At 35.3% G+C, this 144,179-nt stretch overlaps 8 protein-coding genes, 1 long non-coding RNA gene and 2 pseudogenes across 24 annotated transcripts; 4 read left to right on the top strand and 7 right to left on the bottom strand.

The window, feature by feature from the left end:
* The first annotated feature begins 11,517 nt into the window (after positions 1–11,517).
* Positions 11,518–16,387, top strand: LOC113714638 (indole-3-acetic acid-amido synthetase GH3.17-like). Of its 2 annotated transcripts, none has more exons than XM_027238604.2 (5): positions 11,518–11,684; positions 13,599–13,892; positions 14,046–14,147; positions 14,244–15,025; positions 15,438–16,387. In XM_027238604.2, exons 2-5 carry the CDS (start codon positions 13,600–13,602, stop codon positions 16,007–16,009), a joined length of 1,749 nt encoding a protein of 582 aa, XP_027094405.1. In that variant the 5' UTR covers positions 11,518–11,684; position 13,599; the 3' UTR covers positions 16,010–16,387. The 2 variants fall into 2 exon arrangements, with proteins under 2 accessions (XP_027094405.1, XP_027094406.1); XM_027238605.2 differs by having other exon boundaries at positions 11,518–11,738.
* A 469-nt stretch (positions 16,388–16,856) lies between these two features.
* On the top strand, positions 16,857–22,460 carry LOC113713965 (indole-3-acetic acid-amido synthetase GH3.17-like; annotated as a pseudogene).
* Positions 22,461–25,184: 2,724 nt separating this feature from the next.
* Positions 25,185–31,570, top strand: LOC113714311 (pre-rRNA-processing protein esf2-like). 4 transcript variants are annotated; one of them, XM_072068227.1, is made up of 11 exons: positions 25,185–25,415; positions 25,623–25,712; positions 26,524–26,840; positions 28,074–28,165; positions 29,111–29,379; positions 29,604–29,667; positions 29,888–29,955; positions 30,198–30,287; positions 30,370–30,500; positions 31,000–31,152; positions 31,229–31,570. In XM_072068227.1, exons 5-11 carry the CDS (start codon positions 29,133–29,135, stop codon positions 31,247–31,249), a joined length of 774 nt encoding a protein of 257 aa, XP_071924328.1. In that variant the 5' UTR covers positions 25,185–25,415; positions 25,623–25,712; positions 26,524–26,840; positions 28,074–28,165; positions 29,111–29,132; the 3' UTR covers positions 31,250–31,570. The 4 variants fall into 4 exon arrangements, with proteins under 4 accessions (XP_071924328.1, XP_071924327.1, XP_071924326.1 ...); XM_072068226.1 differs by having other exon boundaries at positions 25,615–25,712; XM_072068225.1 differs by lacking the exons at positions 25,185–25,415; positions 25,623–25,712 and having other exon boundaries at positions 26,266–26,840.
* Positions 31,571–32,120: 550 nt separating this feature from the next.
* LOC113714310 (ras-related protein RABB1b) lies at positions 32,121–35,770 on the bottom strand. The gene is made up of 6 exons (XM_027238097.2): positions 35,514–35,770; positions 35,263–35,402; positions 34,165–34,247; positions 32,982–33,186; positions 32,795–32,863; positions 32,121–32,361 (listed from the first exon to the last, which is right to left on the bottom strand). The coding sequence occupies exons 1-6, from the start codon at positions 35,557–35,559 to the stop codon at positions 32,278–32,280; spliced, it is 627 nt and encodes a 208-aa protein (XP_027093898.1). The 5' UTR covers positions 35,560–35,770; the 3' UTR covers positions 32,121–32,277.
* A 29,634-nt stretch (positions 35,771–65,404) lies between these two features.
* Positions 65,405–68,386, bottom strand: LOC140015661 (uncharacterized). Of its 3 annotated transcripts, none has more exons than XR_011822295.1 (4): positions 68,039–68,386; positions 67,629–67,744; positions 66,411–66,459; positions 65,405–65,665 (listed from the first exon to the last, which is right to left on the bottom strand). It is a non-coding gene; the product is annotated as an uncharacterized lncRNA (long non-coding RNA). The 3 variants fall into 3 exon arrangements; XR_011822297.1 differs by having other exon boundaries at positions 67,629–67,703; XR_011822296.1 differs by lacking the exon at positions 67,629–67,744 and having other exon boundaries at positions 65,431–65,665; positions 68,039–68,385.
* Positions 68,387–82,731: 14,345 nt separating this feature from the next.
* LOC113713964 (sodium transporter HKT1-like) lies at positions 82,732–84,321 on the bottom strand (annotated as a pseudogene).
* A 5,473-nt stretch (positions 84,322–89,794) lies between these two features.
* LOC113713963 (uncharacterized) lies at positions 89,795–91,452 on the bottom strand. Its single transcript, XM_072068643.1, has 3 exons — positions 91,060–91,452; positions 90,574–90,802; positions 89,795–90,270 (listed from the first exon to the last, which is right to left on the bottom strand). The coding sequence occupies exons 1-3, from the start codon at positions 91,450–91,452 to the stop codon at positions 89,795–89,797; spliced, it is 1,098 nt and encodes a 365-aa protein (XP_071924744.1).
* Positions 91,453–92,434: 982 nt separating this feature from the next.
* On the bottom strand, positions 92,435–96,988 carry LOC113713962 (uncharacterized). 6 transcript variants are annotated; one of them, XM_072069037.1, is made up of 4 exons: positions 95,887–96,536; positions 94,594–94,883; positions 93,733–94,068; positions 92,435–93,184 (listed from the first exon to the last, which is right to left on the bottom strand). In XM_072069037.1, the coding sequence occupies exons 2-4, from the start codon at positions 94,717–94,719 to the stop codon at positions 92,564–92,566; spliced, it is 1,083 nt and encodes a 360-aa protein (XP_071925138.1). In that variant the 5' UTR covers positions 94,720–94,883; positions 95,887–96,536; the 3' UTR covers positions 92,435–92,563. The 6 variants fall into 6 exon arrangements, with proteins under 6 accessions (XP_071925138.1, XP_071925139.1, XP_071925140.1 ...); XM_072069038.1 differs by having other exon boundaries at positions 94,594–94,873; XM_072069039.1 differs by having other exon boundaries at positions 94,594–94,862.
* Positions 96,989–97,433: 445 nt separating this feature from the next.
* On the top strand, positions 97,434–107,465 carry LOC113714468 (SART-1 family protein DOT2-like). 2 transcript variants are annotated; one of them, XM_072069036.1, is made up of 13 exons: positions 97,434–97,620; positions 98,385–99,354; positions 101,091–101,232; positions 101,407–101,476; positions 101,645–101,758; positions 101,878–101,974; positions 102,054–102,120; positions 102,201–102,260; positions 102,354–102,969; positions 104,276–104,637; positions 105,781–106,001; positions 106,604–106,688; positions 107,157–107,465. In XM_072069036.1, exons 2-13 carry the CDS (start codon positions 98,477–98,479, stop codon positions 107,226–107,228), a joined length of 2,784 nt encoding a protein of 927 aa, XP_071925137.1. In that variant the 5' UTR covers positions 97,434–97,620; positions 98,385–98,476; the 3' UTR covers positions 107,229–107,465. The 2 variants fall into 2 exon arrangements, with proteins under 2 accessions (XP_071925137.1, XP_027094114.1); XM_027238313.2 differs by having other exon boundaries at positions 98,380–99,354.
* A 1,195-nt stretch (positions 107,466–108,660) lies between these two features.
* Positions 108,661–112,932, bottom strand: LOC113713257 (uncharacterized). 3 transcript variants are annotated; one of them, XM_027236936.2, is made up of 6 exons: positions 112,710–112,932; positions 112,337–112,431; positions 111,697–111,835; positions 111,104–111,344; positions 110,958–111,013; positions 108,661–108,991 (listed from the first exon to the last, which is right to left on the bottom strand). In XM_027236936.2, exons 2-6 carry the CDS (start codon positions 112,378–112,380, stop codon positions 108,821–108,823), a joined length of 651 nt encoding a protein of 216 aa, XP_027092737.1. In that variant the 5' UTR covers positions 112,381–112,431; positions 112,710–112,932; the 3' UTR covers positions 108,661–108,820. The 3 variants fall into 3 exon arrangements, with proteins under 3 accessions (XP_027092737.1, XP_071925143.1, XP_027092738.1); XM_072069042.1 differs by having other exon boundaries at positions 110,958–111,016; positions 112,710–112,927; XM_027236937.2 differs by having other exon boundaries at positions 110,958–111,010; positions 112,710–112,927.
* Positions 112,933–115,635: 2,703 nt separating this feature from the next.
* Positions 115,636–129,478, bottom strand: LOC113714835 (galacturonokinase-like). 2 transcript variants are annotated; one of them, XM_027238943.2, is made up of 14 exons: positions 129,200–129,478; positions 128,614–128,727; positions 127,792–127,863; positions 126,367–126,410; positions 125,668–125,821; positions 123,332–123,397; positions 121,949–122,028; positions 121,306–121,405; positions 120,158–120,342; positions 119,270–119,310; positions 119,154–119,182; positions 118,381–118,450; positions 118,165–118,254; positions 115,636–116,070 (listed from the first exon to the last, which is right to left on the bottom strand). In XM_027238943.2, exons 1-14 carry the CDS (start codon positions 129,230–129,232, stop codon positions 115,826–115,828), a joined length of 1,323 nt encoding a protein of 440 aa, XP_027094744.2. In that variant the 5' UTR covers positions 129,233–129,478; the 3' UTR covers positions 115,636–115,825. The 2 variants fall into 2 exon arrangements, with proteins under 2 accessions (XP_027094744.2, XP_027094745.2); XM_027238944.2 differs by having other exon boundaries at positions 120,158–120,333; positions 129,200–129,477.
* Positions 129,479–144,179: the final 14,701 nt, after the last annotated feature.

Genomic DNA, 144,179 nt, shown 5'->3' with positions numbered 1-144,179 from the left:
CCGGGATTAGGGTTTGGGTTCTGGCCCTGTTGTTGCACTACTTGTGCGAGTAGGTTTGTCATTTGCTGCATAGCAGCAGCTATTTGAACAGTGGGGTCGGCTTGTGGTTCAGGATTGGGCCCAGTAGAGGTTTCCCCCGTACCCCTAATCGGTGTGGGTTGTCTACCCCTGCGTCCACGGCCTCGACCACTTCGGGTGCCTTCCATCAATCTAAGTCAATCTAGGTCATCAAATAAATACACTGTTAAAGGGCACCTAACCCTTCCTTCCGTAGCACCAGACAGGAACAGTGAAACAAGAATAAGCAACTCAAACATTTACTGCGAAGAGCATTTAAACACATAACACGTACATAGATCACATAACCAGGTTAAGCAATCATACGGAACAGTCAGTCAATTACATACGAAGTCATTGCATGGAACAATAGGGTCCTCAAAAGTACTTTGAACAACTAGGCCACAAGTGCAAAAGAACTCACGAAAAGCTTTTCCCCTTCTAGGGTTTCGTCCAAATATTTATATCTTAATCAAGGTCGATCACGCTTAACCACACCCAAACAAACCACACGAAGTTCCATAGAATCACCTTTCTAGTTCACCAAATCCTTTCTAACCTAGGCCTTCATATCTTTCGTATCCGGGCGCAAGAATCCCGTTTAAGATAATTCACATCTCGAGCCGGCCGGTCCCAAGAGTAAACCATCCTTATTAAATATTCCTACCCGACATACACACCTAGCTTCCTCGAGTCCCATGATAACGATTCGTACACTTATCACATGCCCGGTTCATAACTTACGCTCAAACGAGCACTTAGACATATCCATGAAATTAAGACCACAACACCACTTGGCCCAGTCTCACTCCGCGCAGAAACCACGCGACGTGGCTCTGATACCACTTGTAACAGCCCCACCTTCCCCTAAGGCGAACCAAAGGGGTTAGCGGACTGCCTGCCCAGCTCTCGCCAGGACTAACGGTTCAGTTTACGTCGATCTATTACGTTCCGGAACATACCATTGCGCGCAAACAAGTCAAAATCACAAAATAAAAAAAAACGAAAATTTTTGCCGAAGATGAATAGTGCAGGCCACGTCAGAATCCGGCCGGATTCCTGGCCGGATACTGGCCAGAGAGCAATCCAAAATTTTTCCAAAACGGCCTGCAATCCGGCCGGCAATCCGGCCAGTTTCTGGCCGGATTCCTGGCCGGATTCGGTCCTGTTCATTCCCGCCAAATTTTTTTCTTTTCCGTTTGAAAGGCGGATCAGTCCGAAATCCAACCAAACCTCGAACCAACATATATATACATCGAAATACAACATTTACATTCAAATAGTCATGCCAAAGCTATTTATCACGATTATACACATTCGGTTTGCCGATTCAAAAGAAAGTGAACCCAGTACACATTAGGGTTTCACTCAATGAGCTAATCAAAAGATACATATACAAGAGCTCATTTTGGCAACCATCTAACACAATCTTTTCCAAAAGAGATCATTTCCTGTAAGGAAAACAAATGGAATGGAGTGAGCTAAAGCTCAGTGAGTTACTACCACAATAGCAACTAAGATCACATAAGCATAACCATTCAATTCAAGTACGCAATTCCGAAATAAAGCAAATCAGTGAAAGGATACGGTCGGCTCTCAACAGCCCATTTCCACGCTTGCAATCTTGATCCAACCTCATTGACTCTCCGTCAATGTTAAAAGTACCAAACCGTAGACCACCCTTTACTTCCAATCCTTCCACCCAACATACCCCAACCGGGCCCGCACTCCATTTCAGTAGTTTTTGGTAATACTCGAGTATACCGGAACCAAGAGTCTCATTACTACAAGGTTCCCCAATACAGTCCCCGTGGCATGACAATTTTCACGACCAAGCCCTCGCCGGCTCGATCCAATTGACTACCAAACGGGGTTGAGCTCAGTAATACAGTAAAGCCGTTGGTTACTCGTCCAAACGACACCAAATCAGTTTCCATGCATGGAATTCAGTATCTCATATAACAATTGCAGTATTTCAGTAAAACAGTAAATAGCCATGAAGGAAATTACAAGGGGTGAGGGCGGTCAAGTACACCCTCACCTCAATCACTTCCAATAACCAATTAAGCCTTCAAGGCATCAAATACACAAGGAACAAAGCCACATTATAACAAGTAAGTGAGTAGTATACTCACTAAGCAATTAAGTGCTATGTCATGCACTTCCGTCAGGGGAATGTCGTGAACCACCGTCACGCCCTAGAACACATAAGCAAGTACAATGAGACTCAATAACGAGTCATAAAGCAACGCCAATCACAACCCCAATAGGGTTTCATAAGCATATACAAGCATTATAGCAAACCAGAAATTCAAACAATGGCTTTAGCCTTGGCCCTGAAAATAAAACTGTTTTGTCCTTACTTTGCGGTAATGGCGTCAATTTCACTACGATTATCGGATGGGGGTGTAAGACCCACCGTTTCGAAGCTATGAAACAGGGCTACAACAATGTAGAAGGTCACTCAATCCAGTTCCTAGCTTAACTAGGTCAAAAATGCCAAATACTAAACCAGAATTACCAAAACAGGTTTGCAAAACGCAGAAAACTGTAATCGGTATTTCTCAGTCCATACAAGTCCAAATGCCGAAATTCCAAAGGCATATGTTAGCTAAGACATTCAGCTACATTTCACCAGAAGACACCAACTCCAAAATCCAAACCAATTCCAGTCAAAATGGCCAATTACTATCGCAGTTTTCGCATTCTGTCCAAAGCAGAACAGCTACAGTAATTCCGTCATATCTCATTCTACATTAATCCAAATGACCTGAAATTTTACAGGCACCTCAAACACATCAATACCTACAACTTTCATGTTTTGAGCAAAGTCAAATTCGGCCTCTAACCCTATGATCCAAAACCGGACAGAATTAGGGGTTTATGAACCCTAACTTTTCAATTTTCACACCAAATCCAAAATTGGTTGCATTTAGCAACAATTCACACCTACAAGAGTCATTATAGTCCATTGCCAATCATCAAAGATGGCTACAACATCCATTTCACATTAAACCAGAAAATTCATCATAAAATTAAAAACTTCACCAAATCAAGCCAAACCAAGAAATAACTCATATAATTCATCACTTTAGCCACTTCTAAGCCAAACATAAGCATCATTAGATGTAGTAGGGTGTTCAAGCTTCACTTACCAAGAAACAAGAGAGAGGAGGATATTGGACACCTTAAACCTTCAAACAAACTTCACCAAACTCACCACTAGCACCTAATGGAAGAAGTTTATGGAGTAAAAACTAATTTATGCAAGTGGTTTGGAAGATTGAGCTAGTTGGGAGCTTGAAATTTTGAGCAATCTTCTTCCTTCTTGAGCTCTCAAGAGTCGGCCAACAAGGAGTGAAAAATGGTGAGTTTTAGTCAATTTTTTTTTTTTGAGATATTTAACTAATGGGTCAAAAGTCAAAAACATGAATAGTAAGTCTTAAGTCAAACCCAATGAAACAATGACACTTGGCACCTCAATTAATGCAATCCTATCCTTTCTTTTCTCTCTCACATCAATCATTTCACACACTCTACTTATCTCTTAACACCCGATAAATTTTACACAGTATCCGGAATTTAACCTAATTGGCCGAATTTTTCCGAACTTTTCGCACTAGTGGGTCCCACGTCCATTATATATTCTTAATTTTCTAAAATTTCACAATGCTAGAAAAATCATCTTAAAACTATAATTGCTCATAAAATCTACCAGAAAAATATTTCTAAACCAGAAAATGCAAAAATTATGCAATTAAGGGGTAATAAACCCTAGGAAAATAATTAGGGTTTTACGGGTTCTCACATATTTTAAATTGGGTCCTGAATTTTTAATACCCACGATAAACTATAATTTATAGTTTTAAAATTTATTTATTAGATACTTACTACATTTTATATTATATTTTGGTCCCTGTATAATTTGCCAAATTTTCTCCGTCCTCGTGTTAAACCCATAGTTGGCCAAAAGGCCAACCAGTTGCCCGACCATGGTCGCCAGACTTGCTGGCGACCCTTTGCTTCCATTGGTTGGCCAAAAGGCCAACCATCGCTTTTATTCATTGTCGCCAGCAAGTGCTGGCGACATCCTCTTCAATTTTTTTTTTTTTTTTTTGCTTTGGTCTCGGCCAACCTTTGCAAATTCTTTCTTTGCTGCCAGAGATGGCGGCCCCCCCACTCTTCCCTTTTTGTGTGTCCAAAACAGAGCAGCGGCAACAGCCGCTGCTCTTCTTTTCCCCTTTTTTTTGTTTTTGTTTTTTCCTCCACCAAATTTGGGCAACCTATTTACTCACAGATTCAAATCTAACACTCCATTCCTACAGATCCACATATGAATCTTCCTAAAAAATATATATCTACATATATACAGTAACAATCCATATTCGTAAGATTCCTAGGACAATTAATTCAACTACTAAAACTTAAAAAGAGAATTTTTGCGTGACTTCGGGACTTACAGGTTTAGGTGCCTAGTCGTCTGATCGGTTGACAGTGTCGCTTGCTTCTCCTTCTCTATTCTCTGACGGCTCTTGCTCTAGGGAGGTAGGCGAAAGAAAGACAAGGAGGGTGTTATTTTTCTTGCTAGGGTTTCAATAAAATCCTAAACCTAGCACTACCCACTAGTATGTGGTTTGGATAAGAGTTTTAGTTTATTAGAAACCCTTATCCCATCCTATAGTTATTTTATTTTATTTTATGTTATCTTTCCTAGTAATTTTATCCTTTTTAATTAATTGGGAAAATAAATAATAAAAACAGATGCCAAAAATTGTGGGTTTCACATTCTACCCCCCTTACAAAAAGTTTCGTCCTCGAAACTTATGTATCTTGATAAAAAAGATAGGGATATCTATACCGCATGTCTTTTTCTAACTCTCACGTTGCCTTTCGCGGTGTATGGTTCGTCCATTGCACCTTCACGTAAGGTATGGTTCTTCTCCTTAGAATTTGATCCTTTCGATCCACGATTCTCAAGGGAACTTCCTCCGCTGACAAGTTCTCCCTTACCTCGATGGGTTGATCCTCTAAAATATGGCTTGAATCAGGTACACACTTTCTCAGTTGGAAAACATGAAAAATATTATGTATCCTTGCCAAAGCCGGCGGGAGAGCCAATCGATACGCTAGAGATCTAACTCTATCTAGTATTTCGTAAGGCCCTACATACCTCAGATTTTACTTGTCACTTCTTCCAATTCTCATCACTCCCTTGGTAGGGGATACTTTCAAATATACCCTTTTCTCCCGGTTGAAACTCTAAAAGTCTCCTTTTTAAGTCCATCCAACTCTTGTTTCAGTTCTGAGCTACCTTTAATCTTCCCCGAATAATCTTAATTTTCTCCAAAATTCTTTCCACCAAATCGGGACCAGTGATCAGCTTCTCACATACTTCATCCCAATATAAGAGATATCTACACTTTCGCCCATACAGCACTTCAAATAGTGTCATATCTATCCCGCTATGATAGTTATTATTATACAAAAACTCCATTAATTTCACCAACCTATTCCAACTATCCGAGAAGTCTAGAACACAAGCTCTCAGCATGTCCTCCAATGTCTGTACAATCCTTTTTGACGATCCATTCATTTGGGGGTAGAAGTCGGTATTTAATCTTAAGTATCAATCCCTATTATCTCTTGGTAGGTCGACCAAATTCTAGACGTGAATTTAGGGTCCTAATTCGACACTACTTTCACAATTCACTTTTAGACTAGATACCACATTCTCTCCCTCTTTTAAAGGTTTTGTTCTCGAAACCTAAAGACATAAACATCAAGATAAGTTAACAAATTTTCCAATGTTCTTGCAATACATTTTGGGAATTATATCTACAATATCTAAATTGAATTTTCTTAATTAATTCTATCAAGTTTCTGCTGCGCACTCTTATATTTCTCAATATCTCCCGTCTTCATATTTATATAACTCAGATGAACATAACATCTCTCACAAATCTAGCATTCTAAATATCGGCTTATAATGCTCTATAGAAAGGATGCCATAGACAATAAGAATACCATTTCTTCTCTTGTCACACATTTTATCACCACTTACTTATCCCCTATTGCAAAAGTAATCCTTATCTCGATATATGGATTCATGCCCACTGTGTTTGTAATTGGTAATGGAAATCCCTTATTTCCCTTAAATCTCATATCTATCTTATTTTAAATTTCAAAAAGGTCAATAATACCTCAAATAGCATCACTCATATTTCCAGATCCTATAACCTGAGTTATTATACCATTAAATGCCAAGGGAATCTTATTTTCTTTGGTTATTATTTTTTTTCTAGCTCAATTCAATTTCCGAAAACATTAATACCTCAAAAATCATTTCACAAACTTCTTGATCATACAAAAATATAGAAAATTTTATACAAAAATTATCACCAAATCCTCATATTGAAATATAATAACTTTATCATAACTTTGGTAAAATATTTATCTATATGTAGAATTTCGAACTCATACAGGTTTAGAAACTGGAAGTGTTTTGAAATACATAAGTCAACTAACTATACTTTTTACAGCATTAGAATTTAGAGTACAAAGAAAATTTATCAAGAATTATTGTTAGATTTTTCTATACAATAAGAAAGGAAAAAAAAATTTTTGTAAAATACTTTTATCTAAAGCTCTTTTTGAGATTGGATAAGTATAAAAAAAAATTGCACAGGATTATAGGATATAATTATTTAATGTATTTATTCTATTCTTTTTTATATATAGATATATGCATATATATTTAAAAACTATATTTACCAAGCAACTGTAAGGTAAAGGTACATATTTATAAAAAAATTTGATTAAAAACTATTTGTGCAAATAAAATTTTAGTTTCTCCGTTTATTCATTTTTAGGGAAAAAGTATGTAAAATTATATATTGTAAGAAATGTACAAAATATGTATTGCTTGATCATGATGTAATAATACCCGAACTAATCATATCAGCTAGTGTAATAAATATCTTGAGCATTAGATCTAATTATCGTAATCCTCAAAATAAGTCAGCAAAATTCCAAGATCCAACATGTATTGCATGCGTTCGATGACATCATATTGTTGATCATTCATACTTTCGTTGTGCATTCTAATTTCCTCCATTTTTTCAGTTTTTTCTATGCTAGACTTCAACTAGACATAAGATTATCCATGAATCTGACATCCTAAATGATAAACTTGAAATGTACTATAGAGATCAAAACTTACAAAACGAACACCCTAAATACCATTTTATTATTTTTTTTTTTGTAAGTGTCAATCATATCTGGCAGGTAGGCTTGATTACCTTTTCAACTGAACATATGCATATAGTCACCACTTACTTACCGAAAGTAATCAACATCTTAATACCTGAGATCATTCCAATAAATTCGTAACCTAAAATTCTAATACCATTAAATGTTATGGAGTCACTTATTTTCTTTTAATCCCTTATCCATTTCATTCCAATTCTCAAAATCACAAATATCTTTAGTATCTTTACACCTACTTCCAACTATCACAACTTGATCTTTGATACTAATAAAAAGTCACAGCAATCTCTTATTTCTTTTGATCTATTTTTCCATCTCCTTTCAATTTCCAATAGACAATACTTCAAATACACATAATATTTCCTACACGTCCGACATCTTAAACTTAGAATGTACTACCAAAATTACATCCAATAAAAGGACATCATAAACACCAATCGTACCATTTCAACTATTCACACATGCAAAATTTCAAGCTTATTTATTTAGTCACAATTGTTCATTTCCTAGGGTATACTTCCTCTAAAAAGTAAATCGTACCTCAGGCTCTATTATCACTAAACATTATGAAAATCTCTTATTTCACAATCTTCTATCCAACGTCATTCCCATTTCCTCAAATCACTAATATTACAAATATCATTCAACATACATCTAGATCGCATAACCTTAACTTTGATAACATTAAAAATCAGATGAATCTCTTATTTCCTTTAATCCTCTTTTTCTTTTGATCTCATTTCAATTCTCAAAACCCCTAATGCCTCAAAAACCATTTCACATACTTTCGGACCATATAACCTAGGCTCTGATGCCACTAAAAATATCATGCCCCGAGCCTGCACGTACCCGTCACATGACATCCGCCGTACTCCCAAGTCCCACTCAAAAATACAAGACTACATTAACTAGATTAACTTTAACAGTACTAAATAAAGTGCGGTACGAATTACATATAAAAGAAAGTCTATGAATATTCAAGACGTTCGTACATTTATTTTCTGATTGAAACAGCGGAAACAAAAGTAAATAAGACTAACAACTACAAGTAGCTAGCCTGCCAACTTCTATTCATTCAAAGCTAATAAAAGTCATCCTCAGGGTCTTCTATATAAACCAATTCATACTCCTCAGAACCTGCAAAAATGGTAAGAAGTGGGTTGAGCGACACATCGCTCAGTAGGTAATATCTACCCCTCTGTTGGACCATGCACTCTTGATTTTATAGATACATATATAGACATAATCGAATCATTGCACCTTGTTCACTTCCAAAATTAGGGAGGCGGCGCCGTTGTTTATAAAATCATCAGTAGTAAAGAATGACAAGCAATTTAAAAGCATCTTATTGATAATTAAACATGAGAAACCGTAATGTCATAAATCATTTCGTGTCAAGTCACAAATCAATTCATATCAGTTCATGAGTCTCATCTCAGATCAGTTCATAAATCGTTCCATATCAACTTGTAAATCATTTCATATTAACTCATAAATCTTTCCATATTAGCTCATAACAAGTACATGTAATGACTGGCTACTGAATACTCAACCTAGAGATTAAACCCCTTCTAGGTGGGCGACCAATAGATTCCACGACTATCGATTGATCTCATTTCATTCATGGGTCAATCGGCCGGATTTTATACCAGACTACCATGACCCTGCCAATCGGCTGGACTTTTTACCAGGCTACCATGACCTTGTCAATCGGCCGGACTCTATACCAGGCTACCATGGCGATTAGATAGCACTATAGCCCCTACCGTATATTCCATGACTGCTTTGAGGTTTACTTGTCAAAATTCATTTCATATGTCTTATATATAAATCTTTGCTTTCATAAAGGATTCAACTCATTTTGTATATAAGAACATATCAAAACATTTCAAATAAGTCACATGGTCCATTTTTGTATAGTAGAATATAACTTTCATAAATATATGAGAAAAGCATTTAATCGAACACATTTGGAATCAACACAACCAAATAGGATTGAAAACAAGAATTTCATTTGCACATTTGAAATCTCATAAGGGTAAATACCACCAACCTTTGTTTAGCTGCTCGAGTGGAACTACCTTAGGTCCTTGTACCGTACCTATCAAATGCATGAGTTTCCTAATTAGTTGTTACTTCCTATAGATGCATAAATATATAAAACTCTGAGTAAGTCGAGGATTCGTGTCTAACCCATTATATGAACCCTAATAGCCTCTTCCTTAAATTGATGATTTCTATTTTTGGAAAGTTTCCTAATTTGAAAAGTTTCTATTTTTAGAAAGTTTCTTAATCGAAACGGCTCTCCTTTTAGTAAGGTTTCCTAATTTAAAAGAGAATAATTATTCATAAGCATGCTTATTGTTCTGACTACCGTCTTACTATATCAATTTATAATTTATAATTATTCCTTATTATTATTATCATTATTATTAGTGTTATCATCAACATTATTATTTACCGCTATGATTATTATCATTAGTGCTATATTATTAGCATTATTATTATCATTATTATTTTAACATTTCATTTAACAATTTAGAACTTATCTTACCTTGTCTAATTTGGCTTCATACGGCTAAATTACAATGTTTTTAGATTTGCATTTAAGTATCTTATACGTAATTAACTGAGTACAATTTTACATGACTAACCTTTCAATTCTAACAATTATTTTAAATTGGGTCCTGAATTTTTAACACCCACGATAAACTATAATTTATAGTTTTAAAATTTATTTATTAGATACTTACTACATTTTATATTATATTTTGGTCCCTGTATAATTTGTCAAATTTTCTCCATCCTCGGGTTAAACCCATGGTTGGCCAAAAGACCAACCAGTTGCCTGACCATGGTCGCCAGCTTGGTCGCCACTTCAAAATTTTTTTTTTTTTGCTTCGGCTTTTTGGCCAACCTTTGCAAATTCTTTCTCTGCCGCCAGAGATAGCGGCCCCCCACTCTTCCCTTTTTGTGTGTCCAAAACTGCTGCCGCTGCTCTTCTTTTCCCTTTTTTTTTTATTTTTTAAACAGATTCAATCACCCTATAATCTCAGGATTAAAATTAACCCCCCTATTTTATTAACCCAGATACGAATTTTATCAAAACATACATATCTGCACTTATATAGCAACAATACATGTCCATAAAATTACTAAAACAATTAATACAACTACTAAAATTTAAAAGAGAGGTTTTCTTGCGTGAACTCAAGACTTACAGGTTTAGGTGCCTAGTCGTCGGATCGATTTACGGTGTTGCCTGTTTCTACTTCTCTCCTCTCCCACGGCTCTTACTTTAGGGAGGCAGATGAAAGAAAGGTAAGGTTGAGGTTATTTTTCTGTCTAGGGTTTTAATAAAATCCCAAACCTAGCACTACTTATATTAGAATCCCTTATCCCGTCCTACAGTTATTTTATTTTATTTTCCCCTTTTCACTTAGTAACTTTATCTCTTTAATTAGTTGAGAAAATAAAATAAAATAAAATAATAAGGTAATAAAATTGTGGGTTTCACGCTATGTAACTTAATAATCATTTAATGGTCCACATGATGTGTATAAAATACCAATTTCATTTCAAACTCAATTGTTAACCTATTAAAATGTAAAAAATATTAATTACTTATAGAAAGTATATATTCAAAGGGAAACTTAATTAAGTTTTTATCACTAAAAATAAAAATAATAAAACTCATAATCAATTAATTATTAATAGTGAGAAACAATAAGACAGATATATTTTAACAAATTTTAGACTAACTATGCAAAAGAAAAGAAACAAATGGGATACTATTGGGATGACTAAATAAAATAATAATAAAAAAGAAAAAAAAATTTAATTATAATTCCTATGACCCATTTAATTTACATCTGATTTAATACTAAATCCTTAATATCACTGTTTAAAATTTAAGAGAAGATAATAATTCAAAATCAAAACATTGAGGACTAGAAGTGCTAAGCAAAAATTGTTGACTAGCAGCAATTTGATGTTGACCATTTGTCATTGGTCTTTTTTCGCTAGTTGTCAGAAATCTGTCTAAAATCACAAACTTTGGGACGAGATTTGTTTTAATCGAAACATTGAAGACTAATTTGATACATGGGCCAAACATTGGGGACTAAAACAGTAAAACTGCAACTCTCCCTGTACGTATATACAATTTCCGGTCAACTTTTGATGAATAAGGACCGACGGAAACAACTTCCTGTATCACTGGCAATTGGTCAACCTTGGCAGCTTCACTGCTCCCTGGTCCCTGCATCACTGAATAGCAGTCGACAAAAATTAGGTCCCAAAGGCTTCATTTTCTGCAAGATTTTTGCGCTGGAATCATAGTGCTATCAAGATTTTTCCAGGTGAGGTATATTTGCGCCGTAGGATTATATGCAATCATGTTCCTTTTAAGTGAGGTATATTGGCTTCCTTGATTAATTTCCTCTTGTTGTTTCTGATGTGATTCATATGTTTTTCCTTTTTCCTATGCTGTATGCTTACTTGGCCATATATTTACATTTTTTTTTCGAATGCTTGCATTTGTAGGTCGAAAGTCAACGAGATTCATACGGTCAAGTTGTTAATCCTGTCTTAATATGTAGTTCTTTTAGTCAAGTTGCTTTGCATTTGGTGATTTTAGTTGCCTTTGGTTGAAAGACGAAGCTCTGTAAATTGGTAATCAAAACACTACCCACCTTTTTATCTGACAAACTCTGTTTACTAGAAAACCCCGAAAATCAACACTTTTGTATTAATTATGCTAAATTACACTTTAACCTTCAGTAGTTTAGCGCTTTTCCATATAAACCTCTTATCATTTCAAAAATCGGACGGCGGACATAACTGCATCATAGTTTGGACTAAAATGTCAAAATAACCAAATTTACATTTAGTAACAGAATCTACTAGAAAATAAAAAATACCCCCATGTTAATATGAAAACTACTTGTTAACCAGATGGGTGTTATGTATAAATTTTGAAAACAAAAGAGAGTTATGTGAAAAAACACTAAACCATAAGGGACTAAAATGTCATGCACACTACGTTTACATATTTTGGCCATTTTAGTTATTTTAGTTTCTAAATGAGGGTAATCTCGTCATTTTAGTTAGTAGGGTTGTAAACAAATGTAATCAAGTCGAACACCCTAATGTTCAACTTTGTTTGATTATTTTAATAAGTTTGAAATTTTGTTCAAGGTTGGCTTGTTTATTTGCTGAACTGAGTTTGAACGAACTTTTTATCAAGTTTGAATGTTATCAAACATAAAACATTGTTCAAATTTGGCTTGACTAGTTGGTTAACCACGATCGAACGAGCTCTTACCAAGTGAACTCGATTCGAGTATCGAGTATGTTAGTTCATTTTTCAGCCCAATTAGTTGGTTCCTTTGCAAAGTACCATTTTTGTCACTTTGAAACTTTAGTTCAAACCATAAATATTTATACACAGCTTTGTAAACTATGGGAGAGTTATGTGGAAAAGCAGTAAACCACAAGGGGTAAAGTATAATTTATCCTATTAATTATATTGCAGAGTACAACTGGTATCTAGTATATTTTTGCCGCATTTCGGAAGATGCATACGAATAAGCTTCCTTTTATGACTAGAAACGTGCCATTCATTTAAATTTTGGATCACCTCTCTAGGGGTGTTTTAGCCAAATCAAGCCCAAATATTGAGGTACTAGAACTCAAGATCAAAGGAAATTAATTTGTGGTTGAGTCCGAGCTCAAGTTCGATGAATATCATGTGTTCATGCTTGAGTTTGACTCAAGAAAATTATGAGGACGAGCTGAAGCTCAAGATTGAGCTTGCTCGACAAAATATACATAAAAACTCTGTAAGCTAAATAAGGAATATTACATGGAGAACCTACTCAATTCGTATAGCAACTCAAATTACTCGAACTCGATTTGAGTTCGATTTTGACTGAACTCAAGCATGGATATAGATCCATAAGAGCTCGATCATTTGGCAATTTTGGATTGTGCAAGTGATGAACATAGCATAAGGAGACCAAGCAACTCAATGAGTTTTTATGTTTACACCATTACAAATTTACAATGGTAACATACAGCAAACTAACTAGGCATCTAGGAGACGGGAATGAGGATGATAGGACGGATCACCTGGCCAATGGGTTTAAAACGGCTTAACCATGGCGTAAATCTTTTTCTCAAGACAATGTAGTTGAGCGTGCTTATTCATTAATTAATTTCCCTGTATATTTCCCATCCCCAAACTGAGATTCTGCATTTCTTTTCTTTACTAGAATGCTGCCAACCTTTGATCCAAGAGATACTGAAGCTGGTTCGAGGATTTTGGAGGATATAACCAGCAATGCTGGTCATATACAAGAACAGGTCCTGGAGGAGATTTTAACTAAAAATGCAAGCACCGATTACTTGAAAAGTTTTCTTAATGGTCACTCTGATAAGGGACTATTCAAGAATAAAGTTCCTGTGGTAGATTATGAAGATATCAAGATTTACATTGATCGAATTGCACTGGATGGAGAGCCATCTCGGATTTTAACTAATGAATCCATTACTGAGCTACTGATCAGGTAAATCAGTTTCTTTGATTTATTGTAAATAGATTAAAGGAAATTCCTAAATGGAGTGAGAGTAAAGTCAATAGTGTTGAAGAGCGAGTTATTTCTATTCGTTTTCATGAATTTCTTGTTTTTCTTAACTGAAAACATCAACTTCGTTGGCAGCTCGGGCACTTCAGGTGGGAAGCACAAGTGGATTCCAAAAACTGCTGAAGAGGGAGAGCGCAGGGCCTTCTTCTTTTGTCTCCTTGCTACTGTTCAGAATAGGTAAATTCACTAATGCAATGAATTTACAGTTGTTATTTCATCTGCAGAATTATGAGAGTCAAATAAAAGGTGCTAAATGTATAGCTTTGAACTAAGGTACCTCCACGGCTTAAACGATGGGAAAGCGCTGATCTTTGACCTTATCAACCCGGATATCCACACTCCTGGTGGCTTAGTTTTAAGAACAGCTACAGCAAGCGAGATAAAGAACAGAAAAGACAGATATCCTGAGGTTATATTGTGTGAAGATACCAATCAGAGCTTGTATAGTCAATTACTTTGTGGCCTTGTGCAGCGAGATGCGATAGTAAGCATTGGTACAATTTTCGCCTCGGGTTTGCAAAGGATAATCAAATTTTTTGAGGAACATTGGCAAGAAATGTCTTCCAACATAAGAACTGGACAAATGAGTGATTGGATCACTGACCCTAAATGCAAAAGGACTGTCTCCTTGATTTTGAGCAAACAAATGCCAGATTTGGCTGATTCAATTGATCTTGTATGCCAAGAAAAATCTTGGGAAGGAATAATTAAGAAGATCTGGCCAAGGACCAAGTATGTCCAGGCCATAATTACTGGGTCCATGGCACAGTACATTCCCGCGCTTGAATTCTATACAGGAAGGTTACCTGTAGTTTCGCCAGCCTATGTTTCTTCAGAGGCATGTTTTGGGATAAATTTTAAACCATTATGCAATCCTTATGATGTCTCATATACTTTTATACCAAACATGGCTTACTATGAGTTCATACCAATTGGTAATCATCAAGATCCAAACTGCACCAATAGCAAGGATGCTCACTTGAAAGATCACATTGTGGATCTTGCTAATGTTAAGATTGGCCAACATTACGAACTTCTTGTCACGACCTGTACAGGTAAGATCTATATACTTTTGACCTGAAAAAAGATCTCTATACTTTTGATTGACCTAATTGCATATGGTATACTGTAGACGTGAACTATAATTCTGTTAGTCTGTCCCATGAAGTACTCTGCAGACACAAAATTGCCTCTTGAACTGTTTGCATCTTATTACCAGAAGGTGTCTTCTGATTTCCATCTGAATCTATGTATCATGTTCTAAAATGGAAGTAGCTCCATTTGTTTCTGCTTAACAATATGTAATGTGCAAGAGTTGTTTTGATGTTCAAATTTGTCAGATATAGGTACTGCATTCTGGTTTTTCGTGCATCTATTATCCTGATAAACATAAACAATGATGATTAGGGAGTTTAGAAGCTCAATCGCTCTGATATCTAGAATATTGATAGAAGCGTGTACTTTCAGGTTTATACAGGTACAGAATGGGGGATATTCTCCTGGTGACAGGTTTTCACAATATCACTCCCCAATTCAAATTTGTACAAAGGAGAAATGTGGTTTTGAGCATTGACACAGATAAAACAACTGAACAAGACCTCCAGAATGCAGTTACAATTGCAATGCATATCCTTGAACCACTTGGGTTCTTTCTTTTGGATTACAGTAGCTATGCTGATACATCCTCTATTCCTGGTCACTATGTACTCTTTTGGGAGCTTCAACTCAGATCAAACGATGATATACCTGAACTTGATCAGGTTAAAATGGAAAAATGCTGTAGTTTAGTGGAACAATCTCTGGACCTGGAATATAAGATGCTGAGGAATCAGAGCATCAGTACCATCGGTCCTTTGGAAATTAGAGTTGTGAAACAAGGAACATTCAACGTGCTCATGGACTTTTATGTTTCTCGAGGAACTTCTTTAAACCAGTACAAGACACCTAAGAACATAAAGTCTGAGAAAGCCATTGAAATTCTGGACTCCAGAGTAGTGGGAAAATTTTACAGCAGAGAAGTACCTAATCAAGACTCGTAGCCCGTGGTCTTCAAGAATCTTTTTGCATATTTCATCCTAGGCATTCATGTACCTTGTCTTGCAATGTCGAAATTTAAAAGCAATTCACCATTTTATGGACGCATTTGTGTTCTACTATTTTTCAGTTTGTTTGTGAAGCTTGGTGGATGAGGATAGTATCTGAAACTCTTGTACTCATCAAATTGAGGGTAAAGCTATTCTAGTAGCAAAAGATGTTATTCTCCTCTCATGGAGTTTCCTAGTGAGAGTTTATTCTCTCTTAGGGATTTTTCGTGATGTTTTCTCCTCTCCTAGAGATTTCTAATGATAGCTTTTGTAGTTTTTTCTATTTGTTGTATTATATCTAAGTTTTCTCCTATTTGGTTGTCGGACCTAAAATCTTTTAGATCTACCTCATTAGATCTCACTTTAACATCTGAATTTAAATCAGCTCATTAGTAGGTCTGGGAGAAAAGAAGCAACACAGTTGGAAGCATGCATAGATGATATTGGGGCAATAAGGGTTTTATCTTTTGATATTTTTGGAGTTTTACAGTGTAATATTCTATTGATTTTCTAGATTTGTAATATCAAGTATTTGTTTTTCAGATCTGTTTGTATCTATGTATGATTGGTATAATTATTGCCATTAGTATAGATTTAATGTTATGATGATGTTTTATTAAAAAAAAAAAAAGCTGGTCAAATTTAATTCAATAATTATAAATATGAATTGCTAGGCTATGACTGGATATCAACAATATAGAAGAAACTAATCTACCAAGTAGATGGGGGAAATTTAGGAACCCAAATTTGGAAGAATGGCTTGACTGGAACTTAAAACAACATGACATTGTAGCGATAGAAGATGCAGATTGGTAGGTGTTTGATTCAAGAATTTTTTTTTATTTTGCCTGGTATGCTGGGAACCTATATTACTACAACTAAGATAAAATCAATGCTCAAACAGTGATAGCCCAAGTCGAATTCAGTGAGGAATCTCTCACCAAGTATCATAGAGCATTACAGAAGGAGTTGAAGTTTATCAATTGCAGTAAGCCCCAAATTGGATGGGTGAAACTAAATGTGGATGTAGCATCAAGCAACGGTTTAGGACAAGCTGGAACAGGAGGACTAATTAGAGATGAAGGGGGTTACTGGATGAATGGGTTCTGTGTTAGCTTGGGAACTACAAATAACATGGGCCTCATTTGGCAAGTGAATTTTTTGGGTGTTTGCTTAAAATTTTACTGCAGTTTACTGTAGAAGTTGTAGAAAAAATTTTTAAAAAATATAAATTTTTGGATATTTTAAAATGTATAGTTTAAAAACTTTGAGACAATAAGAGACAATAAGGGCAGTCTAATCTCTACATGGTCAATCCCAACCTCATTAAGAGGAGAGGCTGCAACCTTGGAAGCTCATGCTATCAGAACTGCTTTGCTCAAAGCATCGAAGGAAAATTGGACATCCATATTGATACTTTCTGACTGCAAAGTTCTGGTTGACAAATTAAATCACATGAGTGAAGACCTATCTGACATCAACATTTTCCTGAGAGATATCAGGACATTAAGTAAGTCTTTTTGGCATTGTACTTTCTCCTTTGTTAAGTGAGAAATCAACACAGGTAGTCATGGTTTGGCAAAATTTGCCACTAACCTTATTAATGAAACTAGGTGGAAGAACAGCTTCCCTGTGTGGACCTCTATGGCTGCACAAAGTGATTATATGGCAGCTGCCAGCTAGTATGTACATGTCTCTGTCTGTATCAAAGATATTGATGATATAAATGAATGACTTTTGACAAAAAAAAAAAAAAAAAGAATCAGACTCAAACATGAGTTTGGAGCTAAATGACAAGGCACCTCGGGAAATCCCACACTACACTCTAATTTAACATATAAAAAGTTGGCTAGCTAAACAATGGAAGTGGGAATTGAAGTATGAATGGCACGAGGGTAACAAGTGCATGGATTATTTAGTAAAATTAAGGCGTTCTTTAATAACCCAATTCAGTACTTAAATTTAATAAGTTCAGATCATAATATATTCTGATGCTTTTGATAATAAAAAATATAACATCTAAATGGCATTAAATTTTCTAATCAAAACATGCTCTAAAAAATAGGGTAAATTTATATACACTGACAGTGTATACACTTATCACATAATGTGAAATACACCCAAATATATCATGTTTAATGCTTAACAATTTATTTATTTAATGAATTCAGATTTCGGATTTCAATTTTTAATATTTAGTTTTATCAAACGCACCCTAATTGAATTCGTTGACATACCACCAGAAGAGTTTAGAAAATTATTGGATTTAGATGTCATGGATGTAACTATACCCAGATTGGTTGCTATTACACCCGGACAGGGTATAATAGTTTTTTTTTTTTTAATCAAAACGGCAACGTTTCATTCATAGACAAATCCAGATTACATCCTTTGGGGCAACTGCCCTTACAATCTGCTTGAACCAACTCAAGCAACCACGCTGGGAAGTCAGACTTCCATTTAGCGGTTTCCTTCAATTTAATAGCAAAATTTGCCAAACAATGACTAACAGAGTTGTTAATCCTTCTAGTGAAGGAAAAACAACATTCATAAAAACTGGACTTTAGTTTTTTAACGTCTGAGAGCACTGTTGCAATGGCTGCATCATCTTCCTCTGTATTTATTCCATCAATTACTTGCTTACAATCTGACTCAAACTCCACTCTTCTCTAACCCTGACTTTTTGCCACTAACATGACAGCTCTTAAAGCCAATGCTTCTTCTAGCTTGGGATTTGAGCAGCTTGTATTTGGAACTGCCCAAGCTCTCACATTTTTCCTTTGCCAGGTCCTTGCAATCAATCCCCATCCTGCTCTATCCTCTTTTTGGTTAACAGCTGCATCTGAGTTAATCTTGATCCACGCCTCACTTGGTTCCTTCCAGCCACTCAGCTCCTCTTTTCCACCACTCTTAAATCAAATTGATTCCCCTTCTGCTTCTTGAGCTTCCTGATACTCCCTCCATTCCAATATAGCTTTCTGAACTACTACCATCAGATCCCTTCCTTTAGCATCAAACTGCCTCCCATTCCTTGACTTCCAGATTTGCCATAGCAAATTCACCGTTAAGGCAATTCGTTCCGGACAAGGTGTAATAGTTAGTAATGGGTAAATTGGTCGTTATGACAATGAGAACAGAGTTGAGCATACTCCTTTGGAGTCAAAATGCTTAGTTGAGACAAGCAAACTTCAAGGGGTAAAAACTCAGGGGTCATGCATTTAACTTTTTCAAATGACATATCTCCTCCGATGGGAGAATGCCATTTTTATCCAATGGCATGAGTAGGGTACTATCGAGCTGAGTCCGGTCCGACTCGAGTAGCACCATACTCGAGCTCGAACTCAATCAGAATCAGTTCAACTCGAGCTCGAACGAGTAAATAAATTTGGACTCGAGCTCGACTGGATAAAATAAAATTAAAATCGAACTCGACTCGTTTGAGTTCGATTAAATATCAAACCCGACCTACTCGAGTTCGAGCTCAAGTTTTGAACTAAATCTATAAATTTTTTCTCAAAATATATAATATAAATATAATATAAAAACTCTATTAAGCTCGTTGAGCAATCGAATATTTATTTTTGGAGCTCGAACTTGACTCATTGAATGTAATGAGTAGCTCGAGCTCAAGCCAAGCTTTTGACTACTTGCGAGCCCGCTTGACTTGATTGCACCCCTAGGCATGAGAAGGGTGAACTTATCAAGGCTAGAAATTCTGATGGCACAACTGTCTTTTTAGCTAGCTACTGACATAAACCAAAGTTCATTTCATGGCTTTGAATATTTGATCTGCTAAATTGTAATTGAGCCTGATTGCATGTGGCTACTTTAATTAACCTAAATTCATTCACATTAAAAACAGTATAACTTTCTTCTATAGATCAGTACGTTCACGTTAATTATGGAAACATATATGAATTCGTTGTATTTGCTACGCTAAGTTATTAGCAAAGCAACAAATCTAGACACGACCATTGTTTTCAACTAGTTTGATCTGAACCAGTCCTAATAGGACACCAAAAAAAGCATGTAGTCTTAATTTCTTTTTGGTTATAATAAAGTTTGGGTGGAGAAAAATATTATCTTATTCCAATTCAAAGCAGGCTAATGACGTATTTATCGGTACAAACAATGCTAGGAAATTGCATGACAAATTCTTTTGGAAATTCTCCATATGTCATATGAAGCACCTCGAAATCCTCCATGTCATATGGAGCGCCTTATAGTGGTTCTTATAGATTACTTGCTAATGAGAGACTGCTGATAACGAGAATTATATTTGAATTTTCATTAGATAATGTGAACAAATCTTACCAACTAAACCAACTCTCATAAATACCAGTAATACAACAATATTCAAAATTAAAATGAATATTTCTCTTCAGTGCAACTAATTGTGTCTTGACAATCAACCCTATCAATCCAATTTCAAATTCACCACCACCACGTGGGTCATCAATTGTATGATGCAATTGCTTAGCAATTTTAGAAAGTTCCTTCCCCCAGTTGACCACCAAATGAAATTTATACGTATAATGGAAAGTAAAACATGTGGAAATTTAGGTAAGGGGAGATCTAATAATCTCATAACACAAGGGATTATCTATTTGGGAGAAATATAGTTTTGGTCCCCAATGTTTAGACTATATGCCAAATTAGTCCCCAATATTTTCACAAAAAATAAATTTACTCCCCAAAATTCGTGATTTTAGACAGCTTTAGGACAACTAATGAAAAATCATCATAACTAATAGTTAACATCAAATTGGCGCTAGTCAAAAGTTTTGAATTAGTATTTCTAGTCCCTAATGTTTCAAGTTTGGATCATTATGGTCCAATGGGTTTTAAGTAGTTACAATTAAAGCTTTTAAAATAAAATAATGTGTGAATTAAATTAAATGTACAACAAATATGTTCCTAAATTTCTATAAAATTTCATGAAAACACATTATATTGACACAACATGGTGGTAGCCTATATATATCTTTGTTAAACAAATTACAATTTGGATGACAATAGACCAATAATAAATAAAATATAAAGTAGTGGAAGAAAAGGAGAATTCTAGTTTTATAATTTAAGTTTGTCCAGGCCAAAATTACTGGGTCCATGGCACAGTACATTCCCGCGCTTGAATTCTATACAGGCAGGTTACCTGTAGTTTCACCAGCCTATGTTTCTTCAGAGGCATGTTTTGGGATAAATTTGAAACCATTATGCAGTCCTTATGATGTCTCATATACTATTATACCAAACATGGCTTACTATGAGTTCATACCAATTGGCAATCATCAAGATCCAAACTGCACCAATAGCAAGGATGCTCACTTGAAAGATCACATTGTGGATCTTGCTAATGTTAAGATTGGCCAACATTACGAACTTCTTGTCACGACCTGTACAGGTAAGATCACTGTACTTTTGATCTAAAAAAAGATCTCTATACTTTTGATTGACCTAATTGCATATGGTATACTGTAGACGTGAACTATAATTCTGTTAGTCTGTCCCATGAAGTACTCTGCAGACACAAAATTCCCTCTTGAACTGTTTGCATCTTATCACCAGAAGGTGTCTTCTGATTTCCATCTGAATCTATTTATCATGTTCTAAAATGGAAGCATCTCCATTTGTTTCTGCTTAACAATGGCCTTGAATATGTAATGTGCAAGAGTTGTTCTGATGTTCAAATTTGTCAGATACAGGTACTGCATTCTGGTTTTTCGTGCATCTATTATCCTGATAAACATAAACAATGATGATTAGGGAATTTAGAAGCTCAAACGCTCTAATATCTAGAATATTGATAGAAGCGTGTACTTTCAGGTTTATACAGGTACAGAATGGGGGATATTCTCCTGGTGACAGGTTTTCACAATATCACTCCCCAATTCAAATTTGTACAAAGGAGAAATGTGGTTTTGAGCATTGACACAGACAAAACAACTGAACAAGTCCTCCAGAATGCAGTTACAATTGCAATGCATCTCCTTGAACCACTTGGGTTCTTTCTTTTGGATTACAGTAGCTATGCTGATACATCCTCTATTCCTGGTCACTATGTACTCTTTTGGGAGCTTCAACTGAGACCAAATGATGACTTATGTGAACTGATCAGGTTAAAATGGAAATATGCTATGGTTTATTGGAACAATCTTTGGATCTGCAATATAAGATGTTGGGGAATCAGAGCAACACCATTGGCCCTTTGGATATAAGAGTTGTCAATCATGGAACCTTCAGTGTGCTCATGGACCATTACCTTTCTCAAGGAATTTCTTTGAATCAGTACAAGACACCTAAGAGCATTAAGGCTGAAAAGGCCATTGAAACACTGGACTGCAGAGTAGTGGGAAGATTTTACAGCAGAGAAATGCCTAATCAAGTACGGCAGAGAAATGCCTAATTAAGTAATTATAAATACTTTCCAACATTAAATTCAAATAGAAGATGAACAAATATCATCTTTCCTCGATGTAACATAAAAATAAAATAATTAGTTTCGTTCAAGTAATTATGGCGTAATACGAAGAGGCATGAATTAGGTCACTATCTTTAAAATGATTCACGCCCCTATATAGTATTATTTATGTGTTGCTTTCTTAGTTACAACAATCTAATTTTTCGTACATTGTGATCTACTCCAATTTAAACAATTGAAAATAAACAAAAACCAAACCTAAAACCGTTCTTTGCCCATATAAAAATAGTCCAATAATATGTACGTCTCTCTAGTGTATTATTTTCGTAGTAGCAGGCTATTAGTAGAAAAATAGGGGTAATTTCAGAAACCTCCTCTAAGGTTTCTCATAATATCACTCAACTCTCCTGAAATTTCTAAAATTTCACTTACCTCCCCTGTTAGTTTGACAAGACTAAATATTCTTATCAAATGTCACAAATTCGAAATACTACCCTTGCTCTTAATAACTATTTAACCAAAAAGTCAAAACAAAATAAAATTTTTTAACCAAAAAATGTAGATTGGAACAAAAAAAATATTATCTGATAATGATCTATATTTCTCCATATTGAGATCATGGTGGGATAGTACTAGTTAAAATCAACCACTTAGGAGGATTTTGGTGTAATTAACACCTTAAAAACTTTCGTAGATAGTTATATGAAAGTCAAGAAATTTTTTTAGAAATTACATTTCAATACATGATGTTGTTTAAGTTATATTGAAAATTAAAATAATCTCTTCATCTATGTGAATTATTCAAGGTGTAAATTTTGCTTTATTTCAAAACAACTAAAATAAATAGTTTATGTGAAGAAATTTATACATTATAAAAAGTTAACCTTATTTTATTTTTTATTGTTGTTGTAAACTTCATAAATATGATAACATAAGGGTAGTATTGGAATAAAAGTTTTTATCTTTCTTGCATTTCCTTCAAAGGGACTAAAATGTTATAATAAATGTCAATTTAAGGGAAATAAGTGAGATTTTAAAATTTTCAAGAAAGTTGAGTGATATTACGAAAAACCTCAAGGAAGGTTTCTGAAATTATCCTAGAAAAATATAGTACAAGTATCCCCTCATGAATACGTCAAGTTAGAAAGATTAGTATAAAAAATATAAAAATAATGTATTGTTTAAACCTTTATTTATAAAATTACAAAAAGGGAGTGATGGTTTTAACTCTTTCGATCACTTTTTATTCTCACTTTCCACTCTTCCCAATTACAACTAATGAATACTCACTAAACACCTTTATCATCCGATACATGTAATGTGAGGACTATAATTATACGACTTTATACTGGGGTGCATCCGCTTCTCTTTGTTTCGATGAGTTGCAATTTACAACATATCATTTTTTTTTCCTTACTATATTAAGAGCGCGAGTTGGAGTTGCTACGCGACTGGTTATTCCGGTAATTTTGAGCAGCTTTGAGGACATTTTAGACGGAGTAGGGGAAAATTTTCTAGTTTCTCATATTAATCATCGGATCATGTAGTGCTGCAATCTTGACCGTTCAATTTGTCCAATGTTTGGCCTACATTGGGAGTCGGATGTAAGAAAACACACAAAAGCACCGTATCAATACTTTACCGTAGCTCATTTTCTTCCTCATTTTCCTATAATGCTCTACAACGAAGCGAGTAGTTCGAAAGTTTTAATGAGCTCGGCGTGATAATGCTTGAATTTGACTCGTTAATTTCAATAAACAAGTCAAATTCGAGTCAAAAATATACTCGATTAATTAACGAGCCAAACTAACTTGAATTATTTGTTATTTGAGCAACTCATTTGGGTTCAATAAAAAAAAAAGATATATATGTCATTTCATAAAATTTGTGTGATTAAATTGTAGGATTTGTATGAATATTACCAAAATTGACTATAAAAGCTGTTTGACATTTTGACCTCGAATTCGTGTAAACCCGGCTCGTATGTAATAAACGAGTTAAACTCGAATTCAAATTCGAGTCACAAGTTTCATTCGTCAAATTGATCCCAAGCACACGTCAAGACTCGTCTATTTAGTCGAACGAGCTCGAGTCTGACTTAATAAAGACAGCCGAATTCGAGAATCAAATACTCAACTGGACTCTGCTTGATTAACAATCAACTCATAAATTAACAATTAAATACTTCCCTATCCTGAATCTCCTCTTCCTTTCCAATCAACTCATAAATTTTGCTTTTCACAAAAAAAAAAAAAAAAGGGACATACGCACATACAAAACATCTTGGGACTTCACCAATTAGGTTGAAAGAATTGGCTTAGTTGAATTTCTTCTCCAAGAATGTCTTGTCCAATGGTACTTGATGCTCTCTCCATCCTGCTATCTCCCTCCATCTAAGAACCTTTCGTTCGCCACTAGTAAACACCCACCACTTAACTTTGGGAGTTTAGGATAGAAAAGAGAAGGCGGGGGGGAAAACTTTAAGTTACGAGAGAAGAGAAGAAAAGAAAAGGAATTGTTATGTTGTTTGGGAGTTTTGAGAATTAATGAAATGATTTTGGATATAAAAATTATTAAATTTTTGTTCAAGACATTTTTAAGGATAAAATAAATATTTTAAAAAACTTTCATAAGTTTTCTCCAACTTTCTCTCCAATTTGGGAGAAAAAATTTTACTTACTATTTATCCTCTTAAATCCTTCAGTTTCTCTCCTATTCTTTCCTAATTAAAACTAACCAACGAAGGAAATGTTCACTTTCTCTTCTTTCCCTTTCTTTTCTCTCCAAATCATCCACTCCCAAACGAACATATAGTAGACACCCACCATCTAAAAACCTTTCGTTCGCCGCTAGTGAACACCCACCACTGAGACCACAAGGATTAGTTTTTGTCCGATTTTCCCATATATTTTATTGCTACTTGAGGGTGTTCAAGTCGAGGTATGTCTTTCAATTTCTTCAAATTTTTGCTCCACTCTTTTTTTCCCCTTTACTTTGTTAAAATTTCTAATGTTTTGACGGTTTGAATGAAAATTTTCATTAACATCCATATTGATTTTTGTATTTGGCAAAATCAGATCAAAATTTGATTATCAGTAATTGCAAGTTTAATTTGTGGTAATAAACAAGTTGTGCACAGTTGTGCAGTTTTTCAGTTAATCTCCTGCCGCCATCGCCATTGTCATAGCTGAATTTCTTCACCAGAAAAGCACGGTGAACTTTTGGTGGTTTTGAAAGGTGAACTTTTCACTCTATTTCTGTTAACTTATTGGTTTTGAATTTATCAATTGGTGGTCATACTTGAAGGTCGCATTGACATGGTTTCAGTTTATACTAGGTTTTGATTGATTTTTTACTATAGCAATTTATAATCCATTTACTATAGCAATGTGGTCACTCCGTTGATATATCTAGACTTGAAGTAGGCACCGCACCGCAGCACTAGATTTTAGTGGGGAGGAAATTTTACTCTTCGTCCCATGACTACCGATTCCCATGCCCTCTAAGAGTATTCAATTATCCACCAAATGACTCCTTTTCACAGCTTTCTATCTCACTGGTTTTAGGAAACTACTTATTCATCTACTTTCTGAAAAGATTTGGAATTTAGAGACCTTATTCACTGCCTGAGGTAGGATTGTTGGTGAGCCGAGCTACTCGTAGCTCGGTCAACAACTCGACTCGACTCCAAATCGAGTCGAGTCGAGTTTCGAGTAACTCGACTCCAAATCGAGTCGAGTATCGAGTCCGATTTTCCGAGCTCGTGGCTCGTCGAGTAGCTCGACGAGCCAGAGTTAATTAAATAAAATATTTATAATTTAAATAATATATATTTATTATAATTATAAAATGACTATTATGGGTATAGGTTATATGAAATTTACAATATTACCTTCTTTATAATAAAATCCTATAATGACAAAAAAGTAATAACATAATTGTAAAAAACACTAAAAAGAAAAAATGTCTAAAAAAAAAAGGAAGAAAAGACTTTCTTCCTTCTCTCAGTTCTCTGTGCCGACTGTGCGACTTTCTTCTCTGTTCGAAGCCTAGCAAAAAAATTCACTTTGCCAATCTACACCCTCACTCCGTTCGTCGCCGACCCCGTTGCTCGCCGCATCTGTGAGACTCCATCGCCATCGCCATCGCCATCGCCATCGCCATCGCCTTAACAAGTCCCAAGTCCCAAGTCCCAAATCGAAGCTGCTCTCTGCCTCTCCGGCCTCCGCCAGTCCGCCGCGCTGTACGTCTCCTGTCGGCTGTGTCCTGCCGTGCTGGTTCATCGCTGCCGAGTGTCGAAGACGAAGCACCAAGATCTCACTAGTTCATCGCTGGTTCATCACTGCTCATCTCTGGCTCACTTAGGTAAGTGCTCCTCTGTTTTTGGCTCTGTGTCTCTGGCATTAAAATGGGCCAAGATCGACTAGGAAACTTGTTATCCTGAATTGATAAGGGGACGAAATCTGAGCTTCCAATTGCAAACTCTAACTGTTGTAGTAGTTTAGATTAGGTGTGATATAACATAAGCTTTGTATTTTATACACAAGAAGCTCTCTCCAGTTGTGCAGCCTTTAAAAGTTAAGGCCTTGGGGAAAAATTCCACCTTTTACCCGTTAGAAAGATTGGCCTCATGCTTTTGAATATACATGCCGCATACGTTGATTGAGCTGAATGTCTTGGTTTCTGATCATTTTTGGGCTAGTTATTGCTTTAATTTGAGTGAGAATCCGGCAAATTTTTAATGCCCATTTACTGTTCGACAAAATGCTTGATTGAAAGTTTTAGTTGAAGGGTGATTGGTCTGCATTTTTGCACATGAAAAATACTGGCCAAGTCGGCCAGTTCACTTCCTCGCATCTAAGAATTTTTGGTGTGTTGATGTCTTACATTTTTCTGCTCCTTATGCTTCCGGTCGAGTGAATTCGAATTGATGTTATGAGAGGGAGTGTTGTGAGTCTCATTGTTTGTTGGAATGGTTAGAAATTGAAGCCAGATTTCTGGTTGCTGTCTTGCTGAATGGTAATTGATATTTGCTCGTTGGAGAAGATGATCACTTGTCCAAAATTGCAATTTCAGTCCCTCCGTTTTCTTTTTGTTTAGTGATTTGGTCCTGTCTTTTCCTGAGCTTCATATTTGCCTCCAACACCATCATAAGTCCCTTAATTAGGTCCCTGCTTTGTTGCATTTTAATCCCTCAAGTCCCCCTTGTTCACCGTATTGGGAAGTTATGTAACTTTTTTTGTGTTTTTACCTCTATGCTTTTTGTAGGAAGCCAAGACAATCAAACAATTCGACTTGCCAAAGCTTTGAAGATTTATGTTTCTAAATCTAGATTAGCTCATTATTTGGACCTTGTTAATTTATGAGACGTAACTTATTATGTATTGTGGAGTATGTTTATATTTTAAAGCCTTTTTCTTTCATTTGCCGAATGTATGACTATTGTGTGAGCAGGCTGGCCGCTGGTTAATGACATGTTAATGTGTAGGATAAATGTCTAGAAAACTTGTTTTTTGAGTGTGTCGTGTGTGGTATAAGGTTCAGAGGTTTTGCTTGTGGGTTCAATTCTTTTGCTCTTTCCTCTGTTTAAAATGACAGCCTGGAAAGAGCTGTTGCAATTTGCTGTAAAAGGCTCCAGCCTCTGGGATTGCATTTTAATGGTGGTATTGAGGTCATCTTTGCTGGGTCAGGTTAGTGACAAGAGTTTTCAACTTCATTCTTCTATATCCTGTTCAAACACTTGTAATTCTGCTGGACTATGGTCCATTTCTGAACCAGGAACATATTTTTCTGACATGTTCTTGTTTAAAGCAGCTTTCTTTAGTTAGTAATTAGTGATATTTGTGGGGAAAAGGAATTTCTGGATAGATCTTGGCATTGGTTTCTGAATTGAGCTTGTGGTAGTTGGGATATTGTGGCTGTTTGAGATAATTGTTTGTCTCTCAATTTGGTGGCTCAGCTCATGTTTTGCTGAGTTTTGAAATTTTGTGGGGAATTTTGGTTAGTTTGGGTACTTTTGCAGCACACTTAGGAACTATGATCCGAGGAATTAGAATCATCCATATTTTCTGCTCTTGTGGGCACCTACCATTGGTGGGTAATTGCTGAATTTGAAAGTTTCATGTCAAGCAATCCAGCAAGTGGGAATTTCCCTTTTTTCTTCTCTATTCTTCTTTGTGGTGAATCTGATTTTTAGGGGTGTTAAAGATGCTAACTGTGGGAGGTAGAATGTGGAAACTTTTAGTTGTATTTGTATTGATGAATCATGGATTTTATGCCTCATTTACTCCAGCTGATAGCTACTTGCTTGCCTTTGAATCTTCCCAAAACATCACCTTTGATCTGTTTTTTTCGTCAAAGCGAGTCAAAAAGCTTGATATCATTACTGTTTTGTGGACTTTATGTTCGATGAAATGTCACAAACGGGAAAAAATAAAGAAAGAAATGGCACAAACAGAAATTTTCCATCATAATAGACTACTTTTGAAGATACATCTAGTTAAGTTGAAATATCTTGGTCCTAGCTGGTCAACAGAATTAATATCATTAGGTAAAAGGCAATGGTTGATTGCAGTAGCTTAATAAGTTGGTGACTGTTTTAGCAGCTGAATCGTTTGTTTTACTGTCACTTGCAGATATTTCACGTTTGCAATTAGAATGTCTGAAGAAGAACAAGAGATAGATAAAACCAACTTCTTAAATGAAGAGGATCCAAAGTCAAATGGGGTGAAGGGAGCTAAATGGAAAAACAAACGGAAGAAGCGATTACAATATGAGGCTAAGAAGGCTGAAAAGCGTGGGATTTGCTATTTGAGCAGGATACCTCCACATATGGATCCTCTAAAACTTAGACAGATCCTCTCTCAGCATGGAGAAATTCAAAGAATTTATCTCACACCTGAAAGTTAGTGACTGTTTTTCTTTTTCGGTTTGCTTGTTCATTAGTAATTCAAATACCTTTTGGTTTGAAAGCAACAAATTGCCACTTGTTATTGTTCTTCTAAATGTGGATTAGTGTAACCATTTAGTTTGATACTAGAACTCATGCTTTGTGATTGCTTTGACAATCTGAAGATTTTGGAGTAGTTTATGGGTGCTGCTTCTTATAACTAAAAATTCACTTTGCAGATCCTGCTGCTAGAGTCCAGCGCAAGCAGGCTGGTGGATTTCGAGGACAAGAATTTTCGGAAGGGTATGGTTGATATATTGAATTTCTTTTCATCAACATTACATACGATGATGTCTGAATCTTGAGTTTAACCAGATATAGCAAGTAAAAGATGAACTATATATAAAATGAATGAGCATACAACTTCTATGCAGATTATGAAAGTTCTGCAACTGATATTGCATGAGTCTGCTGCATACATTTTTTTTCCCTTTTTGAATTTTTCATTACTCCATATGTACAGGTGGGTTGAGTTCACTAAAAAGAGTGTTGCAAAGAGGGTGGCAAGGATGTTAAATGGAGAACAAATAGGTTTGTGTTCTATTACCCTGAAAATTTCGTTTATAAATATCAAATTTCAGCGTATCTACTACATCTAATGGGCATAAATTCCTTTTGTGAATTGAACATACGTTTGTGTAGAATTGGTTGCAACTTGAACACAATCACTTAGATTGCACTAAGTTCTATATTCACCTCAAATTTCTTTCTCGGTACATAGTGAAAATCCTGTGTGATTTTAGTTCATTTCTTTGCTATTTGTTGATGTATAGGTGGGAGGAAAAGGTCAGCATTCTATTATGATCTCTGGAATATCAAATACTTGAGTAAATTCAAATGGGACGATCTTACTGAAGAAATTGGTATTTAACTTATTCTGAACTAACCTTTTTCTTATGTGGTACTTGTGCACATTTATTTGAGTTGGATGTTCCTTTATTGCAGCATACAAGAATGCAATCCGAGAGCAAAAACTGGCATTGGAAATATCTGCTGCTAAAAGAGAGCGAGATTTCTATCTGTCAAAAGTTGATCAATCCATTGCTTTAAGCTCTATAGAAGAGCGCATGAAGAAGGTGAACCATTTCTCTAGCTATAGCATAATTAGGTACTCATAGGGATAGATTGATTACCATTTGCTAATAATATCTTTTAAGAGCATAGTTGATTATGCTATGTGTTTGACAATTCTTTAATGGTAATGAGCTGGTCTTGTGGAAAATAAATTCTCATCAACTCTCTCTTTCCCCCTCCTCTCTCTCTCTCTCTGCCCCCTCCCCTCTTTCGCTCTCTCTCTCTCTCTCTCTATCTATCTTCCCCCCATCTTCTCTCTCTCTGTGGACAGGCATATTCCACACATTCTTGCACATTAACCTGCATGACCTAGTTCTGCTTCTGCATAGTTCTATCTTCAACGTGACTTAAGTGACAGTAAATTACCCAAGAGTAAGGTTTTTAGGTTTTGGAAACACGTGATTAAAAGTTCACTGACTGCTAAAATTTCTTATGTAATTGATATCTTATATAAACTTGAAGGGATTGAAATCCACAATAACACTTGTTTTGCATCTGCAGAAGCAAAAGGTTCAGCAAGAATCAGGAGCAAATTCTGAGATCTCTGATACCCATTTTGGGCCAAAATTAATTCGGCAATTTCCCCAGAAAAAACCAGTTGCAACCAACACTGAAGAAAGCAAGCCTCGATTGTCTAAGGATATCTTGGCTGGAGTAAGTGCCTTATACTTTGAGAGTCTTTCTTGCTTTTTGCTTGATTTCGACCTAACTTTTGCCACATCAACTGCAGATATTTGGTGGTACTTCATAATCCAAGCCAGATGCACGTAGCCAGGGGAAGAGATTTAAAATTTTTGCACGAACTGTAGTTGTTGATTTGCCATTCTTTTAGTTAGTGATCAAGTTCTTCTCAATGGTTAGCAAAACCTTGATATTGCACTGTATTTTACTGCTTTAGTTAACCTATGTTTACGAGGGTGAGTACAAGAATTCCAATTGCCTCTCTTTTGGGTCTGGAAAGTGCGTCATATCTGTAAGGAATTTCATTTTTGTGCTACAGCTGGACAAGTAAGTTGTCTTTATAACACCATATACATTAAGCTGTGATGAATTCTGCAGTTATTACTAGAAATGGACGAGCAGAGTTAATTGTGTATTTTTGGTGCTAGCAGAGTTTAAAGTGTTGAGCTGCTTTGGATTACATGTATCTTCAACGCTTTTACTCTCCCACCAGAGCTAGAGCCCAACTTAATTCAGAGCAAACGTGCTCCTGTTACCCTTCGACGCATGGCACGTGCTTCATCACTGATAGCGATAGGTGATTGTTAGATTGCTACGGTCAATCCATGGTATAGACTAAAAGAATTCTCAAAATTAATGGTGCATACTGAATGGTGATTGATATGAATTCCTGCAACAATGTACGTATAAAGTTGTTAATTCCTTGGGCAAATTATACAGTTGAGTATATGGACTCCGTACTAAGGTCGTTTGACTCCCAAAGAGAAAAATGTTACCATTTGTCAAGACGCCGGTACCGTACAGAAACCATATCTGACAAATATAGTTCTCTCCCACCAATTAAAGCTACGAATGCAAAATACTCTCCAATTCCAGTTAGTCGAAGTCGAAACACTTTCCACATAGGTAAGCCACGTTTCTACTTTTTTGGTGCTAAAAGATAGTTCTAACGCTCAATAAACTTTCATAAGATTATAATACAGGTAAGAGTTATGCCATTAAACATCCAGAATCCGATCTATACATTTCATGTTCGCAAAGATTCCGCAAATATTTCATAACGGATCAAGTTAAAGCCCAACAACATAAATATTGCAATCAGTTGCAGCATCCACCCCTCTGGACAACAGATCCATCTGCTGCACCTTGCGGACGTCCATACCCCACCTTGATGCCAGATGACTGCAATCACACAAATTTCACAATTTAACAAGTACCTAGAGAGGCAGAGAGATGGACAGTGCAGCTATTCCAATTTAAGGGAAATTAAATGGAATCAATTCAAACTAATATTATGATAATCTCTACTCCCTTCAGTAGAAATGAGCGACACCACTCTTCATTAGAAATGATCTATACATGAACCCTTGAAGATGTGCAAAATCCTTGAAGAAATAGGCAACTTAAGAAATAATCCCTACTACAAATGCAAGTGAAACCGTACTTTGTAGGTTATATATTTTCTCAGCAACACTAGCATTACAGGCATGTTACCTGGTGGCTACCACATATGAATCTTAACCCAGCTTCAGAGTTAAATATACTTAAGCAGAAGTTTCAAATGTGTAATCCCATAGAGGGTAGTACAAAATTAAGTTGATGAAATGGTGCTCACCTCATTCGATACATCAAACACACCTTCCTGAATCTTCTGAAGGATCTTTGCAGCAGTCTTTATGAATGCCTGCAAGAATTCATCTACAGGGTCAAGCTAAAAGGAAACTTCTCTTAGAAAATTAATTTCCAGTTCTTGAAAACATGATGAAAGTGCTCAAGGAAAGATTTTGGTAGAAAATTATCACCTCTTCAACATTTTGAGCAGTTCTTGCAGAAGCCTCCAGAAACAATAGACCATTTTCTTTTGCAAATTGTTCACCCTCCTCTTTACTAACAGCTCTGCGGTGCGCCAGGTCACTCTTGTTACCAATGAGCATGATAGTCATATTAGGATTTGCATGCTGCTTAGCATCCTCCAGCCAGCTAGCCAGGTGATTAAATGTCTCTCTCCTACAGTGATGAGAGGCTTTGATCATGTGCCAAAAGATACAAAATTGTAGAATACTACAACTCTTTTATCAGTTGAAGATGATGCTCCAAAACAGTTGCATTCTCTCTTTATCCCCATCATCTTATCCATTTCCTTTTATCCATCATTTGGAATTAACAGTGAAAAGGTATTAATCTGTATAGGTCTCTGTTCTTAGGTATTTGTATGTGTACTGATCAGGAAAACAGCATTCAATTCATGCAACATGTACTGTTGTATGCGAAATTGAGGGTTGCATGTTCTTTTAGATGCTGAAAGGAGGGTTCTAGCATTAATATTTTGTTTACTTTCATCAAGAATTGGTTGGGGGAGGGTGCTCAAGGTCGCCTGAAGCTGCACTATTCAACAAGGTTTTCATAGTTTTGTAGCTGAAATAGAGTCTTAGATTTTAAGACAACTCTAGCAGCATAAGTGTCAATTTTATGTGGTGGGTGAGGCTTTGATGTGGCCTAGGCTGGAGTTTGGCAGCAGATTGTGGCTGTTTCAGCATTGTGAAGGAAAAGGGAGAAGGAAGAACACTCCCCACACACCCAAAAAAAAAAAAAGACATTTACTGATTGGGTGGGTGTGGGTGGATTGAATATTTTTTCTCCGTGAACTTTCATAATGGAACCATTAATGATCTATTTATCCTTTTTCATACCTCTATTTAAGGCTATCTGCTCAAAATGAAACTTGGTCTAGACATCAAAGTAGCATACATAACTGCATTTAAATATTAACTATTAAACGCAGAAAAGTTCCTCATTCCATTTTGTAGACTTCATTCAAAAAAGTCAAAGAAGAATATGAAATAATCCTCCAACCTTATGATGGTAGAAAACCAGCAGGTAAGTTAATGATAACAAATGAGAAACTGAAGAAGGTAATAAACAGATGGAAACTAACTCAGGCAAAGTATTCACAAAAATGTTCCAGAGGCATATACATTAGCTTACCTAGTAATATCGTAAACCAGCAGCGCACCTGCAGCTCCTCTGTAGTATGATCTGGTGATGGACCTAAATGACTCTTGCCCTGCCTGAAATAAATCAAGAAGTACTTGGTCAAATGAGAAGGCCAATGCAGATGTAAAATTCACTTATAGCTATGAACCAACTAGTGAAAACTGAGAATCTACAATGATGATAGAGAGACAAATGAACAAGGATATACTCAGAAATTCAAAAGTGGATTCGAACACATGAAAATGGACAAGCTAGATAACAAAAAGGAACAAGAAAGAATGCATTACTTTAGCACGATATCAAGGAATTATCCAATCTTATCTAGTAGAAACAAACACTACTGCAATTACTAACAAAGGAAAAATGCCAAAAGTGGTATGTTTCTTAAAATCATCCTTGGAAGTCATGGATATCATATCTATAGTGTTCAGTTCAAAACTTTCTCTATTGGCCAATGATATTACGATTGCACCACAAATATTTTCACAGAATAAAGGAGAATCAAGTCCATATGGTAAAGTCAACAAATCAGACTAATCATACCTACTAAAAGCATCCCATCCGTCTACCAATCAAAATAACAGCAGGATCTTTTTCTGTCCTTTCGCCAGGTGCATTGTTCCTATCTAATGCCCTTCATCCTTTTCCCTAATTGGCAAGGGAAATCACGCATTGGGTTTCAAAAGTGTAGCATATTCTTTTCCTACCAACAATGGTTTACCGTAACAAATACATGCCTTTTTTTTTTGGGTTTTTCTGACAAACACATGCTAGCACTATTACTATGATTGTCAAGAAATGCAACATATTATCCAATTTTAGTCATAGAATTGTCAGTTGCAAAACAAGCATTAGCATCAATACCAATTAGAAAAACACAACTACGATTAATAAATCATTTAAGCCTCAAAATGATAGAAATTTACTTGCCAATTAAAACTACCATATTCAGTATTAACTAAAACAACATATTCCACAAAAAAAAAAAGAAAGAAAAAAAGCAAATTGAAAACCATAGGATTAAGGCGTGACAATAAAAGATGAAAGCAAAAACAAGAAGAAATAAAAGAAATGGAATTGCTTACATACAGTATCCCAAATCTGGAGCTTTATAGGCCTGCCATCAATGGTAACCATTCGGGCACCAAATTCCACTCCTATAGTAAGATCGTGCACCGGCTGAAACCTCTTGTCCGTGAATTGCAACAACAAACATGATTTCCCCACTCCTGAAAATTTTTCAGACAACAAAAAAGTTAGGGTTTTTCAGAGCAAAAAAAAAAAAAAAAAAAAAAAACTAACAAGGAGTTGATAATAGTAGTACAAGTAAATTAATATACCAGTGTCTCCGATGATGATATATTTGAAGAGATAGTCGTAAGACATCTTCGGTGAAGGAGGCGGTTCAGAATTTTTGTTTGTGGTGGTGGAATGGGAACTAAGAGACAAGAGTTTGAAAATTGGAGAGGGGTCCGAGGGGAGATGCTGAAGAAAGAAAAAACGGATATGGGAAGATATATAGAGATGGATAGAGGCGATGATGAAATGTTGACGACGATGGTTGATGCCTGTTGTCACCGACACGTCAAAGCTTCTTGCTCTAAGAATTCGTGACATGGAGGGAGAGGCTTTAAATATGGTATATTAAAATTCCATTAATTAATTAGAATCGCATGTATGGATTCAGCAAAATTGTATTCCATATCTTAATCAGTGACCAAGTCACTTATAGGATAGGATCGGGTATAGGGTGATCTAACTTTCTCATTAGAAAAAAGAAATTAGATTAACAAATCAAGCAATATACTCCCTCCCTTTTTTTTATAACTGACGTCTAAGAAATTTGCTCTTAAGTACTTTTATCTGTCATTTTATTATCCCCATGCAGCATTAATTATTTTTTCACAATTTTACCCTTTTATCTCTCTTTTCATAATTGGTGGAAGTTAGTTTGCATTGCTTTTGGCCTAGTAAAACAGCACCATTTAATACTCTAGTGAGAGAAAATATGAGTGAATTGGACAATTAATGAGGGTACAAAAGGAAAGTAGTGTATAGATTTAAACAATGAAAAACTTTTCTTAATTGGTGTGCAAAACCTTAAACGTCAGTTATAAAAAAAGGGAGGGAGTATTATTTTTCCAGATCAATAAGAGTATTTAATTCTCCAACTCTAAAAAATTACGAACAAAATAGGAAATGAAAATACATTAGATATAAATTACTGAATATTCTGAACATTTATTTTCGATTTCTGTATTTCTTGAAAACTATCAATTTATTTTTAATAAGAATGATAAGTTACTCCATAACCAAACATTTAAGTTTTAAAAATTAAAAACAAAATAATTAGTAGAGCGATGAAGTGATTGGAGCTTATGAAAAATGAAAAGAAGTTTTGAAAAAAGACAAAAAAAAAAAATAGCAGTAAAATAAATGAATTTAGTAGCGACAAATGTAGGAAATGAAAAAGATAAGCGGGAGTTGGGGATGGGTGGATAAGTTTATAAGTTTGAAAAATAAAATGTACAATGGTCCTTTTAACTTGAATTATTAGTAAATGACTTAACAATTATGGATTGAAGTTTGGTTACTGGTTATCCTAACCAATGCTGTAGACATCAAATTTTTTTTCAACAAAATTTTTAAGTTTTATTGTGTCTTTATTTATATCATTATTTAAATAATCATTCCATTTTATTTTTGTAGGAAGAAAAGAAAAGAAAAGAAAAATGGGATTTTCAAATTTAGAAGAAAAATAGTAGAAATTTCCTTTCTAATTCAACCAAAAAAAATTCCCCCCAAAACCCAAGCAAAAACTCCCAAAAAGCCCAAGGCAAAACCCACCAAAAAGTCTGAAAAACAAAAGAAACAAAAGAAAGGCCCATTGGCCCATGTCTTTTTTTTTAAAAAAAAAATTAGTTTCTTGCACGCACGCCTTTCTTCTTCTTCCAAAACGCAACCCAGAACCAACAATAGTACAACTAAAAAAAAAAAAAGGGAAAAATCCACTTTTCATCCCTAAACTTGAACACGAAGACACGTTTAGTTCCCAAACTTTTCAACAGAACACATTGAGTACTTAAATTAACGATTTTTTGTCACATTTAGTCAAAAAACGGGAAATTACACAATTTGGACTGAGAAAACCACGTGAAACTCACATGGCCGTTAACAAAAACTTCCTGATCATTACTTTTTCAAAAAATCACTATCACTAGCAGTACTGCTGTCCGTGCACATCCTACGACTTCTGCAATCACATAGTTTGATTTTAGTAGCAAATAGAAATTAGTGAATTAAATACCCCCTTCAGGCCTCCTATAGCCCCATGTCTCTGCTTTGCTGATAACCTCCAGAGATTCTTGATTGAAGAAAGTGAGGGGGAAAAAAAAGAGGAAGAAGAAGATAGCATAAGGGAATTAATAACGACAGACATCATGAGCTTCAGCTTCAAGAGGAAGAAGAATACTGGTCTTCCTTTCCTCATTTTGTTCCTCATCCTATGGAGCAACTTGACAGGGGCTTCAGTTTCTTCCCCAATAAAGGGTGTTGGTTTACCGTGCAATGGTACCTTTTCCACGTGCTTCTTGGAAGGCAGCATGGAATCTGAAGGTGAGGTTCTCAGGCCCTATGCTACACCTGGGAGATGGCTGCAATCCCAGCAGCAAAATACAATTGGGTACAAAGCTCTTTAGAGGAAGCCAGTTTGTAGTGCGGCTCAATACAGCAATTGCATAGTCCAAGTTAATGCTGCTAATGGGCGCTGTACTGACTACAATCGATGCAAGCATCAAATCCTAATTGATTGCCGGCCTCTGCTCTCCTGCCCTTTTTTCTGGCTTTCAATTGCCAATGTTGTATTTAGTCAAGCAATAAAGGGATTTACTCTCTGTTGTTGTATAACTTTGTATTTGGAAAGGGGGAAGCTTGGAGGAGAAAAGCAACCCTGGCAGAGAGAGAGTAAAAAAGTGGGTTCTACCAACGTTTTTTTACGGATAATTGTGTTTTTGTTAACGACCACGTGAGTCTCACATGGTTTTCTCCGTTCAAATTGAGTAATTTTCCGTTTTTTGACTAAATGTGGCAAAAAATCAGTAATTCAGGTACTCAATGTGTTCTGTTGAAAAGTTTGGGGACTAAATATGTCTTTGTGTTAAAGTTTAGGGATGAAAAATGGATTTTTCCCATAAAAAAAAACACAGCCGGAACTTTTTTTCAACAAAAATTTGGGGAAAACACCGGTTTTCATCCCCAAACTTTGGGGTAAGGACATATTTCATCCCTCAACTTTTGGGCACGATACATTTGATGTCTGAATTAATATTTTTTTACCAATGTCATCCTCAAAAGGCAATTTAGCCAATTTTTAATGGAACTGGTCACATGAAAATCACATGACCGTTAAGTAAACTTAAATCACATTTTTAACAAAACCTGTCAGTTTCCTGCATGCTATCAGTCAACTTTTGGCAATTTTGACTAAGCATCCATCAATAAACACTTGTGTCCCGTACGTAAGGGGGGAAAAAAGCTAAAAATAAGGATAAAATGAAAAATAGGCAAGAAAAGAAATAATCAGCATGTAAAATGAAAAGGGATAATTTTCACAAACATCCCTTGAGATTTTTAATAGTTACAAAAAAACTCCCCTCAAAATTTAAAAATTACATATACTTTGCATGCTTTTACTATTTATATAAGAGCAAATTATTTAAACAGGCATTGAACTATTTGAATAGTAAAAATTTGGCCCTTCAATTGTTCATAACATATTTTTATCCATTGAACTATTAAAAGTATAAACTTTGAGTTATTCATAACATATTTTTATCCATTGAACTAGTATATTTTGTATTTAACATAAATTAAATATGTGAAAGTTAAAAAATAAATAAATTGCCCATAACATATTAGCTCTTTATGAAAAACTGGCAGGTTTTGTAGTATATTTTGTACCAGTTCTTTATAGGAAAAATTGGTTAAATAGCACCCAAAGGAAAACTAGTATGTTTTGTATTTAATATAAATTAAATATGTGAAAGTTAAAAAAAATATAAATTACCCATAACATACCAGTTCTTTATGGGAAACTGGCAGGTTTTGTAGTATGTTTTGTACCAGCTCTTTATGGGAAACATACCAGTTCTTTATAGGAAAAATTGATTAAATAGCGCCCAAAGGAAAATTAGTATGTTTTGTATTTAACATAAATTAAATATGTGAAAGTTAAAAAAAAAAATAAATTGCCCATAACATACTAGCTCTTTATGGAAAACTGACAGATTTTGTAGTATGTTTTGTACCAACTCTTTATGGGAAACATACCAGCTCTTTATAGGAAAAATTGGTTAAATAGCGTCCAAAGAAAAACTAGTATGTTTTGTATTTAACATAAATTGAATATGTGAAAGTTAAAAAAAATATTAAATTGTCCATAACATACAAACTTTTTATGGAAAACTAGCAGGTTTTGTTAAAAATGTGATTTAAGTTTACTTAACGGTTATGTGATTTTCACGTGACCAGTTCCGTTAAAAATTGACTAAATTGCCATTTGAGAATGACATTGGTAAAAAATTATTAATTCGGACATCAAATGTGTCGTGCCCAAAAGTTGAGGGAAGAAATGTGTCCTTACCCCAAAGTTTGGGGATGAAAACCGGCATTTTCCCCAAAAAATTGGATGATTTTTCCTTCTTTTCTTTTGCCCCAAGCTTGATAGTACAAAGGACACCTCACTACCCCAAAATCCTAGCCAAAAAACAGCTGGCAAAATCATCAAATGCATCAAAGCAAGTCATATAAACCATTTTCTTTAGAATCTCAACCATTCATCTTAGGTTTTAGGGTTTTTTGGTCTCATTTAAATAGCAAAGAATGCGACTTTTAGAAAGGGGAATGAGAGACAAGCGGCAATAGCAGCAAAAAAATCAAGAAAACAGAGGAACAGGTTGGGGAAAAAAATTTTGGCAAAACAAAAATTTTCTGGAAAAACTGTCGAACAAGCGAGGTACCATTAAAAACTCCTCAAATCCAAACCCAAACTTGCCTCTTTGAAGAACTTTTCTGCAGAAAACGAAAACAGGGCTGACGAACCAACCCTGTTCTTCTGATTTTCTTAATTCATTTGACCTCCATTTTGCGAAATCTTTGTTTCTGCACAATCTATAATTGTAGGGGAACAACTTTTGTCTTGAAAATTTTTTGAAAATACATCCCTAGATCCATTGAATCAAGGCTCAAAATCATGAGTTCATCAGCACTTGAATCTCTGCGACGGGATCTCCTTTGCTTCGTTTCAAGAACTGGCGTGCATTTTCTGGAGATTTCTCACGTTTGTTCGAGTCCACAAGCATCCGTAGGTAACCATAGCTCTTTCTCTTGGTTGATTTAACACATTGCATGCAAGTTTGAATCCATTAAACAAAAGCTTTATGTCTTGCCTTTTGAAAAAGTTTCGGGGTCCTTGTTTTTGTTTGTTCTCCTTGCTCCCTGGTTATGCTGATTTGGTAATGGTGGTTTCATGGCCTTATAAGTCTTGTTTGAGTTAAGAAAACGCCAAAATTAGGGAGTTGACATGGAAAACTATGAAGTTGGGGGATGTTTTCTCTTTTTGCAGCCTAGTAGTTTATGAAGCTAAGCCTATGTTTCCTGATTCTGTGATTGGGTTTGTAATGTTTGAATATATAGGCTACATGGTCATTTCTTTGCATGCCAAAACTTGTGATTTTATTTTGTTAATAAGAATGATTTCTCCATAAGCGTGTAAGTTTTCTTTTTCATCCTTTCTTCGTTTGATTTCCTGCATAAATGAAGGCTCAAATGTTCATGAATCGGCCTGGCCTTGTTTGAAGTCAAAAAATTGCAATTCGGCCCCTCAAATTTTGCATAATTACACTAGGCCCAAAATTGTTAAAAATGGATAAATTTCTTTCCTTCAAAGCCTTGATTCCCTTTTATATGTTATATGCATGCTTTTGACTGGGTTAATTTTGTTCTTTTATGTAAAATTGGGGCTTAAATAACATGAATTAGTTTAGGTTTTCAATTTTTTTGCAATTTTAGGAATTAATGTGAATGGTTTTGTGTAAAAGCTTTAAAATTGTTTTGGGATAATTAATTAGTGTAAATCTGATTGTGTCATGAAAAATATACTAGTAAAAATCATTTTTGCAGAAATTGCACTTTGCCCCCTAATGTTTAATAAATTTGCACTATTGCCCTAAAAACTTTTTAATTTTTGCATTTTAGTCTGTAAAATTTTTTCTCTTTTATATTTTCAGAAATTTCTCTTGATTACTTAATTCTTTGTGCCTTGTTTAGAATGCTGAATTATTAGATTCAATTTTTGGTTCTTATTCTTCGATTGTTAATTAAATTGGTATACTGACCATTTTGTTGATTTTGGAGTAAAAAGGGGGTAAACTTTACCTCGTTTAGCCACTATTTCAAGGGAGGTATATTCTATTATTTTTTATCTCTTTTGTACGTGCTCCTATGTGTTTTTATGTGTGATCGTATGTTTTAAGTACTTTTTCTTTTATTTACTCATTTTATTTATTTTATTTTAAACTTTCATTTATTTAATTTTAATGTTATTTGGGTGGCATTTAAATGTCAATTTGTAATAGATAGGTCTTCCCCTTTTGCTCAAGAAAATGTATTTAGATAGATAAATGTAATAGATAAGTTTATTATTTCCAAATATCCCCATCTTAGATTGTAGTTACGTTCCTTAAATATAACAATTAGGTCTTATTTGCTTGTGTGCTTGCATGCTTATGTGTTTTTCCGATTTCCTAGGATTTTACATTTAAATATCATACTTATGTGTTATATGCTTTATGTATTTTATATGTTTATTTGCTTTTATATGCTTTTATTTATTTATTTATGCATGATGTCACCACACTAGTCCAACGCTAGTTGTAACTTCTCCCTACGTCACCGTGCTAGTCTAACACTAGTGAGGACTTATAGACATGGGTTAGTCCAATGTTAAACCCTCAGGGCCGTTTATGCACTAGAATCACATATTGCATGACATTTATTGCATTTCATGTATAATTTTATTTTAGGATCTTTTTCTCATCCTGCATGATATTTCCTTTTATATTATCTCCCATATCCCTATGTGCACAAAACATGACATTTAGACTTGCATTTTCATTTAGATAATTAGAAAATAGGTTAGTCCATTTGTTTGCATAGATTAGAAGAGTCACCTTTTGAATATGGGAAATGAGCGAGTATGACTTTTTAGACTTAACACGCTATTACCCCTCTATAAGAAAGAAAATTGAATCACGAATTTTAGTCTCCCGTACTCATTATGTTGTATTCCCAGTAGACATAAAAAATTTTGCTAATTCACTCATTTTTATTTTCTATTTTATTTTTAGTTATTTTATTTTATTTTTCATTATTGTTGTTATCTTTCAAAAAAAAAGAGAAAAAGAGAGAAAAATGACTGAAAAAATTATTTCAACAAAATCATTTTTTGTTTGCTTGGTTTTGTAGGAAAAAACTGAAAAAGAAAAAAATGAAAATGAAAAAATGTTGTTTTGTAAAAAAAAAAAAAAAGAGGTGCACGCGCGCGTGCTTTCTAGAAAACTAGTACAAGGAGGATGATGAGAGCATGAAGATCCGAATCCCCATTCAAAAATATGAGGAGTTAGAAACAAATTAATTTAGTTAAGTTATTCCCTTAGAAGTTATGTCGTTTCATTAGTAGCATTAGTTAGGGTTTTAATTATCAATTTGATTGCTGAAATATTCATCCAAAAATAGTCTACAAGAGGCTGAAACTTAGTTGGTGTCTTAGCCAAATAAGTGATTCCAAATCACATTAGATTTTCAAGTCATGTGAGGCTATAAATAGCCTAACCTCTTAAACGTTTAGAGGAAGTCAGATTTTTACATCAAAATTGTGAGTTTTATTCACTTCTCTTGTCCAAGAGAGTTTTTCTTGAATACTTGAGAGTTTCTTAAGTTATTCAATTTGAACTTATCAATCAAGTGTGCACCTTGGTTGTGGCATTCTTCTACCTTTAACATTGGTTCACTAAATCATTCGATTGTGAGTTGAGATTCAATTCAAGGTTCGCAATCTAGGGTTTAGAAGGGTCAAGTGTTTTTCCGCACTTCAACTTGATTTTTTCGTCTAGATCCGGGACTACGTGGGATACGAGTTCATACCTTCGGGTGGGTTCGTATCAGCTTGATATCAGAGCTAGTTGAAGAATTCAAATATATCTTGTTCGTGTCAAGTAAGTTTTTCACCTGAATGCCTATCTGAATAAGATTGGATATTTTTCACCTCAATCTCAAACGGGGCATGACCTTTATTCAAATGGGTTTGATAAAAAATGGTGGGACAACTCCAACTTTAATTATACGCCAGAGCCAATCGATTTTCAACATCAATATCAACAACAACAGTCATCATCCATGTTAGGTATGTCTCTTGAAGAAATGGTTGAATTAATAGCTACTAACACATATCAATTTCAACAGGAGACACAAAAGATGATTAAAGAGACGGAAGATGGAAGGCGTGAATTAGCATCTACAATGAGTAAATTGATTTCTCCAATTTGTGAAGAATTACTCTCTCAAACCATCATTGACCTTGAAGAAGATGAGGATGTAATTATCCTGACAAGTGACATGAATCTACAAGAGTCTCAAGAAAATGGATTCAAAGATGCAATTGAAAAGGAAGTTGAAGTGCAAGAAATGAGACCTCAACATCAACTCGTTCAAGTGAATGAATCCAATGAACAATCTCCAAATGTGGTGACATCTCCTCCATTCCTTAATCAATATTCCCCTGACTCTTATTTTTCAATTCCTGTTAGTGAGATTGACTTTATTATACCCAAAATTTTGAATTTCATGACAGGAATAAATTAAGAATGACGATGACAAGATATCTTGGACTAATAAATGTGCGTGATGGAGGAGTGAATGGAGAATTCAGATTATCGTTGGCTTGTTTGGCTCCATCTACTAGTCCATGGAAGGCCGTAGCTCGTGTGCTCAAAAATTATTCTATTTACGAGGGTTATCAAAATTATATAGAGGATGAAGCACTAAAACGAGCTTCAAGATTTTATCATCCCTGAACAAACATGACAATGTCTAGCCAAAGACGTTAAAGAAATGCGCTTTTTGGGAGGCAATCCAAATTTTGGTTTTGTTGTTTTTTGTTGTTCAATTCTTTTAATTTGTCGTTTCTCACTTGGGTAATAGTCGATATTGATATTTTCCTCCACTATGATCAGAACAGGTAATCTTGACGTGCCCACGCGAGGAGGGCATGTACTAATCGTGTAAACCCGAACCTCATGGTCAGTTGATGTTTACCAATCTTGGCGTGCCCACGCTATGTTGGTAAAATCTCAACATCTCGCGACGTCGGCAGGAAGTGGAATTTTGGCGTGCCCACCCGAGGAGGGCACGTGTTAAAGTGCAAAAAGTGACTCCCAAGGTCAGTGGATGTTTTATAATATTGGCATGCCCATGCCATGTTTGACGACCCAAGATCTAAATTTTTTTTTAATTTTAAAAATTAAAAAATTAAAAATTAAAAATATTTCCCGTTCAACTCAGAATTTCGATTTTCAAATACCAAATTTTAAATTTTGACTTCAAAAAAAAAAAGAGAAAGAAAACCCCAAAAAACTATTTTTCTTTTTTTCTTTCTTTCCTTTCTTTCTTTCTTTCTTTCCCTTTTCTTCCTTTTTTCTCCTGCTTCTCCTTCTCCCTTTTCTATTTTGGCCGAAACCCTCCTTATCGCCGCCACCTCTTCCCTTCACCACCTCCCTCACACACGACTGCCAAGCGCCGCCATCGCCTCTTGCGCTTGTTGCCGCTTCATCAAGCGCCATTTCCGCCTTACCCACCGCTGTGACCCCGACTTCAGGAAAGTTCCGTTACCCTTCTTCTTGCTTTTGCTATTTATTTGTTACATTGAGGGTAATGTACCATTAAGGTGTGGGGGGTTCGACTGGTGTCTCTTTATTTTCTGTTTTTGGTACTGCTTATCTTGGTGATCGACAATTGCCTGGCAAACTCATTCTTCTATTGCTAGATGTGATTTATTCTATAATTTGGGTTTCAGTGGCAAGTAAGAGCATGTCGTCTTGGTGAATATCATGAGTTTAATGACTTTGTACAAATTGTAGTTAACTTGTTTAGGCAATATAAATATTTTGCTGGCAACTGTTGTGTGGATTGGTTGACTGTTGACCTTAGTTCTCCATGTTTAGGAGATGATGTGGGCCATGTTCTTTAATTGTTTGATATTTTGGCGTTTTGTTGTGAATAACATATGGCTATACTCCGCTAGTGTCATCACCCAATAATCGGGAGTTTTCACCACAAGTGTCGACTCTCGTGTCAAAAAGTGGCAATATCTATAAGTAGGTAGTCCTGAAGCGGTGAAAAGTTGAGTAATTGGACTCTTTCATCTAAAAATGTCAGAGCTCACCTCAAAAGACTTGAATGGCTTGGGACTAAGCATTTACTCATTTTCTTAAAAAACAAAAAAAAAGAGAAAAAAAAAGAACAAATGTGAAAAATATGTAAGCTTATGATCATATTGGCCTGCCAATCCTTGTTCTTCAATGTTGAGATTTTGGTTGCCAGTTGAACCAATCGCTGATTGTTGCTAGTTTAATATTTTGATTTCCTAGATGAGTTAGCCATGAATTGGACGAGTCTGTGATTTCAGGAGCTAACCGGGAGGATTGTGTCTTCACACTTAGCCACTGAACCTTGATTTTGGTGTAAGCACAGCTTGGCAATAGATGACGTGAGAGCTGCCATTGTTTGAGTTTAGTTGTTTTCATGCTTGAGGACAAGCATGATTTAGGTGTGGGAGGAATTGTTAGGGTGTTAATTCTTAGTCATTTTCTAATTGATTTCCCTCATTATTTGTGCCAAATATTTTGTTAATTGTCGGATTGTACTTATAATTGGCATTTGGACATAATTGCAGGGGTGGAGTACAAAATCCTGAAAAGTGAAGGATGAGATGTACAAATATGCAAAGAGTTACAAGCCGATTCCAGTTGGAGGACAAAAGTTTCCTATTTTAATTGCCGTTTGGTGCGTTGGCAGAGGAAATCATAAAGAAACAGGACTCTTTGTAATTAGTCCTTGGATATTAGGCAGACTAGGAGCTATTTTCTTGGGATCCTCCTTTTTCTTTTGTTGGTAGTTTTAAGAATAGGGAAGTCAATTAAGACTAGGAGACTAGCTTTTGGGTCTTTCACCAATTCCTATCTAGGAATTCTTTTCCTTTGTATGTCATTTTTTGACTTTGTAATTGGGGACATTATTCGGATTCCATCAAATTGAATCCTTTCAAGGGGAGATAATGGACGCGACAATTTTCTCTACAATTTTGCGTGGGTTCTCCTCAACGAGGATGAACTAAATCTCTTTTTCTAATCAAAGAACAACGGAGGATTTGGTTCAACTTAAATTGTGAGATCTAATCGATTTTAGTTTTCCTATTATTTTATGGTATTTGTATATGTCCTGCTTTATTTTTCTATGGTTGTTGCATTATTCAATTGTCCCGGGCTTGGATGTTAGATTAATTCAATAACCTAGAGCCAATTAGAATAATTGAATCCGTAATTATTTGATTGTTCTAAATTAGTGGCAACTGGCATAATCAAGGTTATGGCAGGGAAATATACGGGCTAATTTGTAGACAATCCTCGTAGCGTGTTGTCTGGTTAGAACAGGGTTTCTCTAAATCTTAAGGCAATTGTAAAATTTAATTCTATGGTCGTACCTAGGATTATTTTGCAATTAGGGTAATAGCTAACGGTCGTACTTTACCTATCGATATTTACGGAGAAATTGATTGTCATCGTTTGTTTGACAATTATAACTTGTTTATCAGTTTATATGTGGAATATTCCTGCATCGATGATCAGTTAGAAGAACCAATTCTGAAGTTGCTTCTTGACTAGAGCCGTCCAATATTATTTGAGTTTCTGCAGTTTGTTATTTAATTTTTATTTAATTGCATTATTTGATTAGCATAACTTATTGTTAATTTCCCTAAATCTCCCCATTGTTAACTTCAACTTTAGTAAGAAACGAATTATTTCCAATCCCTATGAATTCGACCCTACTTGCCCTGTTTACAAATCAGTAACTCCTTGTGAACAAGTAATTCCATTTTGGTATATCGGATTAAGCAAACTCTTCGGGAATATGGTGAATCAAGTAATCCATTGCACACCTAGAGTCCTTGCTCCAGTACTTAGAATTGGATTTTGATTACTCCGATTGGCAACTAAGTTTATTTTTATTATTGCACAGGCTTCGACAACCTGTCAAAATACTCACTAATCTTTTGCTAGCAAGACTAATTGATACACAAATTGTCTCTGAGATTTTTGAGAAAAATATTCAAAACTCATCCAAGAAAATAAGAGAAAAATTGCAACTCATATTTCTCTCTTTGATAGGAATAAAAGTGAAGATAGAAATAGTACCCGCGGATGCACCACAGTTGATCTGTTTACTAAAATTTATCTTAAAGAAAACATGATGTTCATGTATGCTCATTTGGCTTTTGACCTATAAGTGATTGGTTTTAGTGCAAGTGAGGGATTAAAAGCGTGTATACCCTAAAATCAATCAACTTATGGGATTTAATACAGACTTGAACTATTTGTATTATTATAAACGACATTTTTATCATATTGATTGCAAATATATTTATATTTATATGGTGTAACCCTTAGAATAAAGCTAATCAATGAAATCATATAAGTTATGATTGTGAGATTCATTTGATTATTGATAAAATTTGTTTTTTAAATATCTCTAATCAAAGTAACAAGATAGGGCACTGTTAACACGATCAGACTAGCATATACTATGCCTCTTCTATATGAGAAGTAGTAGATTTCATCTACTATAGTATGTAAAACACCTAAACTAATCTATGGATGCTTGATAGGATGATCAAATTCACTAAATTGATCCGCAAAGAGATAATCTTTAAGTGCCAAAGGATTAATGTTTAAGTGTCATTTATGCATGTGATTCTTAGACTCAAGGTTATCATAATATCTTAAGTATGGATAATTACAATTTATTTGCTATATGATTGGTCTCGTAAACAGGGAATGCTCACATCATTGACATATTGGTATATACTTGAAGTATGGAAAGATAATTACCGCCTCTTATAGAAAATGAGTTATCTTATTTTTGACCTCTTATAGAAGTATAACTCAGAATTCTAAGTCCTAAGTGAAAGAGTTTTAGAAATAATTTTGAAGTACTTCTTTATTGGAGTTATATTTTGGTACAAAAAATGAGCATTAATCACATAATAGAATTGGCACAACTTATTCCAAGATTAATGCGAGATAAGTGTGGTAAGATGATTATTAATTACATGACAAACATTCACTGAAAGATAAAGTCATCCATTTGATTTTTCTCATTATTTGGGTAGTCATGATGCATTGCTAGATGTCAATCTTGATCTACAAGAACAAGTTGATTGATAAGTGGAATCAATGATAAATTAAAAGAAGTTTCAATTTATCTAGTTCTTATTTATTAAGAATTATAGCTCATTCTTATTGTCAATGTATCTATGAATCTAATAGATCACATACATTAAGAACTTCTTTAATTATATTAAATGAATTTCAAGTAGAGACTTGATAGCTAAGTTTTTATAACTTATAGAAGTTTAATTTGTGATACAAATTAAACTTGAGGGACTTATAATGCAAATAAGTTTAAGTTTTTCAAATACAAGTGTTATATTAGAATAAGGAAGTTGAATTCTATTGAAATTGGGTTCAGGTTTCTATAAGGAGATGTACAACTTATTTGTCTATAAATACTCGCTAAGGTTTTGCTTGTAAAACTAATCGATACACAAATTACCTTTTTGAGAAAATCTTGAGAGAAAAATATCCAAAATTTGTCCAAGAAAATAAGAAAAAATTGCATCTTTTACTTCTCTCATTGGAGCAAGTTTCTCAAAGTGTAATTTAGGATTTTTCTCAAACAATTTGTGTAAAGTGTTTTGGTAATAGGTAGTACTAATCTAACTCAAGCTAATTTGACGTAGGATGTTCTAATTAAGGAGGTTCATGTGAATCACTATTAGAAGCCGGACATGTGTGCGGCTATATGGATCACTTTACCATCATCCTCTGCGTTAGACCTCCACTAGTTCAAGAATATCTTTATGGGCTAAGATAACCGTCTTGAACAAACTCTATGTCTCATGGATTTAATCAAAAGTCGATCTGCTAAATAAATAAAAAATTTTAAAATTTTTTCTGTGCATGTCTTTATGACTCCTTACAGTATTTTATAAAGCTAGCACTTGCCCAATCCATTGTGATTTGCTCCAGGGTTTTCCAAATATAACTTTTTTCTTTGGGTGCATAAAGTTTAGAATAATGAAGGTTGGATCATATTAGTATCACTGTGACTGTCATTTTGAAATTTACAGAAGCAACACAAGCATCACGTACTAATGCCTTCAAAAAATTGCATAAACTGTCTATTTTAGAGGATTGAAAAATCCTATAATTTTCGGATAAGGACAAAAAAAATAGCATGATGCTGGGAGGTTACTTAGATAATTCAGTTATATTAAGATACAATTATAGTTGATAGATATTTGTATTGATGTCCAATGAACCCCTCTGCTTTGGGGTAAAATTGTTTTTAAGGACAGTGTTCCAATCCATGCCTCGAGTACTAACCCATTTAAGTGGATGATTTTCTTGTTTAGTTTAACATGATGAAGCAGGAATTGACCCTATTGTCAAGGACATGTCTTGAAACATAGGGTTGAAAGACAAATCAAGTTATTCAATATTCAAATTGAGTTCACTTGCCTATAATTCATTCGAATTTGGTTTACTAACTAATCAAATCAAACTTGAACAACAATTTGTATTTGATAAATTTTTAAGTTCGATTTGCACTCAACTCAATTAGCAAATGAGTGAAATTTATATGTAAAAGGTTTAAATTACTCGCGTTCGACTCGAGAGCTAAACAAGTCAATCTTAAATAAAATTTCAAACTCGTTAAAATAGTCAAACAATTTTCAACATAGGGGCATTGAATTTGTTTAAATTCATTTATATCCCAAATGCACTACTCACTTTGGAAGTTTGAATATTGGGAAATATTTGTAGTAAGTAATATTGCATGTACATCAACATAAAAAGGAGTACTTTAAAGATACCCTCTTGCTGAATACTTTAATTTTTTTTTTCATTTTGCTATCCTCATTGTCAGTCGGAACATTCTAAATCTTAACCTTTTCAATTTAATCTAGTGTACTACAATCAACCTATCATGCACATGTTGAATCTTATTCGTCTTTGGGGTGCTAATAGTTTGTGCCTTAACACAAGATGAAATCAGAATTTTGCCCTTTTTAGGTTTTCTGACCCATTCTCTTCTGTCACTGTCTCTTTTCTTTATCACGAATTTGTGCCTCATAAGTCATTGATGATGAAGACATACTTGTTGCGTATATTCTTCAAGAAATCCATGTGATAGATTAGGTCTATGTCCCTTGACCAACATGTAAAGAATACAGTGTTTATTTGTTGAAAGTTAAATCAGTGGTATTGGATCCTTAATCCAACATTGGACTTATATGTGAATAATTATGTATTGCAAGCTGTCAATTAAGGTTAAACCCAATTAAAATGATCAAATATAGTTTGGGATTAATGTATCTAATAGGGTGTGGGCCTTTAATGTGTAGAAACTTATGGGCTCCTATTTCTATGATGGGTTGAAATAGGGTTCCAAAAGATAACAGGAATGTTACCTATAAATAGGGTTATGGTCCTCAGGTCATAGGTATCATTCTAGTTGTCGTATTTCACAAAATAATTCTTCCCTGATATCCCATCGTTAGAAAAGATACCAAAGAGAAACTAAAGGGTTCTCTCAAAAGATTGGTAAATACTTGTTGACCTGGAAGGCCACCCCAATATCTTTGGAGATTCATATATCAGTTTATCGATATGGATTCAAGTATGCTTCCGCTATTTTTACTGTTAATTTATTTCTTAATAATTGCCATATAGATTTTGGGTTTAATAGGTGATGGTTTTTACCAAAGGTTAAATTTAGATAACCACTCTAACCAGTGGTATCACAGCCCTTTATGGTTGATTATTAAAGAATAATTGGAACTTAATAATTTATGTTAATATATATATACACATATATGTGCCTTTTGAATTCAATTGTGGATATATGCTTTATTTTTAATTTGTATTCAAACATGAATCGAAGCAGCACATAGATTCCAGTACTTTAGTTGTTTATGATGTCGGTAAAGTTTCTATTTGTTAATGTTTTTATTTTTGGTTCCGTGGGTCTGGCCAAGTCACGACATGATAGCATCCGTGATGAATTGTCTGTTTATAATTGATATAATACCTCTGATAACTTCAGGTTCCATGATAACCAAATCTTGGTTGTGTGGTATTATGTGGAGAATTTGACTTAGCATACTATCACCAGTTGGCACGTATTTCGGGATCTTAATTAATTGTGAAGTAGTTGTCCTTTTCTTATCTCAAATAGAAAGCCGAAACAGAAAGCTGAAATATGCAAGAACATGACTTTGTAGTGGGCCAATGTCTTACTATGCTAAAAGCCGAAAGCCAAAATAGTTTCTTTTGCTTCTCTTTGGCTTTGGTCAAGTCCCACTAACCAAACTTTGGTTATTTGTTGTGATGTTTAGTTGACCAATTCGTTGTTTATTAACCAGATTGATATTCAATATGATCCATTGTAACTCAATTTGTTTATAATTGGACTCTTTGGCTTGTTTCATTGTTTATAAATATGCATGTATTTATGTTCAGGAAATTAGGATTCCTCTAATTTGAGTGAACCCTAATAAAGATAAATAAGACATTAACCCTTACTAAAGTTCATATGTTTAGCCCACTAAATATATAGTTTTATAAGACATTATAGATTTCAAGAAAATTTTGGGCTTGTGTGATAAATTTGGATCAAATTATGGATATGGACTTTTAGTCCAATAAGTCTTGATCCAATTGATTGGTTTGATCAGATTTAACTAGATTGACCAAGTTTGACCAAGTTTTGATCAGAGTTGATCAAAGTTGACTTTAATCAAAATTTTTGGTTTAATTTGTATAATTTTAATTTTGAATATTGGTATGAATATATATATATTTTAGAATAAATTAATTGAAATAATATGCCACCAAAGTGACCTCTATTATGAAAATTAATTTATTTTAAAATATAACTAGTTGGGTACTTGTAATTTTATGAATATTGATCGATCCAAAGGAATGTCAATATTTAATAAAATTTCATGTGCACTTGTGGTAATAAATACGTGATAATTATTTGGATTTTACATGTGATTTATAAATTGGTCCAAAGAAAAATTTATTTTCGACATGTTATTATTATCAGTATTTATTACTGCACCAAGATATCATTCAGAAGTTAATATTTTTGTCCAAAAATGAAATATTAATGGAATATCGGTATCTTGAGATGGGGATACCTTTATTTGAATTTATTATTATTTTGGTTTATATGGGTATAGTTTTAATTATTTTATGTTTTTTGTTCAATTACGAATGATCTTACAAATATTACTTCCAACATCAATAATATTCCTATGTGAATGGCACAAATTTCAAGTCCTGGAAAGAAAATCTCTTGATAGTACTTAGAGTAATGGATCTCGACCTTGCATTAAAGATTGATTCTCCCCCACCTCTTACAGATCAGAGTACCTCTGATGAAAAGAGAAATAATGAGAGGTGGGAGAGATCAAATCGTTTGTATCTGATAATCATTAAAAAGACCGTTTCAAAAGCATTCAGGGGAACAATGTCAGAAACGACTGTAACCGCTAAAGAGGTCTTTCAGGACATTGAAAAAAAATTTGTCAAGAACGAAAAGACTGAAATTAGTACGTTCTTGACACGTTTAATTTTAATGAAATATAGTGGTAAAAACAATATCAGAGAGTACATCATGGAGATGTCTCATCTTGTTTCAAAATTAAATACACTTAAGTTGAAACTATCTGAAGAGTTACTGGTGCATTTGATTTTAATATCTCTTCCTACATAGTTTAGCCAATTTAAAGTGAGTTATAACTGTCAAAAGGAGATTTGATCTCTAAATGAACTCATCTCACACTGTGTAGAGGAAGAGAAAAGGTTGAAATAAGAGCAGACAGAAAGTGTCCATCTGGTGTCAACCACTAATAATAAAAGTAAAGAACTTAAAAGAAACACAGAAAAAAGAGTTGTAGGTACAGTGCTACAAAAGAAACAACAAAGAAATCAAATGATCAGGGAAAGAATAGTTGTTTCTTCTGTGGAACTGAAGGGCATCAAAAGAAGCATGACATCAACTATCACACTTGGCGTGCTAAGAAAGGTATACTTCTTAATTTGGTTTGTTCTGAGATTAATTTAATTTCGGTACCTAAACATACATGGTGGTTAGATCTGGTACAACAACTCATATCAATGTGTCTATGCAGGGTTGGCTTAATTGCCAAAAATCTAATGATAATGAAAGATATATCTACGTGGGCGATGACAAAACAGTTCAAGTTGAGACAATTGGAGTTTTTAGATTATTGTTAAAGATCGAATTTTATTTGGATCTCAATGAGACATTTGTTATACAATTTTTTCGACGAAATTTAATTTCTATTTCTGTTTTGGACAAATTTGGTTATTCTTGTTCATTTGAAAATGAAAATTTTGAATTGTTTTATGATTCAAAATTGGTTGGTTCTAGTTCTTTAATGCACTACGATAATCTATATTTAATTGATACAATTTGCTCATTTAATGAATCTCTGCATCTGAGTACTAGAGGAGTAAAGAGAAAATTAACCAATGAGAATTCAGCCGCATTATGGCACAAAAAATTGGGACATATCTCCAAACGGAGAATGGAAAGACTTGTGTCAAGTGAAATTCTCGACCCTTTAAATTTTACAGATTTTAATAATTGCATTAACTGTATAAAGGAAAAATAAACCAATAAAAGGAGATTTGAAACCAATCGGTCTTCAGACGTCTTAGAACTTATACATACGGATATTTGTGAACCATTTTTCACATCTTCAAACATCCAAAATCATTTGCTATATATCTAGAGGAATGCGATATCGTCCCACAGTACACTATGCCGGGTTCATCCACTATGAACGGTATAGTTGAAAGACGAAATACAATGCTTAAAAACATGATAAGGAGTATGATATGTCATTCAACCTTACCAGAGTCACTCTAGAGAGAAGGACTTAAGACTGCAGCATATATTTTAACAGAGTTCCAACTAAAATAACTATCAAAATCCCTTATAAACTTTGGATTGGAAAAAAATCCAGTTTAAAGCATCTACATACTTGGGGATGTCCAACTGAGATAAGGCCTTATAGCCCTAATGAAATGAAATTGGCCTCAAGAACGATTAGTTATTACTTTATTGGATACTCTAAAAGATCCAGAGGTTACAAGTTTTATGATCGTACAGCTAATTTAATTTTTGAGATAGGAAATGCTCGGTTCTTTGAGAATGTCGAGTTTGGCAGAGAAAATACAGTAAGAGACATTGTCTTTAAAGAGGAATCTATTAATATTCCCACAGGTGTCATTGCTCTTGCTCAGAACCCTATTTTTGAACTTGATTATGACATGACAAATCAAGACAATGTCGAAAAGTAAACTGTTATAGAAGAACAAACTCTTTCTCTTCAAAAACCAGTGCCATTAAGAAGATCCACTAGAGAAAGGAGAAGTGCAGTGCCAGATGATTACATTGTTTTTCTCCAAAAACATGAGGATGATTCTGGATTTATGGAAGATGATCCAATCAACTTCAGTCAAGTCATGGAAAGTTCAAATTCTCAAAAGTGGATCGATGCCATGAATGAGGAGATTAAATCCATGAACGACAATGATGTTTGGGATCTTGTCCCATTGTCAGAAGGTGCGAAATTCATTGATTGTAAATGGATATTTAAAATTAAAAGGGATTCGAAAGGTAATGTAGAAAGATACAAAACTCGTTTTATCGTTCAAAAATTTACACAAAAAGAAGGTATCGACTATAAAGAAACTTTCTCTCCAGTCTCTATAAAGAACTCTTTTAGAATTATAATGGTATTAATGGCACATTTCGATCTTGAGTTACATCAGATGGATGTAAAGACAGCGTTTCTCAATGGTAACATTGATGAGACAATTTATATGGTGCAACCAGAAAATTTTGTATCAGGAGATCCAAAAAATATGGTTTACAAATTTAAAAAATTCATCTATGGGTTCAAACAAGTATCTCGACAATGGTATTTCAAATTTCATCAAGTGATCATCTCATTTGGTTTTGAGATAAATTTAGTGGATGATTGTATATACCATAAGTTCTATGGAGCAAGTATATTTTTCTGGTATTGTACGTTGATGATATTTTGCTTGCCAACAACGTTATTAGTCTATTGCATGAAACCAAGAAATTTTTAACTAAAAATTTTGAGATGAAAGATTTTGGTGATACATCTTTTGTGTTAGGCATACAGATACACCGTGATCGCTCTCGGGGTATTTTAGCACTATCACAAAAGAGCTTTATCGAAAAGTTTTTTAAAAGATATGGCATGCAAAATTGCAAAACAAAGTGACACTCCTGTGGCTAAAGGAGACAAATTTAGTCTTGAGCAGTGTTTTAAGAATGTTTTTAAGAAAAGAGATATGCAAAAGATTCCTTATGCCTCAGCAATAGGGAGTCTAACGTATATTCAAGTATGTACGTGTTCGGATATTGCGTACATTACTGAGATGTTGGATAGATATTTGAGTAATCTTGAATTAGATCATTGGAAAGCAACCAAACGGGTCTTACGATATCTACAGAAAATAAAAGACTACATGCTCACGTATTGTAAGTCAGATGAGATAGAGATCATTGGGTATACTGATTCCGATTATACTGGATGCCAAGATACTATGAAATCAACGTTAGGCTATGTGTACTTGTTGGCTGGAAGTGCCATATCCTGAAAGAGTGCTAAACAGTCCCTCATAGCATCTTCCACTATGGCTGCAGAGTTTATAACTTGTTATGAGGCATCCAATCAAGAAATTTGGATGCGAAATTTCGTCACAGGATTACGTGTGGTGGATAGTATTGAAAGACCATTCAAATTATTTTGTGACAATAAGTCAGCAGTCTTATATTCCAACAATAACAGGAGTTCGACGAAATCTAAACATATAGATATCAAGTTCCTGGCTGTTAAAGAAAAAGTATAGAGTGGACAGTTATCAATAGAGTATATCGGAACAAACTTCATGGTTGTGGATCCGCTTACCAAGGGATTGCCACCTAAAATATTTCATGAGCATACTGCTCATATGGGTGTCGTGTTAAATGATGTACAGTTTTAGTGGGAGTTTGTTATTTTAAATACTCTTAGGACATTTTCAATTATTAAGGATTTAAGGATATTTATGTATAAATAAAGTTTAGATTTATCTACATTCTGACTTTGGTATGGTTTGATCTCATGAAAGTTTAAGGTGAACCAGTTGAAAATAGGCATGTTTTAATCACATTACATGAAATTTTCATACTACACATCCACACCATGATTCATGTCATTCAATTGTATCGATATATGTAACCATTAATGGGTCGAGTTATGAAAGTGTAACAAAGGCCGCTTTGATCCTATGTTGGTATGATTGATGGACCGAATTGGCTGCAGATACATTATGATAATGACAGTAAAGTTGAGCTTATACGGTTAATTGCGAAACATAATTATAAGGTTACGCATATAGTCCAAATGGGAGATTGTTGGATCCTTAATCAACATTGGACTTATATGTGAATAATTATGTATTGTAAGCTATCAATTAAGGTTAAACCCAACTAAAGTGATCAAATATAGTTTGGGTTTAATGTATCTAATAGCGTGTGGGCCTTTAATGTGTAGAGATTTATGGGCTCCTATTTCTATGATGGGTTGAAATAGGGTTCCAAAAGATAACAGGAATGTTACCTATAAATAGGGTTATGATCCCCAGGTCACAGGTATTATTCTAGTTGTCGTATTTCCTAATATCACAAAATAATTCTTCCGTGATATCCCATCGTCAGAAAAGATATCAGAGAGAAACTAAAGGGTTCTCTCAAAAGATTGGTAAATACGTGTTGACCTAGAAGGCCACCCCAATATCTTTGGAGATTCATAAATCAGTTTATTGATATGGATTCAGATACGCTTCCGTTATTTTTACTGTTAATTTATTTCTTAATAGTCGCTATATAGATTTTAGGTTTAATAGGTGATAATTTTCATTAAAGGTTAAATTTAGATAACCACCCTAACAAGTGGTACTTAACCTTTTTCTTAATTCTTCTTTACCCTATATAGAATATATATTGCTTTCACTTATGGAAGTTTTTTTTTTGGTATAAAATTCTTTGACTTCTATTTTAAAGTAGAAAATCAATGTGCATTATGGTGTCAACGCGAATGTGATTTTCCAAAGAAATATAGCTTTCTTATTGAAATAATTACATAAATGATTCCTCAAAATTGTAAATTACACGTTTTAGATCCCTCGAAATTTTAAATGACCGGTTTTAGCCCCTCATAATTAAATGATATATTTTAATCCCCAGCACAGTTAAAAAAAATAAAAAAAAATGTATTTTGATCCCCAGCATAGCTAAACATAAAAAAAAAAAAAAAAGATATCAATTCCCATTACCTGCTAAAGTTTTACATGAAAATGCACACCTAGAGCTATATATGAATAAGATGAGCATGTGTTCTTCAAATGCACCTTTTGAAAAGTTAGTGAAATCGAAGTTGCAAGGATCATGTTATTTAGAGACGCCTTACACTTTCTTTTTAATTTTATTTCAAAGGAAAAGTGGTGTATTTTTTTCTTCTCTATTTTTGCAAATGAATGTGATATGACCGCCTTAGCTATTCAGAAATAAAAAGAAAAAATGTGGTCAGGAAGAAATTTGGGACAAAATATTATACAATCCATAACTTGGGACCAAAATGCATAAGTTTTGTGTAAGGTACCCAAAGAATGATATACAAATGTAGTGAACCATATTTCCAATTCTTCCATTAAATACAGAATATGCAGACATTTCCTTTCATGAATTTTTTGGGACCACCATCCAACCATTTATTGTTGGAAAAATCTGAATTTTTATTGTTTATGATAACTAATCAGAACTCTTTAAGTAAAGGATGTTTAATTATGACACATGCACTAACAGCAACACGTAAAAAATAAAATAAAATCATTAGTACTGTCTTCTTTCTGAGCACCTGGAGGTACAGTTGCCTGAGATTGACAAATCAGCTGGTTATTGACAATGGAGTAGTTTCGATGACAATTCAATGAAAATTAGCAAAAGATCTTAGACACTTCTTTTTTGCCCTTTTTGTTCGATTTTGGTCAAAGCAGGTATATGGAAGTTCACATGTTCATAACATATGGCTATTAATTGCTTGTCAAACGAAGCAGAGTAATTTTCAACGTTTGACTCAATATTTTGCGAAATGTAGAACTCAAATGCTTTAGATGAATGAATTGTAAATTCATGTGTGTGTGTATGTTATGTAGTACATTTTTTGGTTGCTTAATAATTAAAAATGCTCAAAACTACATTTTTAACGCATTAATATGACCTAAATATACCATCACCATGATTGCAAAAGTCAAAATCAAAGTGAGAAATGTTTAAGAAATTCCACTCAAGTGTGATAAATGACAAATGTAAACAAGTCCTCATTACCGGCAAGGATATGTTGCACAACCTTTGCAGGCAGTACTTTTCATTACTAGAAAATATTTTCTACCCAAAAAAAAAATGATGCTTCCCTATAATTTGCACCAAACTCCAAAAGCAGAAAAATCTTAATGAATGAGATGTTTCATAAATGTGTCATTACAAATAAGGAGAAGATATAAGGAAAAGGGCACAGAAAATCAATAAACAATACCCACCTAGCATTAGCAATGTAAATTGAGACGCAAGCTAGCAAAGGGACGTGCATCATAATCATTAGATAATGAGGCGTTGGACATGGAAACTAGTCGTTTGAGGGATCCTAGATTTTTCATTGGTCTCATTCCATCTAATACAATGGTGCTTTGGGATTTGGAGATGGTTTGGGCATCAAAATCTACCTTTGGAATGTTATTGGCCTGATGCAGATAACTAGACAGGAGCTGAACCCATCCAAACATTTTTTTATTTAAAAAAAAGATAGGATTAGCTATTTTTTATGGTGTTTTTAAAAAATTTTACTGTAACAGAGAGTTTTTAAAGTATATTTTGAGATATTTTTAGAAAATATTTTGAAATATTTAAGAGTAGTAGAGTTTTTAAAATATATTTTAGAATATTTTTTAAATATTAAAAAAATTTTAGACAACTTTTTAGAATACATTTTAGAGTACTTTTTAAAAATTTTTATAGTATTTGAAAAATTAGTTTTTGAAAAACTAATGGATCCAAACCGTGGTCTATGAGATTTCTTGGTTGGGTGACATTTGCTTGTTTGCTTGTATTCACTTTTAGTGGTGTATATGTTTACTATTTACGTTTTTGGCGCATTTGATCTATGTGATTTGTTTGACTGTGTAACCATTTGACGTTTGTTTGTATTTTATAATCTAGTGGTGCAAGTTCACTCTTTGCTGGTGCGGTGAATGTTACATGCCTCGGTGGCCTGATTGAGTGAATCAACTCACTGGTGACTACCATGTTGGAGAATGACCAAAGCAATTTAGGGATACGGGGAATGACCGTCCCTGAATGGTCCCCTCACAAACACAACCGTGAGGACTAGAAATAACCACGTCAGAAAGGCTAAAAAATGATGGGTGCTCCAAAAAAAAATTGCACTAGTCCAAACGGTAACAGATGGAGCAAACGGCAGAATTGAAATTTTGAAAGTTGAAAATTTGAAATAGCCGCACAAAACAAAACCGACCAAAATGGGTGCTTTCCGAGTCCCTAATAGCTGAAGCAAACGACTGAACTAAGAAAGCAAACGACTGAACCAAGAAAGCAAACGACTGAACCAAGGAAGCAAATGATTGGAGAGTGGTTGCACGATTGAACTGTTTGCTAACAGAGGAATCAAAGAGTGAGGAAACTGAAGCAAACTTGGTTGAAAGTGAAGGTCATAAAGCAAACTATTATGAAGCAATCTGAAGGTCGTGAAGCAAAGTATTATGAAGTAAACTGAAGCAAACTATTAGCAGCAAACAGGAAGCAAAGTGAAGGTAGAAGCAAACAGAGGAAATTCATCATCTGACGAACTTGGTTCAGTCATGCAACTTAATAGCAGAAGTAGCTGCGCTTTCCGAGTTCGGTGAAACATAAAACGTATTAGCATACCAAGGTAACGTGACTGAACCATCATCTTCAACTGTGGCCAATCATTTGTCACCCAATACACATCGGTTTAGGGTTTAGGGATGAAATTAGAGTCACTAAAAACATAATATTGGTTGTGAAGAATAGTGAATTTGTACCGTATGTGTGTGCGTGTGAGCATTCAATTTTTTAGTGATGGACTATATGAGATAGTAGTTATCCAAAAACTCAGGGGTATGTATTGAAGTAAAACATCAAGCGGAATTGGGAAAAGATGAGAGAAACAAAGTCCCATGTAACAAGTGAATGAATGTACATCCTGTTGTAAATAAGTTACAGGTTATAGCCACCACATTACAATTGGTATGAACCATTGTGCATCTAGTAGTTGGTTCATGCTCATTATACAATTTTAGTTTGCCCTTCTCCGGACCATGCAGTGTGTATAAAATAGAGGTGTAGAGTTGAATGAGGTGAAGCAGAGAAAAAGAGGCAAATAGCTATGAATAATAAATGGGTGTACCTAGTATTGTAAACAAATTACATGATATAAGAAATATATTACAATGAGTAGAAAATACTTGTTTGGCCCTCAAAATATAGAAATAGTATAAAATGCGGAGTTGGCTTAGGCTTATATAATTAACTAATGACATAAGGTCTAGTGACTTAAGGAACCTAGAATCTAAATATAACCACCAGAGTGGATGTACATACAGTTAAAAAAGACTTACATCGTGTGACCAATATATTACAGTCCGTATAACTTAGTGTACATGGAGTTGTATTTGTACATAGATAATACCGTTGTCTTAGAGTCAAAGTAAAGTGATGTGAATCATTAATCATATTCATAAGCGTAATAATAGGATTTGGTGTACGAGTAATATGTGATTTATAAAACATTATGAATGGTAATATACATTTATGCTGTTGTTTATGTACATACTATTCATGAAGTATTGCAAATTAGGGTATTTGATGCATAATTGGTAGGAGCAAAAGTAATGAATTGTAGCAAATTGGTAGAAGATGGGACCCCTGAATTAGGAATAGAGTTCGACGGTGAAGAGGATGCGTAGAAGTTTTACAATAAATATGCCTCTAAAATGGATTTTAGTGTACGTAAAAACTATTTAAATACAGACAAAGACGGCGTGACCACGTTTAGGAGATATAGTGGCTGCAAGAAAGATGTGAAATGCAAGTACAAAGGTGATGTGATGCCAAAGAGGGTACGAGTGCCGACGAAAACAGGGTGTGGAGCTAAAATGGTTACGTGTTGTTTAGAGGGACAATGAAGTACCGTGTGCATGACCTTGTCTTAGAGTATAACCATGAGTTGCACATGAAAACTGGATCATGACCTTGTGTAGTTGTTTAATCATTTCAATCGAGTGATTGATGATAAGAGACATAATGAACTCGTCGCAGAATATGAAATAAGGCAAAAACTGTCCATGATTGGGTTGAGGCAAACACCTATGCTTGTGCATGTAGCAGAGACGTATTCACTAACAATATTTGTAGCATTCCAAAATGAATATGGCGAGTCAACAACTATGATTATATTAAAACAACAAGATGCAGGGATGCTTGTGGAGTTTGCGGTCATGAGGTATAATGGAGGATCTGAAAAAATAGTGGTATTCAATCGGAATGATCTAAATGTATGCTGTAGTTGCAAAAAATATGAGAATGAAGGAATTTTGTGTAGGCACGCATTGAAGGTGTTTGATACCATAGGCATAAAGACAATTCCTCCCGAATATATTAAGAAGTAATGGCCATGGTTTTATCTTTTATTTAAATGTTTGTAACGGCATAATTAGTTACATGGATGTTTCATTATATAATAATTTTGTTACGCCTGACATACCTATTTGGTCTGTCTTATACAATGTAAGAGCCATTTAAAACTCATAGACACATTCAAGGAGTCAGTCAGTGAATGGTCCTCCAAACGTCGTTGCTCCCAAAATCGAAAAAAAAAGTGATATGATATGCATACATTTAGTTGAAAAAATAAAGATGTTGTTGTTCATATCATAAAACTACTTTTTTTATTATTGTAATGGTAGACACCTGAACGCTTCAACACATGTATATTATGTAGTTAACGTATGCTCACTTCTATGACATATTATTTTGTATTATCCGAAGGTCCACCGTTTGGTTAATCAGGAGCCTCCTGCGATAGTCCCTACAGAATGAATGCACCCAAATTTTCTATTTTTTCCAAACATAACTCCGTCAGAGATATCTAAATGGTTTGATATATAATTTTTTTTATAACGTCTAGTCCAATTTAGCTTTTGAAGTGAGCAATATAGGCACTGATAGTGATTTATTGACAGTTAAATAGTTATATTATATAATGTAGGAGGAGCGTGCGACAATTTCAACACACTGTGATATTGATGCATATCATGTATTTTCACCATCACCGCAGGTAACAAACTTTTATTGGTACATCACATATTTATGTAGTATTGTTAATTGGATATCTTGGACATCGTATATTATTAACCGTATGTTCCATTACGTGTATTTAATTCTGATTATCCATTCACCAAGTTGACCTCATTTATTAATGTTAGTACTTCTCTGTTGAAGACATTGTTCAGTTTCAATCGCTTCCCTATTATCAGTTTCTTTTAATCTATAATGTTAAAATAAATTAGTGCAAATTGACTATAACTGACTAAATTTTTTTTTTATTTTCATACATTAGTAATCTTGAACGAGATTTGCGGTGTTTTTCGAAGAACATTTGTTATTAGACCTCCATGTCGGTCTGATTGGGAATGCTGCATATCTACGTTACAAGCAGTTAATAAGCTATTACAAGTTATTCATGTGCCTGGATAAGCGCCTTCAATGTTTCACTCTGTTCAAACTTAGACAAGTGAGTTACAATTGTAATCATGTCCAGTGTTAGTAGACATCAATTATTCTGTAATGGGTTGTATAAAGTTGTTAAGAAATTATAAAGTTGACTGAAAATTAACATTTTTACAATACCATTGAACGTGCTTCTTTATGATTATGATATTTTTCATAGAATACCACAATAAATGACTGTCGTGATATATGCATTCGTGATATGTCGTGATATATGCGCTCGTGATATACCACAAAATGGTCTTGCTTGCTTCAACAAAAAAAGGGTATGTGTTCGTAATAAAAGTAATATTTAGAAGCAAAATATTATGTAAAGAAAGTTGTTGTATTAAAAAAGTAGGTGTCCTAAAATCTAAACTTAAATTTTGAACGGAATTACTACATAATTGTAACATTCACCAAACATTCAACTTAATTGGCTTCAACGTTTAAGGTAAAGTGGCCATGGTAAAAGGTCAATTTAGAATCAAATAACAACTATAATTACTCAGTTTGCATTAAAAAGTAGTCATGGACTTTTTTATAACAAATCATGGCCATTCATTCATGGCCACTCTATCTTCTCGAGTGGTAATATGTGGCGTTAGAAAATATAAACTAACAACTAATATTGGCTGTGAAAATGAGTACGTATGAAATCCCAGTCAATTTTGTTGTTAAAGATACATAAATGCCAACTTAACTAAGGCCGCCTATGTTTTGATCTCTACTATGATAATAATGCAAACAAATTTTATACAGCTATGTTTGTTAGTCGACATGTTCGGGTCGATATTGTATAATAATGCACGTGTACTAACTTTATATGTGCTCTGTGTAACAAATTTTGAACTACGAAAGCTATTCTTGGATCCAAACGTAACATGTATGGACCCCATACTGGGTCCAAATTTATATGTGGTCTGCTGTATGGACCCCATACTTTATATGTGCTCTGTTGTATGGATCATACTGTAACTGCTAAAATAACTATTTTGTAACAGTTTTCAAACACACTGTGACTTTTCAATAACTATTTTGTAACAATCTACAAACGCACTGTAACATGCAATCATCAAATATGGAGTTTGTTATTAATTTTCAATCTCTAACTTCCCAATTTAAGTATTTTGTAGCAGTTTTCAATAACATTCAACTTTCCAATAATTATTTTGTAACAACTTACAAACACTTTGTAACTAACAGTCTTCAAATATGGAGTTTTGTATTAATTTTTAAACTGTAACATCTCAGATAACTATTTTGTAATAGTCCTCGAACACACTGTAACTTTTTAATAACTATTTTGTAACAAACTATAAACACACTGTCAACAAATAGTCAAATACGGAGTTTTGTATTAATTTTCAATCTGTAACTTCCTAAATAATTTTTTTGGTAACAATTTTCAAACACACTGTAACTTTTCAATAACTATTTTGTAACAGTTTTTAAACACAATGTAATTAACAATTTTTCAAATACACTGTAACTTTCAAATTGGCTTAACATGATATTAGGCTTATCTGGATGTAACTTGAATAAAGTCACACTTAATTATTATGCTCTATTCAGTTTGTCAGCTCCACTTCATATGCAGCTGACATTGGTGTGTTATGACAATATGCCTACTAACAGTGTGACGACCCCACTTCCCTTAAGGGTGAACCCCAGAGGTTAGCGAATCGCCTGCCTAACTCTCGCCAGGACTCACTCACTAACATTAATTTCAGAGATAACATTAACTCCAAAGTAAGAATGAAACTCCCCAATAGATATTACAAGCCATCCAACTTCACAAAAAACTCCATACTTATGTATACGACTAAGCGAAATGAAATGCAAGTAGTTCAATCACTTCTCTAAGTATAAATAGAATTGCAATTATTTAAAATAAGAACTACAATTTTTGAATTTCTTATTCTTTGGATAGCAAATCAATAACGCTAAAACTCTCAATATAACATCTACATACTACCAATCATCCGAATATACAAACCAAAATACAGACCAAAAGATAAGAACTTGTACACTAATACCATAATACAGTGCCGTCCAATACAAGATTAAGATTTTCTATTACAATTAGCACTATTCTTGTCCTTGTCATCCCTGTACCCTGTTAAGAAAAACAATTGAAGGAATGAGCTAAAAGCTCAGTGAGGTTCCAAAAGAACAACAAGCAACTAGGCATTTTAGCATTCACACGATAGCATGATCACATTTTCCATAAAGAACATAACATCCAAACAACTCATTTAACCATGTACAGTCGATAACACATGCATATAAAAGGATGCAGTCTACTCTCGGGAACAGGTTCCATGACAACTTGTTTAAAATCTGTTGACACTCCGTCAACTATAAAATCATAACAAATCCAGTAGATCACCACTTAATTCCAACCTCCATCCACCAATCAACCCCCTACCGGGCCCGAATTCCAAACGTAAACAGTGGTGGTAATACTCGAGTATACCAATTAGTTGAGAAGATAACACTCCACTCGACAAAATAGTAGATTCAGGGTTCGTTATCTAATCGACCAGACCCTTGCCGGTTCGACTCGATTAACTAGCCTATGGGGTTTAAGATCCAGGCCGTTACTTTTAACTCATGCGCATGAATTTCAGTTCACTTGTAAACAATTCACTTATAGTTGTAAAATAGGAATTCAATCAAGTTAGGTTGAGTGTGATAATGTACACACTCACCTATGTAATAACAAGTCCTATATTTCCTCTCCAAACTCAATGCAAAATTTCATGGCCAAACCACCCAAATCAAGACCACAAATGATAGGCTATACTAGCTACTAGTTTCAGACCATAAAGCCACCAAAAATAGACAAGTATTTAACTCACATGTCTCCATACCAAGGCTAGCCATCAAGCAAAAGTTCAACTCTACAAGCTGAAATTTCCATAAGCAAACGAATCAAACATGTACAAACTAGAAAAATCACATGACATGGCTAACATTTATATTAAACATGATATTAACATATTAACACTCATTTTCCTCAACTAAAACTGGAAATTTATCACTAGGGACATGAAACATGTAAAAGTGAAGTTTTCACCTCTCAACCTTTCATTTTCTACTTCAATTCACTACTCATACCAAAATTAGTGTCTAATCATATGTTTAAGACATTAGCAAGATGATTTCACCACACAAAGCCAATTGTAAAGCTAAACAAAATCACTATCTCTTTCGGTCAGCCTTGAGTAGAATTCCAACTATGAAAATAGTGAAATAAATGGAGTTTAAACCACTTAAGGTCCATGATTTTGGTTCATTTCCAACACATACTTGTAGTTTAAAGTCTTATATGGTATTTTGAGCAAATTGAGCTTAAAATCATCTTGAAAATTTAGCAATCAAGGCTGAAATTCCAGCAAGCATTATTTCTTTGGAAAAATCATAACTTGAGTTATAAATGTCAAAAACTTATACAACTTAGCTCATTTAAAATTAGACTTGAAATACTAACAATCTTTGAAAAACACCTCAAGGAGATTCAGTTCAAAAATTAGTCCAAATTGAGGCACAATTTACTACAACATCCCAGTTTTTATTTGTGCAGGGTGCATTTTTCAGTCAACTTGGGCGATTTTCTGGTGCATATGTAAAATAAACCATAGCTCCAATTTTATACCGTTAGAAAGATCTATGAGTCTAGTTTCAAACGCAGTTGACGGCACTCAATTTCGATTTTTTTACACTAAATTATGATCATTTTACTAAAATTGCCCAGGGGTGACTGTCACCCGAAATTCAGCCTTTCACTTGAATTATTCCAACTTTATTGCTACCAATAACTCACATCTAGGCCAGCCATTTGCTACCAAATTCAAAGACAACATGCTATATATCATACTAAATAAGAAATATAACATTTAGAGCATGACTTCCTAGGGAAAACTCCTCAAAATTTCGCAATAAGAGGCTGTAAAATAAGCTCTTGTCTTCCTTAGTTTCAAACAGATTTTAGCAAGGTTTCTTCCAACAATTAGTCTTTCTTGCTTCTATCCCAACAAATACCATATATATGTATAGATAAAAGAGGTAAATGGTACATGAAGTGAGTTCTTCGCCAAAACCAGCAAAATTTTGCAGTTAAAACTGCAACTTTTCAGCTTTACTCCATCAGCCTTCAAGCATCAACATAACCAGAAAATTTTTAGCAAAATTCCTTCAAAATCCAACACTAACCTCACTTAGATTCAAGTAAAGCAATTCGTGCATGTCATAAAAATAAGGATAGGAGGTATATTAAGTACATCTAGACAAAATCCAGCAAAACTTTAAAGAAAAGAACCGAAAATAGCAGCTTTGTCCTCTTGGTCTTTAAGTAGCAATTTATCCAGAAATTTTTGGCTTTGGATGAACTTTTCTCCAACTAAACTTCTCTTTTCTCACTTTTAATTCATTCTAAGACATTATTAACCAAAGGTAGTAGGAAAATAAAGAAGAACTTAGCAACTACCTCCCTTTTTCATTCACGGTTCATGGCTGGAATAATGGAGACAGAATGCTCTTTCCTCCCTCAGCTCCTCAAGGTTGAATCACACCAAGAAAATAGAGCTTTCTCACTCTTTCCTTCCTCTCTAACTCTCTTTCCCTCGACTTCAACTGATATGGAAATGAACCAAAAAATTCTCTCAACTTTTCTCTCTCGGTTGGAGTAGAAGATAGGAGACCAGCCTTGCCCTCTTTCTTTCTTGGCTGAAGTGGAACAACCAAGAGGAATGTTTTGGTTCTCTCTCTCGGTTCCAACATGAAGTGAAGAAAGGGGAAATTGGCTGTCGGTTAAGCTGAATGGAAACAAGAAGGAATGGAAGCTGTTTTGACTTGGTCAAATATGTTTGGTCAAAATTTGTGGCTTGAGCAAATCATCCCTCTCTTTCTCTCGGTTGAAGGCTGGTCTAGGGAGTTCTTGGTCAAATTTCCCTCTAGTTCACAAAATTTATCGCACCTACCTCCCTAGTTGGACTAATTGGTTTATCACCCCAAGAAAACCAATATGCAACAAATTGAATGAGGCAATATAAGAAAAATCAAGATTCAACCGTTAGATTAACCAAAGATTCAAGGCAATTAGATTAGAATACAATATATATAAATTCTAAGAAATATAAAATATAAATATAATTTTCGGATTCTCACAAACAGCAATGTTATACAGCTCATTTAGCTTAGCCTGCAGTTACATGACGATATTACCAATCCATAAATGAGCCACATGCTCTCCAGAATGGAATACAATACACGCATATACAATAGTATATCTAAGTGAAAGTTATAAATTTAACATTTGTACTGTTGGCATAGGTTCTATAACTGTAGGTTCTATGGCAATAAATAAAATGGTCACCACGAAAATTGAATTTTCATTTATTTATAATATGATTATCCAAAAGATCACTACATTTATGTTTTTACATGCATGTGACTTAATTCAAGATAACTTATTTGTTCAATATAATATTGGGATTGGTTTAATATATTAACTGTAACTATATGTAGTTACAAGTTGATAGGCCTATCAATGACCCATAATGTTGACAATAATACGCAGTAATTACGTCAAACCAAACAATAAATTTCGTTAACCATGGAACAAGCCCATTTACACCGATATCATCATGCCCGCTGTTCATCATCATCCCTACCAAATCAGGGGGTACTTCAGTACGCCACGCACCATATTATTCTCTTTCGGATCATGTCGTCCAACCTTTAATATCAAATTAAATCAACCATTTCAATAGCAAAGCCACGTAATACATACACCAATACTTTTTATATGAAATGAGGTAAACAATAAATAACATGTTACCAGCTTTCCTTTTCCATAAATCTCAAGATTCTTAATCTCCAATGCATCCCTTGCAGAGATCAGAGCATCTGTCCATTTAAACTGGAGTTTTACAAAGACAATTGCCCTTCAATTCCATTATACTTTCCCCACTTATTCTTAATGCATTACAAAATACTAACATAACTAATATATCACTTTCAAATCTTAGTAACAATAGTTATGAACACTTGTAACTTATTTTTCACACTCTGTTTGTCAAAATTAACAGTAGGTTAATTATTCTATCTCGCCAATTCCACTTACAATCTACTCTCACTTATTTATCAAGTTTGATGGGATTAACTTCTTCTTCTATATCTTGTCCTACTCTATAAATATGAGTTAATGTAACAATCAGGAGGTACCAATTTCACATTTATATTCACAAAATTTTACAGAGCAGTTCTTATATTGTAATTGCTAACTCACTGCATGTTACAGTTATTCACCTTCATGTCCACGCACACTAGCAAAGTAAAACTTGTAACCTTTTTCCATATTGAGTGTGCCAAGTTAAAAACTATGTTATTCATTCTGCCTACCCTGTTCGGATTGTCGTCTGTTGTCCTAACTATCAAGTTTCAAACAATTAACCTCTTCTTCTATTTATCCTGTGATTATGCAAATACGAGTTAACTAACAAATAATATGTAGCAATTTTACAATATGCTCACGCAATATTAAATATCAGTTCTTCTACTGTAATTGTTGACTAACTGCATGTAACAGTTATTCAACATGGAGTCCAACCCCACTAGCTAAAAAAACTTGTAACTTTTTTTTTGCAAGGCGTCTACCAATCTGAGCGTCATGTTATTTTACTCTGCATAATAATTTTACTCCGTGTCATTATTTATTCATGTGAAATGTCTCTTATATAACATGCTGTAAGAGACATTTTGAAAGGAATTATCTTTGTAATACTTTTTCTTTCGCTTTGTATGTTGCCATGAATAGTATGTACAAACCACACATAAAGTATAATCAGCACGCAAGCATTGCTAATCAACAAAATCTATAAGAAATTCATAGAAACAACCAGTACCCTTGTTATATTATTACCCAAGCAATTTCCCATCCCATTCATGCAATTTTAGAAACACTTGGCGCACTAAGTTTTCCTCACCTATCCTCCCCTATGTTGGCCACCAAAATACCTACCTTCTTCTACTCGAGACTAATGAATAGTCTGTTCCACCAAAACCATTAAAAATCAATTGATCTATTCATTCACAACATTGTTCAACAATGACAACTACTCACATCGCTCCACGACCTTGTCAAATTTCGAAAGTTATGTGATACCATTGTTGTTTTGTTACCTGGGTGTTTCCTGCTTTATCTCTTCTCCGGATGCGAAACTCTGCTCTTCTATCGCCACTTCTTCCTTTTTCTTGCTGTAATATACCTTAGTGCAATTGTATTTTCCCTGCTTTCCTTTATACCTAGTCTGCCTCCAACTACTTTCTTGTATTCTCTGTTTGCTTCCATTTTCTAGTGTTATGGATGAATGAAAATTGGCAATTATTGTGGAGGGAAAGCAAATGAACTTTTTGTTTGACGATTCATTTGAGCGGGATTTTGTGGAACGGAGCTAATGCTTCATGACGAGGTCCGTCAAAAGCATCATTTTTTTTCCATTACTAATTTATGTGACGTCATTTTTTCACCTTCCCAAAACTAGTCGACGTGGTTATTTCTAGTCCTCACGGTTGTGTTTGCCTCGTATCCGCAATTTAGTATTTGAACATGGGCTAATTCTACACATTTTAGAGGTCTTGGTTGCTAATCGTTCCTCGGAAAATGCTGTGCAGTTGAAAAAGCGGATGTTAGATGATGCAGAGGTCAGTTGAGGCCTGCTTATCTAAGGTCTGGAAGCTACAAAGAAAGCGGAGAAGTAACTTCGAAGAACCAGAGATGAAAAGGATTTGTTATTTCTTAGTAACCGAGAGATTATAGGGAAAGAAGGAATGAAAGCTATGAAAAGACAAGTGAAAGGCTATGACAAGTTTTTTTATTCCCTGTCCCTTGCCTGGTTCTAACTTTTCTATTTATAACATTCTATGCCAGTCAGCTAAGAGCGGCTATCAACTGCTGCTGACGTCAAAAGATTCCTTACTAACAAACTTATTAACAAACTACAACTGCATGAAAAAAATATCGTCTGCATGGCCGTAACTAACGTCTCTGCATGGCCATAACCACTCCAACTAGCTGTATTTCCCACTGCATTTCCGTTACTGCATTCGGCATCATGTGGGCTAACCAAGTGCGTGTATCAATACCCTCCCCTTACAAGGTCCTTGTCCTCAAGGACTGAAATTGGGAAACTGCAATTGAAGATCCTGTAAGTATTCCCATGTTGCATCCTCTGGAAAGCTGTTGCTCCATTGGACCAGTACTTGCGTAGCCGCGGCCCTTCCTCGTTTGACCAAGCACCTGTCCAATATTGCTATAGGCTCCAACAGAAGTTGACCCTGCTGTGAGACCCCAGCTGGGATGCGAGCCTGAACGTCCCCTGAACCCACCTTCCTTTTGAGCACAAAAACATGAAAGGTATTGTGAATACGAACGTGTGTGGGCAGTGCCAACCTGTAGGCCACTGTGCCAACTCTTGCTATCACCCGAAATGGACCAAAGTAGCATGGAGATAGTTTCTGGCAGTGATGACTCCTCAATGAGTGTTGTCTATAAGGTTGAAACTTGACGTAAACCCAATCACCAACGCTGAATTCTCTTTCTGTTCTATGTTGATCAGCAAATTGTTTCATTCTGTGTTGTGCCTTAGTCAGGTTGTGGCGTAGAGAATGAATGACCCTCTCCCTAGCATGCAAACTTCTGTCAACCGATTCTACTGATGTAGCTTCAGGTAAGTAAGGGACATGAAGAGGTAGAGGTTGGCCATAGACTATCTCATAAGGAGTGAACTTAGCAGATGAGTGATAATTGGTATTGTACCAGTATTCTGCTAGTGGTAGCCATAAGCTCCATTCCTTAGGATGATCACTGCCATACATCTCAGATAGTTTTCCAAGCATCTGTTAACCACTTCCGTCTGACCGTCACTCTGAGGATGGTAAGCAGTAGACATGTTCAACTTGACATGTTGTAACCTGAAAAGCTCTTGCCAGAAGGAGCTCAAAAAAGTGGGGTCCCTATCACTTACAATCGTTTGAGGTAAACCGTGCAACCTGTAAACCGTATCCATAAATAGCTGAGCATTGAAATGGCTATGTAAGGATGGGCCGCTGCCATAAAGTGCGCATATTTGCTGAGCCTATCAACCACCACCAGAATCACCTTCTTGCCATGTGAGGGGGGCAAACCTTCAACAAAATCCATAGAGATGTCTGTCCAGATCCTATAAGGTATAGGCAACGGTTGCAGCAACCCCGGATAAGATGCATTATCTGATTTATGCCTCTGACATACATCACAAGAGGCTACATGCTGAGCCACATCCTTAATCATGTGTTGCCAATATAAGACCTGTTTAAGTCTCCTGTAGGTCACCTCTACTCCAGAATGCCCTCCCTGTGAACTGGAATGCCACAAGGAAATCAGCTTGTTTCTCAACGCCTGATCGTTGCCTACCACCAGTCTGCCTTTCCTTTTTAGTAATCCTTGCTGCCAGGAGTAGCTACCAGGGAGGTGTTCATTGTGAGCTACCTTTTGAATCAGCTTCTCTCCTGAATGTGTCTATCTTGCTGCCAACTGTGTTGTATATCTTTGATCAGTGAAGATGTGATAGTGGCCAAAGCATACATGGATCCTTCCTCTAGTGGTCTTCTGGAAAGTGCATCTGCAACAATATTATCGCATCCCTTTTTGTATTGCACCTCATAGTCAAACCCCATTAGTTTGGCTATCCATTTCTGTTGCAAAGGTGTGTGTATTCGCTGCTCCATTATATACTTCAAACTCTGATGATCAGTTTTGATAGTAAAGTGCCTGCCCACCAAATAAGCTCTCCATTTTAAGACTGCAGTCACTATTGCCAACATTTCCTTTTCATACACAGATAGAGCCTGATGCTTGGGACCCAAGGCCTTGCTGAAGAATGCCAGAGGTTGCCTCATTTGCATCAGCACTGCTCCAATTTCATTTCCAGAAGCATCAGTCTCCAGTATGAACTCCTGAGTGAAGTCTGGTAGAGCTAGGACAGGAGGCTTACTCATGGCTTCCTGCAAGTGCTTGAAAGCAAGAGTGGCCCCCTCCCGCCACTTGAACTGGTTCTTTTTAAGCAAATCTGTTAATGGTTTGACAATTTTTCCATAGTTTCTTATGAATCTTCGGTAGTATCCAGTGAGCCCCAAAAATCCTCTTAATTCTTTGATGGTTCGAGGTATAGGCCAATTCATGATTACAGAGATCTTCTGTGGATCGGCCTGAACTCCGTTGGCATCAATAACATGTCCCAAATAGTCAATCTGTTGCTGAACAAAAGCACACTTGCTTTCCTTTACCTTCAAGGAATGCTGCCTTAACAATCCAAACATGATATTAAGGTGTTGTAGATGTTCCTCCCACTCCACACTATATATCAGGATGTCATCAAAAAATACCAGAATGAATTTTCTTAAGAATGGCCTGAAGATATCATTCATCAAGTTCTGAAAAGTTGAGGGAGCATTGGTTAGCCCAAAGGGCATAACCAGAAATTCATAATGACCATCACTGAAAGCTGTCTTCTCCACATCTTCAGCCTTCATCCTGATCTGGTGATACCCAGACCTTAGATCCAACTTGGTGAAAAACTTTGCCCCATACAATTCATCCAGCAACTCATCTATCAAAGGAATAGGGAACTTATCCTTTACCGTGGCATTATTCAATTGCCTGTAATCAACACACATTCTCCACGAACCATCTTTCTTTTTTACTAACACTACTGGAGAAGAAAAAGGACTAGAGCTGGTTCTGATAATGCCACACGCAAGCATCTCCGCCACTAGCCTTTCGATCTCACACTTCTGGAAGACAGGATATCTATAGGGCCTCACATTGATAGGTTCAGTCCCCTCTTTCAGAGTAATTTTATGGTCATAAGACATTTCTGGTGGCAGATTGTTAGATTCATGAAACAAATCGCTGTACTCATCCAACAAGTGTTCAAGTTCTACTGAATGGCGTACCTGATGTTCACTTATGTCGGTGGAGATGGTGCGGAGAGATAGTGGTTCTGATGTAGGGTCCTGAACTACTCTGATCAGGCATAACTATGCCTCAGCAATCTGCTCAGGCTTTTGAAGGAGCTTTTGCATCTTCTTCTGCCGGATTAGCTGCAATTCTTGCTATTTGATTCCTCTTAGGACCACTTTGTGACCAGCTTGCATAAATTCCATCCGCAGTTTTCCAAAATTCCACTTTACATCACCGAGGGTAGTCAGCCATTGCATGCCCAGAACTAGCTCACAACCACCTACTGGTAACATAAGTAAGTCTACCTTGAACTCTTGTTTTTGCATTTTCCAAGTGAAGTCCTTGCAAAGGTCCTGAGTGGTCAACTTATTCCCATAAGCTACTTCTACCACCAAGGGATCAACCCTCTGTGTAGTCAAACCCAGCTTCTGCACTACCTTAGGGTGAATGAAATTATGGGAGCTACCACAATCAATAAAAATGTTCACAGGCTGCCTTCCCACATGACCAGTGACTCTCATAGTTCTAAAATTAGGAACACTCATGTTGGTCATGGCATTAAGAGAAATGTGTGCCAGTTGACCTTCATCCAGTGTGTCTTCTTCACTACCTGATTCATTCTCCTCCTCCCCTGACATATCATCCCAAACCTCCAGCCTGTGGAATTGTTTATTACCACATCTATGTCCAGCTGTGAACCTCTCATCACACCAAAAGCATAACCCCCTAGCTCTCTTCTCATCCATTTCTGCTCTACTCAACCTCTTGAAAGGTTTCTTAACGACTAACTCCTTCTGCTTCTCATTACTAGGTAGTGCTTGAAAGGTAGGTAGGGGTAGGAGTGGCTTAGAATCTACCTTCCATTTGTGACCAGATGGATTGGCGTGGAAGGAAGCGGAATTGCTAGTATGACCTGGATAACTTGTGAAAGGTTTGGATAACCCCTTCCCTTTCTGCTGCACAAGCACCTTAGCTTCTTCAATCTTGGCCAGGGTCCTAGCATGCTGCACGTTTTTAGGCATGAACATCCTTACAGACAGCTGGATTTCTGGTTTCAACCCACTTACGAAACAGCTTGTGGCGTAGTCCTCAGGAAGCTCCACCCTGTTGAGTAGCTTCTCAAACAGGTCGTGATACTCCTGTACTGTCCCAGATTGTTTCAAGCTTTTAAGTTCCCCCATTGGATCGTCATACAAGGAATCTCCAAACCTGGAGGACAATTCTCTTATATACTCCTCCCAAGCCGGGATCTCCCGCGTAAGTCTGGATCGCATGAAAATTTGGTGCCACTGGAGAGCTTTTCCCTCCAGATTCATTGCAGCTATTTTGACCTTCACCGAGCTTGGTGTCTCATCTATTTCGAAAAACTGCTCACACTTATACAACCATCCCCTAAAATCCTCCCCATGAAATTTTGGGAAATCAATCCGGGATAAGCGAGAGAGAACATGGTAATTCCCTCGGTTGCTGTTTGAAGAATCCGAATTATGAGGGGAGTCATTTCCTCCTACTGGACCCTTCTGTGTATGTAATTCAATCACCAAGTTCCTTAGAGCTTCCATCTCCCTCTTGAACTGTTCCTGTTGTTCCTTCAGCATGGCGCGAACATGTTCCTCCATCTTTCTGACGTCTTGAGACCTAGTGCCCTCTGCCATTGGTGAACTAAGCTGGTTCAACCCAGCTCTGATACCACTGATGCAGAGGTCAGTGGAGGCCTGCTTATCTAAGGTCTGGAAGCTACAAAGAAAGCGGAGAAGTAACTTCGAAGAACCAGAGATGAAAAGAATTTGTTATTTCTTAGTAACCGAGAGATTATCGGGAAAGAAGGAACGAAAGCTATGAAAAGACAAGTGAAAGGCTATGACAAGTTTTTTTATTCCCTGTCCCTTGCCTGGCTCTAACTTTTCTATTTATGACATTCTATGCCAGTCAGCTAAGAGCGGCTATCAACTGCTGCTGACGTCAAAAGATTCCTTACTAACAAACTTATTAACAAACTACAACTGCATGGAAAAAATATCGTCTGCATGGCCGTAACTAACGTCTCTGCATGGCCATAACCACTCCAGCTAGCTGTATTTCCCACTGCATTTCCGTTGCTGCATTCGGCATCATGTGGGCTAACCAAGTGCGTGTATCATTAGAGAAGTTAAAATGAATCACGTAAAGCAATGAGTGTCCTTCTTATTGGTATTCAATTCAACTTTCTAAAACTGCTTACATTGTATAATTTTCTGCCGTTTATAAAGAATTTGAAATGATAGGAATTAAAAAATTTATGAGGATTCTCATAATTGAGTCTTCAGATGATAGATGTCATGCTTCAAAAATACAAAGAAACACTGAAATACATATGTGAAGGATTAATCTTGCATATACTGATAATATATACACTATTATTACAGGCAGAGATCAGGTAGTACTACTTGATTAGCATTGGCATGTCTGGACTGCAGCTACGGGGTGTAACAATTATGTGAACAAACTTCATGTACATGTTCAATGAGAAATCTAACAAGATCACATATTTCCAGCCATGCAAAACTATAGGCTGAGATTAATTTTGATTATATTTAGCTTCATAAATAAACTCATCCTGCTCTTGAACATCACATGATTTTACTAATTACCTATGGACCTTTTCTTTTTCTTTTTTCCCCCTCTAAGTGACTATTAAGAGGAATGTGTTGAAACTTATTAAAATGGCATGAAGTGCCTATTTTAGAGGATGAAAAATCCTATAATTTTTGGATAACGATAGAAAAATAGCGTGATGCTAGGGAATTACTCAGATAATTCAGTCAAATTAAGGTGCAATTAATAGTTGAAAGATATTTGTATTGGCCAATGAACCCGTCTGGATTTTCCTATGGGGCAAAACTATATTTGAGGACAGTGTTCAAGTCCATGCCTAAAGTACTTATCCATTGAAGTGGATGATTTTCTTGTTTAGTTTAACAAAATGAAGCAGGGATTGATCCTATGGTCAAGAACATGTCTTGAAACATGGGGTTCAAAGACAAATCAAGTTACTCGATACTCAAATCAAGTTTATTCAGTTAGAGTTCATTTAAATTTGGTTTACCAGCCAATCGAACCAAACTTGAATAGCAATTTCTGTTTGATAAATTTTTTAAGTTCGATTTGCACTCAACTCCATTAACATATAAGTGAAATTTATATGTAAAAAGTTCAAGTTACTCGAGTTTGATTCAATAAAAACAATTTCGAGTTCAATTTGAGAAGTAATCAAGTCTTGAAATAAAACTTCACACTCGTCAAAATAGTCAAATAAGTTTCAACACTAGAGTATTCGATTTGTTTAAACTAGTTTATACCCATAATTCACTACTCACTTTGGAAGTTTGAAAATATTAGGAAATATTTGCTCTAAGTAAGACTACAAATACGTCAACAAAAAAAAAAAACTTTCAAGATATTCTCTTGTTGAATACTTTTAATTTTTTTTTTTCATTTTGCTGTCCTCATTGTTAGTCGGAATATTCTACATCTTTTTCAATTTAATCTAATGTACTATTATCAACCTAGCAAACCCAAATTGAATCTTATTCGTCTCGTGGCGTGCACATATTTCAAGGAAAGGAAAATATTCCTTCAATTAAGCTAATAATTGATTGATTTGTGTAGAAAACTTTACACTGATGGCCTTTTTGTGCTCAAATTAGGATATTCAATTATGTCATGGAGGGTGTATTTGTTTTTTCATATTTGTACATGTGGACTCACACACGTATCCCCAAATTATTGCTTATATTGAGGGCATATATGTAAGTTTAGTGACGCATGTGCAATAAAACCATTAAAGTTGGACAATATAGGGGGAATATGAATCATGTATTCTTTAGGATGCATCTTGTACTTAACCTTTACAAGAAATAAGTTCTAAGGTAAGTCCAAGCAAATCAATAACTAAATTTTTCTATGCAATATTTGATTTTAAAAAGTTTAAAAAACCATTAGAATTGCAGCAAAGCCAATTATTATTATTATTATTACTAACTTTTTATGCACTAATAGTGTAGTTAATTCTTTACATTAGCAACTATGAATGTATGTAACGTTTACATGATTTTAATTTTAAATTTAAATTCATATTATTTGATATAAATGTGCTAGTGTAAAAAAAATTATACACTGATAATAAAAAACTTACCATTATTATTGTTTTGGCGTTGAAGACCCCTCTCCCCTCTCGGGACGATATTTTACATTTTTTTTCGGATACGATACATTTACATTATTCTATACTATGATCTTTTATACTTTTTTTTTCGAATACGATAGATCTATACTAGAAGACGGTCTTTTACACACGCAAAGCAAAAATCCCCATGTCCAGCAGCCAAATCCAACTTCACGTTCAAAACGTAATGGAAATTTCGGACATCATAATTTCAGACCGGCAAAAGCCCAGCTTTCCTAGGCACCTGTGGACTGGTTGGAGTTCCAGCTGGCCAGATTCTTTTGGCCCATATTAGTAGCTGAAATGAGGCTACCTTTCTTATTCTTCAGTCAAATGATTATTTGCCGTATTCATTTCTCCAAAAACTTAAAAAGCAAAAGAACCCTTGTGGTTAGACAAGAGATCATATCCTCGCTTGCTTCGCTTCGATCGCTGCACGGTGCCAACAATCCACGTGAAATTTAGTTTTAAGTGAAACTTTAACGTTGTCAAGAATAATCCAGTTAAAAATAGAATTCTTTCTATTTTATAATTTCTGTCAGCTAAAAAAGTATGGGCTAATTACTCACAATATTGCTGAAAAAAAATCGGAAGAGTAGTGGTCTGACGAGGTTCAATTGCAAAACTATTGCTGCAGCCTGGCAGCAAAATCCAAATTTTTTTTTTTAAAAAAAAGGTGAATTTATTTTTTTAAAAAAGACTGGCAGCCAATTTTTTTTTTTTGTTTAACTACCTACTATCATATTTACTTCTACCTCTATTCTTATACTCAGTCACTGCCATTTAATAATTTATTGGTATATTTTATTTGGATAAATATCAATTTTCTATACATTTTAAAAAAAATTAATATCAAATCTTATACATAATAATTGTAATGATTATTTTTCAACGATTTGAGGACTGCATCTTATTATAAATTGAATGAAATTTTTTGTTTAAAAAACCCTTTTTTAGTTTAACATAAGATAAGAATAATTATTGATTTAACAAATCTGTTTTCATCTTTTTCTTACGTTTCAACTTTGAAACGTAAATTAATTAACTAAAAAGGCGGCCGGGTTTAGTATATCAAGCATTATAAGTTTTTAATTAAAAAAAAATTTCAAACCTTAGTGGAGTTCGGGGGTTTCTGACAACTTCACCGAACTCTCCTAAGGTTGAAAAAGTTTTTTAATTAAAAAACTTATACTGCTTGACGTACTAAACCTAACAGCCTTTTTAGTTAATTAATTTACGTTTCAAAGTTGAAACATAAGAAAAAGATGAAAACAGATTTGTTAAATCAATAATTATTCTTATCTTATGTTAAACTAAAAAAAGGCATTTTAAACAAAAATCTCATTTAATTTACAATAAGATGCAGTTCTCAAATCGTTGAAAAATAATCATCACAATTATTATGTATAAGATTTGATATTAATTTTTTTTATAAAATGTATAGAAAATTGATTTTATCCAAATAAAATATACCAATAAATTATTAAATGACAGTGACTAAGTATAAGAATAGAGGTAGAAGTAAATATGATAGTAGGTAGTTAAACAAAAAAAAAAAATTGGCTACCAGTCTTTTTTTAAAAAAAAAATATCACTTCTTAAAAAAATTTTTGGATTTTGCTGTCAGTCCGGCAGCAATAGTTTTGCAATTGAACCTTGTCAGACCACTACTCTTCCATTTTTTTTTTCCGCAATATTGTGAGTAATTAGCCAAAAGTATGTGACTTAGCTCTTGATAATGACGGACCTTGCGTGTACCTTCCTTCCACTATTCAAATTGCACGCACAAAAAATTGACTCCGCTTCACTCTACACGGTTTACATTCACAAAACAAAACCCAAAACATTACTTTTTCCATTGTTGCATCCTAGACTTTGTCAACAAAGACCAAAAAAAAAAAAAAAAATTTGGACTTGGAACCAACATATTTTGTTATGGAAGAAAATCAAAGTTTGCAGCAAAATGAACTTGAAATTTAGGAGAAATATAAACAACCCTTTCAATGGACATGCCAGTTTTACATACTTATCTTTAATATGACCAATGATAAATCTATTTTCTAAATCACTAGACTTCATAATTTCTGTTGCAAATGCCCACGAGATAGTTCAAAAGGGATGAAAACAGAAGGTTTACATTGAGGGCGGATTTTAATACATCTAAAACTAAGTATATAGCATAATATAATTTTCAATATTTGAAAGAATACTTTTAAAATTTTTTAATTATCGATTGGAGGCAAATGAAATGATTTTCTAGAATAGAACCCCCCGGCGCCCACACCACAAAACACAACTCCCACAAGGTTCCGGCATATCAAAACTCAAAAGTACTTGAAGCCCATTGCATTTTTAAGGTAATTTTGTTGTCAATAATTTGGTGCCTGAAATTCAGCCTTTTCGTCTCTTTAAGTCTTTGTTTCAACATTGCACAGAAAACCTTGAAATTTTGGGCTTGAGATGTTTTTAGTTCCGAACATAGATGAGATGTAAAAACTCTTGAACAAAAATCTCCACTTGAAGTGTAGCAGCATGAAATTACCAATGAATCTAAGATATTACCATGCTCGAAGCAATGACACAAACAACACTAGGGACATAAACAAGGTAAATGTAAGTTTTTGGAATAAATTAATAGGTCTTCGTCTGTCCCCTTTTACATATTATCATATCCCTTTAAAAAAAAAAATGTTAGGGCTCTCTTTAATGGCCATTTACAATTCGTGCATTTCAAAGCTAATACACAACTTTTAATGCTTCATTCATATATGCATTCTTTTTCATTATTATTTTCAGTAAGAGAGGGTTAGGATTTAGAAAACAGCCAGGGGGATTGAATCGAGAAAGAAATCAGAATTTATAAGAACCAAAAATTTAGATGTTTTCTATGAAAGCAAAAGTGCAACAAGATATATATGAGAGAATCTAGAGATCTGATTTGGGCCACTTACCATTCTCCAATTGCTAGGGCAACTGCAGGGAATCCAAGTGGAAATTAAATGTGATTTTGTTAATCTTGGTCACCATATCAATATATTATTTATCTTTTCACTTAAGCATGCGAAATATAGGTTTCAAAGTGGTGGTAAATATAAAATGTATTGAAATTTTGTGTTCTTCATTTCACTTTAAAATGAAATAAAATCAAATACTGTGGGATTAAAAAAAGATTAGTATGGAATTTAGGAGGAAAAATTGGCAAAATGGTCCTTCACATTTTTTGAAGTAACTTTTTTTACTCCCTTACATTCAAAATCACTAAAAGTAGTCCCTCAAAAAAAAAAAAAAATATATATATATATATATATAAATATAAAATTGTGCCCCTTTAATCCCAGATCTCATTTTCGATCAATTTTTCAGCCAAAAAAGTTCACACCTTCCTCACATACCCACATATCACTTGAAATACTGACATATACGATTCACATAAAACGCAACAATACAATATATCAGGACTCAATTTTTTTCCATGAAAATAAAAAAGAAACGTGTTCAAACCTACTCCATAGTCTTGGCAGTCATAGAATCTCCTTCCCAAGTAAAGTTGGGTTTGGTTGATAAGATTTAGGGTTCCCTATTATGGAGGTGATTATGTGATTGTCATGTGTGTGTGTGTGTGTGTGTGTTTTTTTTTTTTTTTTGGTTAGAGGGAAACGAATTGTGTTCTCATTTTGTCCTTAAAATTGTGGGCACGTGAGGGAGATGTGCAATTTTTTGGCTAAAAAATTGATCGAAAATGAGAACTAGGACCAAACAGGCACTTTTTTTTTTTTTGAGTAACTATTTTTGTTAATTTTGAATGTGAGAGGCTAAAAAAGTTTTCTTAAAAAATGTGAGGGATCATTTTGGCAATTTTTCCAATTTAGGAAGTCCTTTTTTAGATTGTGACTGTCATTTTAGTACATGCATGGTCTTGACATAAATGACGTCCATAAGGTTTTGTAACTCCAGAAAGAGTTGAGAGTAACACTTACATCATGAGGGCAAATAACACCAACATGGCTGGACTGATCAATGATAGGTCAAAAACAGATTCCCCTGCATGCCTTGAATTGGCAAGTTGGAACAAGGAGCCAATCAGCTTCTGAAAAGCACTTAAACCAGCTGTGGAATCAGAATTCCATTCCAGGATACAAAACAACAAAAGCTGTAAAATCATGAATCCCAAAACAGTCATTGCCAGAAAAATAGAATGAACATCAGAGAGAAGATGATTGTATCCCAGTGTTCTTGAATTCTTCAGCATGAAAGTAAACTCTGCTCCTTTTGTGATTTTCTGTAAAATCCAGATAATGAGACGCAGACAAGGTGGATATAATGTGTTTCCAACGAGGATTTGGGGAATTAGAATGAGGAGAAGCCCCGAGTTCTTCTTGAATACCATCGTATTCTCATTTGTTGGAAGAAATCCAAAATTGGCAAATGGTGAAACTGTTGTGAATGCTGAAAATGTTGGAAGATTAATGCCCTTTTTCTTGAGCACTTCTCCTGCACTAGGGACAGTTCTGATGTAGATAGATATCAAAGTGAAGCCAAATAGTTGGACTACCAGAAGATAACACAGAACCACATAAGCCAGGAGTTGAATGCAGTTTTTTATCAGTTTCTCTTGACAATCCAAAGTTCTTCTCCCAGTTTCTTCATTGATATAAGTTTTCTGATCATCTACAATAAATTGCCGATATTGGGAAACCATGGAAAGCACGATTTGGTCAAGGATATCGATGCGGATCGAATTTGAAGAATCAGAATCTCTGCTGCAGGAGTCAATTTTGTTTTCTTTACCTTGTTTCTGACTGCTCTTGCACTTCATCAGATAAAGTCCAGAAAGGATGTGAAAATTTCCCCACCAGCAAACATGAGAATGATTAAAAGGACAAGTTGGGCATTGGAGAAAATTCGAAGTCTGGGCCGAGACCGAGACGACTCGGCCGAGTCGTCACCGTCTCGGCCCTACCGATACGATACCGTGACGAAACGATACCGAAATACTTGACTCGTCGAGAAATCAGCCGAGTCATCACCGCGACGGATTGACTCGGTCGAGTCACTCCGAGTTATCCCGAGTTAAGACGAGAAATCAGCCGATTCACACCGCGACGGATTGACTTGGCCGTTTCTTTTGCTATTTTTTAATTATTTTTATTTTGCATACTTTTTTATATTATTAACAATTTTTAGAATATTAAATACTTTAAAATTTGCATCTCATCGGGATCGTGACCGATATGCCGAGACCGATGTGGAACATTCCGAGCCGCGATCGTGACTTTGAACCATGGTTGAGGTGCTAGAAACTGTGGCAGCTGACACAGACATGAAGAATATATCAAAATCTGCAGGTTGAAATGAGGCATTTTTTGGGATTTGAGACCTTCAAAGCCAAAAAACCAACAAGGGAAAAGATCAAATAATAACTTAACTCAATCCAAAATGGATTGACTCGAAGAATAAGAGCATGAAGAAGATGCAAAAAGGAGTTGTATAAGCATGTCAATTTTGTCTTTGAGCTGTTCAAAGACAGCTTGATGCACCTAGCAGAAGTGGCAAAGCTGATCATTTTGAGTTGTTGGAGTTAACCGGCTTGACTGCGGCTTGGAGACTAATATTTATAAGACTACTACTCCGAGGTTTGATTTAAAATGCATAAAATATGATTTTAGCGCATGAAGTGGAATAATAGGGAGCTTTTTTTTTTGGGATAATTTCAGAAACTTCCCTTAAGGTTTTTGACAAATTCACCTAGTTCGCTTGAGATTTCAAAATTTACATACATCTCCCTTCAGGTTACCATTTAGGTGACAAAAATTATTCAGTGGTCAAAATTTTGAATGAATAACACAAAATACCCTCATAAAATTGTGAAATTTATTTTATTTTCCCATAAAATTCTTTAAAAAATTTTGGAATACATACAATATCACAAATGCACTTTCAATCCTCCTCTCTACTATTCTAAACCTTCCATTTTACCGCATTCCAAATCAGTACCACTATCTCCATTGTCATCACCACCATCGGTCCCTAAATTCTAGAACCTCAATCTAAGAGAAAGAAAAAAAATTAGCACTATTATAACAGAAAAAAAAATAGCACTATTCTAACACCCTATTCCTCAAATGTTGGAATACCAATACCAACCCCGTCCTTTATAAACCCTTAGCCTGCATCTTCGTTTATTCATCTTTAGATCCTCAAGCAAAACTAAAATTAATTTGTAATATGTTTAAAATTGTGTTTATAACATAATTGGTCGTTCCATAAGTGAACCTTGTTTTTGTTTTTGTTTAAGGTCTAATAGTGTAAAATGCATTCATAGGCACAAGATTAGCAGCATTATTTAATTGCATGAAAAATCTTGATATGCTAAGGTTATTACGGTCATTTTATAAGGTCAAGGGAGGTAAGTGTAATATTAAAAAATCTCAAAAATACTAGGTAAAATTATCAGAAATCTCGAGGGAGGTTTCTAAAATTATCCCTTTTTTTAACCTCCCACCTTACCCACACCCTTCCCACCCCCAATTGCTAGGATTCTAACTTGAACCTTGAAGCAAATAGAACTCTAATAGACCTCGGAACAACAGGCTTAAATAACTGTTTGATGTAATTCGTTGTTTAGTTTATTTTTTTCTTTTATATCATTCGCTGCTAAGAAAGCAATTTGGCTTAGAAGTTTGGGTGTGAACAGAATAAATTTCTCCACTGTCACTGTAGCACCAAGTCACACAAAATCTGCAGCCATAACTCAGGAACCATTAAAGGTAACACGCTTGTTTGCAAGTGCCAAGGAGGAACAAATTCTATTCCAATGTGCAAAATGAAGATTGGATATGGTATCAAATTACCACTTACAAACATGCTTTACATTTTTTTTTTTGGAAAGTTGAGCTTTTGAAGTGGAAGTCGCCACTTCACAGAATTGAAGATCTTCTTTTCTAAATAGAGTCGTTAGCTATGATACATCCTTACCAATTCAAGGATCCACGTGGAGACAAATTGATGGATTAGATCACTTTAACTTGTCCAAATAAAAAGCGCATAGCTTTTGGATCAATATCTCTTTTTTTTCGCAAAAAGAATGCAATATATCAGGCAAGGCTAACACTTCCATACGTACACGCCTGTACATGCTAGAAGAACAATCATTATTATTATTCCATCAGCTAGCCTTTCAGATTATGCATTCAATCAACGGTAGATGATATTAACTTGTCACTTTCATTTGTCTTTTTTTTTTTTTTTTTTTCGGTCTAAACAGGACTCTAAACCTTACAATGGCAAATAAGATCTCGATCTTGTAGCTAAGATTGAAAGTTTGAAATTTAAAGGTCCTCAGTTTAAATTTCCATCCCTTCTTCCTATTTCTTAAATCTCATTTCTCTTGTATTCGAAAGAAACTAAAAGTAAAGTACTAAGCCTTTAATGAGGAAGGAGAAAATGGGAGATATACAAGTTGAACCAAAAACCTTATAAACAAATTCTACCAAGATAAACTTAAATAAATAAGGATGTATTTGGATGGCACGTTTCAAGAATGTTTTAGGAATTTTTAAAATTTTTTCACTGGATATTTATAGAAAATTCAAAAGATGCAAAATTTTATGAGATTTTACATCAATCCCACTTACTAGAATTTTGATGTTGGATTTGGCTAAAACCTTTTAGATTGTGATGAAATACATCATGAATTGGAAAACATAGGGATGAGAGGTGGAAAAAGGGCAATCAGTAGAATGGACAAAGTATGTCGAGAAACAGAATAGATAGAGTTACGAGGATAGGAAGAAGTTATTGAATGAAAGATTAAGGTGTGGATGGTGTGAGGACGAGGAAAGATTTCGAGAATGGGGAAAGCAGGGTTGCTAAATAAAAAGAAGATAGCAGAGAAAGGAGAATAGTATCATGGATGGAGAATGAAGGGATAGAGTAGGGGATGGGCCCCCCCACTTATAATGTAATATAATATAATATAATATAATATATATCTATTTATTGTACGAATTGAATAACGTGCTATTTTGTTGTGAAAAATGATGAATTGTTATTATCAATTTATCATGGTAAAATTGTTAGTGCTTATGTTAATTATTTACTTAATTTTTTCACATATGGTATGCTATTTTTAAAGAAACAATAGCAATTAGTTTAGATTTTATGTAGTATCAAATATAGAAAAATGAATGCAAAAGATCAAAGCAATTTTTAACAATATTTCACATTCAATTTTTTTACTAAAAATTAAAAGAATCATTAGTTTAATCATTATTAGTGTTATATATATATATAATATAACATAAAGTATAGAAATTATAGTGATAGTTGGTTATGCGGATGCATCCACAAGGTAGTAGAGACGGGCTAGGACAGGGTCGGGCAAGGGCGAGGGTGGGAGAAGGGGATGGACAGGGATAGGGGTAAGGTTAGACGGTTAGGGAAGTATGGCAAAAGAAAGGGAGAGAATAGCAAGAATGGTGCAGTTACAACATAAGATAGATAGCGAAGAGAGGAATAAGGAGGAAGAAGATAATGATGTATGTGTCTTTTGGACCTTTTGTAATAATTTGTTATCTTATTTAGGTGCTTTTCTATTTATTTTTGGTGTTTTCAATTCTTTTTTTTAATCATAGTTATGTTAACAAAATGTTATCTAATACCATAGCTACAAATTTTTTTTTGGTATTCACAAAATCATAAGTTGTTTAAGAATACACATAAATTCTTAAGGTACAATATGACGCAAGAAAGGAATTTTTTCAGGATGGGACAAATTTTTATAGGCAAGTACAAGAGTACATGTTAATTAAACATAATAAACACAATTTTTTAGAAAATTTCAGAGTTTCTCTAAGTTGATAAGCGTATCATTGAGTACCTTCCATGAATGAAAATTTTTTATCCTTTACTTTCATTTAAAATAACACATTTTTATAGAGATTGGTATTAAAACTGATATCACCTTTCTTTTCAAATTTTTTTCCAACAACAATAATTTTACTATTTTGATTTGAAATCTTGTGCACGAGTCACAATCCTAGTATATATTTACTAGCTTTTTGACCCATGCATTTATATCTTCAAAGAAATAATAAAAATTTATATGACAAGTAAAAGGTTCAAGAGTGTGTCAATGTAATATCAATTTATAATGAAATGTATTATAATAAACAAAAGTAAAGAAAAAAATTGAATAAAGTATGTTACTTTACATATGCTACATGTTTTGTTTTATTATTACTAAAAAAAACTACAGGCTACATGTTAAGAATATAAAAATATTTCCATGAGAGAATAAGATGAATCTTATTATTTTATTATTATGTATAATTTCAAGTCTATATATGTCCATATACGGTAAATATCTGGTACTTTTGATAATAAAATATTGTTATTATGGCAATATTATTAAGTAAATTTAATAAGTAAAATAAAAATATGAAACTGATATCTTTAAGTAAATGTAATATCATAAAATGATAATAAAACATAAATTTAATATTTCTGTCAAGTAAATTTAATATTGTTTGGTAAATTTAGCCCTCTCCAACCCTTCCAAACCACGAGTCCTACCGTACCACTTTCCAACTTCTTTTTACTTGACCTTATCCACTATCCTATAGTAGTCCCACTCCCAATTATCTTTTTTCCTATCCCTCTAGCCTTCCAATACATATCACCCTTCCTTTAGATGCCACGTCTCCTTTTCTCTAGTTCTTTAGTGTTCCTTCCATGTCATCATTCGTGACACGTTTCACTACATGTCTATTATCCTCTAGATGTCACGTCATCCTCTTTGCCCCTACTCTTCTCTCGGTGTCATTGTTCACAACTCATATAACTATTTTCCTATCATTTTTAAACATCTCAATGCCAACTATGAAAAAATACCCAAAAAAATTCAACATACCCCAAAAATACCATATACAAAGATTTTAAAGGAACTTTGTCTATTGTAAAAATTTTCTAAAAACATCCTAAAAGTAGCCCATCAAAACGGAGCTAAACCAATATTTTTTAAGTTGTTGTTCCTAAACTAATTTTCGTAATATCAATGAGCTTGTTTGGACAAGTAGTTTTTGGTTGATTTAACTTGAAAATTTGAGTTGTATTCTTTACCATAGCTGATATGTGGTTTTGTGCCTGCTGTTAGCATTTTGAATTATGGCGGTCAAGTGTGGAGAGAATAGAATTGCCTGAATAGTTTAGCTTTTGTCAGGAAGCTTTTTGAGATTGCTGCTGAATGTAGTACGGCGGTCCCACCATTTGATCGATTGCCTTTCTTATTCAGTTGTCCGAGAAATTGAATTGGGAGGCTTTTGCCCAACATAGTTCACGGGTCCCATGTTGTTTGACCATCAGCATTCGGAAAATGAATAACCACGTAGCTCTTGAAAATGTTATATAATTTACAAGTAGTTAGGAAAAAGCCAATTATGACTTAGTATCAAGGGTTGAATTAATATACCTTCTTTTCCCTATCCTCCTATCCTCGCCATCCAAAAGAGGAAAATTGTGGCATTCTCACGTAAACGTGGCTAATTAACCTTGTTCTCATATTAAGGTGGTCATAATTTGGAAATGCTTGGGATAAGGAATGGACGTTATTTGGAAGCGAATTGTTTTATGTATCCTTCCATATATACCTCCAGCACGAAAAAGGAATAGTTATGAAAAATAAGAAAAAAACCACAGGCCTCAAAGGCGAGGCCCCTTACTTCTTAAAAAAGTCCAATTGTGCCTCTAATTATAGATTAAAAAGTCCAAATTAATTATTAAATCTTATTACCAGATTTTCCAAGAAAGCCAGCCCCAAGTTTTTTATTCCAACTTGTCAAGCTACCACTATTAAAAACTTAAGACAAAGGTACACATACCACACGATATTGATGCTCCGATTACAACCAGGTCTTGTTTATAACAACCAACTTATTTTGAGTACGACCGAAGAGGATATATGGGCATCACAAATACCAGGAAATTCTTAATACCGCCTCCAGGCCTGTAACTATTGGCAAATCAGATAATTGAACTCTTCATGTACGGTGTTGCGTATTTCTGTAGGCATTGAACATATGTGTCGCCATTGACTCTCTCATGGCAGTCCATTGTTCAACAACTTCAGGAGGAGAATGCAATGGCTGTATCTCCGGATACGGAGGAATTGCACCATGACTTGTTGGATCTCCCTCGTCTGGGTTAGCAAAGTACATATCATTCGGTTGTTGATCCCTAATGAAGTTATGCACGGCACAACAGGCAATAACTACATTTATCTGTGTTGTCATCATGTAGTTTGGAACGGCTCCCCGTAAAATGGCAAATCTCCTTTTAAGGACACCGAAACTTCGCTCTATGACATTCCGTAGTGCAGAGTGTTGGTAATTAAAAAGTTCTTTCGCGGTTGCAAATCTTCCCCTCCTGCGACCACTAACATCCGCTTGGCGTCCCCTATACGGTGGTAAGAAACCGGGCAAGTTTCGATACACGAAGTCAACTAAGTAATATTTTCCTGTATCGCCATTACGAGAACCAAAGTATTATTTGCATTTTGTACTTTGCAGGTACAGTTATATCCGGGTTTAATCCTCCGGCCCAACCAACGGGGTGATCGGATTATAAAAGTAAGAATATAGATTTTTTTTTTTATTTTCGTGCACAAAGAAAAAAAGTCCCAACTGGCCCTGGTTAACTAAAATCGCCGTGAAAAATTTTTTGGCCAGGGATACCGATATTTTGAATTATTTGAAATTGGATAAAAAAGTGATAGCTTGTGCTAGATAAATTACGAGGACGGAGGGATTGCATATTATACCTGTAGGTGGCACAGGAAAGTGATTTGGGCCGGTCAAAGCGCCATCCAAGACTCTTGCATCATGTGCACTTCCTTCCCATCCGGCATACACATATATAAATCGCATATCATGGTCGCATACAGCCAGAACATTTTGCGATTGTACACCATGCCTATTTGTGTATGCCACTTGCTGTCGTCTTGGGACACAAGCAGGTATATGAGTCCCATCAATAGCCCCAATGCAGTCCTTCAAAAAGAAATTATTAACTGGATGAGGTATAAAACAGTATTCGAAAAGACCTCTTGTTCTACGTACACTATTAATATAGTACAGCAAACCAAGGATATCTGGAAGCAATTTTGATATCACCGTACTTCAAACCAAGGATAAAATCTCGTGTCGGTAAGAATTTTCGGATGAATTGCATCCTGGTTTCGGGGAGTAATGATGAATTGCGCGAATGTGCATAGGCCCCGGATGACTTCGTGAATATTACGATGCACCGTTTCCGTGGAATGGTTAAATCGGTCAGCAATCATACGCATTCTCATATTGTGGCTCATCATGACCAATGTCATCGTAAGTGCCTCCTCTATTGTAACCCGTTTTTGATGATGTTGGGGAACAAATCCACATTCGGCCAAGAGCGCGCACAACTGCATGAAAGAATCAACATTTAACCTTGTTGCGTCCATAATTCGTGTATGATGGCCTGACATCACTTCTTCAACCCAAGCACGTCCTGATAATGCAGACGTCCTGCAAGGCACCTTTTGTATTGGACCTCCGTATGGTTCTGCATGTGGTCCAAATAATAGCGCAGCACCAGCAGCAAATAGAAGATCATCTTCGTCCGAAGACGAGCTGGTGCCCTGGCCATCACCGGGATCGCTCATTTGGCCCCTTTTTAACTAAAACAATTTAGAGAAGGGTGCTATGTCCGCCAGGAGTTGCTAAAATCGAGCTGTCTTCGAAGTGCGCTCACCAATTCTCGTTTTACTCTCCTCCTCGTTTGTATGTTCATATGAGATATACAGCGACTCTTGAGACATGCGCGTTTTATAGGCCATGAAAAATTGGAAAACAACATATGTTAACGCGGCGTTGGTACCACCATTACCACAATTATTACTAGCTCACGAGAAATCGTTTTTGGATTCCATTACGAATTGACGGTAAGCACCTTTTACCTCTGCATGCTGGCTTCCTTTTTTTGGCCAACGTATGGAAAATGGGTACGATAACGTCCACTGAGAATACTTTTTTCCGAATCCCACGGTACCTGTCTGAGCACGCCAAGTATCTTTCAAAATATGAGATCTTTCGAATGTAGCTGGAATGTGTATAATGGTTCATGACAACTGCATAAATAAAAGGTTAATATAGCTGCTGTCTACCAAAGAGGCAGGAGAATTTGGGCTTTAATAACTGTTTAGGGGACCAGATTTGACTGCTAAATGAATCTACCTTTTGACTTTTGTGTATCCGATTATAACACCGAAAGCCTACACCATTTGATGTGTTCGGTCTATTTCATTTGCTGATATACAATTATTTGGCCTCGCGACTGCAAAAGCCCCGTGTGCTAACTATTTCTAATGTAGTCCCTGCTAACAAATATGAGATGCTCTCGCCCCTGTAAATTTCTATTTCTGCTGTTTTCCTCAAGCGGCAAATATCAGGAAAATCTGAAATGGCCACATCACGGAGCTTCCAAAAAACCAAATCAACTAATGCAATTAAAAACCTCCAACATTAACCATAATATACATACTAGTAGTCATCCGTCCAGTCATAACCAACTACAAAGCCAAAGTTTTATCACAAACAGGGCTGTCCAAATAAATCCTGGAAACATAAAGGACAAAGCTCAGATAATTATTGCTACAAGCTTGGGATTCGATATATAATAGTTTTAAAGTCTCATACAAAGGAACTAAAAGTCCCAACTCAACGTCTTACAAATTGAGAACCCAAGAAAAAATTGAGAACCCAAGTCTTCCGCCACTACTTGGGCCCATCGGGTCCCTGTTTAGGTGGCGGCACCAAAGAGTACAACCAGAACTCTTGCATCTCGCGACTGCTACTGAGGAACGTCTTCCGCCACTTGTCGTCCTGGAGTGCGCAAAATGCAGCGAGCTTAGCCCCTTTATCGAGCGATGGCCCAAATGATTCGACGACCTGGACTGCCATATCGACATCAAATTTCTCCTTGTCGGATGCTCGGGTTGCCTTGATTCGTAACTTAGAATTCGCTAGGGACGAGAGGGAGTTGGCACACTCGACGAATGGATCGTTGGTACTTCGACTTGACTTGCTTCCCCGGGATGCACTTGGGAGCGAGGTTGTCACGCCTTGACTGCTCGAACCTCGCTTCACTCCCACAACCGGAGATTCCTCGTTGAAATCCCCATCCATGCCCGCGTTGTACATGTCATCACCAACAGGCGAAGTGACAGTCTGCCCACGACTATGCCCACCTCGCTTGCGTGGATTGTAAACTGAAGGTGGAACTGAAGAGGCTTGAACTTGACTCCCTGTGGCGGTTTCTGATTCTAAGATCTCGTGCAGGATTGCATATTTGTCGACGCATTGCCCGAATCTGAAGTACCTATAATCATTATTCTCCTGTTTCAAAGACAAACCAAGAAAGGTTAAGAGCATTCTCATATTGACATACGATTAAAACAGCTTGTGCAAGGACAAAAAATAAAAGATTAGATTTTTTAATGCCTTCCTTTTGGACAATCACTGCAGTGATTGTCCAATTCCCTCCCCCGGATGACAGAAATCAGCCCCCCTTAATGCAGCCCCCCTTAATGTCTTATATTTAATTCCAAAATTGCAGCCCCTCCTGAATGTGCACGCATACACAGCTAAACACAAAGGCTATAGCAAGAATGGCGGAAATTAAGAACAAACGTATTCACGTCCCCTGAATTTTAGTCAAAGCTGAATGACTCGGACCTAGTCTATTTAAGCTGTCAAAAATAAAAGGTTTGATAAGGAGTTATTACAATTATAATTTCTGGTTTCGTCTTTGCAGGAAAATGGTACATTTTAACAGCCAAGAAACAGGAAAAAGACATCACCAAGAAGTTGCATATGGAATTTAGATATGTGAAACACCATTTAAATAGACGGAAATGAATTACAAGGTCGAATGGAATCAATACCAGGCACAGATTGTTCCATTGAGACTCTTCAGCCAAGAAGCACCTCCTATTCTCGTCCCAACCAATACCTGTTTCGGCAGATTGGCGCAGACCCTTCAACTTGGCAAAGGCATGCCAAATCCTCTTCTCTCGTCCGAATTTAGAATGGTAGACACTCCATGCGTACTGCTTCCCCCACTGCGAATTCAGATGCGCAGCAAGCTTCATCCAATTGGCCTCAGATGAAACGTTTGGATTCCACTCCCCACTCCTTTTCCACTCGACGAATGTCATACAGAAATGAATCTCCATATTTGCATCCCAGTGGGCCTTCGCAACGTTGGGGTCACGTGGCATCTAAATGAGGAACCAAAACTTGGGTAAGCATTAATACAAATCTGAAGTGCTGGAAGAAGAATCAGATTAGTACAGATGGGTTGATTTAACAGTTATTAGAATGTGGATGGATGAAGCGTATGCAGCCAAGAAAGCAGAAATTGGCAAAGGCACTCGTCTGTATTAGTTTGGCTCATCAAACCTGGTTTAGCAGGTATTTGCACCCCCAAAATTTGCAAAGCAAGTACTAACGATGTTTTGAATTGAGACAATGTGATAGCTTAAGAAAAGGGATGTGAAATCAGATTACGATTACTATGAAAATCAGATATAGTCCATGATTGACCTACATTCATGGTCACATACCCCATAAAAAAGCAATCTTAGTGAATTAAACTAGCATGGGCAGCCAATAAATGTCAAATGCATGCCAAATGAAAGTACACAGGAAATGAACTTGGCAGCAAAACAAATTTTTAGTTGATTTAGATGAATCATTTTGATGCACATATAATAGGTTTTTTGTTTAATAATTAAAAAACATACTCTGAAGTAGTTGACAAGGGACTGGATGTAGTCGTTCGAGTCTGTGACGGAGTGCACAGATGAAGCTTCGGAAAGACGGGCTGGAGTATTTGGACCGGACAGTGATCTCCTCCGCTTGTTGGGCATTTACTGGTGCTCTATCACTGTCAAAAGGTCATGACATGCACGGACCTCAAACCAGATACAAAAGTTGCAAATTCAAATTCTTGGGGCTGGTACATTGACTGCTCTAGTTTGGAGGTAGTATTTGACAAATACAGACGAAATCACTGTGGAGTGCCTACAACCAACTGGGTTTAGCCCCATCCAGAAACTCTATTACTGTATAATTGAAACAGATTGGGGCATGTATGTGGTCCTACTGTATTTCTAAATAAGGCCGGAAATCAGATGCAAGGATGTTTGCAAAACTGTAGTTATATAAGCTACTTTGCAAGACTTTTAGTAATGTAGCTGGTTGTATGACATTTTCAGGGCAGCAAATAGAAGACTATTCGATACATTTGGGCTGGCTATTGGGGTTTAATTATATCACCGTAGCAAAACCATGCATCAGAAACTTATTTCAACTATATTTATGAACAAGCATGGAAGATGGAGATTCCAGCAGGTACCCAGTTAAAAAATCCCTAACCTGTATACTCAGCCATATTGAAACCACCGTAAAATCAGATAAATAATAAGCGAAGTGAGAACTGCATAATGTTGTACCAGCAGATACTCTCCTCATCATATAAGCAATTTTATGTATCGAATATGATTAAGTGCGGCATAATTACTACTCTTGGGGAATTAATGTCCAAACCCAAAAGCTGCACCTCATTATTAGAAATTATTAAAAGTTAATCATGAAATCCAAATTCTCGCGAATTATATATGGCCAACTTTTTCACAACAACGACACAGGCTAATATATTTGATCCAATTTCACAACCACACTCGGGCATAATTTAAGTCGATAAATTAAAGAAACAAAAGCAGTCCAAGACTGTAAAGATCTGGCACCCGTTTCTGATTTGTTAAATCACTCCTGTACTTCAGAAATTATGAGTGAGAAATTTCGCACCGGAGGGATATCATACTAATTGTGCTCGCAAGGAATACACTAGTCATGGATCTACCCTGCACCGCCCCCCAATTAGTTTTTGGACTGTCTTCAGAACAAAACCCATCCTATTTGAGACACTTGGTCGTCCGATAATGAAGTGCCCAGTTTTGATTATTAAGATGACTAGAGTTGTAAATTTTTTTGTTCCAATTGCCGACAGGAATTGATATAAACAAGATGCATACCTGTCAAATCTGATGGTTGCCCTGGTTCGAATTTGGCCTTCAAATTGCAGTCTCAAATTACTGGATTTCTCTTTTCTGTGTTCGGTCTCTGTTTCCGTGTGCACTGCCCGACGCCGCCGATCTGGATGTATCCAGACCCTTCAAACCCACCGTACACAAAATGCTCGCCTAATGCACTCACTATTGACGAGGTACCCAGTTACTTGTTCGCACCAGAAGCGGCTTCTGAAGTTGGCTATGGGTGACCTCTTCTGCAAGAGGAGAGAGACGTATAGGGGGGTTTTGGGAGGACAAAAAGATGAAACGAAGGAACTTGGCGTCGTTTGGTTAGAATGCCCAACGGGAAGATAGGTCCGGACAAATCATGGGTGTCTTCACCTTGATGCGATATTAAATTCGCTTTTCTGACCTCTTCACGTGATGAAGGAATTTCACTCTGTTTAATGACTTTGTGGGGTCAACCGCTGCAAATGGTCCGGGCAAAATCACACAAACAAAATATGACAAATGTTGTCTGACGTGTCCAAACACTATTTTCAAATTTTGTTTTGCCAAAGTAAACTAAGTAAAGTAAAATCACAGTCCAAACGGACCCAATGTCTTCATCAAAGCCAAATTAAGGGCCTGTTTGGATGATGACTTTTTTAGGTGTTTATAATAAATTTTACTGTAACTTACCGTAAAAGTTGTAAAAAAAAACTTATTTGTGGTTGGGTTTTTAAAGAACATGTAAAACCCTTTCTTTTTTTTTTTTCATTTTCTTTCTTTTTTTCCCTTCTTTTCTCCATCCAACCTCCCTCTCCATTGCTACCACACCATCTCTCCTGCTGCCACCCTACTCCACCTATCGCTGCCCACTCCTCCCACCCTACTTCCTTTTGGCACCACCATCTCCCTTCCCACCTTTTTTTCCCTTCTACTCTTCCATCTTTCTCCTCCTCTCTTCCCTCCTACCCCCTTTCCCCGTCACCCCTTCTCTCCCTTCATCTTTTACTGGACCCCCTCACTCTCTCTCTCTCTCTCCCATGTTGGTCATGAGACTAGCAGGGAAGGGAGAATGGGTCAAGGAGGGAGGGCAGCAGAGGAAGGAGGAGAGGAGAAGGAAGGGAGAGAGTGGGAAAGAGGGAAAAAGGGAAAAAAAATAAGAAAAAAAGGGAGGATGTGCTGGCAATGGCGACGTTGATGCTGATGGTGGGAGAAAGAGGTGTGGCAGCAGCGGAGAAAGTGGAAATGGTTGAACAAGGTGGTGGTAGGAGAGAGAAAATGGTGTGTATTTTTTAGTATTTTAGAAGTATATTTTAAAAACTTTGTAGTGCTTTTAAATATTCTGCAAATAAAGTTGTAAAAAAAATTTATCTACTAAAAACAGGCCAAAAAACTTGGCATCCAAACCGACCTCAAAATCAGTCGTTATTGAGTTTGATTCCTGTATAAAACTATGCCTGGGACTTGAGCGCAGTATCTGTTCACATCGATCCAAGCCCACTTTATTACCTTAGCCCAAGCCCGAGTATTTACAGAGTCGGCCCCTATCAATTTTCCCTCAAAAAAAACATGGAAAAATTCATCCATAAGAGTGTCGGCCCCTATCAATATTTTCCGTCAAAAAACCTGGAAAAATCCATCCATTAAGAGAGTCGGCCCATATCAATTGTTTCGTTGAAGATCGTTCTCCTTCTTTCCATCGCCCATTGATTTTTGCAGCTACTTCCTCTTCGTAAATTCGAAAGAAAGGTACATAATTTTTCTAATTTACATTGTTATGGATAACAATCATAATTGTTAGTCTAGTTGTTTGTTTTTCTTTAACTTTTATTTCATATTTACGGTTGAGTCGATTAGTTTTTCCAAAAAAAAAAAAAGTTGAAACCCTAGCTGTAGTTTAGATATATGCGTTTGCCTATAAGTTATGATGATATGAATAGAGATGCATTTACTTTGTTTAGGAATCAAATTTATATTGTTTAGAAATATCTGGTGGAGCTCCATGGCCATTTTTTTAAAAAAAAAAAATTTATGAAGTCTATAGAAGTTAATATATCGTAAACTTCATCATTTCCAATTAGTTTAGTTGGATATTTTAATTATATTAAAATGTATATATCTATATATATTGTTGGTATTGCTGTGTTAAATTTGTTTGGGATTGGGGAAGTGGAACAGAAGATAATTAATTTTCTGGAAAGAATATTGCTGAAGATTTTAGATTTAGAGATTACTGGTTCAACTTGATATATTTAGTAGTTCGAAGTTGTTTAAACTTGAAATTCACTTGTACTTTGGTTGGTATAGGTTCAGTCTTTGTTACCCTACTCAATGGTAATATATTCTGGCTCCTTGAAGAAATGAGTATATTGACCAAATTTTTATGGATTGGGTTGTCTTGTATTAACTTACTTATCAGTGCAGTACTTCTAACTTCTTGATATTTTTTTGCATGTTTTTCATGCTGAGCTAAATAATTTAGCATTCATTTTGTTCTTAACCTGTCAGGTTAGACACTTGGTTCCAATATAAATAACTTTGTCGGGTTATCCAGAAAGCAAATAAAAGCCACTGAAGTTTTCTCCTAAGCAACAATTTTTCAGTTATGACGATGGATGTGGAATTCAGTGACTCCAGGCGTGAGAGTGTTGAGGTGAGAGATCAAGATGAGCCTTCTACTCGTGAACGGTGGGTAGGTGGATATGACGATATGGAAGAAGATGATCTTGACAAATCGAGAGAGTCAAGCAAGCATCGTGGTAGGGAAAAAAGCAAGAGCAACCGCAGAGAAGATAAAGATCATAGACATAAAGATAGGGAAAGATCCAAGACCAGTCATGGTTCAAAGGATAGTGGGAAAGAAAGTAAGGATGAGAAAGAGCGAGTATCTGGCAGAGATAGGAGAAATGAAGATAGAGAGAAGCCAGAAAAGGAGAAGAGCCACGACAAGGCTCGAGAGAGGGATATCGAAAAAGAGAAGTACAGAGATAAAGAGCGTGATAAAGATCGCAAAGATCGGGGAAAGGAAAAGGAACGAGAGCGTGAGCGTGACAGAGAACTGGATAGGGATGCAGAACGTGGAAGAGACAAAGAGAGGGTAAAAGATAAGAGTAGAGATAAGGACAAGGACAGAGAAAAGGAAAGAGAGAAGCATAGAGAGCATGGAAAGGAAAGGGACGCTGATAGGGATAAAAGTAAGAATGTTGTTGAGAAAGAAAAGGTGAAGGAAAGAACTAGGGAGAAGGAGAGGGATGCAGACCAAGATAAGGAAAGGCAGAGGGACAAAGATAGGGCAAGTCATAAGCAGCGGGATGAAGGTCATGAGAGGAGCAAGGACTTGAGAAAGGAGGATAAGTTTAGATCTGACAGTGTGGATAATTGGGATCGTGATTCTGAGGATGGAACTATAGCTGTCAAGGATCCACAACATGCCGATGGTGGACCACACTCATCTACAACGGAGCTGGAACTTCGCATTATGAAGTAAGTTGATGTCTGTTGTTTCATTACCTCTTTGTCCTTTTCTGATGTTGCCGGAAATGTGGTTTTACCCCATACCCTTCCCAAAAGCCACAGTATATTTTTACTATTAGTACTTGTACAAATATCTAGAAAACTGCTTTTTCTTCTTTTGTCAATTGAGTTGATGCTGATCAAATGATTTTGATGCTAAATCTAAAGAGTCAAATGATTTTGTAAGAAGTAAGATTCTTATAACTTCTATCTACAGTAATAAAAAAGGATTGAGATGGTCTTTGTCTCTTGCTATATCGTTGCCAAATTTACCGGACTCATATTCTCTGTAGTTTAGTGCTCTCTTTGTTTACAATTGTTTTTTTCCCATAATGCCATTAGTTTTGAGTTCCTAAGTTTGCTGAAGTGATTAACACTTAACTGCCATACCTGCTGCTCGAGTGATGATGTTATAATGAATAATACAATGGTCAGCCTTCCTCAATGTTGCATCAAGGGGAAGGGGGAGAAGGTTGATAAAAGGGAAGGAAAGGGGAGTGGCGGGTATGGTGATAGGGGAGGAGGATTTGTTTTTGTTTGGGGGGGGGGCGGTGGAGTGTTTTTTGCAATACACCAATCTATTTCCTAATACAACTACAGTAATTCCTAAAACAACTACTGTAAGCTACAGTAAAGTTTTAGAGAAATTCACAAAATACACACCATCCAAATGGACCCAGAGATTGAAATGAAATAGTTGTAATTGCATGTATCAAGAAATTGAAGCCAGTCGTTTCTTTTCTTTTTCTTATTTCAAAAAGGGGTTAACTTTGCTGATCATTGACATTATTAACATTGAATGATATTGTCAGAATGAAACTGCATTTCAGTTGAATGCTTATTTGTATCACAATGTGTAAATGCGTGTGTAAACAGCATTCTAGGATGTATGTGGTGTTAGTCTGAAAGCAATCAGGACCTTTTCGACTTTGGCTTCAGTAAAGAATTTTCTAAATGGCTGCATTAAATATAACGTGCTGTACTTATTGGATTGATGGTTTATTGTTTTCAATAGTTTTGTGACTAGCTCATTATTTTTATTTGCCAAGTCCATAGCCTCGAAACAGGTACTCTCCTTGATGATTTCAGTTTATGCAAATACAGACAGGAATTGAACTTGTACAATGGAACTTGTGAAGGCTGTAAATTTGTCTTTGGTCAAGGAGGTGTAACTTGGATCTCTTCTAACTTGTGCTGGTTGAATAGTAACAGTATATAGTATGGTTTATTCTATTGAGGTAGACAACTTTTTGTCTAATTTAGACATCATACGAAGATTCTTCAATTGGTGGATAGTTGGAGAATAGCTCAATGTTATGTATTCGTTGTGCCTACAAGTATGAGGCTTGGAATAGTGGTAAATATGCTCCACTTGACATGGGAAGTCTTGAATTTAATATACAGAAGAAGATTCTCTGCTTGCAGTTTAAGTTTGTTTGTGCTTTACCCTTCCTAGATCTTGCAATGGGGGGAATTGTGCTCTGAGGTCACCATTTAGTTTTCTGGCATGCATCTTATGATCTGAGATATATAATTGTTACATGGCTGTTTGACCATGCTGCCTTTCCATACGTATATCCTTTATCATGCAAGTAAACTTGCACCTTCAGAGGGATAGACAGCTGTGTTTTCTTAATTATATGTTTTCTATGCTTTGAATATTGAATAAGACCATCTCTTAAAAGAAGTTCCTAATTTGACCTCAGGATGAAGGAAGAAAGAGTGAATAAGAAGTCAGAAGGTGCATCTGAGGTTTTGTCATGGGTTAATAGGAGCCGCAAGATTGAAGACAGGAAAAATTCTGAGAGAGAGAAAGCTCTACAGCTCTCAAAAATTTTTGAAGAGCAGGTTGGTGATGTTGGTTGTCTTACTTTGCTGCAACGTTCTTGCATTTATGCTTGTTTTAAGCAAACATGAACAGTTTGTTTGATATTAATGTTGCAAGGACTTTTTATTTGTTAGTTTACATTTTTAATGTTTTTTTACTGTTCGTGGATAACTAGTTTCTCATTTATTTTGCAGGACAACATGAATGAAGGAGAAAGTGATGACGACAATGAAAGGCAGTACGATGGAAGGCAGAATACTGCTCGTATGGTTCCTTCCTACTCTTTGTTTTCCTGTTGTTGATTTAAACACTTTCAGCCTTCTAATAGTTGCCGAGTTATTGTGGGAATCCACATTTAATCAAAATTTAAAAGTTTAATGTGATAAAGTTTTGGATCATGTGACCTTTTTCTTTTCTTATTCGTCTTGACAGATGACCTAGGTGGGGTTAAAGTTCTGCATGGACTTGACAAAGTGCTTGAGGGTGGTGCAGTTGTTTTGACACTCAAAGACCAGAATATACTTGCTGATGGTGGAGTTAATGAAGGTGAATTTTAATATTTGTTTTCCACCATTTGCTTTAGTCTTCATTGTTTCATTTTTCTTCAACACGGGGGTTGTTCTGAATTCAGATTCCTAAGGTGACAATTACATTGTATATGTCAGAGGTTGATCTACTTGAAAATGTTGAAATCGGGGAGCAGAAAAGGAGGGACGATGCTTATAAAGCTGCAAAAAAGAAAACAGGAATTTATGATGACAAGTAAGTATACAATAGCTTTAGATATGATCATTGGTAACTCATTTGTGATAACTAACCCCTTTTATTTGTTGATTTTTAGGTTTAATGACGAGACTGGTTCTGAAAAGAAAATCCTCCCGCAATATGATGATCAAGTTACAGAAGAGGTCAAGTTCATTTCTTGTTGTTCCAAAAAAAAAGGATTTAGATATAGTGCATAGTTTACTCATTAGATGCTTCCTTGCAGGGGATAGCTCTTGATGCAAGTGGACGCATCTCTGGTGAAGCGGAGAAGAAATTGGAAGAGGTAAACTTTTCTTTTAAGATTGTGTAGTTAGTGTAGGTTCTACTGAAGATTATTGGAATCATGTTGATTGATAGATTATTTTCTACATTGCAGCTTCGGAGAAGGCTTCAAGGGGGTTCAAAAAGTAATAATGCTGAGGATCTCAATGCCTCTGGCAAGATATTGTCAGACTATTACACTCAGGAAGAAATGCTTCAATTTAAGAAGCCCAAGAAAAAGAAGTCACTGAGGAAGAAAGAGAAGTTGGACATTGAAACACTTGAGGCAGAAGCTAAATCTGCAGGACTTGGTCTTGGGGATCTTGGTTCTCGAAAAGATGGGAGAAGGCAGGCTCTAAAGGAGGAACAGGAAAGAAATGAGAGTGAGATGAGAAGTAGTGCATACCAGTCAGCTTTAGCGAAGGCAGGTGAGGCATCTAAAGCACTTCGTTTGGGCCAGACTCAAACAATTGAAAAAGAGGAAGACGATACTCCTGTGCTTGGTGATGATGACGAGGACCTCCGAAAATCACTAGAAAGGGCAAGAAAATTAGCTCTGAAAATGCAAAGTGTGGAGGCATCTGGTCCACAGGCAATAGCACTTCTTGCTTCTTCCAGTGCCAATGATGTGGCTGCAGACAGACAAAATCCAGCATCTGCAGAGGCACAAGAAAGCAAAGTTGTCTTCACAGAGATGGAAGAATTTGTCTGGGGTCTGCAGCTTGATGAAGGTATATATCAGTTTGTTTCAGTTTCAAGGACATGGTTTTTCCATTTTTTAATGATGGATGACTTCTATTAAAACCCGAATGATCAAATTAAAGAATTAGTTCTATTCTTTTGGTAGATGTCCTTTTAGAGTTTGTTCGTCTATGCAGAGAAGACTTCATGAAAAAGGAAATAGGTATGTGGAGTTCATAGTTGGGCCACCTTGGATGATAAGAAGCTTATTTTGAAGATCGAATAAAGTATATAGATTCTTAATATAACTGTACTTTGACAGGGAATTAGTTGCATGGGTTTTTGGTATTTTCTGGTGCTTGATTGTGAAGGATAGTTTAAGTTAATTTACTCTTTCTTAGTATTTTATTTGATTTTGGCAATTCATATTGCTTGTATCATGTCTTGGAGTTCCACTAAAAATCCTTTACTTATTTGGATTAGCATTAGTAGTAGATCTTATCCTTGACTGATAGTAAATGACTTATTGTGTAAGAAAGAGACTTCCTAGGAGATGTTTCAGGTGATAAAAATATCATGCAGATTCAAGCTCGCCTGAGGTGGTGTTATATAATCCATGCTTAGATAGGTTTCTAGAGGTGATTGTTAATGCTTGGTTGTTCTTCTAATTCTTCCTTGATGTTGTTCTGGCTATTCTTTTGCCTATTCTGAGCCCTTGAATGAAACCCTGAAAATGAATTAATGCAAGGACACGAAAAGCATCAGAAAAGCATTCACCCACTCACCTTAACCCCGTTAGTGCCTTCAGTCCCTTTTAGTCCTCCAGGGCCCAAATAACGAGATTTTCTCCCATGAACTATTTGTGTCAAGACAAAGGTTCCATCCAGAACTTGGCATAATGCATGTAAACCGAACAAAAGCTCATAAGTAGTTGCTATTGGAGTTGAAGTTACCAAATTTTGAGGGGTTAGTATCAACTTATGTCGATTTGCTCTATATATAGTTGGTAGTTGGTACTTTGCATCTTCACAGATAATTCAATTTCGCTGGGTCCATGTGGGAGACACTTGATTTTTTCGATAATTTCTAACAAAGTGAATGGTATTGTTGGACTGATCTTTTGGTGGTGAACAAAGTAGATTGGTACCTTCTTTAAGGGAAGTAGACATGAGCTCTGCCCTATAGAGAGTTGCTGGAAAGTTGCTTACCTATTCCCTACACACCCAGAATGTGGTTTGCACCTTTCCAAGTATCTTAGAATCTACTAGCATGGATATGTCGGTTGGAGTACATAGGGAGATTCCTATTTTGCAATTCTCATTTGTAGTTCTCACTGTTGCTTTTTTTGAATCCCAGAAGCGCAGAAGACTGTTGCTGAAGATGTTTTCATGGAGGAAGATATAGCCCCCAATGTTCCAGAGCTGGAGCCTGAAGAAGAAGAAGATGGTGGTTGGTCAGAGGTAAAGGAAATCAGGGGAGAAGAAATTCCAGAAATTAAGGAAGAGGAGGTAGTTCCAGATGCCACAATTCACGAAGTTGCTGTTGGGAAGGGATTATCTGGTGCACTGAAGCTTTTGAAAGAGCGAGGATCACTGAAGGAGACTGTTGAATGGGGTGGTCGAAACATGGACAAGAAAAAGAGCAAGCTTGTTGGCATTCATGATGATGAGGGACCAAAAGAAATACACATTGAGAGGACAGATGAATATGGACGAATTGTAAGTTTTTCTTCTTAATGAACAAACCTTTATTGAAATTATGGGATTGTACGTCTCTTGTCAATCACTTTGCTTCATTACTTTTTCTGGTGATTATTTCACATGGAAAAGAATTTGCTGCTTAAAGTTGTTATACATTTGGTTTCCATGTCTACAGTTTTCGTTTGTCTAAAATTGATGGATAGGATTAATCAGTTACTGTGTCATCGTTCTAGTCGTTCATTTGGTGCTTAAAGTTCTGGCTTTTGAGGATTTGATGAGAGAGCAACTAAAGCACCATTGGACAACAGGGGAATGTGTAGATATATTTCATCTGTATTTCTAACTTTGTGCTGTCATCAATTAAACTAAACATGTTTGGCCTGTCTTGACTTCAAAGGTTTATCTGTCCAGTTTCTGTTGGCTTAGTTGAAAAGTCAAACATTGATCCCCGATTAAAAATTTCAATGTCTTCTTTAAATCAAATTAAAGCCTAGATATTGAGGTAGATGGCCCATGGGAATGGTGAAAGAGAGAGAGAGAGAGAGGGAAAATAGGACTTTTTAAGGACAGGTGCAATGTAGAAATTCTGGAAAATTTTTATTATTATTATTGTCCAAGCATACTAAGGGTATATATGCTAATTAGCCCATCTTGTCCCCATTTTCCTGTAATTGTCAAGAATTAAATCATGCTATGTCATGCCAAGTGTATTATGTATGATACGTGGGTGAAGGATGAGTTGATAAATTTTTGTGCAACTCTTCCCTGACTGGAATCGGCTCTACTCTGAAATATGGTGATTACTTGAAACGTCACTTTTCTTAGAAGGATCCTATTCTTAGCAAATTTCAGAATTCTTGATATACTTTGTTTTTGCAGCTTGAGGAAATAATCACCTCTTTTTTGCATTCATTCTGAAAGCTAATATTCAGATAATGGGGTTCTTCTGGGTGTATTATTAGAATATCATATATTAGTTCTTTGTTATTTTCATGATGCATCTGTCTGTCACCCACAAAAACATTTTTTTTCTGTATTTCAAACATTATCTTCTGAAATCTATGAAGGTTTTTTAGCTGGTAAACTGCCAATTGCTTGTTAAGAAGAGAAAATTAGGCATCATTCTATGAGTAATTTGATTTCCTTGTATGTTTTCACCAGTTGACTCCAAAGGAGGCTTTTCGAATACTTTCACATAAATTCCATGGGAAGGGGCCTGGAAAAATGAAACAAGAAAAGCGTATGCGCCAGTATCAGGAGGAATTGAAGGTAAAGCAAATGAAGAATGCAGATACACCATCACTTTCTGTTGAGAGGATGAGGGAGGCTCAGGCTCAACTGAAAACACCCTATCTTGTTCTCAGCGGGCATGTTAAACCAGGGTATGGTCAAAACTCTCTAAAATTTCTTAAATATTATTTGCTTCTCATTTCCTGCTACTTTTTCTTCTTTTATCAAAGGACCATCAAGTTGGATCCCATTTGCTTCTGGAGTTATATTACAGCTCTGATTTATTAAGTTGAGCTGCTAATTGGTACCTTGGTCAGGGTGTATACTGTACAATTCAACTTTCAGTTTAAGCTTAATTGAAAGTTTGTAGCCAACAGCTTCTATTTTCATAACAATCAATAGATTTTCATAGAAGTACTTGTTAATGGTGTGTGAGAAGATTATGGAGTTCAATTGGTTTTTAGTTGCCAAACATTTGGTAGGGAATTCACTGAAGGGCAGGGTCTCTTGGCGATATTCATTTTTTGCTTGTAAACATAAGCAGTCCTTTTTATAATGGGGCTGGTGGGCTCAGGCATGTTATGCTTCGGAGTTTAGAGGGAGGTGGGTTTAAGATCAATCTAATAGGAGTAGGTTTTATCTCTGACACCCATGAATAGCTTGTCAACTGATTACTCATTTTCATTTGATAGATTGTAATCTATGCATCTTTTTTGAGCTTGAAAGTCATTCGAGTTGTTACTGATATCTCCAGGCAAACTAGTGATCCTAGAAGCGGTTTTGCTACGGTTGAGAAGGACCTCCCTGGCGGCCTGACCCCTATGCTTGGTGATAAAAAGGCAAGTGTCGTTTTACTCATTATGGATTTGGTTGTTTGTCAGGCATTCGTACAAAGATTCTCATCTTTAAACGGTTGATCCTTTCAAATTTGGAACTTATTTACCATGTTTTATATATTTAAGGTAGCTAAAGCCGATTCCTTCCAAACTTCCAGCTTTCTGTAGAGCACCGTGCAATCTAAGATATAAATTATCAAGATATTAAGTAACAAAAATAATGGGAAATGAGATGCTAATATTCGTAATTAATGTAGTAGTACTGGTAGAATAATATTAGGAATTGCAACTACTACCACTAGAACAACAATAATTTAGTTTCAATTAATTTTGGGTACCTCCTTCTATGATTTTATCTGATAATGTCCTTGCTGCATTTACATGGTGGAATTGCAACTCATCCTTGATTCTAGTATTTCTGTGTATTGCGTAGTGCATTCATGTGTATCATTTTTGTTTTCCCTCTTGCAGGTTGAGTATTTCTTGGGTAAACGGAAGCCTGAGCCTGGAGATGCTGCTTTTCAGAAGAAGCCTAGAACTTGAAGAAGTTCCATTGAGAAAGTAGAGTTCGGTCGTGGTATTCAGAACTTGCAAATGTTTAATTTTCATCTTCTTGGCTAGTCAACCTCTTTTCTTCCTATTTCTTCCGTAACTGCAGATTTTGTCACAGTTAGTAGATAAAATTTCAACTATATTTTGCTCCGGAATCAATTCATTTTTTTCCATTGTGGTTCTGGGTATATACGTAATGCATATTCAAGATATAGAATTTACGGTACATTTCTCTCTTGCATGGTTACTACTTGTTTTAACAAGTCTGCGTAAAGAACATGTAAATTTCCGTTCTTTTCTCACTTTACATCCCCAATTACATTGGAATCTGCTTGGGTGCTGATGCAAAACCTTGTTTCACACACTTCTACGACGCTGTAAATCGAGCTTTTTCCATGTTTGAATGCTTGTATCCACACCGATTAGAATTTGGATTTGACTGGTTTATCGTACGCTGCTGATGGTTCAGTTTGGATGTTTGAGATGTGTAGTTTATGAAATCTTTGACAATTTCTGACTTACCCCTTACTTGGCCCCAACCTTCCATTGCTCTTAGAAGGTTCCCTGTAGCAATTATAAATCCATGAGGACTATATTTTAGTTATAATATACAATAGCCCGTTCTTGTTAGCTCGCCAAAACAGCCAGGTTGAACTGAAGTTTTCGCTCAAAGACTTGAACCTGTGGATGAAGCTCCAAAATAAAAATCAAGCCTGGGGATCCACTACACTTACAAAAAGTTTTGTAGCCGCAAGTAGTCAAGTTAGCTCGAGCTTGCAATCTAATTTCCTTCCTAGCTATAGAATTTCTGAATGCTGGAAATCCTTCGGGTTGCGATCAAATTTTTTACATTCTTCAAAGAACACGAAAATAAATTGCGAAACATCTCCAAGGTATTCCCACTAAACCACTCAAAAGTGATGAACAACCAGGTATGAAGAAGCAAGTCACCAGTGAGAACAAGTAGAAAAGCTACATCTGGATTTGCAGGTGCCAATCCTAGCTATGAGTCTAAGAAATGATAGGCATCTTTCTGCAAATTCAACTCTACTAGAAGGGGGTTGTTGGGTGATTCAGAAGGAGGTGATGTAAGCCAAAGGTATCGGGTTCAACCCCTCCCACTGGCACTAAAAAAAAAATCTCTGTATTGGAAGCCTAGGGGCTCATCCACAACCGGGACAGTTTGCTATTACAAAAACTTTGGGAGAAACTTTCATCTTACAGCAATAACAAACTAATCACAAAAGCAACATATGTTTTACCGTTTTCCTCTCCACTCACCTTCAGCACACTAAGAAGAAAGAATCGAGAAAAGCAGTTCAAATCCCAATCTTAATGTCAAGTAAGAGTGGAAAAGCACAAAGAGAAATAACTGGCAGCATTGTGTAGCCATTTTTTATGATGCTCCACGTATTCAAACCCATTGTCGAACGAATAGTTTGTATTTGACCATAAAAAGGACCTGGAAGAACTGTCAATTTACAGGATGGCATCTTATACATAGGGTAGACTCCTTTGTCATACAAAAGTATCTAGTAAACATATAGGGTCGGATGAGAATGCGAGGGACCAAAATAAGCAATTCATACCAATGAGTTGACATATAAAATTAGCTCGGGAAGATTTTCGAGAAGCAAAGTGAAAATCGCACCAAAGACAAGTATTAAAATAAAAGCCAGCAGTATCTTCCCAATATACACCAAACTGAGAGATGCCTGGGACTTTTTCTGTGAGGTACTTGAATCATCAATAACCTGAGAAAATGACAGAATTGCAAACTGTCAGCTGTTTCAAGGTTTCCTTGTCCTACCTTACAACAATCCTATCAAAAAATAGTCACATGGCTGTTACGCTCCTCCTCCCCCTTCAAACCCCCCAAGCCAAACCCATCCTCCATCTCCAAAACCTGGCTGAAAAGAGACGCTAAAGAATTTAAATGTAATTTCCGCTTGGGTTCATAACAGAATACTTAAGCTTCCAGCGGCAATTACAAGGCCCAGTATAAGAAGCAAGGGAATAGCATATAATAAAAAAAGATTTCTTCAACTCTTTTGAAGACAGGTTTGTTGTAAAATTACACGCTAAACGGATGCTTATTAGTGGGATGTACTAAAATTAGGAATCTGATTTCTGATGAAGTACATTTACTAGAACCTGTAGAGTAATGATAAACTAATCCAAGAATGAGGTCAAAAATTTGACAGAGTCAGCTACAAAATTGAGGCAGAAAATTGACCCGTACAGGATTACTATGATGATAGAAAGACTGTCAATGACAACCACCCTAGAAACAAACAATTATCACGATATACTACAGCAGTAACATTCTGTGATATCAAAAATTTTTTTTTAAGTAAAATGCTGTAAGTCCGATGATTTAAGCAACCAAAAAGTGCGAGAGACCTTCAAAAAATCAATTACAGCTAACCACAAAGTGAATATAATGCAAGATCAAAAAAGACCCATGATGATCATCTATTATACTCCATCCGTCCCGTTTTGTTTGTCATGTTTCAAGAATCAAATGTTTTAAGAATAGTGGTTTGATTGTGATGTTTGTGCTTTTCCTTCCAATCTTACCCCCACAAATTCAAATTTCGAATTTGAATGGTAACATACATATGATTAAAGGGAAGAACTATATTGGAAGGAGAGACTGAAAAGTGCTTTGACCTTTTTAACAAAAGAAACATTTTGAGACATCCCAAAATGGAAAGTACGACACTTCCAATGGGATAGAGGGAGTATGTGGTAGTCTTTATTTAAACTTGGACCTCGTGTTCTTCCCGTAAAGATACTTGTGTGCATTTCTTCAAGAACTTAATACTGCTTTCCACCTCAGAATATAATACTTTTGATGATCTATAAAGTGCTCAAATTCAAATGTAATGGCACATAAAATCAAGTAATTTACCCTAGGAAGAGGCTATTACCCAAAAGTCACCGCAAATGGCACATTGCAGTATTTCTTTGCATTTTTCTTTCCTTTACGTCCAAGCTGAGTAAATTGTTTAAGAATTGGACAAAGAATGCATATAATTCTTTTTCACTCCTGCAGCTTATTTGTGGATGATTTACTACTTCGGGATGAAGCATGTTAATGCAAGCATTCCTCTACAGGACTCCATCTAAGGGCATGAAAGACATTATATCTCTGTAAACTCTCGTGTTCCTACGTGGTTCTTCTGAATGAGCTGTGAAGTTAAATAAGCCATGCATCTTTAGCATAGTCTAGCTGAGAAAACTTTCTTAGTTGGTTTAAATACTATTGTTGGATTGATTTGTACCATGATGCATCCTATGTACTTTGACAAGTAAAATTTTAACTTGCCAAATCAGTTGTAGTTCTGATCATGCCATAGACCGATCCAAAAATTTTCATTTATTTGCAAACTTTCCATGAAGTCCTTCCATCTAAATAAGCAAGCCCCCTAGGGATTTAAGCCACTATGATAAGGAAAAGACCCACCCCATGAAACCATCCATGAGAGTTTGCTACTAAAGAATCTAAATTCTACAAGATCCAGTCCCATGGCTGTTGTCCACAAACCACAAGCATATAGATTACTTCATCAAATCTCTAGCAGAAGTTTTCCACTACTCAGTTGCCATTTTCATGTGCTAATGATATAACCTCACTGCTTGTAATTGAATTTCATACACCAATACCCACAACTGTGCAGAAAAAATAAGATCAAAAGATGTTTGTTTACCCCATACCTTATCATCTGGTCTCTTCACTTTTCTGGTGGCAATATTTATACCTTTTTCAACTCCTGCTTCACAAATAACAAACAAATAACTATCAAAATTTTATGTCAAGTAATCATTAGCAAACAAATTAAAACCAAGGAAAAGATCAGCACCTTGAATATAATTAACTGTCTGCAATTTCCAACCAGGCCCATAATCTACAAGAAGTGAATTAGGACCAAAGCTTACAGGTTCTTCTCCTTCTTTAACAGCTTCAATATGGGATGCCAATGAAATCTCCAATCCACCTTCTGCTTCAAGTTTCTTGTTTATTAAATTCACTGCAAAACCAGCTTCTGTTCCATTCGAAAAACGCCTAATCTTCCCTGACCTTTTACACAGAACTTCGAAAAACTACAACAAATAAACACAGACATAATATCAAATGAATGCTAAACACACAAAAAGCAATAATTTACCATCCAAAACCACAATTTTTCTACATATATATATTGAATATTGTGCATTCTCCTCAAAAGGGTCAATTGATTTCAAGCAAAAAAAAAAAAAAAAACCAAATTCAGTAAGACAACCAGCAAAGGTGTAAAATTTCAAAAGGGTCAAGTGAGTGCAGGTCAACAAATCCAAATTCAGTAAAAGAACTGACATGTTCTAATATACAAACACTAATAATACACAAGAAATAAAACTAAAAATTGCTCAGCAGTTGTAACTACAGATACAATTAAGACTATAGGAAGCTCACCAGAAGAGGTTGCTGTGAAGGAGGTTCTGATGATGAGGAATGATTATGCACTTTCAAGTTATCTTCTGCTTTTGCAGCTGGAGAATTTAGAACAGAGCAGAAATCGACCATCTTGTACTGTTTGTTTTCATCTTCTTCCCTGATGAGATTGAAATCCGGACATTTTAGCCAGCTAAATTGAATATGAACTGTCCATCTCATTCAATTATGCAACATTGCAACTAATTCGATCTGAACCATTGCTCTGGTTGACTACAGAACTCATATTTTTATGGTGCGGGTAAAGTCAGATTCTTAGAACTCATGAAAATATTATGCCACTAGTTTCTTTCCAGGGCAAATGCACGGAACTATTTTGCACTGCATAGTACAATTAAATACAGCAACACAAAAATTAACACTGAAAAAAGTACTGCAAACTTCAATCTAAAGTAAAAGTACTAAAACAAATTAAACACAGCAAATTAATTTATTAAGCTACAATCATCTGCCCAAACAAAAAAAAAAAAAAAAAATTCCTAGTCCAGCATACCAGAATATAAGATCAATATCAAGACTTTCATCACAACTAATAGAGTCTGCTGAATGCATTTTAGTAACCAGACTTGAACGAATCACAGTACACATAATTAACAATCACCATAAGCAATCTCCAAGGCAAGAGATCATCGAATAATTCGCCATCGTGGGCTGGCGAATCTAGACTGCTCTCCAATCAACCTTTGCCTGAGAATCCTGCAAACAAAAAAATTAATTAGCTTGTCAAAACCTCAGTTCCTAACTCAAATAGAGGGATTGATCGAAGAAATCTCCAAAATCAAAACAAGACCATCTATCAGAATTTTCATCCGTCGCAATATATGCGAGTAAAACGGTTTATAAGAATCAACTGAATAAACAACAAAACCATGACAGCTTAGGGCTTATGATCATAAATTAACCTTCCCTCCAACTTGTAACAGAAATTAATTCTAACGAGAAGACATAAAAAGTTAGAAAAGGCAATTGTATACCTCTAGTTTAGAACTCCGCGTAAAAGTTTATCTCCCACGAGACGGTGTAGAATTTTAGAAACAGAGGGATTTAGTGGAACAGAGTTGGGGGCAGGGCAGGAGAGTTGGGAAAATAAAGAAAGAAAAGGTGCAGGAGAGTTTTGAGAAAATAAAGAAAGAAAAAGGAAATGAAGGGACCTCTCCAAAATTGATAAAAGGAAAAAAGGAAAACGCGTGAATCCAAAGGCTCAACAGTGAATGCCTGGACCAAAGTTTTAAAAGTCTCTCCTGATCACTTCTTATTGGATAACTTTAATTCAACACTTAAATTTAATAAATTTATTTATATTTGATAATTAAAAATTAAAAATTTAAATAATTAAAAAATAAATATTTAAATTAATTGAGTGTCACTGAATTTTTCAAACAAATTTTGCTTCAAAAAAAAGTGATAAATGAATAATTTATCACTTAATAATAAGATATACACTCAAATATATCGAATTTAGTACTTAATAATTCAATAATCTAATGAATTCGGACTTCAAAATTCATATTTCAAATATCAATTTTCAAACTTCAGTTTTATCAAACGCACAGCTCAACCCGTAGGATAAGTATTAATACAAAATGATTTTTTTTAGCATATTTTGTTCCCTTAAGTGCATGAAAGTATGCAACATAGGAAAGGTGAGTCCATTATAAATTTCAAACATTAGTATTCACCTAAATTATGAAAACTTCAGCCTATGGATGGACACTTTTGCAGACAATATAGAAGAATCCATGTGGCGAAACATGGTACATACTTGCATCATACAATATTTTTTTCAATTAAAAGTGTGGTGTAAACATATGCAAAATTTCACGTAATTCGTACGTGATTAATATGAATATATTAAAAATACGGGTAAAATTATTAAAATTTTCAAATATTATGCTACATTATCCGTTCTAATTCTTATTTTGATATATACATATATGTGTGTGTGCATGTATATGTTACCTTATATACAACTAGAAAAATCTGTTAATAATTGTTACATAAAATTAAAAAAATTGAAGTATAATTTAGAAAGCACAATAAACAAAAAAGCCTAATAGGTGCATGCTAATGTTCTCTAAGGCGAGATTTTCCTGTTTCAGTAGCTTGCAGGTAGCCTGAGATACAGATGCTCTTTTAGTACCTTTTTTTTTTTTTCATACTTTTTCAAGTCAATCAATTACTACAATCAACATTTTTAAAAAGATTAAATGACCCTTCACTTCCTTTGAAAATCCTTTTCTTGCTGTACTGTATGTTGAACAACACACTGATATTGTTCTGATAAAGAGTCATTAATGAGATATAAGAATAATAGTGTTCTGTTGCCAACAGCTTATGCAGAATTCAATTGTTGCTAACAAATATCTAGCCACTTTTTCTTTTTTTTTTTTATAAGGGAACCAGCAGCTACTATCTGAAAATGCGCACTGAAAAAACTCTGTGTCGTGCAATAGCCCGTCAACCACACGGAAACGTAAGACGTACTAGGTAAGTCCTATGTGACGAACAGATGTCTCAGGAAAAATTCAAACTTGAATTGGTAGGAAGGCACGACACCAATTCTATCATCTCGGCTAACTCAAGGACGTCTCGCACTTAATGTATAAAGTTTACAGAATAAATTTCTATAGTCCACGGAACCATAACATGTACAGAATTCATTCCTGGATCGCCACTAGTAATAGGGTTGTTTTCACTCTTCGTCATACTATAAGAATGCATCTCCTTGTTTCATCGTCACGATCTATAACAGGATCGAGTTTTCCATGTCTAGGTAATTCAATTAAGTCATTGCCATATTTCTAGACTGTTTCATGGTTACCTGTCGGATAAATATCAGTAGTATTTACTTGAAGATTTTGGCGAAAAGCATGAACAGCATTCCTCAGAGCTTTCTCTCTAAGCCGAAGAATACTACACAACTGCTTACTAAATCTCTTATCTGAATTCTGAAGCAAATGCTAACAAAAAAAAGCTCTGCGGATACAAAAGAATCCTTCATTGCTTCTTTATTCTTTCGTGCAGCAACCAAAAGAACACCAATACTGAAGTTCCCTGCAGTACAATCTACCCTGGTATTGCCCTTTACTGATGGCTGTTTTGACATAAACTACTCAGTAGCACACAAAATCAATGCCGTGTCGATTCCGGCCTTAGTGAGTATTTTTCCAGCTAAGCCATCCTTCTTCTCCAAAAGGGTTTTCATCAAATGCCCAAGACTCCACTGTTTGTTCGTCCTTCCTTTGCCATGATCTAGGCAAAACTCAGGGAGGTATTTTTAGAGGGGATGAAAGATTTACATGAATTGAGACCGTTGTTCAAGCATGATGATGGTGGTGATGATCTTCTTGTGTCCACAAACTCATGGAAACTCCCATGCAAGGAATAGGAAGAGGCTAAGTACGATTTTGAAACGATTTCCTGTTACCATATGTCTTGAAGTTTTCATGGTATCACTTTGGTTTTCTAGTTATTAAGCTAAGGGAAAGAACATTAAGACCTTGGTGTACCTTGTCTGATTTTGGAATATGATACATTCCCCTCACCTCTCTGAAAAAGTGAAATACGACAGAGACCAAATTTTGTTTTTCTTTCCCCGCTTCTAAATAGTCCAAGAAACTAAAAATGACAGAATATATATTGAGGACAAAATAGTATGCAAAGAAGAGAAAATGAGACTTGAGAGATAACATCCCAGTCATGGTGTTACAAATTCAGTTTCTCTTTGGTTTTATAGGTTTTTCTTTACCTTTTTTTGGCTGTGGGGGGGAAGGGGGGGGGGGGGGTGGGGGATTTACAGAGTTTTGTCATGCTTAGTCGAGCAAAATCATTGGATTAGTTTTATATTTCATCTTGGTACACAGTTCATTCATTTGCTAGTATACATGCATTGCAAAAATCTTGAGACAAATCTTACAATTGTTCATTGCGGAACCAATAATGCTCAATTTAATCGCCAGATGAGGCACTTTCGTGCCCTCTCTATATTTCCTTGGCCTACAGACCTGATACAACACCATATTATGCAGTGGTGTCCTTTTTTGGGTACAAAAGAACGGAAGAATGAATCAAATAATAAACGAAGAAGAAGTCATATGACCCTAGCACAATCGCCTGCTTCACATATTATGACTGCCCGCTCTTGGTCGATTTGGCTTGCCAACTTTGGCTGGACTTTACGATATTCATTCTTGACAAAAGATGCTGCATCCAATGCGCAGTCTGCATCCACAAATGCAATACAGCAACCACGGAAACCTGCACCACTGAAACGTGCTCCAAAAACTCCAGGAGCCCTCAAAAGTATCTCATACAGTTGTATCAATGGTTCACAACCTGGACAGGAGAAAATAATGAAATTTGTTTCCTTTTCCGTTTCTACCATTTCCTTTAACAGCTAGGCATGACAATAGTGCAAATTATGCATGAGGTACGTGTATGTATAAAGCCGTTGATGTTAAGTCCAAAAACAAATTAGTTGATTTGAAGTCGGTCAGCGCAACTCAGCTCAATGATAATCAGGAGGTTGAGCAAAACCTCCTTAACAGATTGAGACTCAGAAGGAGCTTATATTTTCTTGATTAAGTTTCAAAGATCAATCGCAGGTTCACGCCTCATGACAGGTATTAACCAAGCCCCAAGCGAGTTTGAGGCAAGCTGACACACTTGCATCTTAGAATGTTTACTCTGACTATTGTCAGATCCAGTTAATCTCGTATGTTCCTACAGACTACTAGCTTTTAGAAAATTAGATGCCTATTGATCATGCAACTATAAGCAAGCATAGCAAACAGAGCGACCAAATCAAGCTGGATATTCATTCCATTGATATAATCTTAAGCATAAAACAAGCCAAACTAGATGATAGAGACTTACATAAGGTACTTGAATCGGTAAAAGCTAGAGTAATGTTTGCTTCTCGCAGAACTTTTCAAATCCTTATGATTCTTGCAGAATATGAAACATTCAACAATTCAACATAATCCACATTAAAGAGAAGGAAAACATTTCCAGTGTTAGTAAAGCGCATTAAAATTGCATTGGCTGACACCTGTACTCAATCTCCTCCATGCATTCAGTGAAGATATGAAAACTTTGACCATGTCAAGAAAGAAATCTTGTCTACAACATTTGTATTTAGGTTTGGGAGGCTGGCGGCTGGGGTTGGGGCACTGTGTGTTTATTTATTCGCTAATACACACACTCTCTCTCTCTCACTCGCTGACCCCGCTTACTCTTTCTCTCTCATTCACTCACTGCTCAAGAAGCAAATCACTTCTAGTGACCTTTAAACATAATGATTTCACTGTTTTACCTTAAGCTAATTCTGTCAGAATAAAACCATTGTCTACTGACTAGTATATAGGACCAAAATAAGAAAATTCTGCAAAAGAAATAAGGTGTCTTGATTACATGAAATAAGAATGCTTAGTGTACAAGATAAATACAATTAAGAAACACAAATAGAATGCATTTCAGAAATACTAATAAGTTAATTCGACTCAGGTAACACAATACATCAAAAATCAAGAACTGGTTCTTTTGCAAACAATGTTGTGGAATATGATCACTGCACTTAATCATCAAAAATACCAAAAAGAAGGAAATTTGCTTATAGATCATCCAATCAGCTCCAAGATTCTCCCTAATAATTCGATAAAACTTTGATATAATGTGCCAATACCTATAAGATAAAAATTTTCAATAAGAGTTGTGATTTGTAAAGCAGAAAATGTTACTGCATTTCTAGAGAGCAGACAAAATGCGGTCAAAACTGTAGAAAGGGGGGTGGGCTCCAGATAGTCAAAACTCCCCTTTTCTTTTTTGTTATTTTATTTGACTTCAGCCCACATCAAATAAAATAGAAAAAATTTATCCAAATATGCCAAATTTAGGAGTGTCCCAAATCTTTATTTTTCATATCCTCATCCTACAAACAGAGTGTGGCCCCTTAATGTCAAAATGTTAGGGCTATTGTACCATAAAAACCCAACATAGACACTATACATCTACAAAATTATTCATACTTCCATTTTAATAAATTAGGTTTGCAGCAAGCTCCTCTCTAACTTCTAGTAAGCTCACATCTTTCTAAGATTGTCTTCTACATTTGGTGCTAGAAGGAAAATAATCAGGTGTTTAAGAGTCCAGAATACTGTAGAACAACACAAAAACAAGATCTGGCAGTTTCCCTCATGGTCATAGGAATTTAGGGCAAAACCTACAGTTTTACCTCTAACTTGTAGCAGCTTGTATAACCTTTAATAAAGTCTAGTGCCTTTATGGTTACCTTGTCCTTTACATCGTGTAGATATTGTCAGACAATCAACATATCGGAACAAAATAACAAATTCAACTCTAGAAGAGCATACATTTGGATGCTAAAATTAAATTTGGACAAAAACATAAATCAACAAAAGCAAATCATACCACTTTCGTAGTTTTTTATCGAACTGAGACCAGATTCTGAGATAAGCTTCCCAAAATCTTTAAGACTGCCAGAAGCCCATGCTTCAACTCCTTCAATCAGAGAAAAGATTTTTAGTAGTCTATCATGAAAAGCAAATTTGAAGGAAATGTTCAAAAGTGGAGATTCAATTACAGCAAAGCATAAGGGTGTTAATGACATGATAGAAAAGGCTGTACCCTTTATAACACGCTTATTTTCTGAAAAGTAGTGTTCTGCTCTTCTTGCCAGACTGGGTTCCAACTTGCTCTGCATAAATTTTTCAACATTCACAGCATGAGATCAAGTGGAGAAGGAAAACCAAGTAGAAAGAACAGCCAAGCTCATTATTTCAGACAATGCTGCATCAACATGAAGAAGATTTAAATATACAAACACAATAAAATACTATAAGTCACAACAATGCACTTCTAAGTGCGTAGAAAAGGAAAGTTACTGATATAGTTCATAACTTTATTGAGTAATTAAGAGATAGATTCTTTTGCTCTATCCTTGTGCTACCTTGCGTTACTTGATGAATGAATGGGACAGGTCATTAGGTCTCTATTCGCAGAAGGTCATAGTGTATGCAAGATTTCAACAAATAAATTCATATTGAGCTACATAATAGCAGCAAGAAAGTAACTTCACAAGTTCTGCATCTAATGCAATCAAATGTTTCATAGGATTCACTACATGATCTGAAGCTGCAAATTAAAAAGGTAACAATAGATAATATATCACAATAATCAAAAGAAATGCTGACTTCCAACTCATAAAATACTATATACAGAAGCCAGAGATCAATAAAAATAGTTTTCCGTGCTTAAAGCTACAAACCCCAGTCCTATTTGTCAAAATGGATATCTAAATTTAGAAATAATTACTAAGTCTTTAAACCATTAAAACATGGTTGAGAAATTCTACAGGAGAAATGTAACCTTATTTTAAAAAGCATTGTTTTTAAGCATACCTTGTAAGCCTCATAGATTTCTGGTTGAACTGCACAAACATCAAAAAGAAAAAGAAAAATCTCAGATTCATTACGTAGGCTATAAATGACCAAACAGATATATGAAATTTACTGACCATTGGACAGCAGAGGCTCCAGTCCTTCCTTGCCGGAAGCTCTGTGTAACAGTAAATGAGAGACGAAATGAACATGACATTTATACTTTACTCATCCTTGTAAAACTTTAAAGAAAGAAATAATAAATCTTTTGCTAACATATACATAATGTGTGAAAATTGATATTTCAGCTATTGTCTACATAAACAAATTGACTATTGTCTACATAAATGAAAATCATAGGGTAAAAGAAATGACAAAACTACAAAATATAAAATTAAAACCAGTGAAAAATTCATGAGAAAAACTAAAACCCATCATTTATTAACAACCTTCACTTCCTTTATAAGATACTAGCACTTGTGCAATTGTGCTCTATAGTATAACTCAAATGCTGGCAATTAGCCAATTAGGAGCACAAAAAGCATCATTCAGTTGTGCATCATACTATAGCTGAAATGGAAGGTAATTTTTTATTAGGAGCAAGACAAAAACAATATAAATCAGTCTTGCTGAAATGGCTGGTAAATTAATTAACTAGAACACAACAATCATAGTACATACGGCATTTGACTAAGTTCTGTTTTTCAACAACTAATGAATAGGATGCTCATCAGAATCCAATATGTTATGCAATTTGATACCCACAATGACATACTACATGAAATCACAAATCACTATCAAAAGTTTCAGCATAAAACTGTCTCTAATTTTCCCTAAGTTGTTTCTTCTAAAGTGCTTCAAAGGTTACAATATGCCAGTATGTTATTCAAATTTTATAAGGTGGCAGCTTAGTTTAGGATTCATAAATTTGGGGGCCTGTAGTTTCAGTCTATTCTAGACACAAATGGGGACAAGTATCATAGAGAATAATGGACCATAGAGAATAATGGATTAATAAATCTTACTGCAACAGAATCCTTGCTGCCTCCTGGCATTCAGTGACTCGACGATTGTATCCAGGATTGGTTGTCAAGGCCTGCTTCAAGCCCGAAGGTGCCAGTAATATCTTATATGAACTCTTCATACTAATCTTCTGGCCATTGAGCAAATTTGGGGGGTGTATGAGCTGGTATTCTTTGGTCTGCACAGACTGTCATAGGTTATAATAAATTTTGCAATAACCAGAATATTAGTAATAAAAGATCTTAAAAGATGAACATGATATACCTCCATCCCAAGTTTAATGGCGTTTTCTTTTATTTTTCCAAAAATAATGTCTACTTTGTTTTTATATGACATGCAATGATATTTTGCATAGTCAAACAAGATAAGGGCCCGTAATTGTTTCACTTCTGAAAACATTAATGTGTCCAATTGCTCCTTAATACTCATCTCTAGTTAAATTAATGCATTCAATTTAGATGGTGATAGTGCAATCAAAGAGAAATGAAACAAAAGAATGGACAGGAAAAGAAGAAACAGAACAAGAGCACAGACAGAGAAATTAAGAAAGGAAATATAAAGGAGGTTGTAAAGAGGGGGAAAATATGAAATTTTCTAACTTCAAGAAAAACTAAAGCAACCTACTTCCCGGAAGTGTACATGTTTGTAATCCTTAAAATGCTGCAAACTATCTCCCTATTACTCTATCAAAGCAGTAAGAACAACAAGAAGATAATAAAAATAGTGCGTTATGATCTCAAAGAAGTTTTCTTGGTCCATCAAAGGAAAGCTACCCAGCATGATCACAACCATTAAACATATAGTTATGTACTATTATCATCCAGTCCACACATTATTGCCCCTGTACCAAGTTAAAAGACGTACAATGTTTCACAAAGTCCCATCAATTTAAATAAGCCATAAACAATAGGAAGGCAATGACAAACCAGGAAAAATCATGTCAAAGCTTGAGAACAACATATCAAATTCATTGGAAACAGGGAGAAATTCATGTCAAAGCTGCAGAAAAACAATATCTAGGCAATGGAAAAAACTAGGAAAAGTAAATGTCCAAGGTCCCAAACAACAGTAGGCACTAGAAAGGAAGCAATCAAAGGAAGTAACTTCAAATAACTTAGACACAGAAAATAACTAGAGTTAAGTGATCAACCTTGCAGTTCATACAAGTTAAACAACCATAACTTGAAAGCAATATTGCTGATTGATCCAATATTCCATTCCTCAGACCCAAGTATTCATTCTCAATCAGCCTGCGTGTGCCAAATGTAGTATTGTAAACTCCGGGAAACAAATGCTTGAAACTATACATCTATCACATAAACAATCTTTAGCGAACTATCTTCCATTCATCCAACTCTATGACAAAAATAAAATTCAACCAACTGACCAGTCCTGAGATAACCTACTATTCTGGTTGATTGCAAACAATCAACCTGTGCACAACCTGTTGGCTTCTGTACCAGCACAAGATTATAGCAGATACAATACATCGGCTGCTAAAATATTCTGGTTTATAAGTTCCTATGCAATAATTTTGTGAATTTGAGAGACCTTGTTATAAAAACTAGAGAGTGTTGGCTGCCTTCTGCTGGTTAGGCATATGCATGTGATGGACTTCCATTTGTATATCATCCAATACTCTTTATAACATGTATCTCCCAGTCCATTAATATCAGACAACTAAGAAAAGACAGTATTTGAACACAATGAGAATTGCTATATCCCACATATTTGCTTACAGGCCTAATACATAAGATGAAGGAAAGAAGAAGATTGACATCAAGGAAGCATACCTATCATACTCAATATTTTCTGTTGGAGAAATTACGAGATTATTTGCATTTTCAAAAGCCATCAAATAAGCTATTCCGACCTGTTAATAATGTAATAGAAAATCAATCAGATAAGATTAAATTAAAGGAAGTTGCAGTATGGATTGAATAATGTAACAAATTTATTACTAAAGAAGGATTTAATCCTTTACCTCTCAATGACAGATTTGAGAAAAATATACATTGTGGATCCGAATGTCACTTAGAAAGTGAGAAGTTGGATTAAGAATTGCAAAACATAATTTTTGAATTGGATTAATATTTCCATAAGTATGAGTAAAGGGTCCATGGATGAAGATAGGAGATTAGATTTCGAATTGTAACAAAATCTTCAATTTTTTATTGGTAGGAAAAAAATTGAAGCAAGTAGCTATTGAAAGACAACTTTGGTTCACTAGAGACAGCAACCTATTCTATTCTTTTAGCTCAGTGGAAACAAAATCCCTTTCCTCAGGATCTTCTCAAACAACAAATAGCGTCAATATTTAACTGAACAACTCAGTAGTTACAAAAGATACAGGAATTACTATAATGTGGTTAGTACAGCTTTATTCTCTTCTCCAAAGTACAAAAGAACAAGCAGATTTAGTATTGGGTATGACTTTATCATCATTATAGCAGCTGGTGTCTAAAGATCGCCAGAGAACTTAATTCACATCCTGGATTTGGGTCCTGTTTAAGTAGTAGTCTAAATTGATTTGAGGCTCTGAAGTTCCAACGAAGAGCCTTGTCCAACATTGAATCAACTAAAATCCAAGGATACAGGTCCACTTACACATGAAAGTGATGTAAGAAATCTTAAGAGATTTTTTCCAGGAAACATGAACATACAAAAGTTCAAGTTCCACAAACAATATTTACTACTTGAAAATAATTCCCAGTGGAATATGAATTTTTTAAGAACTTACAAAGAACAAAGTGTCCTTCAAGATTATAGTAACAGGACTACATCCTGATGATGTGGTCTTAGGAAAGAAAGGAATACATCAAAGCACCAATTGTACTAGAAATTTGAGAAATACACAGAAATTATTAAGAGTACGTAAGGGGCTTCTGGAGAGGACTCCAAGGGGCAAATCAGAATGAAGATCTTGATACAACTCACTTCTTTTGCAGTAGAACTAAAATAAGTAGTAAAACAGAAGAGTATGTCAACATGACCAGGACCTTTTTTTTGGGGGAAAAAAAAGATTGATCACATTCACCACCAAAATATAAGTATATGACAGGACAATCAATTACATAGAAAATGATGAATGACAGCAGGCTTAACTTAAAGAAAGGAATCCACAACATTTTCAAATACAATGCAAGAAATTGACTATAAAAAGAAAGCTAACTTACAGCTGCAGAGGAGCTGAGACCTGAGCTATCAAGACCATCAGAACCACAAATGAACCCAATGATACCCTGCAAAATTGTCATGCTGGTTTCATATTAAAAACAGCTGTATGCAGAACCCCAATAAGAAAAAGTGCTTATCTGTATAGAAGAAACAAGAGAGATTGTCTGCGTAAGAACTAGGCAAAGTGAAAGAGAAGGATCATTCGAACTTAAGTGTATTTGACTTGGTGATTTAGATCATATGGAATTAAATCATACTACATAGGCCATATAAAATTAGCATTGAGTTTGTGAATCATTTCAAACAGATGACATCTTTGAGTTCAAACAACAATCAAATCAAAGTATTTCCAGTTCCCCTCTAAATCACAAAATATAATTTAAGATGAGTGAGGAGCGTTTTAGCATAAGTAAGACCAAAGACATGGAAAATAATTTCTCAAACAAGCGGCGAGCTCAGAAGACAGGAAAGAAATCCAGATTCCGGGACAAACCCAAAAAGTCAAATATTCTGTTTTGTGGAATACTGAAGGTCCTTGTGACCTTGTTGAATTTTTTTTTTTTTCCAATTTCCTGTCAAAGCATATAGGTTTCTAGGTTAGAATCAAATTCTACACTTCTTCTTTTTGTGAAATGATCAAGGTTTTCATTGAAAGTTTACCCTGAGCAAACAGTGCCAGACATATATGACATAATATAACATTTCAAAATTCATTTGAGGTTATAAAGAAAAGATACAAAATAGTGAAAGCGATTTGCGTAAGGGCCTAAGATTACCTTCTAATAATAGGCAATTTCAAGTGCCGTGGCAAGAGGAAGTGCTGAAACTCACTATATCTATGACATTACATTATCCAACTAATTTCCTTCAGTTAGATTCAAAGAGGAAAGTACCAGCACGAAAAGATTCAAGCATTCAGTATGAATTAAAGTTGCCAGCAGTGATAATGCATTGCCAGGAATCATGGAGTGGTTACTAGCTTCTTCACTGGTTTCATTTAAACGCATAATTCAGCAAGGTAGAACCCATTTCATGGCTCGAGAGTCTTCAAAAGTTTTGAAGAAAGAAAAATTAGAAGAAGAAAAAAGAGAACTCTACCAGCCAAGAAGATGTCTAAGAAAGCACTTGCATGTCTTCTCTACATTAACCATGTTTAATCCTTTATTCTTTAAACACAATTAACAAAACAATAGAACTTTTAACTTTTAATGCTGCAAATGAGACGAAACAGGAAGGACAAGCTTTGAGTCACAAACACACTAGGGAAATCCTTATCCAGTTGTTTTTTAGAATACGAATGAAACTTAAACTCACACTTTCCAATATCTATATCCAACTAAGTTCCATTGGTACAATGATAAATCTGGTCATCAAAAATGATGTTTTATGCACCCTTAAATCACAGCAGATGATGTTGGCATTCCTAAAAAAGCCAAAGGCACTCCACTTGAAAAATTTTCTCCCTTTCATGACAAAATTGCCCTTGGCTCATTTGGCTTTAACTTCAACCTCTATTGCTCCATAGTCTTCTCGCGAAAACCTTAAAACTGGAACTTAGAGCAATAGTTTGCAGATTTGGGAGAGAAAAGTTCAGTCTATGAATCATCAATCAGTTTTTGCTTCTTTTTTCTCACTAAACTTTGCACCTGATGTCTTACTCTATTGCTCAAAAGTTGACATTTACTTGTTAATTTGCATCTCATAGAAAATGACAGTTGCATAAATTATACATATGTTACAACATAATCAAACCTTGATTTTTATGGTAAGTGAAGAGAGGGAAGACAATTGCCTAAGCGAAAGCTTAAACATAAGCAAGAAGAACTCATTGGATTCTTACTTTGCTTTTGCAGAAGTACATGATTTTTCAAAATCAAAAGAGAGTTTATGCACCAATTGCTATGAAAAGACGTGAGAGTTGTAGGGGAAGAAATTCTTGGCTACTAATGGAGCATTGCCTAATCGATTCTGTGGGAATAGGTGGTCATTTAATTGTCTTTGAGGGTAGTTTTGTCATAAAAGGGAGAAAAATCTCATTTATGGAGTCCCTCAAGCCTTTGAGGAGTGCTGATGTCATTACTCTAAATTATGTGTCTATCAATTAGGCATAGATTGTCCTTAAAGGAGTACATCTTTCCACATGTCAGCACCCATCTTTTCCTAGAAAAAATCGAACATTATGGAACTCATTGTTTCCCCTTAGCTTCCACCAAAGATTGACCATCTTGCAGAAACTCAACCAAACATGCAGATCCCGATCAGTTTCTTAAAAACTACGTTAAATGACTCAGTTCAGACACATTTTAAATCCATGAAAAAGGACAGAATCAGTAACCTTTCTCAGGAAGTTTCCTCTCTTTTGCAAGGCATAGAGCGCACCCCTGGCATAACTTCCCCAGTTACATTCTTCCTCTGATTTGGATGAGTTCATTACTGGAATTGTATTATTTGAACCATTATTGAACTTTGGAAGCTGGATTTCATCAATTCTGAAAATTAATAATTAGTGCATTAGTCATTTCATGGAAACATACGTATATAAGAACTTATTTTGACTGGAAGAAATATGGGCTTCATGTCTACAATAACAAGTGTAAGATTTTGTATGTAGACTAATCAACAACTAGGCAACTGTCTAGGATCTTTAGTCCCAGAAAGCTTTTTCTTTATTGGACGACATCATCATTCAAGAAACAGATGAAGATTTTTTACCAATTCCTGGACATAAAATCAATACCTCAGAATCCCTACCTACACATAAAGAATCTTTAATAGACCGCTGATATATATTTTACAAGGCCAAGACCTGATTACATTGATTGACCTCAACACCAAGATGGAACTCAAGTAATTCATATTACCATGGGAAAATGAAAACTAAGATGAGCGAAATCACCATTATCCTGCAGAATTGATCTCCCTGTATTATGCACAACTTACCTATGAAAAAATAGACAAGAAATTGATGATTAAATACATTTCAGCTCAATCATGGAAAGTGATCCTCTGCAATGAAGTCATTCAAATTTTCAACCTGAACTTAACTTCCCCTTGGAACTGCCCTGATGAGAGTACAACCTACAAAAGAAGTTTCAGCAACCGTCAAAAAAAGAGAATGGTTCAAATTAAGTAATTAGTAACTCAGTTATGCTCCACTAATTTGGTACATATGCTAGCTAGCACATCTATCTCTCAAACATCCGCATAGAAAAGATTTGCACTATAGTGGCAGAAGGAAAGGAAGAAAGCTTCTCCCTTGCTTCCAACTGCTAAGACATAAGACAATCTAAAAGTTCTTTTTCCTAAAAGAAGATGAGAGGGGCTATTGCTCTTTAAAAAGAGAGAAAGAAGGACAAAAAAAAAAAGAAAGAAAAGTAAAGATAGGTAATACTAAAAATCGAGAAATGTAATCCAACCTGCCCAAATGGCTTTTAAAATTCAATTGGACTGTAACCTGATCTCATTAGAGTTAAATTTAACTCAACAATCATTTGACTCCAGAAAAGATAAAAACGTGGCTTAACATATCGAGGATTAGCTGAGAAGGTGATTAACAAGTGATATCCAGGAGCAGCCAAGTGACATAGGACCTCTTCTTAAAACCAGGAGACCCAATTTAGGTAAAAAAAAACGGTGACACTCAAATCAACTCTCACCGCATTTCAAGGCCTATACATGAATAAATCTTCCATCTACAGAGCTTGAAATGCAAACAAACGATAAATTGTCTGAACTTCATTTCTTTATTGTCCCTCAGTACTACCTTAGCTTCTTGGTACATTAACCGGGCCCCATTAAGCCCTGGTTCCACTCGTAAGCCCTCCCCTTGCCCGTTCCCCTTGTAATGCTTAGAGTCTTCATTGAACTGAGATATGAAACCAGAACTATATTTTCACATTTGTTTTTAATGTCCTCAATGGTTATACCCACAATGTCATCTGCATGTAGTTCTTTAATCTTCAAGGAATGGTCTACCATGTTTGAAAATTACTCTCAAAGCTGCAAGATTTTTGTCAAAGCCATTTAACCCGTTACACAAGAGAGATTTACCTTGTTACACTGTACACCACTAGCAACTCATAAACTTGGACCTGTTACCTGCGGTTTAAACTAATAAACTTACCTGGTCAAACAATTATAGGATGTTGATCAAGGGGAAACTTATATTCTCCTAATATTTATAAATGGTTAAATGACAGGACTTCAACATTAGTAACTGCAGGAAATTAATGACATGTCTGTCTAATGATCAAGTCTATGTTAGTGTATATGAATTATTCTCCTTTATGAACTACCTAGCACTTTTTTTTATTGTTTAATGTAAAAAAAGTTTCTCTGTCCCAGTACCCAAATATGTGCTCAAAACAAATTTATAGAAGTAAAAGAAAGCATCAAGCCAAATGGTACATGAGTCTGGTCAGAAGTTCAAATACCAAGTCTGCATGTGACACAATCATACCTGCGAATCATCAGAAGGAACAAAACCAAGCAGAATGCCCTTATTTATTGTCATAGCAGAAACTGTTCCACCCTGTTAGATAAAATTATTCCCAGATTATCAAATTGTTGACTAAAATTTTAATTAGCATACTTAGTACAATCAGTAAGTTAATTAAAAAGTGCAAGAGAAAAGTTAAAAGTCAGATATACAAGTTTTATAGGAGTCTAGGGCATTAATGGATTCTATATGTAATCAAAACCAACATGTGACATTTTGCAAAATGGTACCAGTTGCATAAGTCAACTCAAAATTCAGCAATTGGATATATTCTCATTTCCGTTCCTTTTGCCTTGCAGATAGGGGTAAGGGGAGGGTGGGGTTTAGACTGGGAAATGGCTAGCCAAGTGAGGCCATAGATGCATAATTCCAAGCAGTCATTGCCAAAACCATCTTTTGGTCATATGAATCTACCAACAAGCTCAATGCAGGCGATGTCCATATACAGCCAGAAATATGCTAATTCCATGTGTTCAACTCATGACTGACACAGCCTGATGAAGCAACACCAATGTGAAAAGGCTTAGGCCAGCTACTTTTATACGTCAACCACATGACCTGCATAGCACAAAACAACCTTGCCATTGAAGAATGGCAAAGTCCCTTCACCATAACCACCCCTAAAGCTTTTAATTGCACATTTTTTATGTTTTTAAAAGCATGTCGTGATAGTTCAGTGACCGCAACATCTTCTCTACAAAACTCTCTTAAACTGATCCCTAACCGTCTAGGCCAAGAATCCAAGAAAAATCGAGCATGTAAAAGGAAGAATTGTGGACTCACCTGATGATCAATGTGAGCTCCCAAAGGACAAATCCGGTATGGAGATACGACAAATATAACCTCTTTGGCATCTCTACCAGACATCTGAGCAACCTTCTCTCTCATTCCATCCAACTGCATTATTAATTTCAATAACAAACTGGTAGAAAATTTCAAAGAAAAGACAACATTGCAACACCAAACTTCAATGCACCGACACTTTTTCAGCATCACCAGAAACGTTTATAGACATCTTAGCAACCTTCTCTCTCATTCCATCCAACTGCATTATTAATTTCATTAACAAACTGGTAGAAAATTTCAAAGAAAAGACAACATTGCAACACCAAACTTCAATGCACCAACACTTTTTCAGCATCACCAGAAACATTTATAGACATTTAAAATGGGATAAAATCATTTGCATATCATTACAAAATCCCATTTGCATATCACGATAAAATCATTCAAAGAATTGAACCCACATTACCATTTTTACTCAATCAGCTACAGATGACCATTATACTAAAATCTTTCAATCAAAACACAATGAATAACAATATGTCAAACACAAACCACAATATGAAAAAAAAAGGCCCAGAATTACCTCCGACTGAGAAGGCCAAGACATCCCATCCATCTTTCAAGATTTGATTCTTTTTTCTTTTATAACTCTTCACGTGATTGTCCAATATGATTGCTTATTTAAAATGGGATGTCTTGGAAATATACGGATATAAACTGTAAAAAGTGTATGTTAAGAAATATGAGTGCAGTTTAAGAAAAAGAAATGGGCACCATAATCATTGTGATCGTGGTGCGGTTGAAATGAACCGGGAAAGAGTTGTCGGTTGAGAAGTCATAATCGTATGAGAGCACCCTCATGGTTGGAACAGTAAGATTTATTATTATCTAAAGTGTCTTATTCTTCATTCTTATTCTTTTTTTTTTTTTTTGTCGAAACGGTAGGATCACTCTTATCTGGTTATCTCTATTACTATGATCTTATTTACCTACAAATTGCAAGTCAAACTTGGAGACTTTGTCAAACCAGGAGACTTTTGCAAACTAATTCAATTAGGATTAGGATGACAACGGGACGGTTTGGAAGGTATACAATAGTCTTTCCGAATCCACCACCCCTTTCCAATTTGTTTCTTATTACTAGAGCTGTTAAACGAACCGAGCTGTTCGGTAGCTCGATTCGTTTCAACTCATTCGTATTCGTGAAAGGCTCGTTCGAAACCTTAAACGAACCGAGTTCGAACGAATTTTTTTGTTCAATTAATAATCTAGCGAACACGAGCATGTTCGCGAATTTTAACGAACGTTCGCAAATATGAACATAATTATCATTTGACAAATTTTATGGTTAATTTTATAGCTAGACTTTTCTATTTGGAGGGCAAATTGCTTTGTTTTATTTGTTGTTTTTATGTTAATGTTAGTTATATAGTTAATAAATAATAGAATTTAGTCACTTAGTGCTTTAATTATTTTTGAGAATGATTAATGATTTGCATGGCATATTTAAGGTTTAAAATACTTTGGATTCGAGCATTTCAAGCATGTTCGCGAACCGCTCATTTATGTTAAACGAGTTGAATATGAACTCGAATTCGAACACGAACTTTGCTTAACGAGCCGAACACGAACATAGGTTTGGAGTTCGAAAATTAACAAACGAACACGAACGTTGTTCGAATCGCTTAACGAACAGAGCTCAAACATGAGATACTCGGTTCGATTCGGTTTGTTTACAGCTCTACTTATTACACAAGTTTTCCATCATCATTTCATCCCACTCTACGCCTCACTCCACTATCCACGTAAGCAATTATTATATGTTTTATTTTTTTTCATTTAACTTTATTTTTTAACTATAAATCTTATATACACTAGAAGTTTAGACGCTATCACTATTGAATTCATAACACATGTGAAAAATTAGATTTTAAGTTCAAATTTTATATAATTATTATTCATCTAATATTGACAGTATATAGACTGTTAATGTAAGAAAAATAATCTTATTTTTTAAGTATATTGTGCTAATAACAAATATAATAATCATTCTTTTGAAACTTTAGCCAAAAATTAAACATGAAATCAAGTTTACAAATCAATTTGTTGCTATCTTGGTTGTTTTTATTTTGTCTCTTTGTTTTTATATAATGGAACAAGGAAAGAGCTAAACAATACGGCGCATAATTGTATAAATGTGTCCCCTTCCTCTTATACCTCAATCGACAAGTGAATCGTTAATTTCTAGTTCATGATCCAATCGATTCAACTACCTAAATCAAAGGTTTAATTTTTTTAAATTTATTTTAATGTTGAATAACTTGGATTGGAGTAAAGTTAAAATATAAAAAGGAAATCTTGGTGGAAATAGGTTCAACAGCCTAATTTTTACCAATTTTCACCTATTTGTTACTATTGGAATCTTTCACACGACATTAGAGATATTAATATGAGGAAATTGTTTATTTATTGAAGGTAATGAAGTTTGCAATTATCGCACCAAACAGAGTATAAGATCATCACGTGGGAACAATGTACTTGGGCCACGTGGCAAAAGGTTGAATGGAGGGCCTTTTAACGAGTCCTAGGATGGAAACCGCCCTTTTTATTCTTATGTAAAAGACTAGGAGGTTTTCGGCTGTACTAAGCACAGCAGCCCCCTATAATCTATTGTCATATATTTTCGTATAAGATAAGATTAACAGTAATGTTTGTGAAATAGCATTCTCATAATCATAAATTACCAATCAAGCATGTGTTAGGGTGGTTATCTAAATCTAACCACTGGTGAAAACCATCACCTTAAAACCCAAGATCTGTATGGCGATTATTAAGAAATACATTAACTGTAAAATAGCGGAAGCGTACCTGAATCCATATTGATAAACTTGATACTTGAATCCTTAGAAATTTGGGGTGGCCTTCCAGGTCAACAGGTATTCACCGATCCTTTGAGAGAGGCCTTTAGTTTCTCTCTGGTATCTTTCCTGACGATGGGATATCAGGGAAGGGGTATTTTGTGGTATTAGGAAATACGACAACTAAAACGATACCTGTGACTTGGGGACCATAACCCTATTTATAGGTAACATTCCTGTTACCTTTTGGAGCCCTATTTCAACCCATCATTGAAATAGGAGCTCATAAGTTTCTACACATTAAAGGGCCCACATCCTATTAGATACATTAAACCCAAACTATATTTTGATCACTTTAATTGGGTTTAACCTTAATTGACAGTTTGCAATACATAATTATTCACATATAAGTCCAATGTTGGATTAAGGATCCAACAATCTCCCACTTGGACTATATGTGTAACCTTATAATTATGTTTTGCAATTAACCCTATGAGCTCAACTTTACTGTCATTATCACAATATATCTGTAACTAATTCGGTCCATCAATTACACCAATATAGGATCAAAGCGGCCTTTGTTACTTTCGTAACTCGACCCATCAATAGTCACATATATCAATGCAATTGAATGACATGAATTATGATGTGGATGTGTAGCATGGAAATTTCATGTAATGTGATCAAAACATGTCTATTTCCAACTGGTCCACCTTAAATTTTATGAGATCAAACCACACCAAAGTTAGAGTGCAAATAAATCCAAACTTTATTTATGCATAAAATATCCTTAAATCCTTAATAACTGAAAAAGTATCATAAGAGCATTTAAAATAACAAACTCCCACTAAAACTGTACATCATTTAATACGACACCCATATGAGCAGTATGCTCATGAAACATTTTGGGTGGCAATCCTTTAGTAAGCGGATCCGCAACCATGGAGTTTGTCCCGATGTGCTCTATTGATAACTGTCAATTCTGCACTCTTTCTTTAACAGTCAGGAACTTGATATCTATATGTTTAGATTTGGTCGAGCTCCTGTTATTATTGGAATATAAGACTGCTGACTTATTGTCACAGAACAATTTGAGTGGTCTTTCAATGCCATCCACTACACGTAATCCCGTGATAAAATTTCGCAGCCAAATTCCTTGGTTGGATGCGTCATAGCAAGTTATAAACTCTGCAGCCATAGTGGAAGGTGCTATGAGGGACTGTTTAGCACTCTTCCAGGATATGGCACCTCTAGCCAACAAGTAGACATAGCCTGACGTTGACTTCATAGTATCTTTGCATCCAGCATAATCGGAATCAGTATACCCAATGATCTCCAACTCATCTGACTTCCGATACGTGAGCATGTAGTCTTTTATTTTCTGTAGATACCGTAAGACCCGTTTGGTTGCTTTCCAATGATCTAATCCAGGATTACTCAAATATCTACCCAACATTCCAGTAATGTACGTAATATCCGAACGCGTACATACTTGAGCATACATTAGACTCCCTACTGCTGAGGCATAAGGAATCTTTTGCATCTCTCTTTCCTCAAAAGCATTCTTGGGACACTGCTCAAGACTAAATTTGTCTCCTTTAGCCACAGGGGTATCACCTGGTTTACAATTTTGCATGCCATACCTTTTAAGGATCTTTTCGATATAGCCCTTTTGTGATAGTCCTAAAATACCCCGAGAGCGATCACAGTGTATCTGTATGCCTAACACAAAAGATGCACCACCAAGATCTTTCATCTCAAAATTCTTAGTTAGAAATTTCTTGGTTTCATGCAATAGACCAATATCGTTGCTGGCAAGCAAAATGTCATCAACATACAATACCAAAAAAATATATTTGCTCCCACAGAACTTATGGTATATGCAATCATCTACTAGATTCATCTCAAAATCAAATGAGATAATCACTGGATGAAATTTGAAATATCATTGTCAAGACGCTTGTTTGAGCCCATAGATGAATTTTTTAAGTTTGCAAACCATATTCTTTGAATCTCCTGATACAAAGTTTTCTAGTTGCACCATATAAATCGTCTCATCAATGTTACCATTGAGAAACGCTGTCTTTACATCCATCTGATGTAACTCAAGATCAAAATGTGCCACTAATACCATGATAATTCTAAAGGAGTCCTTTGAAGAGACTGGAGAGAAGGTTTCTTTATAATCGATACCTTCCTTTTGTGTAAATCCCTTAGCGACAAGACGAGTTTTGAATCTTTCCACATTGCCTTTCGAATCCCTTTTGATTTTAAATATTATTTACAACCAATGGGTTTCGCACCTTCGGGCAATGGGACAAGATCCCAAACATCATTGTCCTTCATGTATTTAATCTTCTCATTCATGGCATCGATCCACTTTTGAGAATTTGAACTCTCCATGGCTTGACGAAAGTTGATTGGATCATCTTCCATCAATCCAGAGTCATCCTCATGTTCTTGAAGAAAAACAATGTAATCATCTGACACTGCACTTCTCCTTTCTCTAGTGGATCTTCTTAATGGCACTAGTTCTTGAAGAGAAAGAGTTTGTTCTTCTATAACAGTTTGCACTTCGACATTGTCTTGATTTGTTATACCATGATCAAGTTCAGGAATAGGGTCCTGAGCAAGAGCAATGACACTTGTGGGAATATTAATATATTCCTCTTTAAAGACAATGTCCCTTACTGTATTTTCTCTCCCAAACTCGACATCCTCAAAGAACCGAGCATTTCCTGTCTCAAAAATTGATTTGGCTGTGGGATCATAAAACTTGTAACCTCTGGATCTTTCAGAGTATCCAATAAAATAACAACTAATCGTTCTTGAGTCCAGTTTCTTTTCATTAGGTCTATAAGGCCTTGCCTCAACTGGACATCCCCAAATGTATAGATGCTTTAAACTGGGCTTTTTCCCTGTCCAAAACTCATAAGGAGTTTTGATAGTTGCTTTAGTTGGAACCCTATTAAGGATATATGCTGCAGTCTTAAGTGCTTCACCCCAGAGTGACTCTGGTAAAGTAGAATGATATATCATATTCCTTACCATGTCTTTAAGCGTTCTATTTCGTCTTTCAGCTACACCATTCATAGTGGGTGAACCCGGCATAGTGTACTGTGGGACGATACCGCATTCCTCTAGGTATTTAGCAAATGGTCCTGGACGTTGTTCACCTGAACCGTCATATCTGCCATAGTACTCACCACCACGGTCAGATCTGACGCTTTTAATTCTTTTGTTGAGTTGATTCTCAACTTCAGCCTTAAAATTTTTGAACACGTCCAGTGACTGTGATTTTTCAGAAATGAGATATATGTAGCCATATCTTGAAAAATCGTCTATGAACGTTATAAAATATTGTTGACCATTCCAAGCAGATGTAGGAAATGGTCCACAAATATCTGTATGTATAAGTTCTAAGACGTCTGAGGACCTATTGGCTTCAAATCTCCTTTGATTGGTTTGTTTCCCCTTTATACAGTTAATACAATCATCAAAATCTGTAAAATTCAAGGGGTCGAGAATTTCATTTGACACAATCCTTTCCATTCTCCGTTTGGAGATATGTCCCAATCTCTTGTGCCATAATGCAGCTGAATTCTCATTGGTTAATTTTCTTTTAACTCCTCTAGTACTCAAATGCAGAGATTCATTAAATGTGACAATCGTATCAATTAAATATAGATTATCGTAATGCATTAAAGAACCAGAACCAACCAATTTTGAATCATGAAACAATTCAAATTTTCCATTTTCAAATGAACAAAAATAACCAAATTTGTCCAAAGCAGAAATAGAAATTAAATTCCGTCTAAAAGACGGTACAACAAATGTCTCATAGAGATCCAAATAAAATCCGGTCTTTAACAATAATCTAAAAACTCCAATTGCCTCAACTTGAACTGTTTTGCCATCGCCCACGTAGATATATCTTTCATTATCATTAGGCTTTCGGCAACAGGCAACCCTGCATAGACACACTGATGTGAGTTGTTGCACCAGAATCCAACCACCATGTGTGTCTAGGTACCGAAGTTAAATTAACCTCAGAACAAACCAAATTAAGAAGCATACTTTTCTTAGCACGCCAAGCGTGATAGTTGGTGCAATGCTTCTTTTGATACCCTTCAGCCCCACAGAAGAAACAACTATTTTTTCCCTGATCATTTGATTTCTTTTGTTGTTTCTTTTGTGGCGCTGTACCTGCAGCTCCTTTTTCCTTCTTTCTTTTAAGTCCCTTACTTTTATTATTAGTGGTTGACACCAGATGGGCACTTTCTGTCTGCTCTTGCTTCAACCTTTCCTCTTCCTCTACACAGTGTGAGATGAGTTCATTTAGAGACCAAGTCTCCTTTTGACAATTGTAACTCACCTTAAACTGGCTAAACTGTGTAGGAAGAGATATTAAAATCAAATGCACTAGTAACTCTTCAGAGAGTTTCAACTTAAGTGCATTTAATTTCGAAGCAAGATGAGACATCTCCATGATATACTCTCTGATGTTGCCTTTACCACTATATTTCATTGAAACTAGGCGTGTCAAGAGCGTACTAACTTCAGCCTTTTCGTTCTTGACAAATCTTTTTTCAATGTCCTGAAGGAACTCTTTAGCGGTTACAGTCGTTTCTGACATTGTTCCCCTGAATGCTTCTGAAACGGCCTTTTTAATGATCATCAGACACAAGCGATTTGATCTCTCCCACCTTTCATTATTTCTCTTTTCATCAGAGGTACTCTGATCTGTAAGAGGTGGGGGAGAATCATCCCTTAACGCAAGGTCGAGATCCATTACTCCAAGTACTATCAAGAGGTTTTCTTTCCAAGACTTGAAGTTTGTGTCATTCAGCATAGGAATGTTATTGATGTTGGCAGTAATATTTGTAAGATCATTTGCAACTGAACAGAAAACATAACATAATTAAAACAAGCTCACATAAATCAAAACAATAATAAATTCAAATAATGGTAGTCCCATCTCAAGATACCGATATTCCATTAATATTTCATTTTTGGACAAAAATATTAACTTCTAAGTGATATCTTGGTGCAGTAATAAATACTGATAATAACATGTCGAAAATAAATTTTCCTTTGGGCCAATTTATAAATCACATGTAAAATCCAAATAATTATCATGTATTTATTACCACAAGTGCACATGTAATTTCATTAAATATTGACCTTCCTTTAGGTCGATCAATATTCATAAAATTACTAGTGCCCAACTAATTATATTTTAAAATAAATTAATTTTCATAATAGAGGTCACTTTGGTGGCATATTATTTCAATTAATTTATTTCAAAATATATATAATCATACCAATATTCGAATTTAAAATTATCTAAATTAAACAAAAATTTTAATCAAAGTCAACTTTGGTCAAAACGTGGTCAAACATGGCCAAATCAATCAAATTAAATCATGACTAATTGGACCAAAGGTCCATATCCATAATTTAACCCAAAATTAACATTTAAGCCCAAAAATTTTCTTGAAATCCATAAGTACTTTATTAAAAAAAAAACTACATATTTAATGGGCCACACATATGGATTTTATAGGGCTTAAATGTCCTATTTAACTTTATTAGGGTTCACTTTAATTAAAGAAACCCTAATTTACTTAACGTATACATATATACAAATTCTCTTATACAAGAAAACAAGCCAAAATAAAATACTAATTACGATAATATATGGCAAGTTATGTACCCAAGATTTAAGACACAAATCACCATATCAATAATTTACTTAAGAGACTCTTGGCCATTTAAGATTGAGCATATGAATCAATTACTGAATTGCATCATACTTTATCAATTTTATTATTAACAGTGGGGAAGAGGACGAACTACTTCCCGAAGCCAGAAAGCAAGTGTCTTGTAGGTCCCACATAATCATCACTTGATTCATGTTTTGAGTAAACATAAGTTGAAAACCATATGAAGACTTATGTCTCAAAAGCATTGAGTTCTGAATATGAATTTGACCGAAGACAAAAACACATAAATGGCATCAGACTAGCAGTTCATGCCTATTGACTTACGCAAGCACTCATGAGCATAAAAACCGTATGAAGACTCATCCAACAGGGGAGCATAACCCATGGATTCCCCTTCTTTTTTTCTTTTTTTTTTGATGAATCAGAGGCCGAAGACAAAAGGCATGCAATTATAAAGCCATCAGCAACCAAGCCCTCCCAAAAGTAAACGGCAAAGCCAGAACATGAAATTCGAAACACTTAGCCGTACAACAAAAAAAAAACTATGAAGTGCCAAAACAAAAATATTTCCTAATAATCAACCATATGGGCCCTGATACCACTTGTTAGGGTGGTTATCTAAATCTAACCACTGGTGAAAACCATCACCTTAAAACCCAAGATCTGTATGGCGATTATTAAGAAATACATTAACTGTAAAATAGCGGAAGCGTACCTGAATCCATATTGATAAACTTGATACTTGAATCCCTAGAGATTTGGGGTGGCCTTCCAGGTCAACAGGTATTCACCGATCCTTTGAGAGAGACCTTTAGTTTCTCTCTGGTATCTTTCCTGACGATGGGATATCAGGGAAGGGGTATTTTGTGGTATTAGAAAATACGACAACTAAAACGATACCTGTGACCTGGGGACCATAACCCTATTTATAGGTAACATTCCTGTTACCTTTTGGAGCCCTATTTCAGCCCATCATTGAAATAGGAGCCCATAAGTTTCTACACATTAAAGGGCCCACATCCTATTGGATACATTAAACCCAAACTATATTTTGATCACTTTAATTGGGTTTAACCTTAATTGACAGTTTGCAATACATAATTATTCACATATAAGTCCAATGTTGGATTAAGGATCCAACAGCATGTGCCTAACAAATAAGACTAAACAAAACCAGGAAACCATCTCTGTTGCAAATGATAAGAGAAGATGACAAAAGATTGGAAAGTAGTTTTACAAACAGTTTGACATCTTCAAGTGCAAGTCAATCTTACAAAGATGGGAGATGACATGCTGATTGCCTAATATAAAGTGCAATGATAAGTTACAATTACAAAATATCATATATTGAGATCCATTAAGTTACACAAAAGAACAGATTATTAATAGATGTCAATATTGTGTCAAAAGATGCAAGATTAGCAATTCAGCTGTAAAGTGCTTCAAAATTAGCAAGATTAGCAATTCAAAAGGCTTCAAGCAAGTTCAGAGTTCGTCATCACGCTGCTTCTTCAAAGGACTTCCAGGTGCAATATTAGTTGGAGCAAAAGTTGAGAATGCATTGGTGGACAGTGAGGCAGGTGTATCAACTTCAACAGAATTTGAACCAATTTCAAGAGACACACTTCCAAAAACTAAGGCTCTCTTTGCTATGGCCACTAGAGACGGCATTTTGTTTGTAGTAGCAGAAGATTCAGCAACGATAACAAATAGTTTTTTGGTTGATTGACTGAAAAATTCATTCTTCTTAGCAGACTGTAGGAGCATGAAGGTCTGGAATTTTTTCATTCGTTTTTATAGTTGTGATTGCTATTGCCTATTGGAATGTGAGCTAATTCCTCAATAGTGTATGCCTTGACAATACTGTGCTTGCCTTCTTTCTGGCCTTGATAATCTGCCTCATAGTAGCGGATGAGACACACAATCGAATATTTTTCGATTGCAGATGCTAGTTTAGGAGAAAAGTTAAGCTCCTGCAATTTTTTGTTTTAAAGTACAAATAATTATTGAGTGTATCCTAAAATATTATCTATTTGTTTGGAAGTAGAAGTTCTTATTGTAGATTTTGACTTGGGCAATGATATGCAAATTACGAGTAACTTCATATTGTGCAAAAAGAATTGGATCCCAAGCATAAGTTATGGAAGGAAAAAAAGAATGGATATAGCCCAATTTCAGAGCATTCATTCTATATGTCCTGGTCCCAGAAAAATAATATAAGACAAATGAAACAACTTTAAAACAAAGCTAAAATCAAATGGATTATATTGCTTTGATCAAAGCTGGAGAATAAACTAAGCCATTAAGAGCAGTGATGAACTTTCTTTTTTTGAAAAAAAAAATCTTCTACTAAACACATAATATACTACTAATTTGAAGTACAAACAAATCATTAATCTATTTCGTATTTGATTTTTTTAAAATTTTGCAAATAGTCATTCTAATGATTATAGTCACTACACTTTTACATGGTGAGAGCAGTATTTATACCCAAGAAAAGAAGCATAAAAATCAAAATATTAGTTAGTTATTACTTGTTCTAATACTCAAACAATGATATAAGAATAGATGCTCGTACTTTGTTGATAAAGTTAAGCCCAGGCCAGCATTTAGTATGTTACTTGGTCATTATTAGCTATATGCGATAAACCTATTAGTTGTGATTGTTTTTTGTTTGATAATATTCATGAAGACTGGAGTTCCACAAGCCAAGCATTTCAAACAAGAATAGATGAAGTCTATGAAGGGGAAAAAAGAATCGACAACATTAAGCAAGACGTATTAAGCTGGTAGTTGTATTATCATGCAAGAGTTAAACTTGTTGTAGAAATTTGTGTTAGCAAGATTGTTAGCTTACCTCATTACGAGCTTCCCAAAATTGAAGAGTTGTAAATGGTATAAGCTTCTCAGCATCAAAGCCAAAAATAACAGTGTTTATGGAGCCTGTACCATCATCCACAGCAATTCTAATTCGAGTCCTAATACACATTGAGAACAAAACATGATATTCTAATTTTTCATTATAGGAGAGCGAAACTTAATTTGGTAATTACCTTGCTACAACTTTGCTCTCTTCTTTGCAAGATGGGCATCTCATATCCCATCCCACATCAATATTGATAGCCTTTTGGCAGCTCTCACATGCTTCAAACCAGAATTTTTGCTATTCAAGGGCCAACTTGGTTTTTCCTATTATCCAATGTGTTTTCGCCTAATAGATGTTTTTTTTAACAGAAAGAAGAACACCTAAGTTTTGCATTATTTTAGATATCTAAAACATATAAATCAGGTTATAAATAAAAAAAGGAGGTTACATCTTTGAATGTGTTAAGTGCATTAGCTACACTGATCACATCATTAACACTTGGAGGTGGTAGCAGCCTAGATGAATCTTTGTATACCATTTGTTGAATCAACTCTACAATTTCTTCTTTATTTGCATTATACCTATCCAAAAAATCAATGCAGTGGACCATAAGATGTCAAAGGGATTTGGAAGAGTTGCACTAAAATGGTCGAAGAACATACACACCATTCTTTGAGTGCATTTGCTTTAGAAGTGGGAGGAACAATCAGAAGGCCACTTCTAGGCTTGGTTGTTAGGGATAAGTCTAATAATAAAAGTAATAGTTTATGTTAAGTAATAGTGCAATTTCAGGATAGTGATTGGCTAAGTTATTATAACTGGATGACTATCATAGAAGTATGAGGTGTTAAAAGTACATTAACTTCACTTACAATTAAAAGTTGTGATTTTCAGCTTCATGCCAATGATAATATTGGCATTCCCAATGCTGTTTGCAAGTTGTGCTTCTTGATTTTGTTCAAACTCATTCCAAAGAATAAAAAGCATTGGCCTTTTCCTTCACAAAGAAGGGGAAAATAGGAAAAAATGTGAATGCAACAGTTTTATGCATTGAATAGAAATATTAAAAGTAAGGTTTATATAACTAACTCTTCATTCACAACAATGAAGTCTCTTGTTGTAGAGCCGTTATTCTGTTCCTTCGTCGCAAATGCATTGACAACAATACCTGTAAATCTTTGTACAAACTAAAAGAGAAGAGATTAGCTGTGTTTCAATAATAAAGGAACTATGAAAATGAATTTATATTTCGATTAGTAAAGCATGGATATAACTTACTCTGAACATTTTCCGTGTCTGCGAACCTAAAGAGGTCCTCAAATTTGGTGAATTCAAAAGTGCATTGTAGCATTAGTGGATTTGGCTCCACATACTTTTCAACTAATGTCTTGTTATGAATTACCCATGAGAAGTGATAGTCGCTAATTTTATACTTTGCATCCTGTTTTTTTGACAGTCCTACTAGTGATATAGTATCGGTTAAAGGGCTGCAGCAGATTAGCAAAATAACTAATGTCATTCCCATAAATGACTGCTGAAACCTTAGTCCCCTATTCACAAAAAAAACCAAGCTAGGCAATATTAACCAAAAGGCTAAAACAGAACATTCAAGGTAAGAAACATACAACAGCAAGTATGTAGAGTTTTTTTTTTTTTTTTTTTGGAGGGAGAGGGGGAAGAAAACATATAACAACAATGTTTGAGTTGCAAAAAGCCAATCAATAAGAATAACCAAAGACATGTATGAAGAAAAATAGTAGAAAAACCACAAAAGAATTAGACAATTAAACAATAATTCTTTGGAAGCAGGCAAATTTCATTAATATCAGCTGTAAACTACCCTTTGATTTGTCATAGAAGTAATTAATGTTATCAAAAGACTGCTTTCCTTTGCTTCAATTTTCCTTAAAGGCAAAAAATGCATTTCAGATGCAGGGATATGTAACAGGAGAAAACACAACACTTTTCAAAGGATTTGAAATATCAAAAATCTCCATGAAGTTGAGTGGATCTCATTTACAAGTATATAAAACCTAATGTATAGATACTTTAGCAGCTACTAGTCATGTTAGCAACAGAAATTTTTCAGATTCTTTTCCTTCTTGAAAATTTCATTTTTTGGGAGGTAAGTAATAGAATTTTCGTAAGTCCTCTATACTTTGTTTCATCCATTGAATGCAAATTGAGACACTCAAATGCACCCAAGCTGTAACATTTTCAAATCACTATCTACGATCTCTCATGCAGAAGGTTCTACTGATTAGGCATGTATCATTGGTTAATAGTAAATCTTGGAATATTGTAAGGCAAATTCATGTAAGCTAAATCAGAACTTCACAATAGTCAATTTGAAAGCGTTGCTATTTTAAGTTCCAATGAAATGATATTACCCAAGAAACATAAAAAGAAACCAATATTAAAAAGTAATTAGTTGGAAATTAAGTCGCACAAAGGAAAATTAACAATCTGGACATCTTGATGATTTAGGAAATGTTAAATTGCTAAGATTAACTTCAGTTTATATTAGCTCAGAATCTGTTAAGACGAAACATTGAAATCTAACAAGCGGTGATTCATTACTGGTTAACACATGCGATTTCTCAACAACTTGTATAAGCACTGTCCATCTTTTCGTCTTGTCTTGGACTTCATGCACTGAAAGGCATCTCCTTGCCATTGTTATTTACAATAATAAGAAAGACACATAATCAGTTTGCAAGTTAAAAGAGAAGAAATTCTGGAACATTCAGCAAAACTGAAACTAAATCACAGAACGACATATTTACTTGGCAGCTATGCTAGAAGTTTCAAGAACTTCTCTAAATTCAATTTTTTTTTTGTCTGATCTATTCTAGATTTGTCAAAAAATGGAGGTTTAATGAGCTCTTTGACTTGAGAAGCCATTCTTGCTCATGATAATGCAACATAGAGCTGCCCATGGGAAAACAATGACTCCTTTAAGTAGATACCAACATAATCCAGTGTTTGTCCTTGAGCTTTGTTTATTGTCATGGCAAAGCACAAGAAAATTGGAAACTAAGTTCTTGTATATGGAATAGGATATTATTCATCAATTGGAGATTGTATGGGAATTCTATGAATGAACACATCTTTTCCAGCAAAATCTCCCACAGCTATTTGAGCATGAATGGCATGTTTGCTCAAACTTTTACAAATTAATCTTGTTCCATTGCAAAGACGGTCTAGGTTTCTAAGCAATATCATAGGAACACCAGGTTTCAAGATTAGTCTATAAGGTGGAAGGTCACTGGGAGATAATGTGTTTAAAAAATCTTCATATTGAACTTGATTGTTTGGATTCAAAACTCAGATATTCTACTACTGTGCCTGGGAATTTTTCAATTAAGATGTCATTCACTTCATCCACAAAGTGATTCTTTGTGGTAAGGATTGTTCGATTTAATGGCAAGGTAGGATTTTCTAATCTATGTTGAATGTGGGGATAAACCATATCTTATCAGATCATGAAGTGATGCATTCTGTGAACCGTTGCTAACTAAAATAGAAGAAGGCAGTTGTATGAGACTGTTGTCTTCAGCTAGTTCAGTGCCATCGCCAACCCTTAATAAGAAATCAATGAATGAGTGATCAAATCGAGCCCTCATGTTTTGTGTGAGCTATAAGTTTTCAAGAGTTGGCCAAATAGGGAAATTAATCAAAGAAGCAACAACGGTTTCAGATTGGCTTCCCTTACGAACCATTGGAAAGGTTTGCCTGAAATCACCCTTAAGAACAATAATTTTCCCACCAAAGATCTTATCTGAATTCATAAGATCTCTAAGAAAATCGTTTAGAGCTTCAATCGCAGATTCTTGCACATTGAAGCCTCATCCCAAATAATTAATTTGCATTGCTTAATCATACTTGCCAAACTACTTTGTTTACTAATTTTGTATGCTCTACCCTCTGAGGTATCAATTGGTATTTTAAACTGAGAGTGAGCGGTTCTACCTCCAGGTAGTATTGATGCAACAATGCCTGATGTGGCTATCGCTAATGCTATATAACCCTTTGACCTAATATCAACCAACAAAGCTCTATAAAGAAAAGATTTTCCAGTTCCACCAATGCCATCAACAAAAAATACGCCAC

This window comes from Coffea arabica, chromosome 10c (genome assembly GCF_036785885.1).
Source record: "Coffea arabica cultivar ET-39 chromosome 10c, Coffea Arabica ET-39 HiFi, whole genome shotgun sequence".
In the NCBI taxonomy this organism is placed as follows: Eukaryota; Viridiplantae; Streptophyta; class Magnoliopsida; order Gentianales; family Rubiaceae; genus Coffea; species Coffea arabica.
The sequence above is the reverse complement of the archived record's forward strand: the minus strand, read 5'-3'. Positions and strand labels throughout refer to the sequence as shown.

What these genes read in the sequence shown, in the direction of transcription:
- LOC113714638 (XM_027238604.2), top strand. Translation starts at nt 13,600, where the DNA reads ATGCTGCCAACCTTTGATCCAAGAGATACTGAAGCTGGTTCGAGGATT. An exon ending in ATTACTGAGCTACTGATCAG is followed by an intron (nt 13,893 to 14,045) that starts GTAAATCAGTTT and finishes CTTCGTTGGCAG; the next exon opens with CTCGGGCACTTCAGGTGGGA. An exon ending in CTTGCTACTGTTCAGAATAG is followed by an intron (nt 14,148 to 14,243) that starts GTAAATTCACTA and finishes CTTTGAACTAAG; the next exon opens with GTACCTCCACGGCTTAAACG.
- LOC113714311 (XM_072068227.1), top strand. Translation starts at nt 29,133, where the DNA reads ATGTCTGAAGAAGAACAAGAGATAGATAAAACCAACTTCTTAAATGAA. An exon ending in GGACAAGAATTTTCGGAAGG is followed by an intron (nt 29,668 to 29,887) that starts GTATGGTTGATA and finishes CCATATGTACAG; the next exon opens with GTGGGTTGAGTTCACTAAAA. An exon ending in CTAAGGATATCTTGGCTGGA is followed by an intron (nt 31,153 to 31,228) that starts GTAAGTGCCTTA and finishes CATCAACTGCAG; the next exon opens with ATATTTGGTGGTACTTCATA.
- LOC113714310 (XM_027238097.2), bottom strand. Translation starts at nt 35,559, where the DNA reads ATGTCTTACGACTATCTCTTCAAATATATCATCATCGGAGACACTG. An exon ending in CTGGTTTACGATATTACTAG is followed by an intron (nt 33,187 to 34,164) that starts GTAAGCTAATGT and finishes TCATCACTGTAG; the next exon opens with GAGAGAGACATTTAATCACC. An exon ending in TGTTTGATGTATCGAATGAG is followed by an intron (nt 32,362 to 32,794) that starts GTGAGCACCATT and finishes GTGTGATTGCAG; the next exon opens with TCATCTGGCATCAAGGTGGG.
- LOC113713963 (XM_072068643.1), bottom strand. Translation starts at nt 91,452, where the DNA reads ATGAGCGATCCCGGTGATGGCCAGGGCACCAGCTCGTCTTCGGACGAA. An exon ending in TTAACCATTCCACGGAAACG is followed by an intron (nt 90,803 to 91,059) that starts GTGCATCGTAAT and finishes TTCTTTTTGAAG; the next exon opens with GACTGCATTGGGGCTATTGA. An exon ending in CTTTCCTGTGCCACCTACAG is followed by an intron (nt 90,271 to 90,573) that starts GTATAATATGCA and finishes ATGGCGATACAG; the next exon opens with GAAAATATTACTTAGTTGAC.
- LOC113713962 (XM_072069037.1), bottom strand. Translation starts at nt 94,719, where the DNA reads ATGCCCAACAAGCGGAGGAGATCACTGTCCGGTCCAAATACTCCAGCC. An exon ending in CCCTTGTCAACTACTTCAGA is followed by an intron (nt 94,069 to 94,593) that starts GTATGTTTTTTA and finishes TTCCTCATTTAG; the next exon opens with ATGCCACGTGACCCCAACGT. An exon ending in AATGGAACAATCTGTGCCTG is followed by an intron (nt 93,185 to 93,732) that starts GTATTGATTCCA and finishes TCTTTGAAACAG; the next exon opens with GAGAATAATGATTATAGGTA.
- LOC113714468 (XM_072069036.1), top strand. Translation starts at nt 98,477, where the DNA reads ATGACGATGGATGTGGAATTCAGTGACTCCAGGCGTGAGAGTGTTGAG. An exon ending in CTGGAACTTCGCATTATGAA is followed by an intron (nt 99,355 to 101,090) that starts GTAAGTTGATGT and finishes ATTTGACCTCAG; the next exon opens with GATGAAGGAAGAAAGAGTGA. An exon ending in CAAAAATTTTTGAAGAGCAG is followed by an intron (nt 101,233 to 101,406) that starts GTTGGTGATGTT and finishes TTTATTTTGCAG; the next exon opens with GACAACATGAATGAAGGAGA.
- LOC113713257 (XM_072069042.1), bottom strand. Translation starts at nt 112,380, where the DNA reads ATGGCGAATTATTCGATGATCTCTTGCCTTGGAGATTGCTTATG. An exon ending in TGCCTTGGAGATTGCTTATG is followed by an intron (nt 111,836 to 112,336) that starts GTGATTGTTAAT and finishes CAATCTCATCAG; the next exon opens with GGAAGAAGATGAAAACAAAC. An exon ending in GACAGTTAATTATATTCAAG is followed by an intron (nt 111,017 to 111,103) that starts GTGCTGATCTTT and finishes TTATTTGTGAAG; the next exon opens with CAGGAGTTGAAAAAGGTATA.
- LOC113714835 (XM_027238943.2), bottom strand. Translation starts at nt 129,232, where the DNA reads ATGGATGGGATGTCTTGGCCTTCTCAGTCGGAG. An exon ending in GTCTCAGCTCCTCTGCAGCT is followed by an intron (nt 122,029 to 123,331) that starts GTAAGTTAGCTT and finishes CATTATTAACAG; the next exon opens with GTCGGAATAGCTTATTTGAT. An exon ending in GATAAAAAACTACGAAAGTG is followed by an intron (nt 116,071 to 118,164) that starts GTATGATTTGCT and finishes TCTCCTGTCCAG; the next exon opens with GTTGTGAACCATTGATACAA.